Source organism: Pseudophryne corroboree, unplaced genomic scaffold (genome assembly GCF_028390025.1).
Source record: "Pseudophryne corroboree isolate aPseCor3 unplaced genomic scaffold, aPseCor3.hap2 scaffold_481, whole genome shotgun sequence".
NCBI lineage: Eukaryota > Metazoa > Chordata > Amphibia > Anura > Myobatrachidae > Pseudophryne > Pseudophryne corroboree.
The window spans coordinates 1-124,014 of NW_026970093.1; the positions used below are offsets into that span (position 1 = coordinate 1).

At 44.2% G+C, this 124,014-nt stretch overlaps 79 non-coding genes and 10 pseudogenes across 79 annotated transcripts; 44 read left to right on the forward strand and 45 right to left on the reverse strand.

The window, feature by feature from the left end:
- Positions 1-4,694: 4,694 nt before the first annotated feature.
- LOC135029134 (U1 spliceosomal RNA) lies at positions 4,695-4,873 on the forward strand (annotated as a pseudogene).
- A 2,083-nt stretch (positions 4,874-6,956) lies between these two features.
- On the reverse strand, positions 6,957-7,119 carry LOC135028987 (U1 spliceosomal RNA). Its single transcript, XR_010225209.1, has one exon. It is a non-coding gene; the product is annotated as a U1 spliceosomal RNA (small nuclear RNA).
- Positions 7,120-18,850: 11,731 nt separating this feature from the next.
- LOC135029136 (U1 spliceosomal RNA) lies at positions 18,851-19,029 on the reverse strand (annotated as a pseudogene).
- A 3,988-nt stretch (positions 19,030-23,017) lies between these two features.
- Positions 23,018-23,181, forward strand: LOC135028864 (U1 spliceosomal RNA). Its single transcript, XR_010225091.1, has one exon. It is a non-coding gene; the product is annotated as a U1 spliceosomal RNA (small nuclear RNA).
- Positions 23,182-23,333: 152 nt separating this feature from the next.
- On the forward strand, positions 23,334-23,496 carry LOC135029039 (U1 spliceosomal RNA). Its single transcript, XR_010225253.1, has one exon. It is a non-coding gene; the product is annotated as a U1 spliceosomal RNA (small nuclear RNA).
- Positions 23,497-24,167: 671 nt separating this feature from the next.
- Positions 24,168-24,331, forward strand: LOC135028875 (U1 spliceosomal RNA). The gene has a single exon (XR_010225101.1). It is a non-coding gene; the product is annotated as a U1 spliceosomal RNA (small nuclear RNA).
- A 152-nt stretch (positions 24,332-24,483) lies between these two features.
- Positions 24,484-24,647, forward strand: LOC135029051 (U1 spliceosomal RNA). The gene has a single exon (XR_010225261.1). It is a non-coding gene; the product is annotated as a U1 spliceosomal RNA (small nuclear RNA).
- A 664-nt stretch (positions 24,648-25,311) lies between these two features.
- Positions 25,312-25,475, forward strand: LOC135028881 (U1 spliceosomal RNA). Its single transcript, XR_010225107.1, has one exon. It is a non-coding gene; the product is annotated as a U1 spliceosomal RNA (small nuclear RNA).
- Positions 25,476-25,627: 152 nt separating this feature from the next.
- Positions 25,628-25,791, forward strand: LOC135029127 (U1 spliceosomal RNA). Its single transcript, XR_010225310.1, has one exon. It is a non-coding gene; the product is annotated as a U1 spliceosomal RNA (small nuclear RNA).
- Positions 25,792-30,768: 4,977 nt separating this feature from the next.
- LOC135029181 (U5 spliceosomal RNA) lies at positions 30,769-30,884 on the reverse strand. Its single transcript, XR_010225354.1, has one exon. It is a non-coding gene; the product is annotated as a U5 spliceosomal RNA (small nuclear RNA).
- Positions 30,885-31,159: 275 nt separating this feature from the next.
- LOC135029172 (U5 spliceosomal RNA) lies at positions 31,160-31,275 on the reverse strand. The gene has a single exon (XR_010225345.1). It is a non-coding gene; the product is annotated as a U5 spliceosomal RNA (small nuclear RNA).
- Positions 31,276-31,549: 274 nt separating this feature from the next.
- LOC135029159 (U5 spliceosomal RNA) lies at positions 31,550-31,665 on the reverse strand. Its single transcript, XR_010225333.1, has one exon. It is a non-coding gene; the product is annotated as a U5 spliceosomal RNA (small nuclear RNA).
- Positions 31,666-31,951: 286 nt separating this feature from the next.
- LOC135029161 (U5 spliceosomal RNA) lies at positions 31,952-32,067 on the reverse strand. The gene has a single exon (XR_010225335.1). It is a non-coding gene; the product is annotated as a U5 spliceosomal RNA (small nuclear RNA).
- A 270-nt stretch (positions 32,068-32,337) lies between these two features.
- On the reverse strand, positions 32,338-32,453 carry LOC135029152 (U5 spliceosomal RNA). Its single transcript, XR_010225326.1, has one exon. It is a non-coding gene; the product is annotated as a U5 spliceosomal RNA (small nuclear RNA).
- A 144-nt stretch (positions 32,454-32,597) lies between these two features.
- Positions 32,598-32,760, forward strand: LOC135029028 (U1 spliceosomal RNA). Its single transcript, XR_010225243.1, has one exon. It is a non-coding gene; the product is annotated as a U1 spliceosomal RNA (small nuclear RNA).
- Positions 32,761-33,431: 671 nt separating this feature from the next.
- On the forward strand, positions 33,432-33,595 carry LOC135028850 (U1 spliceosomal RNA). The gene has a single exon (XR_010225077.1). It is a non-coding gene; the product is annotated as a U1 spliceosomal RNA (small nuclear RNA).
- A 152-nt stretch (positions 33,596-33,747) lies between these two features.
- On the forward strand, positions 33,748-33,910 carry LOC135029094 (U1 spliceosomal RNA). The gene has a single exon (XR_010225286.1). It is a non-coding gene; the product is annotated as a U1 spliceosomal RNA (small nuclear RNA).
- Positions 33,911-34,581: 671 nt separating this feature from the next.
- Positions 34,582-34,745, forward strand: LOC135028805 (U1 spliceosomal RNA). Its single transcript, XR_010225033.1, has one exon. It is a non-coding gene; the product is annotated as a U1 spliceosomal RNA (small nuclear RNA).
- Positions 34,746-34,897: 152 nt separating this feature from the next.
- On the forward strand, positions 34,898-35,060 carry LOC135029112 (U1 spliceosomal RNA). Its single transcript, XR_010225299.1, has one exon. It is a non-coding gene; the product is annotated as a U1 spliceosomal RNA (small nuclear RNA).
- Positions 35,061-35,731: 671 nt separating this feature from the next.
- On the forward strand, positions 35,732-35,895 carry LOC135028794 (U1 spliceosomal RNA). The gene has a single exon (XR_010225023.1). It is a non-coding gene; the product is annotated as a U1 spliceosomal RNA (small nuclear RNA).
- Positions 35,896-39,135: 3,240 nt separating this feature from the next.
- Positions 39,136-39,299, forward strand: LOC135028972 (U1 spliceosomal RNA). Its single transcript, XR_010225195.1, has one exon. It is a non-coding gene; the product is annotated as a U1 spliceosomal RNA (small nuclear RNA).
- A 152-nt stretch (positions 39,300-39,451) lies between these two features.
- On the forward strand, positions 39,452-39,587 carry LOC135029105 (U1 spliceosomal RNA; annotated as a pseudogene).
- Positions 39,588-40,285: 698 nt separating this feature from the next.
- Positions 40,286-40,449, forward strand: LOC135028851 (U1 spliceosomal RNA). The gene has a single exon (XR_010225078.1). It is a non-coding gene; the product is annotated as a U1 spliceosomal RNA (small nuclear RNA).
- Positions 40,450-40,601: 152 nt separating this feature from the next.
- Positions 40,602-40,764, forward strand: LOC135028996 (U1 spliceosomal RNA). The gene has a single exon (XR_010225218.1). It is a non-coding gene; the product is annotated as a U1 spliceosomal RNA (small nuclear RNA).
- Positions 40,765-41,438: 674 nt separating this feature from the next.
- LOC135028810 (U1 spliceosomal RNA) lies at positions 41,439-41,602 on the forward strand. Its single transcript, XR_010225038.1, has one exon. It is a non-coding gene; the product is annotated as a U1 spliceosomal RNA (small nuclear RNA).
- A 152-nt stretch (positions 41,603-41,754) lies between these two features.
- Positions 41,755-41,917, forward strand: LOC135029055 (U1 spliceosomal RNA). Its single transcript, XR_010225265.1, has one exon. It is a non-coding gene; the product is annotated as a U1 spliceosomal RNA (small nuclear RNA).
- Positions 41,918-42,591: 674 nt separating this feature from the next.
- LOC135028906 (U1 spliceosomal RNA) lies at positions 42,592-42,755 on the forward strand. Its single transcript, XR_010225131.1, has one exon. It is a non-coding gene; the product is annotated as a U1 spliceosomal RNA (small nuclear RNA).
- A 152-nt stretch (positions 42,756-42,907) lies between these two features.
- Positions 42,908-43,044, forward strand: LOC135029103 (U1 spliceosomal RNA; annotated as a pseudogene).
- Positions 43,045-43,742: 698 nt separating this feature from the next.
- LOC135028924 (U1 spliceosomal RNA) lies at positions 43,743-43,906 on the forward strand. The gene has a single exon (XR_010225149.1). It is a non-coding gene; the product is annotated as a U1 spliceosomal RNA (small nuclear RNA).
- Positions 43,907-44,058: 152 nt separating this feature from the next.
- On the forward strand, positions 44,059-44,221 carry LOC135029036 (U1 spliceosomal RNA). Its single transcript, XR_010225250.1, has one exon. It is a non-coding gene; the product is annotated as a U1 spliceosomal RNA (small nuclear RNA).
- Positions 44,222-44,895: 674 nt separating this feature from the next.
- Positions 44,896-45,059, forward strand: LOC135028907 (U1 spliceosomal RNA). The gene has a single exon (XR_010225132.1). It is a non-coding gene; the product is annotated as a U1 spliceosomal RNA (small nuclear RNA).
- A 152-nt stretch (positions 45,060-45,211) lies between these two features.
- Positions 45,212-45,374, forward strand: LOC135029015 (U1 spliceosomal RNA). Its single transcript, XR_010225230.1, has one exon. It is a non-coding gene; the product is annotated as a U1 spliceosomal RNA (small nuclear RNA).
- A 674-nt stretch (positions 45,375-46,048) lies between these two features.
- On the forward strand, positions 46,049-46,212 carry LOC135028878 (U1 spliceosomal RNA). The gene has a single exon (XR_010225104.1). It is a non-coding gene; the product is annotated as a U1 spliceosomal RNA (small nuclear RNA).
- Positions 46,213-46,354: 142 nt separating this feature from the next.
- LOC135028943 (U1 spliceosomal RNA) lies at positions 46,355-46,517 on the forward strand. Its single transcript, XR_010225166.1, has one exon. It is a non-coding gene; the product is annotated as a U1 spliceosomal RNA (small nuclear RNA).
- Positions 46,518-47,187: 670 nt separating this feature from the next.
- On the forward strand, positions 47,188-47,351 carry LOC135028910 (U1 spliceosomal RNA). Its single transcript, XR_010225135.1, has one exon. It is a non-coding gene; the product is annotated as a U1 spliceosomal RNA (small nuclear RNA).
- A 3,240-nt stretch (positions 47,352-50,591) lies between these two features.
- On the forward strand, positions 50,592-50,755 carry LOC135028838 (U1 spliceosomal RNA). The gene has a single exon (XR_010225065.1). It is a non-coding gene; the product is annotated as a U1 spliceosomal RNA (small nuclear RNA).
- Positions 50,756-50,907: 152 nt separating this feature from the next.
- LOC135029069 (U1 spliceosomal RNA) lies at positions 50,908-51,043 on the forward strand (annotated as a pseudogene).
- A 698-nt stretch (positions 51,044-51,741) lies between these two features.
- On the forward strand, positions 51,742-51,905 carry LOC135028852 (U1 spliceosomal RNA). The gene has a single exon (XR_010225079.1). It is a non-coding gene; the product is annotated as a U1 spliceosomal RNA (small nuclear RNA).
- Positions 51,906-52,057: 152 nt separating this feature from the next.
- Positions 52,058-52,220, forward strand: LOC135028997 (U1 spliceosomal RNA). The gene has a single exon (XR_010225219.1). It is a non-coding gene; the product is annotated as a U1 spliceosomal RNA (small nuclear RNA).
- A 674-nt stretch (positions 52,221-52,894) lies between these two features.
- LOC135029185 (U1 spliceosomal RNA) lies at positions 52,895-53,058 on the forward strand. The gene has a single exon (XR_010225358.1). It is a non-coding gene; the product is annotated as a U1 spliceosomal RNA (small nuclear RNA).
- Positions 53,059-53,210: 152 nt separating this feature from the next.
- Positions 53,211-53,373, forward strand: LOC135029056 (U1 spliceosomal RNA). The gene has a single exon (XR_010225266.1). It is a non-coding gene; the product is annotated as a U1 spliceosomal RNA (small nuclear RNA).
- Positions 53,374-54,047: 674 nt separating this feature from the next.
- Positions 54,048-54,211, forward strand: LOC135028908 (U1 spliceosomal RNA). Its single transcript, XR_010225133.1, has one exon. It is a non-coding gene; the product is annotated as a U1 spliceosomal RNA (small nuclear RNA).
- Positions 54,212-54,363: 152 nt separating this feature from the next.
- LOC135029115 (U1 spliceosomal RNA) lies at positions 54,364-54,499 on the forward strand (annotated as a pseudogene).
- A 698-nt stretch (positions 54,500-55,197) lies between these two features.
- Positions 55,198-55,361, forward strand: LOC135028895 (U1 spliceosomal RNA). The gene has a single exon (XR_010225120.1). It is a non-coding gene; the product is annotated as a U1 spliceosomal RNA (small nuclear RNA).
- A 152-nt stretch (positions 55,362-55,513) lies between these two features.
- LOC135029004 (U1 spliceosomal RNA) lies at positions 55,514-55,676 on the forward strand. Its single transcript, XR_010225224.1, has one exon. It is a non-coding gene; the product is annotated as a U1 spliceosomal RNA (small nuclear RNA).
- Positions 55,677-56,350: 674 nt separating this feature from the next.
- On the forward strand, positions 56,351-56,514 carry LOC135028879 (U1 spliceosomal RNA). The gene has a single exon (XR_010225105.1). It is a non-coding gene; the product is annotated as a U1 spliceosomal RNA (small nuclear RNA).
- A 142-nt stretch (positions 56,515-56,656) lies between these two features.
- LOC135028944 (U1 spliceosomal RNA) lies at positions 56,657-56,819 on the forward strand. Its single transcript, XR_010225167.1, has one exon. It is a non-coding gene; the product is annotated as a U1 spliceosomal RNA (small nuclear RNA).
- A 674-nt stretch (positions 56,820-57,493) lies between these two features.
- On the forward strand, positions 57,494-57,657 carry LOC135029190 (U1 spliceosomal RNA). The gene has a single exon (XR_010225363.1). It is a non-coding gene; the product is annotated as a U1 spliceosomal RNA (small nuclear RNA).
- A 152-nt stretch (positions 57,658-57,809) lies between these two features.
- LOC135028988 (U1 spliceosomal RNA) lies at positions 57,810-57,972 on the forward strand. The gene has a single exon (XR_010225210.1). It is a non-coding gene; the product is annotated as a U1 spliceosomal RNA (small nuclear RNA).
- Positions 57,973-58,800: 828 nt separating this feature from the next.
- LOC135029093 (U1 spliceosomal RNA) lies at positions 58,801-58,963 on the reverse strand. Its single transcript, XR_010225285.1, has one exon. It is a non-coding gene; the product is annotated as a U1 spliceosomal RNA (small nuclear RNA).
- Positions 58,964-59,431: 468 nt separating this feature from the next.
- Positions 59,432-59,594, forward strand: LOC135028941 (U1 spliceosomal RNA). The gene has a single exon (XR_010225165.1). It is a non-coding gene; the product is annotated as a U1 spliceosomal RNA (small nuclear RNA).
- An 855-nt stretch (positions 59,595-60,449) lies between these two features.
- On the reverse strand, positions 60,450-60,585 carry LOC135029088 (U1 spliceosomal RNA; annotated as a pseudogene).
- A 152-nt stretch (positions 60,586-60,737) lies between these two features.
- On the reverse strand, positions 60,738-60,901 carry LOC135028840 (U1 spliceosomal RNA). Its single transcript, XR_010225067.1, has one exon. It is a non-coding gene; the product is annotated as a U1 spliceosomal RNA (small nuclear RNA).
- A 674-nt stretch (positions 60,902-61,575) lies between these two features.
- LOC135029096 (U1 spliceosomal RNA) lies at positions 61,576-61,738 on the reverse strand. The gene has a single exon (XR_010225288.1). It is a non-coding gene; the product is annotated as a U1 spliceosomal RNA (small nuclear RNA).
- Positions 61,739-61,890: 152 nt separating this feature from the next.
- On the reverse strand, positions 61,891-62,054 carry LOC135028815 (U1 spliceosomal RNA). The gene has a single exon (XR_010225042.1). It is a non-coding gene; the product is annotated as a U1 spliceosomal RNA (small nuclear RNA).
- Positions 62,055-62,728: 674 nt separating this feature from the next.
- LOC135028930 (U1 spliceosomal RNA) lies at positions 62,729-62,891 on the reverse strand. Its single transcript, XR_010225155.1, has one exon. It is a non-coding gene; the product is annotated as a U1 spliceosomal RNA (small nuclear RNA).
- A 151-nt stretch (positions 62,892-63,042) lies between these two features.
- Positions 63,043-63,206, reverse strand: LOC135028889 (U1 spliceosomal RNA). Its single transcript, XR_010225114.1, has one exon. It is a non-coding gene; the product is annotated as a U1 spliceosomal RNA (small nuclear RNA).
- Positions 63,207-63,880: 674 nt separating this feature from the next.
- On the reverse strand, positions 63,881-64,043 carry LOC135029046 (U1 spliceosomal RNA). Its single transcript, XR_010225259.1, has one exon. It is a non-coding gene; the product is annotated as a U1 spliceosomal RNA (small nuclear RNA).
- A 152-nt stretch (positions 64,044-64,195) lies between these two features.
- Positions 64,196-64,359, reverse strand: LOC135029186 (U1 spliceosomal RNA). The gene has a single exon (XR_010225359.1). It is a non-coding gene; the product is annotated as a U1 spliceosomal RNA (small nuclear RNA).
- A 674-nt stretch (positions 64,360-65,033) lies between these two features.
- LOC135029118 (U1 spliceosomal RNA) lies at positions 65,034-65,196 on the reverse strand. The gene has a single exon (XR_010225302.1). It is a non-coding gene; the product is annotated as a U1 spliceosomal RNA (small nuclear RNA).
- Positions 65,197-65,348: 152 nt separating this feature from the next.
- Positions 65,349-65,512, reverse strand: LOC135028816 (U1 spliceosomal RNA). The gene has a single exon (XR_010225043.1). It is a non-coding gene; the product is annotated as a U1 spliceosomal RNA (small nuclear RNA).
- Positions 65,513-65,980: 468 nt separating this feature from the next.
- On the forward strand, positions 65,981-66,143 carry LOC135028937 (U1 spliceosomal RNA). Its single transcript, XR_010225161.1, has one exon. It is a non-coding gene; the product is annotated as a U1 spliceosomal RNA (small nuclear RNA).
- An 855-nt stretch (positions 66,144-66,998) lies between these two features.
- On the reverse strand, positions 66,999-67,134 carry LOC135029089 (U1 spliceosomal RNA; annotated as a pseudogene).
- A 152-nt stretch (positions 67,135-67,286) lies between these two features.
- On the reverse strand, positions 67,287-67,450 carry LOC135028841 (U1 spliceosomal RNA). Its single transcript, XR_010225068.1, has one exon. It is a non-coding gene; the product is annotated as a U1 spliceosomal RNA (small nuclear RNA).
- A 673-nt stretch (positions 67,451-68,123) lies between these two features.
- LOC135029098 (U1 spliceosomal RNA) lies at positions 68,124-68,286 on the reverse strand. Its single transcript, XR_010225290.1, has one exon. It is a non-coding gene; the product is annotated as a U1 spliceosomal RNA (small nuclear RNA).
- A 152-nt stretch (positions 68,287-68,438) lies between these two features.
- Positions 68,439-68,602, reverse strand: LOC135028817 (U1 spliceosomal RNA). The gene has a single exon (XR_010225044.1). It is a non-coding gene; the product is annotated as a U1 spliceosomal RNA (small nuclear RNA).
- Positions 68,603-69,276: 674 nt separating this feature from the next.
- LOC135028931 (U1 spliceosomal RNA) lies at positions 69,277-69,439 on the reverse strand. The gene has a single exon (XR_010225156.1). It is a non-coding gene; the product is annotated as a U1 spliceosomal RNA (small nuclear RNA).
- Positions 69,440-69,590: 151 nt separating this feature from the next.
- LOC135028890 (U1 spliceosomal RNA) lies at positions 69,591-69,754 on the reverse strand. The gene has a single exon (XR_010225115.1). It is a non-coding gene; the product is annotated as a U1 spliceosomal RNA (small nuclear RNA).
- A 674-nt stretch (positions 69,755-70,428) lies between these two features.
- On the reverse strand, positions 70,429-70,591 carry LOC135029047 (U1 spliceosomal RNA). The gene has a single exon (XR_010225260.1). It is a non-coding gene; the product is annotated as a U1 spliceosomal RNA (small nuclear RNA).
- A 152-nt stretch (positions 70,592-70,743) lies between these two features.
- LOC135029187 (U1 spliceosomal RNA) lies at positions 70,744-70,907 on the reverse strand. Its single transcript, XR_010225360.1, has one exon. It is a non-coding gene; the product is annotated as a U1 spliceosomal RNA (small nuclear RNA).
- Positions 70,908-71,581: 674 nt separating this feature from the next.
- LOC135029110 (U1 spliceosomal RNA) lies at positions 71,582-71,744 on the reverse strand. The gene has a single exon (XR_010225296.1). It is a non-coding gene; the product is annotated as a U1 spliceosomal RNA (small nuclear RNA).
- A 152-nt stretch (positions 71,745-71,896) lies between these two features.
- LOC135028818 (U1 spliceosomal RNA) lies at positions 71,897-72,060 on the reverse strand. The gene has a single exon (XR_010225046.1). It is a non-coding gene; the product is annotated as a U1 spliceosomal RNA (small nuclear RNA).
- Positions 72,061-72,734: 674 nt separating this feature from the next.
- Positions 72,735-72,897, reverse strand: LOC135029060 (U1 spliceosomal RNA). Its single transcript, XR_010225270.1, has one exon. It is a non-coding gene; the product is annotated as a U1 spliceosomal RNA (small nuclear RNA).
- Positions 72,898-73,049: 152 nt separating this feature from the next.
- LOC135028903 (U1 spliceosomal RNA) lies at positions 73,050-73,213 on the reverse strand. Its single transcript, XR_010225128.1, has one exon. It is a non-coding gene; the product is annotated as a U1 spliceosomal RNA (small nuclear RNA).
- Positions 73,214-73,914: 701 nt separating this feature from the next.
- LOC135029070 (U1 spliceosomal RNA) lies at positions 73,915-74,050 on the reverse strand (annotated as a pseudogene).
- A 152-nt stretch (positions 74,051-74,202) lies between these two features.
- On the reverse strand, positions 74,203-74,366 carry LOC135028984 (U1 spliceosomal RNA). Its single transcript, XR_010225206.1, has one exon. It is a non-coding gene; the product is annotated as a U1 spliceosomal RNA (small nuclear RNA).
- A 674-nt stretch (positions 74,367-75,040) lies between these two features.
- On the reverse strand, positions 75,041-75,203 carry LOC135028968 (U1 spliceosomal RNA). The gene has a single exon (XR_010225191.1). It is a non-coding gene; the product is annotated as a U1 spliceosomal RNA (small nuclear RNA).
- Positions 75,204-75,355: 152 nt separating this feature from the next.
- On the reverse strand, positions 75,356-75,519 carry LOC135028847 (U1 spliceosomal RNA). The gene has a single exon (XR_010225074.1). It is a non-coding gene; the product is annotated as a U1 spliceosomal RNA (small nuclear RNA).
- Positions 75,520-76,193: 674 nt separating this feature from the next.
- On the reverse strand, positions 76,194-76,356 carry LOC135028945 (U1 spliceosomal RNA). Its single transcript, XR_010225168.1, has one exon. It is a non-coding gene; the product is annotated as a U1 spliceosomal RNA (small nuclear RNA).
- A 152-nt stretch (positions 76,357-76,508) lies between these two features.
- Positions 76,509-76,672, reverse strand: LOC135028995 (U1 spliceosomal RNA). Its single transcript, XR_010225217.1, has one exon. It is a non-coding gene; the product is annotated as a U1 spliceosomal RNA (small nuclear RNA).
- Positions 76,673-79,096: 2,424 nt separating this feature from the next.
- LOC135029119 (U1 spliceosomal RNA) lies at positions 79,097-79,260 on the reverse strand. Its single transcript, XR_010225303.1, has one exon. It is a non-coding gene; the product is annotated as a U1 spliceosomal RNA (small nuclear RNA).
- Positions 79,261-79,412: 152 nt separating this feature from the next.
- On the reverse strand, positions 79,413-79,576 carry LOC135028802 (U1 spliceosomal RNA). Its single transcript, XR_010225030.1, has one exon. It is a non-coding gene; the product is annotated as a U1 spliceosomal RNA (small nuclear RNA).
- Positions 79,577-80,246: 670 nt separating this feature from the next.
- LOC135029140 (U1 spliceosomal RNA) lies at positions 80,247-80,409 on the reverse strand. The gene has a single exon (XR_010225317.1). It is a non-coding gene; the product is annotated as a U1 spliceosomal RNA (small nuclear RNA).
- An 835-nt stretch (positions 80,410-81,244) lies between these two features.
- LOC135029071 (U1 spliceosomal RNA) lies at positions 81,245-81,380 on the reverse strand (annotated as a pseudogene).
- A 152-nt stretch (positions 81,381-81,532) lies between these two features.
- Positions 81,533-81,696, reverse strand: LOC135029007 (U1 spliceosomal RNA). The gene has a single exon (XR_010225226.1). It is a non-coding gene; the product is annotated as a U1 spliceosomal RNA (small nuclear RNA).
- Positions 81,697-82,370: 674 nt separating this feature from the next.
- Positions 82,371-82,533, reverse strand: LOC135028969 (U1 spliceosomal RNA). The gene has a single exon (XR_010225192.1). It is a non-coding gene; the product is annotated as a U1 spliceosomal RNA (small nuclear RNA).
- A 152-nt stretch (positions 82,534-82,685) lies between these two features.
- LOC135028819 (U1 spliceosomal RNA) lies at positions 82,686-82,849 on the reverse strand. Its single transcript, XR_010225047.1, has one exon. It is a non-coding gene; the product is annotated as a U1 spliceosomal RNA (small nuclear RNA).
- Positions 82,850-83,523: 674 nt separating this feature from the next.
- On the reverse strand, positions 83,524-83,686 carry LOC135028946 (U1 spliceosomal RNA). Its single transcript, XR_010225169.1, has one exon. It is a non-coding gene; the product is annotated as a U1 spliceosomal RNA (small nuclear RNA).
- A 152-nt stretch (positions 83,687-83,838) lies between these two features.
- On the reverse strand, positions 83,839-84,002 carry LOC135028814 (U1 spliceosomal RNA). The gene has a single exon (XR_010225041.1). It is a non-coding gene; the product is annotated as a U1 spliceosomal RNA (small nuclear RNA).
- Between the last annotated feature and the right edge of the window lie 40,012 nt (positions 84,003-124,014).

Consider the following 124,014-nt stretch of genomic DNA (forward strand, 5'->3'; position numbering starts at 1 on the left):
CTGCTTCCCAGTTGTCCACTCCCGGAATGAACACTGCTGACAGTGCGCTTACATGATTCTCCACCCAGCGAAGAATTCTGGTGGCTTCCGCCATCGCCACTCTGCTCCTTGTGCCGCCTTGGCGGTTTACATGAACTACTGCGGTGACGTTGTCTGACTGGATCAGAACTGGTTGGTCGCGAAGTAAGGTCTCCGCTTGACATAGGGCGTTGTATGTGGCCCTTAGCTCCAGGATGTTGATGTGAAGACAAGTCTCCTGACTTGACCAAAGACCTTGGAAATTTCTTCCCTGTGTGGCTGCTCCCCAACCTCGGAGGCTCGCGTTCGTGGTCACCAGGATCCAGTCCTGAATGCCGAACCTGCGGCCCTCTAGAAGGTGAGCACTCTGCAGCCACCACAGGAGAGATACCCTGGCCCTGGGGGACAGGGTGATCAACTGATGAATCTGTAGATGTGACCCGGACCACTTGTCCAGTAGGTCCCATTGCAAGATCCTCGCATGGAACCTGCCGAAGGGAATGGCCTCGTATGATGCCACCATCATTCCCAGGACTCGAGTGCAGTGATGCACTGACACCTGTTTTGGTTTCAATAGGTTCCTGACCAGAGTCATGAGTTCCTGGGCCTTTTCTATCGGAAGATAAACCCTTTTCTGGTCCGTATCCAGAATAATGCCCAAGCAAAGTCAGACGAGTCGTAGGAACCAACTGCGACTTCGGGATATTGAGAATCCAGCCGTTTTGCTGTAACACCTTCAATGAAAGTTATACGCTGTTCAGCAACTGCTCTCTTGATCTCGCTTTTATGAGGAGATCGTTCAAGTACGGGATAATTGTGACACCTTGCTTTCGCAGGAGCACCATAATTTCTGTCATTACCTTGGTGAAAATTCTCGGAGAAAATTCTGGAGAGACCAAACGGCAACGTCTGAAATTGGTAATGACAATACTGTACCGCAAATCTTAGGTACGCCTGATGAGGTGGATAAATGAGTACATGAAGGTATGCATCCTTTATGTCCAGAGATATCATAAAATCCCCCCCTTCTAGGCTGGCGATGACCGCTCTTAGCGATTCCATCTTGAACTTGAACCTTTTCAAGTATAGGTTCAGGGATTTTAAATTTAATATGGGTCTGACCAAACCGTCCGGTTTTGGGACTACAAACAGGGTCGAATAATTTCCCTTTCCTTGTTGAAGCAGGGGAACCTTGACCACCACCTGTTGAAGATACAATTTGTGAATTGCATTTAACACTATCTCCCTTTCCTGGGGAGAAGATGGTAGGGCCGATTTGAAAAACCGGCGAGGAGGCACCTCTTCGAATTTCAGCTTGTAACCCTGAGAAACAATTTCTATTGCCTAGGGATCCACCTGCGAATGAACCCAGATGTGGCTGAAAACTCAAAGACGTGCCCCCAACTGGGCGGACTCCTTTAGCGGAGCCCCAGCGTCATGCGGTGGATTTTGTAGAGGCCGGGGAGGACTTCTGTTCCTAGGAACTAGCTGTGTTGTGCAGCTTCTTCCCTCTGCCCTTACCTCTGGCAAGAAAGGACGCACCTCGTACTTTCTTGTTTCTCTGTGATCGAAAGGACTGCATTTGATAATGTGGTGCTTTCTTAGGCTGTGAGGGAATATAAGGCAAAAAATTTGATTTACCAGCTGTAGCTGTGGAGACAAGGTCCGAGAGACCTTCCCCAAACAATTCCTCACCCCTGTAAGGTAAAACCTCCATATGCCTTTTTGAGTCGGCATCACCTGTCCATTGCCGGGTCCATAGGACTCGTCTAGCAGAAATCGACATAGCGTTTATTCTAGAACCCAGTAGACTAATGTCACTTTGAGCATCTCTCATATATAGGACAGCATCTTTTATATGCCCTATGGTCAATAACATAGCATCCTTATCTAGGGTCTCAATCTCTGCTGATAAGGTATCTGTCCATGCTGCCACCGCGCTACAACCTCGGCCGACGCAATTGCCGGTCTGAGTAAGGTACCAGAATGTGTGTAAATGGACTTTAGGGTAACCTCCTGCTTGCGGTCAGCAGGGTCCCTGATGGTAGCCGTATCCTGGGATGGCAGCGCTACCTTTTTGGATAAGCGTGTCAATGCTTTATCCACCCTAGGGGAGGATTCCCACCGTATCCTGTCCATTGGCGGGAAAGGATACGCCATAAGAATCCTTTTGGGAATCTGCAGCTTTTTGTCTGGAGATTCCCAAGCTTTTTCACATAATTCGTTCAACTCATGTGAGGGGGGAAAGGTTATCTCAGGTTTCTTTCCCTTATACATGTGTACCCTCGTGTCAGGGACAGGGGACTCTGTGATGTGCAAAACATCTTTTATTGCAATAATCATATATCGAATACATTTAGCCAATTTTGGTTGTAACTTTGCATCATCGTAGTCGACACTGGAGTCAGAATCCGTGTCGGTATCTGTGTCAACTATTTGGGATAGTGGGCGCTTTTGAGACCCCGAAGGTCCCTGCGACATAGGGACAGGCATGGGTTGACTCCCTGACTGTTCCCTAGCTTCAGCTTTGTCTAATCTCTTGTGTAATAAGTTTACATTAGCACTTAAAACATTCCACATATCCATCCAGTCAGGTGTCGGCGTTGTCGATGGAGACACCACATTAATTTGCTCCTGCTCCTCTCTAGGAGAGCCTTCTACCTCAGACATGTCGACACACGTGTACCGACACACCATACACTCAGGGAATCCTCTTATCTGAGGACAGTTCCCCAACAAGGCCCTTTGGAGAGACAGAGAGAGAAAGTATGCCAGCACACACCCCAGCGCTATATGACCCAGGAAAAAAACACAATCATTTTATGTTTACCCAGTAGCGCTGTATTTCCATATATATATGCGCCTAATTATGTGCCCTCTCTTCTTTAAGACCCTCTTTCTACCGTGGTATAAGCAGGGGAGAGTCCATGGAGCTTCCCCTCAGCGGTGCTGTGGAGAAAATGGCGCTGGTGAGTGCTGAGGGAGAAGCCCCACCCCCTCAGCGACGGGCTTCTGTCCCGCTCAAATATAGTAAAAAAATGGCGGGGGCTCTTATATATATATATACAGTGCCTAGCTGCATATATATTTATTTTGCCAAAGAGAGGTCTATATTGCTGCCCAGGGCGTCCCCCCTGCGCCCTTCACCCTTACACTGACTGCCGTGTGTGAGGTGTATGGGAGCAATGGAGCACAGCTTTACTGCTGTGCGTTACCTCAGTGAAGATCATGAAGTCTTCCGCCGCCTCTGAAGTCTTCTTTTCTTCTCATACTCACCCGGCTTCTATCTTCCGGCTCTGCGAGGGGGACGGCGGCGCGGCTCTGGGACGGACGGCGAGGGTGAGACCTGCGTACCGATCCCTCTGGAGCTAATGCTGTACAGTAGCCTAAGAAGCAGAGCCTATCAACTCACAGAAGTAGGTGTGCATCTCTCCCCTCCGCCCCTCGATGCAGGGAGTCTGTTGCCAGCAGGCTCCCTGAAAATAAAAAAATCTAACAAATATACTTTCTGTCAGGAAACTCAGGAGAGCTCCCTGAAAAGCACCCAGTCTCCTCTGGGCACAGTAGTAAACTGAGGTCTGGAGGAGGGGCATAGAGGGAGGAGCCAGTGCACACCCAGATCTAAAGTCTTTCTTAAAGTGCCCATGTCTCCTGCGGAGCCCGTCTATCCCCCATGGTCCTTACGGAGTCCCCAGCATCCTCTAGGACGTAAGAGAAAAATTATGCTGGCAGAAAAATCCAATTGAGTGATTAAACAGCTCCAGAGCTGCTCTGTAAGGCAAGTAAAAGGGTGTGGGCCCTGCAGCACTACCTGTAGTTTGCATTGTGCATTGGAAGCCTAGTTTGCTGTCTGTTTCCACTTCTTTTTTCTTGAGCCCCTCCCGTCTATACCCTTGTGCACTATCCTGACTTCTCCTCCCGTCTGCTTACTTTGTGCCTTCCAATGCACAATGCAAACTACAGGTAGTGCTGCAGGGCCCACACCCTTTTACTTGCCTTACAGAGCAGCTCTTGAGCTGTTACAGTGCCCAGCTGCTGCAAGAAATCAGCGTGAATGCATCAGGGGCTGGGGCATGGCCAACATGAGCCCCACACCGAAGGAGGGTGGGGGTGTTTAATGCGAACTAGGGGTTTCGCACAATGCGAACTACAGGTAGTGCTGCAGGGCCCACACCCTTTTACTTGCATTACAGAGCAGCTCTGGAGCTGTTACAGTGCCCAGCTGCTGCAAGAAATCAGCTTGAATCCTTCAGGGGCTGGGGCATAGCCAACATGAGCCCCACACCGACGGAGGGTGGAGGTGTTTAATGCGAACTAGGGGTCATCCAAGTGCCGCAAAAGGCCGCCATGCCCTGCACGCCCCTTTTCTCTTTTCATATGCAGACGAGGGTTGAAGCCAACTTTGACCCACTGCTTGGATGACATCGCCATATGCAAATCCATCTGCTGCAGGCCTTCCCCCAGGAATGCTTGCACTAGTTGTTGCATTTGGTTTGTTGTTTGGGGGTGCTTCAGTATTAGGCAGCCTTCTGCCCTCCCATGTTCATCTGAAAATATGTGTTCTCCCTGCAGTTGTTGTCCCCAGATGAGAGTTCCCTTGTGCTGCCTCAGTTGAATCTCCTTTACTTGACAGAGATGTGCCTGAGCAGCGGCCCTCCCCAGCCCTATCCCAAATCATACTTATTTTGCATAGGAGATACCATGGTCATGAAGACTGTTCTCCCAGGGTGCGGTTCATTCATTGCATTCTGGGTATGCTGACCCCTGTGATTTCCCCAAATGTGGGAAACTCGACTGCATTATTTAATGCGAACTAGGGGTCATCCAAGCACCGCAAAAGGCCGCCATGCCCTGCATACCCCTTTTCTCTTTTCATAAGCAGACGAGGTTTGAAGCCAACCTTGACCCACTGCTTGGATGACATCACTTGCTGCCTTTCCAATGAAGCAAGTTTAATTTAATAATAGGTGAAAAACCATCCCTACAAAGGTGATAATCAGATACTTGGCTTTGTGGACACTTTTCAGAGCACAAATTTGTTAGCATAAAAATAAAGCCAGAAAATGAAGAGCTGTTTAATCACTCAATTGGATTTTTCTGCCAGCATATTTCTTTTTCTCTGCAACCCACTGCTAAATTGTGCTTTGTGGCTGTTTTTTTTATAAAATCACTTAATCAAATCTAACTCTGATTACATCAGAGAAGGCCAGGTACCCTACACCATAAGAGGTGGTTTGAAATTTTTACTTGTCTACTTAAAGATCACCAAAATCTGATAACAAGGTCAATTACGTCCCTAGGTGGGATTGAACCACCAACCTTTTGGTTAACAACTGAACACGCTAACTGTTTGTGCCTCAGAGACACTTTGCGAAAGTACATACTGACAAAGGCTAATAAGCATTCATCTAGAACGTTTCCTAGAAAAACTTTAAAAAGTCAATAATCTGGAGAGTTTTTGTAAGATGTTTCTTCCATCAACCAATGAAGAAACACATTGGTACTTTCCCATGATGAGTGAGTGCTTCAGGATCTCTTGCACTTACATGTGCAGCAGAGTACTGTAATGGAAGCATGCTGGGTCCATAACCCAGAGGTAGGCAGATTGAAACTATCCTCTGCTATATGCATTGTTTTTTGTTAATTAAAGTAATCCAAAACTGGGATTGATATTTTTGCTCTTTTATTTTTACTTAAAGTACAATAACTTTTACCATTTTAATTTGTTTTAATAGTATATTGACAGTATTGTTTTCTTTCAAAAATCCACTTAATTTTCTTTACCCTATTATTAAAATGGTAATTGACAAAAACAAACTACATTGTCACCAGAAGAGCAGTACAAAATATACAAGTGATATATTAAAATCATCTTTCCAGCTTTAATTTCAATGATGCCTTGGTGCAACAATTTTGTGAGAAACATCTTCACCCATAAAGAAAGATTTTCTTAATTCCTTACCTGTGTGCTGATTAGATATCACCTTGTTTTCACATTAAACAGACTTCCCCTTGAGGAAGCAGCAAGGATGCAGTGACGTTTATGTTTCCTGGTGTCAACCTGTATTATTTCAGTAGACATTGAAATGAGGATGCATCTTGCTGCCTTTCCAATGAAGCAAGTTTAATTCAGTAATAGGTGAAAAACCATTCCTACTAAAGGTGTTAATCAGAGACTTGGCTTTGTGGACACTTTTCAGAGAGCAAATTTGTTAGCATAAACATAAAATCAGAAAATGAAGAGCTGTTTAATCACTCAATTGGACTTTTCTGCCAGCATAATTTTTTTTCTCTGCAACCCACTGCTAAATTGTGCTTCCTAGCTGTTTTTTATAAAATCACTTAATCAAATCTAACTCTGATTACATCAGAGAAGGCCGGGTACCCTACACCATAAGAGGGGGTTTGAAATTTTGACTTGTCTACTTAAAGATCACCAAAATCTGATAACATGGTCAATTACGTCCCTGGGTGGGATTGAATCACCAACCTTTAGGTTAATAGCCATACACACTAACTGATTGCGCCATAGCGACACTTTGCGAAAGTACATACTGACAAAGGCTAATAAGCATTCATCTAGAACGTTTCCTAGAAAAACTTTAAAAAGTCAATAATCTGGAGAATTTTTGTAAGAAACACATTGGTACTTTCCCATGATGAGTGAGTGCTTCAGGATCTCTTGCACTTACATGGGCTATTAACCAAAAGGTTCCCACCCAGTGATGTAATTGACCTTGTGATCAGATTTTGGTGATCTTTAAGTAGACAAGTCAAAATTTCAAACCCCCTCTTATGGTGTAGGGTACCTGGCCTTCTCTGACGTAATCAGAGTTAGATTTAATTAAGGTGCGCAAGGGCATAGAAGGGAGCGGTTTAAGAAAAGAGAAGTGGAAACAGACAGCAAACTAGGCTGGAGAGAGACCTGAGACAAAGAGATCTGAATTATACGAGAGCCGACCAGGGGAAACACAAATTATGCAGTCAAGTTTCCCACATTTGGGGAAATCGCAGGAGCAGCACACCCAGAGTGCAATGGGTGAGCCTTGCCCTGGGAGAAGCACCTTCATGATCATAGTATCTCACCTGGCAGGTAAGTAGGAGTTGGGCTAGTGCTGGGGAGGGTCGCTGCTCGGGTACGCCCCTGTCAAGTGAAGGAGATCCAACTGAGGCAGCACAAGGGAACTCTCGAAAGAAGAACAAGGCTAGAGGAAGATCTGAGACAAAGAAATCTGACTTTTACCAGAGCTGACCAGAGGAAAGCACAAACACAGTCCCCCACTACCACCAGGAAACATTAACGCCACTGCATCCTTGCTGCTTTCTCATGTGGTAGTCTATTTAATGTGAAAACAAGGTGATATCTAATTAGCACACAGAAAAGAAAATTAAGTGAATTTTTGAAAGAAAACAATACTGTCAATATACTATTAAAACAAATTAAAATGGTAAAAGTTATTGTACTTTAAGTAAAAATAAAAGAGCAAAAATGTCAATCCCAGTTTTGGATTACTTTAATTAACAAAAAAAATGCATATAGCAGAGGATAGTTTCAATCTGCCTACCTCTGGGTTATGGACCCAGCATGCTTCCATTACAGTACTCTGCTGCACATGTATGTGCAAGAGATCCTGAAGCACTCACTCATCATGGGAAAGTACCAATGTGTTTCTTCATTGGTTGATGGAAGAAACATCTTACAAAAACTCTCCACATTATTGACTTTTTAAAATGTTTCTAGGAAACGTTCTAGATGAATGCTTATTAGCCTTTTTCAGTATATGCTTTTGCAAAGTGTCGCTGTGGCGCAATCAGTTAGTGTGTAAGGCTATTAACCAAAAGGTTGGTGGTTCAATCCCACCCAGGGACGTAATTGACCTTGTTATCAGATTTTGGTGATCTTTATGTAGACAAGTCAAAATTTCAAACCCCCTCTTATGGTGTAGGGTACCTGGCCTTCTCTGATGTAATCAGAGTTAGATTTGATTCAGTGATTTTATAAAAACAGCTAGGAAGCACAATTTAGCAGTGGGTTGCAGAGAAAAAGAAATATGCTGGCAAAAAAATCCAATTGAGTGATTAAACAGCTCTTCATTTTCTGGCTTTATTTTTATGCTAACAAATTTGTTCTCTGAAAAGTGTCCACAAAGCCAAGTCTCTGATTAACACCTTTGTAGGGATGGTTTTTCACCTATTACTAAATTAAACTTGCTTCATTGGAAAGGCAGCAAGATGCATCCTCATTTCAATATCTACAGAAATAATACAGGTTGACACCAGGAAACATTAACGCCACTGCATCCTTGCTGCTTTCTCATGTGGAAGTCTGTTTAATGTGAAAACAAGGTGATATCTAATTAGCACACAGGTAAGGAATTAAGAAAATCTTTATTTAAGGGTGAAGATGTTTCTCACAAAATCGTTGCCCCAATGCATCATTGAAATTCAAGCTGGAACGATGATTTTAATATATCACTTGTACATTTTGTATTGCTCTTCTGGTGACAATGTAGTTTGTTTTTGTCAATTACCATTTTAATAATAGGGTAAAGAAAATTAATTGGATTTTTGAAAGAAAACAATACTGTCAATATACTATTAAAACAAATTAAAATGGTAAAAGTTATTGTACTTTAAGTAAAAATAAAAGAGCAAAAATATCAATCCCAGTTTTGGATTACTTTAATTAACAAAAAAAAATGCATATAGCAAAGGATAGTTTCAATCTGCCTACCTCTGGGTTATGGACCCAGCATGCTTCCATTACAGTACTCTGCTGCACATGTAAGTGCAAGAGGTCCTGAAGCACTCACTTATCATGGGAAAGTACCAATGTGTTTCTTCATTGGTTGATGGAAGAAACATCTTACAAAAACTCTCCACATTATTGACTTTTTAAAATGTTTCTAGGAAACGTTCTAGATATATGCTTATTAGCCTTTGTCAGTATGTACTTTTGCAAAGTGTCGCTGTGGCGCAATCAGTTAGTGTGTATGGTTATTAACCAAAAGGTTGGTGGTTCAATCCCACCCAGGGACGTAATTGACCTTGTTATCAGATTTTGGTGATCTTTAAGTAGACAAGTCAAAATTTCAAACCCCCTGTTATGGTGTAGGGTACCTGGCCTTCTCTGATGTAATCAGAGTTAGATTTGATTCAGTGATTTTATAAAAACAGCTAGGAAGCACAATTTAGCAGTGGGTTGCAGAGAAAAAGAAAAATGCTGGCAGAAAAATCCAATTGAGTGATTAAACAGCTCTTCATTTTCTGGCTTTATTTTTATGCTAACAAATTTGTTCTCTGAAAAGTGTCCACAAAGCCAAGTCTCTGATTAACACCTTTGTAGGGATGGTTTTTCACCTATTACTAAATTAAACTTGCTTCATTGGAAAGGCAGCAAGATGCATCCTCATTTCAATGTCTACTGAAATAATACAGGTTGACACCAGGAAACATTAACGCCACTGCATCCTTGCTGCTTTCGCATGTGGAAGTCTGTTTAATGTGAAAACAAGGTGATATCTAATTAGCACACAGGTAAGGAATTAAGAAAATCTTTATTTAAGGGTGAAGGTGTTTCTCACAAAATCGTTGCCCCAATGCATCATTGAAATTCAAGCTGGAAAGATGATTTTAATATATCACTTGTACATTTTGTATTGCTCTTCTGGTGACAATGTCGTTTGTTTTTGTCAATTACCATTTTAATAATAGGGTAAAGAAAATTAAGTGGATTTTTGAAAGAAAACAATACTGTCAATATACTATTAAAACAAATTAAAATGGTAAAAGTTATTGTACTTTAAGTAAAAATAAAAGAGCAAAAATATCAATCCCAGTTTTGGATTACTTTAATTAACAAAAAAAAATGCATATAGCAGAGGATAGTTTCAATCTGCCTACCTCTGGGTTATGGGCCCAGCATTTTTCCATTGCAGTACTCTGCTGCACATGTAAGTGCAAGAGATCCTGAAGCACTCACTCATCATGGGAAAGTACCAATGTGTTTCTTCGTTGGTTGATGGAAGAAACATCTTACAAAAACTCTCCAGATTATTGACTTTTTAAAGTTTTTCTAGGAAACGTTCTAGATGAATGCTTATTAGCCTTTGTCAGTATGTACGTTTGTAAAGTGTCTCTGTGGCGCAATCTGTTAGTGTGTTTGGTTATTAATCAAAGGGTTGGTGGTTCAATCCCACCCAGGGATGTAATTGACCTTGTTATCAGATTTTGGTGATCTTTAAGTAGACAAGTCAAAATTTCAAACCCCCTTCTTATGGTGTAGGGTACCTGGCCTACTCTGATGTAATCAGAGTTAGATTTCATTAAGTGATTTTATAAAAAAACAGCTAGGAAGCACAATTTAGCAGTGGGTTGCAGAGAAAAAGAAAAATGCTGGCAGAAAAATCCAATTGAGTGATTAAACAGCTCTTCATTTTCTGGCTTTATTTTTATGATAACAAATTTGTTCTCTGAAAAGTGTCCACAAAGCCAAGTATCTGATTAACATCTTTGTAGGGATGGTTTTTCACCTATTACTAAATTAAACTTGCTTCATTGGAAAGGCAGCAAGATGCATCCTCATTTCAATATCTACGGAAATAATACAGGTTGACACCAGGAAACATTAACGCCACTGCATCTTTGCTGTTTTCTCATGTGGAAGTCTGTTTAATGTGAAAACAAGGTGATATCTAATTAGCACACAGGTAAGGAATTAAGAACATCTTTATTTAAGGGTGAAGATGTTTCTCACAAAATCGTTGCCCCAATGCATCATTGAAATTCAAGCTGGAAAGATGATTTTAATATATCACTTGTACATTTTGTATTGCTCTTCTGGTGACAATGTAGTTTGTTTTTGTCAATTACCATTTTAATAATCGGGTAAAGAAAATTAATAGGATTTTTGAAAGAAAACAATACTGTCAATATACTATTAAAACAAATTAAAATGGTAAAAGTTATTGTACTTTAAGTAAAAATAAAAGAGCAAAAATATCAATCCCAGTTTTGGATTACTTTAATTAACAAAAAAAATGCATATAGCAGAGGATAGTTTCAATCTGCCTACCTCTGGGTTATGGACCCAGCATGCTTCCATTACAGTACTCTGCTGCACATGTAAGTGCAAGAGATCCTGAAGCACTCACTCATCATGGGAAAGTACCAATGTGTTTCTTCATTGGTTGATGGAAGAAACATCTTACAAAAACTCTCCACATTATTGACTTTTTAAAATGTTTCTAGGAATCGTTCTAGATGAATGCTTATTAGCCTTTGTCAGTATGTTCTTTTGCAAAGTGTCGCTGTGGCGCAATCAGTTAGTGTGTAAGGCTATTAACCAAAAGGTTGGTGATTCAATCCCACCAAGGGACTTAATTGACCTTGTTATCAGATTTTGGTGATCTTTAAGTAGACAAGTCAAAATTTCAAACCCCCTATTATGGTGTAGGGTACCTGGCCTTCTCTGATGTAATCAGAGTTAGATTTGATTCAGTGATTTTATAAAAACAGCTAGGAAGAACAATTTAGCAGTGGGTTGCAGAGAAAAAGAAATATGCTGGCAGAAAAATCCAATTGAGTGATTAAACAGCTCTTCATTTTCTGGCTTTATTTTTATACTAACAAATTTGTTCTCTGAAAAGTGTCCACAAAGCCAAGTCTCTGATTAACACCTTTGTAGGGATGGTTTTTCACCTATTACTAAATTAAACTTGCTTCATTGGAAAGGCAGCAAGATGCATCTTCATTTCAATGTCTACTGAAATAATACAGGTTGACACCAGGAAACATTAACGCCACTGCATCCTTGCTGCTTTCGCATGTGGAAGTCTGTTTAATATGAAAACAAGGTGATATCTAATTAGCACACAGGTAAGGAATTAAGAAAATCTTTATTTAAGGGTGAAGATGTTTCTCACAAAATCGTTGCCCCAATGCATCATTGAAATTCAAGCTGGAAAGATGATTTTAATATATCACTTGTACATTTTGTATTGCTCTTCTGGTGACAATGTAGTTTGTTTTTGTCAATTACCATTTTAATAATCGGGTAAAGAAAATTAAGTGGATTTTTGAAAGAAAACAATACTGTCAATATACTATTAAAACAAATTAAAATGGTAAAAGTTATTGTACTTTAAGTAAAAATAAAAGAGCAAAAATATCAATCCCAGTTTTGGATTACTTTAATTAACAAAAAAAAATGCATATAGCAGAGGATAGTTTCAATCTGCCTACCTCTGGGTTATGGACCCAGCATGCTTCCATTACAGTACTCTGCTGCACATGTAAGTGCAAGAGGTCCTGAAGCACTCACTTATCATGGGAAAGTACCAATGTGTTTCTTCATTGGTTGATGGAAGAAACATCTTACAAAAACTCTCCACATTATTGACTTTTTAAAATGTTTCTAGGAATCGTTCTAGATGAATGCTTATTAGCCTTTGTCAGTATGTACTTTTGCAAAGTGTAGCTGTGGCGCAATCAGTTAGTGTGTAAGGCTATTAACCAAAAGGTTGGTTATTCAATCCCACCCAGGGACTTAATTGACCTTGTTATCAGATTTTGGTGATCTTTAAGTAGACAAGTCAAAATTTCAAACCCCCTGTTATGGTGTAGGGTACCTGGCCTTCTCTGATGTAATCAGAGTTAGATTTGATTCAGTGATTTTATAAAAACAGCTAGGAAGCACAATTTGGCAGTGGGTTGCAGAGAAAAAGAAATATGCTGGCAGAAAAATCCAATTGAGTGATTAAACAGCTCTTCATTTTCTGGCTTTATTTTTATGCTAACTAATTTGTTCTCTGAAAAGTGTCCACAAAGCCAAGTATCTGATTAACATATTTGTAGGGATGGTTTTTCACCTATTACTAAATTAAACTTGCTTCATTGGAAAGGCAGCAAGATGCATCCTCATTTCAATATCTACTGAAATAATACAGGTTGACACCAGGAAACATTAACGCCACTGCATCCTTGCTGCTTTCTCATGTGGAAGTCTGTTTAATGTGAAAACAAGGTGATATCTAATTAGAACACAGGTAAGGAATTAAGAAAATCTTTATTTAAGGGTGAAGATGTTTCTCACAAAATCGTTGCCCCAATGCATCATTGAAATTCAAGCTGGAAAGATGATTTTAATATATCACTTGTACATTTTGTATTGCTCTTATGGTGACAATGTAGTTTGTTTTTGTCAATTACCATTTTAATAATAGGGTAAAGAAAATTAAGTGGATTTTTGAAAGAAAACAATACTGTCAATATACTATTAAAACAAATTAAAATGGTAAAAGTTATTGTACTTTAAGTAAAAATAAAAGCTAAAATATCAATCCCAGTTTTGGATTACTTTAATGAACAAAAAAAAAATTCATATAGCAAAGGATAGTTTCAATCTGCCTACCTCTGGGTTATGGGCCCAGCATGCTTCCATTGCAGTACTCTGCTGCACATGTAAGTGCAAGAGATCCTGAAGCACTCACTCATCATGCGAAAGTACCAATGTGTTTCTTCATTGGTTGCTGGAAGAAACATCTTACAAAAACTCTCCAGATTATTGACTTTTTAAAGTTTTTCTAGGAAACGTTCTAGATGAATGCTTATTAGTCTTTGTCAGTATGTGCTTTTTGCAAAGTGTCTCTGTGGCGCAATCGGTTAGTGTGTTCAGCTATTTATCAAAAGGTTGGTGGTTCAATCCCACCCAGGGACGTAATTGACCTTGTGATCAGATTTTGGTGATATTTAAGTAGACAAGTCAAAATTGCAAACCCCCTCTTATGGTATAGGGTACCTGGCCTTCTCTGATGTAATCAGAGTTAGATTTGATTAAGTGATTTTATAAAAAAACAGCTAGGAAGCACAATTTAGCAGTGGGTTGCAGAGAAAAAGAAAAATGCTGGCAGAAAAATCCAATTGAGTGATTAAACAGCTCTTCATTTTCTGGCTTTATTTTTATGATTACAAATTTGTTCTCTGAAAAGTGTCCACAAAGCCAAGTATCTGATTAACATCTTTGTAGGGATGGTTTTTCACCTATTACTAAATTAAACTTGCTTCATTGGAAAGGCAGCAAGATGCATCCTCATTTCAATATCTACGGAAATAATACAGGTTGACACCAGGAAACATTAACGCCACTGCATATTTGCTGTTTTCGCATGTGAAAGTCTGTTTAATGTGAAAACAAGGTGATATCTAATTAGCACACAGGTAAGGAATTAAGAAAATCTTTATTTAAGGGTGAAGGTGTTTCTCACAAAATCGTTGCCCCAATGCATCATTGAAATTCAAGCTGGAAAGATGATTTTAATATATCACTTGTACATTTTGTATTGCTCTTCTGGTGACAATGTAGTTTGTTTTTGTCAATTACCATTTTAATAATAGGGTAAAGAAAATTAAGTGGATTTTTGAAAGAAAACAATACTGTCAATATACTATTAAAACAAATTAAAATGGTAAAAGTTATTGTACTTTAAGTAAAAATAAAAGAGCAAAAATATCAATCCCAGTTTTGGATTACTTTAATTAACAAAAAAAAATGCATATAGCAGAGGATAGTTTCAATCTGCCTACCTCTGGGTTATGGGCCCAGCATTTTTCCATTGCAGTACTCTGCTGCACATGTAAGTGCAAGAGCTCCTGAAGCACTCACTCATCATGGGAAAGTACCAATGTGTTTCTTCGTTGGTTGATGGAAGAAACATCTTACAAAAACTCTCCAGATTATTGACTTTTTAAAGTTTTTCTAGGAAACGTTCTAGATGAATGCTTATTAGCCTTTGTCAGTATGTACGTTTGTAAAGTGTCTCTGTGGCGCAATCTGTTAGTGTGTTTGGTTATTAATCAAAGGGTTGGTGGTTCAATCCCACACAGGGATGTAATTGACCTTGTTATCAGATTTTGGTGATCTTTAAGTAGACAAGTCAAAATTTCAAACCCCCTTCTTATGGTGTAGGGTACCTGGCCTACTCTGATGTAATCAGAGTTAGATTTGAATAAGTGATTTTATAAAAAAAACAGCTAGGAAGCACAATTTAGCAGTGGGTTGCAGAGAAAAAGAAATATGCTGGCAGAAAAATCCAATTGAGTGATTAAACAGCTCTTCATTTTCTGGCTTTATTTTTATGCTAACGAATTTGTTCTCTGAAAAGTGTCCACAAAGCCAAGTATCTGATTAACATATTTGTAGGGATGGTTTTTCACCTATTACTAAATTAAACTTGCTTCATTGGAAAGGCAGCAAGATGCATCCTCATTTCAATATCTACTGAAATAATACAGGTTGACACCAGGAAACATTAACGCCACTGCATCCTTGCTGCTTTCTCATGTGGAAGTCTGTTTAATGTGAAAACAAGGTGATATCTAATTAGCACACAGGTAAGGAATTAAGAAAATCTTTATTTAAGGGTGAAGATGTTTCTCACAAAATCGTTGCCCCAATGCATCATTGAAATTCAAGCTGGAAAGATGATTTTAATATATCCCTTGTACATTTTGTATTGCTCTTCTGGTGACAATGTAGTTTGTTTTTGTCAATTACCATTTTAATAATCGGGTAAAGAAAATTAATTGGATTTTTGAAAGAAAACAATACTGTCAATATACTATTAAAACAAATTAAAATGGTAAAAGTTATTGTACTTTAAGTAAAAATAAAAGCTAAAATATCAATCCCAGTTTTGGATTACTTTAATGAACAAAAAAAAAATGCATATAGCAAAGGATAGTTTCAATCTGCCTACCTCTGGGTTATGGGCCCAGCATGCTTCCATTGCAGTACTCTGCTGCACATGTAAGTGCAAGAGATCCTGAAGCACTCACTCATCATGCGAAAGTACCAATGTGTTTCTTCATTGGTTGCTGGAAGAAACATCTTACAAAAACTCTCCAGATTATTGACTTTTTAAAGTTTTTCTAGGAAACGTTCTAGATGAATGCTTATTAGTCTTTGTCAGTATGGACTTTTCGCAAAGTGTCTCTGTGGCGCAATCGGTTAGTGTGTTCAGCTATTAATCAAAAGGTTGGTGGTTCAATCCCATCCAGGGACGTAATTGACCTTGTGATCAGATTTTGGTAATATTTAAGTAGACAAGTCAAAATTGCAAACCCCCTCTTATGGTGTAGGGTACCTGGCCTTCTCTGATGTAATCAGAGTTAGATTTGATTAAGTGATTTTATAAAAAAACAGCTAGGAAGCACAATTTAGCAGTGGGTTGCAGAGAAAAAGAAAAATGCTGGCAGAAAAATCCAATTGAGTGATTAAACAGCTCTTCATTTTCTGGCTTTATTTTTATGATAACAAATTTGTTCTCTGAAAAGTGTCCACAAAGCCAAGTATCTGATTAACATCTTTGTAGGGATGGTTTTTCACCTATTACTAAATTAAACTTGCTTCATTGGAAAGGCAGCAAGATGCATCCTCATTTCAATATCTACGGAAATAATACAGGTTGACACCATGAAACATTAACGCCACTGCATCTTTGCTGTTTTCTCATGTGGAAGTCTGTTTAATGTGAAAACAAGGTGATATCTAATTAGCACACAGGTAAGGAATTAAGAACATCTTTATTTAAGGGTGAAGATGTTTCTCACAAAATCGTTGCCCCAATGCATCATTGAAATTCAAGCTGGAAAGATGATTTTAATATATCACTTGTACATTTTGTATTGCTCTTCTGGTGACAATGTAGTTTGTTTTTGTCAATTACCATTTTAATAATCGGGTAAAGAAAATTAAGTGGATTTTTGAAAGAAAACAATACTGTCAATATACTATTAAAACAAATTAAAATGGTAAAAGTTATTGTACTTTAAGTAAAAATAAAAGAGCAAAAATATCAATCCCAGTTTTGGATTACTTTAATTAACAAAAAAAATGCATATAGCAGAGGATAGTTTCAATCTGCCTACCTCTGGGTTATGGACCCAGCATGCTTCCATTACAGTACTCTGCTGCACATGTAAGTGCAAGAGATCCTGAAGCACTCACTCATCATGGGAAAGTACCAATGTGTTTCTTCATTAATTGATGGAAGAAACATCTTACAAAAACTCTCCACATTATTGACTTTTTAAAATGTTTCTAGGAATCGTTCTAGATGAATGCTTATTAGCCTTTGTCAGTATGTTCTTTTGAAAAGTGTCGCTGTGGCGCAATCAGTTAGTGTGTAAGGCTATTAACCAAAAGGTTGGTGGTTCAATCCCACCAAGGGACTTAATTGACCTTGTTATCAGATTTTGGTGATCTTTAAGTAGACAATCAAAATTTCAAACCCCCTGTTATGGTGTAGGGTACCTGGCCTTCTCTAATGTAATCAGAGTTAGATTTGATTCAGTGATTTTATAAAAACAGCTAGGAAGAACAATTTAGCAGTGGGTTGCAGAGAAAAAGAAATATGCTGGCAGAAAAATCCAATTGAGTGATTAAACAGCTCTTCATTTTCTGGCTTTATTTTTATACTAACAAATTTGTTCTCTGAAAAGTGTCCACAAAGCCAAGTCTCTGATTAACACCTTTGTAGGGATGGTTTTTCACCTATTACTAAATTAAACTTGTTTCATTGGAAAGGCAGCAAGATGCATCCTCATTTCAATATCTACGGAAATAATACAGGTTGACACCAGGAAACATTAACGCCACTGCATATTTGCTGTTTTCTCATGTGGAAGTCTGTTTAATGTGAAAACAAGGTGATATCTAATTAGCACACAGGTAAGGAATTAAGAAAATCTTTATTTAAGGGTGAAGATGTTTCTCACAAAATCGTTGCCCCAATGCATCATTGAAATTCAAGCTGGAAAGATGATTTTAATATATCACTTGTACATTTTGTATTGCTCTTCTGGTGACAATGTAGTTTGTTTTTGTCAATTACCATTTTAATAATCGGGTAAAGAAAATTAATTGGATTTTTGAAAGAAAACAATACTGTCAATATACTATTAAAACAAATTAAAATGGTAAAAGTTATTGTACTTTAAGTAAAAATAAAAGAGCAAAAATATCAATCCCAGTTTTGGATTACTTTAATTAACAAAAAAAAATGCATATAGCAGAGGATAGTTTCAATCTGCCTACCTCTGGGTTATGGACCCAGCATGCTTCCATTACAGTACTCTGCTGCACATGTAAGTGCAAAAGATCCTGAAGCACTCACTCATCATGGGAAAGTACCAATGTGTTTCTTCATTGGTTGATGGAAGAAACATCTTACAAAAACTCTCCACATTATTGACTTTTTAAAATGTTTCTAGGAATCGTTCTAGATGAATGCTTATTAGCCTTTGTCAGTATGTACTTTTGCAAAGTGTCGCTGTGGCGCAATCAGTTAGTGTGTAAGGCTATTAACCAAAAGGTTGGTGGTTCAATCCCACCCAGGGACTTAATTGACCTTGTTATCAGATTTTGGTGATCTTTAAGTAGACAAGTCAAAATTTCAAACCCCCTGTTATGGTGTAGGGTACCTGGCCTTCTCTGATGTAATCAGAGTTAGATTTGATTCAGTGATTTTATAAAAACAGCTAGGAAGCACAATTTAGCAGTGGGTTGCAGAGAAAAAGAAATATGCTGGCAGAAAAATCCAATTGAGTGATTAAACAGCTCTTCATTTTCTGGCTTTATTTTTATGCTAACAAATTTGTGCTCTGAAAAGTGTCCACAAAGCCAAGTATCTGATTAACACCTTTGTAGGGATGGTTTTTCACCTATTATTAAATTAAACTTGCTTCATTGGAAAGGCAGCAAGTGATGTCATCCAAGCAGTGGGTCAAAGTTGGCTTCAAACCTCGTCTGCTTATGAAAAGAGAAAAGGGGTATGCAGGGCATGGCGGCCTTTTGCGGTGCTTGGATGACCCCTAGTTCGCATTAAATAATGCAGTCGAGTTTCCCACATTTGGGGAAATCACAGGGGTGAGCATACCCAGAATGCAATGAATGAACCGCACCCTGGGAGAACAGTCTTCATGACCATGGTATCTCCTATGCAAAATAAGTATGATTTGGGATAGGGCTGGGGAGGGCCGCTGCTCAGGCACATCTCTGTCAAGTAAAGGAGATTCAACTGAGGCAGCACAAGGGAACTCTCATCTGGGGACAACAACTGCAGGGAGAACACATATTTTCAGATGAACATGGGAGGGCAGAAGGCTGCCTAATACTGAAGCACCCCCAAACAACAAACCAAATGCAACAACTAGTGCAAGCATTCCTGGGGGAAGGCCTGCAGCAGATGGATTTGCATATGGCGATGTCATCCAAGCAGTGGGTCAAAGTTGGCTTCAACCCTCGTCTGCATATGAAAAGAGAAAAGGGGCGTGCAGGGCATGGCGGCCTTTTGCGGCACTTGGATGACCCCTAGTTCGCATTAAACACCTCCACCCTCCGTCGGTGTGGGGCTCATGTTGGCTATGCCCCAGCCCCTGAAGGATTCAAGCTGATTTCTTGCAGCAGCTGGGCACTGTAACAGCTCCAGAGCTGCTCTGTAAGGCAAGTAAAAGGGTGTGGGCCCTGCAGCACTACCTGTAGTTCGCATTGTGCGAGACCCCTAGTTCGCATTAAACACCCCCACCCTCCTTCGGTGTGGGGCTCATGTTGGCCATGCCCCAGCCCCTGAAGCATTCACGCTGATTTCTTGCAGCAGCTGGGCACTGTAACAGCTCAAGAGCTGCTCTATAAGGCAAGTAAAAGGGTGTGGGCCCTGCAGCACTACCTGTAGTTTGCATTGTGCATTGGAAGGCACAAAGTAAGCAGACGGGAGGAGAAGTCAGGATAGTGCACAAGGGTATAGACGGGAGGGGCTCAAGAAAAAAGAAGTGGAAACAGACAGCAAACTAGGCTTCCAATGCACAATGCAAACTACAGGTAGTGCTGCAGGGCCCACACCCTTTTACTTGCCTTACAGAGCAGCTCTGGAGCTGTTTAATCACTCAATTGGATTTTTCTGCCAGCATAATTTTTCTCTTACGTCCTAGAGGATGCTGGGGACTCCATAAGGATAGACGGGCTCCGCAGGAGACATGGGCACTTTAAGAAAGACTTTAGATCTGGGTGTGCACTGGCTCCTCCCTCTATGCCCCTCCTCCAGACCTCAGTTTACTACTGTGCCCAGAGGAGACTGGGTGCTTTTCAGGGAGCTCTCCTGAGTTTCCTGACAGAAAGTATATTTGTTAGATTTTTTTATTTTCAGGGAGCCTGCTGGCAACAGACTCCCTGCATCGAGGGGCGGAGGGGAGAGATGCACACCTACTTCTGTGAGTTGATAGGCTCTGCTTCTTAGGCTACTGTACAGCATTAGCTCCAGAGGGATCGGTACGCAGGTCTCACCCTCGCCGTCCGTCCCAGAGCCGCGCCGCCGTCCCCCTCGCAGAGCCGGAAGATAGAAGCCGGGTGAGTATGAGAAGAAAAGAAGACTTCAGAGGCGGCGGAAGACTTCATGATCTTCACTGAGGTAACGCACAGCAGTAAAGCTGTGCTCCATTGCTCCAATACACCTCACACACGGCAGTCAGTGTAAGGGTGAAGGGCGCAGGGGGGACGCCCTGGGCAGCAATATAGACCTCTCTTTGGCAAAATAAATATATATGCAGCTAGGCACTGTATATATATATAAGAGCCCCCGCCATTTTTTTACTATATTTGAGCGGGACAGAAGCCCGTCGCTGAGGGGGTGGGGCTTCTCCCTCAGCACTCACCAGCGCCATTTTCTCCACAGCACCGCTGAGGGGAAGCTCCACGGACTCTCCCCTGCATATACCACGGTAGAAAGAGGGTCTTAAAGAAGAGGGGGGCACATAATTAGGCACATATATATATGGAAATACAGCGCTACTGGGTAAACATAAAATGATTGTGTTTTTTTCCTTTGTCATATAGCGCTGGGGTGTGTGCTGGCATACTCTCTCTCTCTGTCTCTCCAAAGGGCCTTGTTGGGGAACTGTCCTCAGATAAGAGGATTCCCTGAGTGTATGGTGTGTCGGTACACGTGTGTCGACATGTCTGAGGTAGAAGGCTCTCCTAGAGAGGAGCAGGAGCAAATTAATGTGGTGTCTCCATCGACAACGCCGACACCTGACTGGATGGATATGTGGAATGTTTTAAGTGCTAATGTAAACTTATTACACAAGAGATTAGACAAAGCTGAAGCTAGGGAACAGTCAGGGAGTCAACCCATGCCTGTCCCTATGTCGCAGGGACCTTCGGGGTCTCAAAAGCGCCCACTATCCCAAATAGTTGACACAGATACCGACACAGATTCTGACTCCAGTGTCGACTACGATGATGCAAAGTTACAGCCAAAATTGGCTAAATGTATTCGATATATGATTATTGCAATAAAAGATGTTTTGCACATCACAGAGTCCCCTGTCCCTGACACGAGGGTACACATGTATAAGGGAAAGAAACCTGAGATAACCTTTCCCCCCTCACATGAGTTGAACGAATTATGTGATAAAGCTTGGGAATCTCCAGACAAAAAGCTGCAGATTCCCAAAAGGATTCTTATGGCGTATCCTTTCCCGCCAATGGACAGGATACGGTGGGAATCCTCCCCTAGGGTGGATAAAGCATTGACACGCTTATCCAAAAAGGTAGCGCTGCCATCCCAGGATACGGCTACCATCAGGGACCCTGCTGACCGCAAGCAGGAGGTTACCCTAAAGTCCATTTACACACATTCTGGTACCTTACTCAGACCGGCAATTGCGTCGGCCGGGGTTGTAGCGCGGTGGCAGCATGGACAGATACCTTATCAGCAGAGATTGAGACCCTAGATAAGGATGCTATGTTATTGACCATAGGGCATATAAAAGATGCTGTCCTATATATGAGAGATGCTCAAAGTGACATTAGTCTACTGGGTTCTAGAATAAACGCTATGTCGATTTCTGCTAGACGAGTCCTATGGACCCGGCAATGGACAGGTGATGCCGACTCAAAAAGGGTTGTAGCGCGGTGGCAGCATGGACAGATACCTTATCAGCAGAGATTGAGACCCTAGATAAGGATGCTATGTTATTGACCATAGGGCATATAAAAGATGCTGTCCTATATATGAGAGATGCTCAAAGTGACATTAGTCTACTGGGTTCTAGAATAAACGCTATGTCGATTTCTGCTAGACGAGTCCTATGGACCCGGCAATGGACAGGTGATGCCGACTCAAAAAGGCATATGGAGGTTTTACCTTACAGGGGTGAGGAATTGTTTGGGAAAGGTCTCTCGGACCTAGTCTCCACAGCTACAGCTGGTAAATCAAATTTTTTGCCTTATATTCCCTCACAGCCTAAGAAAGCACCACATTATCAAATGCAGTCCTTTCGATCACAGAGAAACAAGAAAGTACGAGGTGCGTCCTTTCTTGCCAGAGGTAAGGGCAGAGGGAAGAAGCTGCACAACACAGCTAGTTCCCAGGAACAGAAGTCCTCCCCGGCCTCTACAAAATCCACCGCATGACGCTGGGGCTCCGCTAAAGGAGTCCGCCCAGTTGAGGGCACGTCTTCGAGTTTTCAGCCACATCTGGGTTCATTCGCAGGTGGATCCCTAGGCAATAGAAATTGTTTCTCAGGGTTACAAGCTGAAATTCGAAGAGGTGCCTCCTCGCCGGTTTTTCAAATCGGCCCTACCATCTTCTCCCCAGGAAAGGGAGATAGTGTTAAATGCAATTCACAAATTGTATCTTCAACATATGCAGATGAGGGTTCCAGCCAACTTTGGCCCACTGCTTGGATGACATCACCGTATGTAAATCCGTCTTCTGCAGACCTTCTCCCAGGAATGCTTGTACTAGTTGTTGCATTTGGTTTGTTGTTTGGGCGTGCTTCAGTATTAGGCAGCCTTCTGCCCTCCCATGTTCATCTGAAAATATGTGTTCTCCCGGCAGTTGTTGTCCCCAGATGAGAGTTCCCTTGTGCTGCCTCAGTTGAATCTCCTTTACTTGACAGAGATGTGCCTGAGCAGCGGCCCTCCCCAGCCCTATCTCAAATCATACTTATTTTGCATAGGAGATACCATGGTCATAAAGATTGTTCTCCCAGGGTGAGGTTCATTCATTGCATTCTGGGTATGCTGACCCCTGTGATTTCCCCAAATGTGGGAAACTCAACTGCATTATTTGTGGTAGTGGGGCACTGTGTTTGTGTTTTCCTCTTGTCAGCTCTGGTAAAAGTCAGATTTCTTTGTCTCAGATCTTCCTCTAGCCTTGTTCTTCTTTCGAGAGTTCCATTGTGCTGCCTCAGTTTGATCTCCTTCACTTGACAGGGGGGTACCCGAGCAGCGACCCTCCCCAGCTCTAGCCCAACTCCTACATACCTGCCAGGTGAGATACTATGATCATGAAGGTGCTTCTCCCAGGGCAAGGCTCACCCATTGCACTCTGGGTGTGCTGCTCCTGCGATTTCCCCAAATGTGGGAAACTTGACTGCATAATTTGTGTTTCCCCTGGTCGGCTCTCGTATAATTCAGATCTCTTTGTCTCAGGTCTCTCTCCAGCCTAGTTTGCTGTCTGTTTCCACTTCTGTTTTCTTGAGCCGCTCCCTTCTATGCCCTTGCGCACTATCCTGACTTCTCCCGTCTGCTTACTTTGTGCCTTCCAACGCACAATGCGAACTACAGGTAGTGCTGCAGGGCCCACACCCTTTTACTTGCCGTACAGAGCAGCTCTGGAGCTGTTACAGTGCCCAGCTGCTGCAAGAAATCAGCTTGAATGCTTCAGGGGCTGGGGCATAGCCAACATGAGCCCCACACCGAAGGAGGGTGGAGGTATTTAATGCGAACTAGGGGTCATCCAAGCACCGCAAAAGGCCGCCATGCCCTGCATAACCCTTTTCTCTTTTCATATGCAGATGAGGGTTCCAGCCAACTTTGGCCCACTGCTTGGATGACATCACCGTATGCAAATCCGTCTTCTGCAGACCTTCTCCCAGGAATGCTTTTACTAGTTGTTACATTTGGTTTGTTGTTTGGGGGTGCTTCAGTATTAGGCAGCCTTCTGCCCTCCCATGTTCATCTGAAAATATGTGTTCTCCCTGCAGTTGTTGTCCCCAGATGAGAGTTCCCTTGTGCTGCCTCAGTTGAATCTCCTTTACTTGACAGAGATGTGCCTGAGCAGCGGCCCTCCCCAGCCCTATCCCAAATCATACTTATTTTGCATAGGAGTTTCCATGGTCATGAAGATTGTTCTCCCAGGGTGAGGTTCATTCATTGCATTCTGGGTATGCTGACCCCTGTGATTTCCCCAAATGTGGGAAACTCGACTGCATTAATTGTGGTAGTGGGGGACTGTGTTTGTGCTTTCCTCTGGTCAGCTCTGGTAAAAGACAGATTTCTTTGTCTCAGATCTTCCTCTAGCCTTGTTCTTTTTTCGAGAGTTTCCTTGTGCTGCCTCAGTTGGATCTCCTTCACTTGACAGGGGGGTGCCCGAGCAGCGACCCTCCCCATCTCTAGCCCAACTCCTACTTACCTGCCAGGTGAGATACTATGATCATGAAGGTGCTTCTCCCAGGGCAAGGCTCACCCATTGCACTCTGGGTGTGCTGCTCCTACGATTTCCCCAAATGTGGGACACTTGACTGCATAATTTGTGTTTCCTCTAGTCGGCTACTCGTATAATTCAGATCTCTTTGTCTCAGGTCTCTCTCCAGCCTAGTTTGCTGTCTGTTTCCACTTCTCTTTTCTTGAGCCGCTGCCTTCTATGCCCTTGTGCACTCTCCTGACTTCTCCTGTCTGCTTACTTTGTGCCTTCCAACGCACAATGCAAACTACAGGTAGTGCTGCAGGGCCCACACCCTTTTACTTGCCTTTCAGAGCAGCTCTGGAGCTGTTACAGTGCCCAGCTGCTGCAAGAAATCAGCTTGAATGCTTCAGGGGCTGGGGCATAGCCAACATGAGCCCCACACCGACAGGGGGGGAAGATGTTTAATGCGAACTAAGGGTCATCCAAGCGCCGCAAAAGGCCGCCATGCCCTGCATACCCCTTTTCTCTTTTCATATGCAGATGAGGGTTCCAGCCAACTTTGGCCCACTGCTTGGATGACATCACCGTATGCAAATCCGTCTTCTGCAGACCTTCCCCCAGGAATGCTTGTACTAGTTGTTGCATTTGGTTTGTTGTTTGGGGTGCATTAGGCAGCCTTCTGCTCTCCCATGTTCATCTGAAAATATGTGTTCTCCCTGCAGTTGTTGTCCCCAGATGAGAGTTCCCTTGTGCTGCCTCAGTTGAATCTCCTTTACTTGACAGAGATGTGCCTGAGCAGTGGCCCTCCCCAGCCCTATCCCAAATCATACTTATTTTGCATAGGAGATACCATGGTCATGAAGATTGTTCTCCCAGGGTGAGGTTCATTCATTGCATTCTGGGTATGCTGACCCCTGTGATTTCCCCAAATGTGGGAAACTCGACTGCATTATTTGTGGTAGTGGGGGACTGTGTTTGTGCTTTCCTCTGGTCAGCTCTGGTAAAAGTCAGATTTCTTTGTCTCAGATTTTCCTCTAGCCTTGTTCTTCTTTCGAGAGTTCCCTTGTGCTGCCTCAGTTGGATCTCCTTCACTTGACAGGGGGGTATCCGAGCAGCGACCCTCCCCAGCTCAAGCCCAACTCCTACTTACCTGCCAAGTGAGATACTATGATCAGGAAGGTGCTTCTACCAGGGCAAGGCTCACCCATTGCACTCTGGGTGTGCTGCTCCTACGATTTCCCCAAATGTGGGACACTTGACTGCATAATTTGTGTTTCCTCTGGTCGGCTACTCGTATAATTCAGAACTCTTTGTCTCAGGTCTCTCTCCAGCCTAGTTTGCTGTCTGTTTCCACTTCTCTTTTCTTGAGCCCCTGCCTTCTATGCCCTTGTGCACTCTCCTGACTTCTCCTGTCTGCTTACTTTGTGCCTTCCAACGCACAATGCAAACTACAGGTAGTGCTGCAGGGCCAACACCCTTTTACTTGCCTTACAGAGCAGCTCTGGAGCTGTTACAGTGCCCAGCTGCTGCAAGAAATCAGCTTGAATGCTTCAGGGGCTGGGGCATAGCCAACATGAGCAGCAAGATGCAGCACTGGACTATTAGTAATGTACTGTTGTATGCTGAGCACCACAATGCAGCACAAGACAATGAGCAGTGATACTGAGCACTGATGAGGATACTACAGAGAACTGACACTGAGCAGGAGAGACACACTACTAGTATTACTGAGCAGCAATAAGTAACCACTGATACTGGGCACTGATATTGAGATTTCCACTGAGAGAACATAGCCACGTCCTCTCCGCTCTCTCTTCAATGCACGAGTAAAAATGGCGGCAACGCGCAGCTCTTTATATGGAATCCGAATCTCGCGAGAATCCGACAGCGGGATGATGACATTTTCCCTTGTTCAGGTTTTCCGAGTCAGGCGGGAACAACCGAGCCTGCCTCGGACCAGTGTAAACCACGTGGAGTTCGTCGGGAATTCGGTTCTCGGAGAACCGAACCCGCTCCTCTATATATACTATATTACTATGTTACTGTAGTATACAGAACACCACAATGCAATGAGCAGTGATAGTGAGCACTGATGAGGATACTAGAACTGACACTGAGCAGCAAGATGCAGCACTGGACTATTAGTAATGTACTGTAGTATGCTGAGCACCACAATGCAGCACAAGACAATGAGCAGTGATACTGAGCACTGATGAGGATACTACTGAGAACTGACACTGAGCAGGAGAGACACACTACTAGTATTACTGAGCAGCAATAAGTAACCACTGATACTGAGCACTGATATTGAGATTTCCACTGAGAGAACATAGCCACGTCCTCTCCGCTCTCTCTTCAATGCACGAGTAAAAATGGCAGCAACGCGCAGCTCTTTATATGTTACAGTGCCCAGCTGCTGCAAGAAATCAGCTTGAATGCTTCAGGGGATGGGGCATGGCCAACATGAGCCCCACACCAAAGGAGGGTGGGGGTGTTTAATGCAAACTAGGGGTCATCCAAGCACTGCAAAAGGCCGCCATGCCCTGCATGCCCCTTTTCTCTATGGAATCCGAATCAGCATGAATGCTTCAGGGGATGGGGCATGGCCAACATGAGCCCCACACCAAAGGAGGGTGGGGGTGTTTAATGCGAACTAGGGGTCATCCAAGCACTGCAAAAGGCCGCCATGCCCTGCATGCCCCTTTTCTCTTTTTATATGCAGATGAGGGTTCCAGCCAACTTTGGCCCACTGCTTGGATGACATCACCGTATGCAAATCCTTCTGCTGCAGACCTTCCCCCAGGAATGCTTGTACTAGTTGTTGGATATGGTTTGATATTTGATGGTGCTTCAGTATTAGGCAGCCTTCCGCCCTCCCATGTTCATCTGAAAAGATGTGGTCTCCCTGCAGTTGTTGTCCCCAGACGAGAGTTCCCTTGTGCTTCCTCAGTTGAATCTCCTTAACTTGACGGGGGAGGGGCTGCCCGAGCTGCCACCCTCCCCAGCCCTATCCCAACTCATACTTATTTTACATATTAGATCTCTTGATCATGAAGATTGTTCTCACAGGGTGAGGTTCATCCATTATATTTTAAAATAGGAAGGTACAAATTACATATTTGAATTGCATCTATGTGCTGGATTCAAATGTCCCCCCCCCCTTCCTTTCTCAATTGTGCCCGTCAGCAGCTATTCTAAGGTTGCTGCCAATGGGTGTGACACATTCATTTCTTCTGTGGGGTACACTGGACTCCACAAGGATTCACATTGGGGTGTAGAGTAGGATCTTGATCTGAGGCACCAACCGGCTCAAAGCTTTTGACTGTTCCCAAGAAGCTCAGTGCATTCTCCTCTATAACCCCGCTTCCATGAACAGGGAGCTCAGTTTGTAGTTGGTGCCTTCAGTAGCAGGCCAATTAACAGGGGCCTGCCTCAGGCAGCCTATTCTTAGCTATTAATTTTGACAAGAAAAGAAGAACTTGTTTTATGAGAATCTACAAGGGCTGCAGCAGGCTAGGTCTAATAGACATCTTTACTGCAGCTTCATCACTCCCAGCGGCGCTGTATACTCCCATGCCCTGGTTGTTGGGTCACTGCAGCGGAGGCTCCGGTTTCATCCTAAGGTCAGTCACACACACACCACCCTTCCGGATCACGAGGCCGCTGATGAAGGGGAGCGAGGCCGTAGGGGGTGGGCCGTGTGCGCACTGCGGTGGACACTGATTACTGGGCAGCCGCTCCACTAGCCACCAGGTACAGTTAAGGAGCACAGGTCTGGGGGTTTTTCTCCTATATTAACCCAATTTTGTACTGCCCGCAGCGCATTGTGATAGGTAATAGGGCCTGATTCAGGTTGGATTGCAATCACAATAAGCGATCCAACTGCAAAAATTGCTAAGAGCATACGCATGTGCCTGCATTTTCTGCGGCACCCCGCAGAGAATGTGATCGCCTCTGCCTGTCAATCGGGGCGGGGAAGGGGGGGAGAGGTGGGTCAGCAACACTCCATTTCCAAGTCAGGGATGGAGCGGTGCGGGGGCAAGGCTTCAAAATGGGGTCTGCAACGGAGGAGACACAGGGGGCGTGGTCACAGCGGCTGTATGACATCACATTCAGCCGCTGTGATCACAAAAATGGTGGCGGCTTCCTGCGCGCACATACAGTCTGCACCAGCAGGAGCCTACACCATTTTTTATGATCACGCTGAACTGCAGTGCGACTGCAATTACAGCATGGTCAAGAAGGGAGGCGTCATGCTGGGTGGCCATGCCCTGTCACTATGCAGGAGCCAGCACCGCTCACACACTAGTCCCCGGGTGCAGCCCCCAACCCCCGGGACACCCGGAGCAACAAAATGTAGATTCAGGCCACCAGGCCACGCCCCTACCTATGAAACCATGCCTCCTTTTTACCATTGCGCTGCTTATCTGCACGCACTGCATTACAATCTCCCTCGCCACCTCTCTGGGTGTCACCAGTGATAGTGACACCTCTGCCATGCTTGTAGCAGCTGGTCCTAAGATCTACGCCTCACACCCTGAGTGTTTGCCCTTGTGACTTGTTGATCATCATAGCGAAGCAGATGCTTACAGAAAACTGCAGGGGCTTAGATTGAAAATAAAAAAAATGATGGGTATAAGGTAGAGAGGAGCGGGTTCGGTTCTCTGAGAACCGAATTCCCCACGAACTCCACGTGGTTTACACTGGTCCGAGGCAGGCTCGGTTGTTCCCGCCTGACTCGGAAAACCTGAACAAGGGAAAATGTCATCATCCCGCTGTCGGATTCTTGCGAGATTCGGATTCCATAGAGAAAAGGGGCATGCAGGGCATGGCGGCCTTTTGCAGTGCTTGGATGACCCCTTGTTCGCATTAAACACCCCCACCCTCCTTTGGTGTGGGGCTCATGTTGGCCATGCCCCATCCCCTGAAGCATTCAAGCTGATTTCTTGCAGCAGCTGGGCACTGTAACAGCTCCAGAGCTGCTCTGTAAGGCAAGTAAAAGGGTGTGGGCCCTGCAGCACCACCTGTAGTTCGCATTGTGCGTTGGAAGGCACAAAGTAAGCAGACGGGAGGAGAAGTCAGGATAGTACACAAGGGCATCCTTTTCTCTTAGTCCGTAGAGGATGCTGGGGTCACATTAAGAACCATGGGGTATAGACGGGATCCGCAAGAGACATGGGCACTTTAAGACTTTCAAAGGGTGTGAACTGGCTCCTCCCTCTATGCCCCTCCTCCAGACTCCAGTTATAGGAACTGTGCCCAGGGAGACGGACATTTCGAGGAAAGGATTTATAGTTAAACTAAGGTGAGCATCTTACCAGCTCACACCTTAAGCATGCCGCAGAACGTGGCATTCAACAGAACACAAGCCAACGGCATGAACAATTGCAGCAAAAAGCTGACCAGAACCGTAACACAACATGTGTATAACCACAAGTAATAACTGCAGACACAGTATGGACTGGGACGGGTGCCCAGCATCCTCTACGTACTAAGAGAAAAGGATTTACCGGTAGGTATTAAAATCCTATTTTCTCATACGACCTAGAGGATGCTGGGGTCACATTAAGAACCATGGGGTTATACCAAAGCTCTTGAACGGGTGGGAGAGTGCGTACGACTCTGCAGCACCGAATGACCCAACTTGAGGTTATCATCAGCCAAGGTATCAAACTTGTAAAACTTAGCAAAAGTGTTTACTAAATAGCTGCTCGGCAAAGTTGCAATGCCGAGACTCCCCGACCAGCTGCCCAGGATGAACCCACCTTTCTAGTAGAATGGGTCTTCACCTAATTCAGTAACGGCAATCCTGCCGTGGAATGAGCATGCTGAATCTTACCACAGATCCAGCGCATAATGGTCTGCATGGAAGCAGGACACCCAATCATGTTGGGAGCATACAGGACAAACAGAGCCTCTGTTTTCCTAATCTGAACCGTTCTGGTGACATAAATTTTCAAAGTTCTGACCACAGCCAGAGACTTTGACTCAACGAAGGTGTCAGTGGCCAAAGGCACCATGTGGAAAGATGAACCACCTTCGGCAGAAATTGTTGACGTGTCCTCAATTCTGCTCTATCTTCATGAAAGATCAAATAAAGGCTCTTGTGATACTGCATGGTTTGTACTGTTTTCCATGTGCTCCCAGATCTTTCAAGCAAGTAGCATGGTCAAGAAAGTTCTGTTTGAAAAGAAACAAACATTTACTGTCATTGTTATGCAAATAAACTTACATTAAAGCTAACAAGAAAGCACACTCGTTCTGTCTTTAAACTGATAAAAGAAACCCCAATAATATGGGGCATGCAAAAATTGAGATAAAACTCAGTTTTGCTCCTCTCCACAGAAATCTTTAATAAAAGGCGAAATATTTGTTAGTTCTGAAGAGAAACCAGAGCATGACCAAGATTCCACCTGTCGCCTGAGTGCCATGCCAGCAGTTCTCATTCAGCTCAAAGTGAGCACCCAATTTGAATGAAAGAAAGCAGATTTCTCACCAGGCTTCCCCTTGCTATAAACATGGTTTGTACTCTTTTCCATGTGCTCCCAGATCTTTCAAACAATTAGTGTGGTCAAGAAAGTTCTGTTTGAAAAGAAACAAACATTTACTGTAATTTCTATGCAAATGAGCTTACATTAAAGCACACTCGTTCTATCTTTAAACCAATAAAATAAAACCCCAATAAGATGGGGCATGCAAAAATTGAGATAAAACTCAGTTTTGCTCCTCTCCACGGAAATCTTTAGTAAAAGGCGAAAAATTTGTTCGTTCTGAAGAGAAACCACAGCATGACCAAGATTCTACCTGTCGCCTGAGTGCCATGCCAGCAGTCCTCATTCAGCTCAAAGTGAGCACCCAATTTGAAAGAAAGAAAGCAGATTTCTCACCAGGCTTCCCCTTGCTATAAACATGGTTTGTACTCTTTTCCATGTGCTCCCAGATCTTTCAAGCAATTAGTATAGTCAAGAAAGTTCTGTTTGAAAAGAAACAAACATTTACTGTCATTTCTACGCAAATGAGCTTACATTAAAGCACACTCGTTCTATCTTTAAACTGATAAAAGAAACCCCAATAAGACGGGGCATGCAAAAATTGAGATAAAACTCAGTTTTGCTCCTCTCCACGGAAATCTTTAGTAAAAGGCGAAAGATTTGTTCGTTCTGAAGAGAAACCAGAGCATGACCAAGATTCCACCTGTCGCCTGAGTGCCATGCCAGCAGTCCTCATTCAGCTCAAAGTGAGCACCCAATTTGAAAGAAAGAAAGCAGATTTCTCACCAGGCTTCCCCTTGCTATAAGCATGGTTTGTACTCTTTTCCATGTGCTCCCAGATCTTTCAAGCAATTAGTATGGTCAAGAAAGTTCTGCTTGAAAAGAAACAGACATTTATTGTCATTGTTATGCAAATATACTTACATTAAAGCTAACAAGAAAGCACACTCGTTCTGTCTTTAATCCGATAAAAGAAACCCCAATAATATGGGACATGCAAAAATTGAGATAAAACTCAGTTTTGCTCCTCTCCACGGAAATCTTTAGTAAAAGGCGAAAGATTTGTTCGTTCTGAAGAGAAACCAGAGCATGACCAAGATTCCACCTGTCGCCTGAGTGCCGTGCCAGCAGTCCTCATTCAGATCAAAGTGAGCGCCCAATTTGAAAGAAAGCAGATTTCTCACCTGTCTTCTCCTTGCTATAAGCATGGTTTGTACTGTATTCCATGTGCTCCCAGATCTTTCAAGCAAGTAGCATGGTCAAGAAAGTTCTGTTTGAAAAGAAACAAACATTTACTGTCATTTCTATGCAAATGAGCTTACATTAAAGCACACTCATTCTATCTTTAAACCGATAAAAGAAACCCCAAAAAGATGGGGCATGCAAAAATTGAGATAAAACTCGGTTTTGCTCCTCTCCACGGAAATCTTTAGTAAAAGGCGAAAGATTTGTTCGTTCTGAAGAGAAACCAGAGCATGACCAAGATTTTTATCTGAAAATATGTGTTCTCCCTGCAGTTGTTGTCCCCAGATGAGAGTTCCCTTGTGCTGCCTCAGTTGAATCTCCTTTACTTGACAGGGGGATGCTCGAGCAGCGACCCTCCCCAGCTCTAGCCCAACTCCTACTTACCTGCCAGGTGAGATACTATGATCATGAAGGTGCTTCTCCCAGGGCAAGGCTCACCCATTGCACTCTGGGTGTGCTGCTTCTGCGATTTCCCCAAATGTGGGAAACTTGACTGCATAATTTGTGTTTCCCCTGGTCGGCTCTCGTATAATTCAGATCTCTTTGTCTCAGGTCTCTCTCCAGCCTAGTTTGCTGTCTGTTTCTACTTCTCTTTTCTTGAGCCGCTCCCTTCTATGCCCTTGCGCACTATCCTGACTTCTCCCGTCTGCTTACTTTGTGCCTTCCAACGCACAATGCAAACTACAGGTAGTGCTGCAGGACCCACACCCTTTTACTTGCCTTACAGAGCGTCTCTGGAGCAGTTACAGTGCCCAGCTGCTGCAAGAAATCAGCTTGAATGCTTCAGGGGCTGGGGAATAGCCAACATGAGCCCCACACCGAAGGAGGGTGGAGGTGTGTAATGCGAACTAGGGGTCATCCAAGCGCCGCAAAAGGCCGCCATGCCCTGCACGCCCCTTGTCTCTTTTCATATGCAGACGAGGGTTGAAGCCAACTTTGACCCACTGTTTGGATGACATCACCATATGCAAATCCATCTGCTGCAGGCCTTCCCCCAGGAATGCTTGCACTAGTTGTTGCATTTGGTTTGTTGTTTGGGGGTGCTTCAGTATTAGGCAGCCTTCTGCCCTCCCATGTTCATCTGAAAATATATGTTCTCCCTGCAGTTGTTGTCCCCAGATGAGAGTTCCCTTGTGCTGCCTCAGTTGAATCTCCTTTACTTGACAGAGATGTGCCTGAGCAGCGGCCCTCCCCAGCCCTATCCCAAATCATACTTATTTTGCATAGGCGATACCATGGTCATGAAGATTGTTCTCCCAGGGTGAGGTTCATTCATTGCATTCTGGGTATGCTGACCCCTGTGATTTCCCCAAATGTGGGAAACTCGACTGCATTATTTGTGGTAGTGGGGGACTGTGTTTGTGCTTTCCTCTGGTCAGCTCTGGTAAAAATCAGATTTCTTTATCTCAGATCTTCCTCTAGCCTTGTTCTTCTTTCGAGAGTTCCCTTGTGCTGCCTCAGTTGGATCTCTTTCACTTGACAGGGGGGTGCCCGAGCAGCGACCCTCCCCAGCTCTAGCCCAACTCCTACTTACCTGCCAGGTGAGATACTATGATCATGAAGGTGCTTCTCCCAGGGCAAGGCTCACCCATTGCACTCTGGTTGTGCTGCCCCTGTGATTTCCCCAAATGTGGGAAACTTGACTGCATAATTTGTGTTTCCCTTGGTCGGCTCTCGTATAATTCAGATCTCTTTGTCTCAGGTCTATCTCCAGCCTAGTTTGCTGTCTGTTTCCACTTCTCTTTTCTTGAGCCGCTCCCTTCTATGCCCTTGCGCACTATCCTGACTTCTCCCGTCTGCTTACTTCGTGCCTTCCAACGCACAATGCAAACTACAGGTAGTGCTGCAGGGCCCACACCCTTTTACTTGCCTTACAGAGCAGCTCTGGAGCAGTTACAGTGCCCAGCTGCTGCAAGAAATCAGCTTGAATGCTTCAGGGGCTGGGGCATAGCCAACATGAGCCCCACACCGAAGGAGGGTGGAGGTGTGTAATGCTAACTAGGGGTCATCCAAGCGCCGCAAAAGGCCGCCATGCCCTGCACGCCCCTTTTCTCTTTTCATATGCAGACGAGGGTTGAAGCCAACTTTGACCCACTGCTTGGATGGCATCACCATATGCAAATCCATCTGCTGCAGGCCTTCCCCCAGGAATGCTTGCACTAGTTGTAGCATTTGGTTTGTTGTTTGGGGGTGCTTCAGTATTAGGCAGCCTTCTGCCCTCCCATGTTCATCTGAAAATATGTGTTCTCCCTGCAGTTGTTGTCCCCAGATGAGAGTTCCCTTGTGCTGCCTCAGTTGAATCTCCTTTACTTGACAGAGATGTGCCTGAGCAGCGGCCCTCCCCAGCCCTATCCCAAATCATACTTATTTTGCATAGGAGAGACCATGGTCTTGAAGATTGTTCTCCCAGGGTGAGGTTCATTCATTGCATTCTGGGTATGCTGACCCCTGTGATTTCCCCAAATGTGGGAAACTCAACTGCATTATTTGTGGTAGTGGGGGACTGTGTTTGTGCTTTCCTCTGGTCAGCTCTGGTAAAAGTCAGATTTCTTTGTTTCAGTTCTTCCTCTAGCCTTGTTCTTCTTTCGAGAGTTCCCTTGTGCTGCCTCAGTTGGATCTCCTTCACTTGACAGGGGGGTGCCCGAGCAGCGACCCTCCCCAGCTCTAGCCCAACTTCTACTTACCTGCCAGGTGAGATACTATAATCATGAAGGTGCTTCTCCCAGGGCAAGGCTCACCCATTGCACTCTGGATTTGCTGCCCCTGCGATTTCCCCAAATGTGGGAAACTTGACTGCATAATTTGTGTTTCCCCTGGTCGGCTCTCGTATAATTCAGATCTCTTTGTCTCAGGTCTCTCTCCAGCCTAGTTTGCTGTCTGTTTCCACTTCTCTTTTCTTAAGCCGCTCCATTCTATGGCCTTGCGCACTATCCTTACTTCTCCCGTCTGCTTACTTTGTGCCTTCCAATGCACAATGCAAACTACAGGTAGTGCTGCAGGGCCCACACCCTTTTACTTGCTTTACAGAGCAGCTCTGGAGCTGTTACAGTGCCCAGCTGCTGCAAGAAATCAGCTTGAATGCTTCAGGGGCTGGGGCATAGCCAACATGAGCCCCACACCGAAGGAGGGTGGAGGTGTTTAATGCGAACTAGGGGTCATCCAAGCGCCGCAAAAGGCAGCCATGCCCTGCACACCCCTTTTTTGTTTTCATATGCAGACGAGGGTTGAATCCAACTTTGACCCACTGCTTGGATGACATCACCATATGCAAATCCGTCTGCTGCAGGCCTTCCCCCAGGAATGCTTGCACTAGTAGTTGCATTTGGTTTGTTGTTTGGGGGTGCTTCAGTATTAGGCAGCCTTCTGCCCTCCCATGTTCATCTGAAAATATGTGTTCTCCCTGCAGTTGTTGTCCCCAGATGAGAGTTCCCTTGTGCTGCCTCAGTTGAATCTCCTTTACTTGACAGAGATGTGCCTGAGCAGCGGCCCTCCCCAGCCCTATCCCAAATCATACTTATTTTGCATAGGAGATACCATGGTCATGAAGATTGTTCTCCCAGGGTGAGGTTCATTCATTGCACTCTGGGTATGCTGACCCCTGTGATTTCCCCAAATGTGGGAAACTCGACTGCATTATTTGTGGTAGTGGGGGACTGTGTTTGTGCTTTCCTCTGGTCAGCTCTGGTAAAAGTCAGATTTCTTTGTCTCAGATCTTCCTCTAGCCTTGTTCTTCTTTCGAGAGTTCCCTTGTGCTGCCTCAGTTGGATCTCCTTCACTTGACAGGGGGTGCCCGAGCAGCAATCCTCCACAGCTCTAGCCCAACTCCTACTTACCTGCCAGGTGAGATACTATGATCTTCACTGTTAGGGCAATCAGGATGTGGAATTCCCTGCCAGGGAAGGTGGTAATGGTGGACTCTGTAATTGGATTTAAAAAAGGAATGGATACATTTCTGAATGAAAAAGCTATCCAAGGTTATAATACTTAAAATATCAACATGGTTAATCCGGGGGTAACATGAGTTATAGTAGCTAACTAGTCATAAAACATTATTCAGCAAGTATGTAGAATCATCACAACTTAAAACAGGTTGAACACGATGGGCAATTTGCCTCTATTCAACCTCAAAAACTATGTTACCATATGTTACTATATTACTATGTTACTGTAGTATACAGAACACCACAATGTAATGAGCAGTGATAGTGAGCACTGATGAGGATACTAGAACTGACACTGAGCAGCAAGATGCAGCACTGGACTATTAGTAATGTACTGTAGTATGCTGAGCACCACAATGCAGCACAAGACAATGAGCAGTGATACTGAGCACTGATGAGGATACTACTGAGAACTGACACTGAGCAGGAGAGACACACTACTAGTATTACTGAGCAGCAATAAGTAACCACTGATACTGAGCACTGATATTGAGATTTCCACTGAGAGAACATAGCCACGTCCTCTCCGCTCTCTCTTCAATGCACGAGTAAAAATGGCGGCAACGCGCAGCTCTTTATATGGAATCCGAATCTCGCGAGAATCCGACAGCGGGATGATGACATTTTCCCTTGTTCAGGTTTTCCGAGTCAGGCGGGAACAACCGAGCCTGCCTCGGACCAGTGTAAACCACGTGGAGTTCGTCGGGAATTCGGTTCTCGGAGAACCGAACCCGCTCCTCTATATATACTATATTACTATGTTACTGTAGTATACAGAACACCACAATGCAATGAGCAGTGATAGTGAGCACTGATGAGGATACTAGAACTGACACTGAGCAGCAAGATGCAGCACTGGACTATTAGTAATGTACTGTAGTATGCTGAGCACCACAATGCAGCACAAGACAATGAGCAGTGATACTGAGCACTGATGAGGATACTACTGAGAACTGACACTGAGCAGGAGAGACACACTACTAGTATTACTGAGCAGCAATAAGTAACCACTGATACTGAGCACTGATATTGAGATTTCCACTGAGAGAACATAGCCACGTCCTCTCCGCTCTCTCTTCAATGCACGAGTAAAAATGGCAGCAACGCGCAGCTCTTTATATGGAATCCGAATCTCACGAGAATCAGACAGCGGGATGATGACATTTTCCCTTGTTCAGGTTTTCCGAGTCAGGCAGGAACAACCGAGCCTGCCTCGGACCAATGTAAACCACGTGGAGTTCGTGGGGAATTCGGTTCTCGGAGAACCGAACCCGCTCCTCTCTACCTTATACCCATCAATTGTTTTTATTTTCAATCTAAGCCCCTGCAGTTTTCTGTAAGCATCTGCTTCGCTATGATGATCAACAAGTCACAAGGGCAAACACTCAGGGCTTGAGGCGTAGATCTTAGGACCAGCTGCTACAAGCATGGCAGAGGTGTCACTATCACTGGTGACACCCAGAGAGGTGGCGAGGGAGATTGTAATGCAGTGCGCGCAGATAAACAGCGCAATGGTAAAAAGGAGGCATGGTTTCATAGGTAGGGGCGTGGCCTGGTGGCCTGAATCTACATTTTGTTGCTCCGGGTGTCCCGGGGGTTGGGGGCTGCACCCGGGGACTAGTGTGTGAGCGGTGCTGGCTCCTGCACAGTGACAGGGCATGGCCACCCAGCATGACGCCTCCCTTCTTGACCATGCTGTAATTGCAGTCGCACTGCAGTTCAGCGTGATCATAAAAAATGGTGTAGGCTCCTGCTGGTGCAGACTGTAGAGAAAAGCTGCTGTGACCACGCCCCCTGTGTCTCCTCCGTTGCAGACCCCATTTTGAAGCCTTGCCCCCGGACTAAGAGAAAAGAATGCCCTTGCGCACTATCCTGACTTCTCCTCCCGTCTGCTTAATTTGTGCCTTCCAACGCACAATGCGAACAAGAGGTGGTGCTGCAGGGCCCACACCCTTTTACTTGCCTTACAGAACAGCTCTGGAGCTGTTACAGTGCCCAGCTGCTGCAAGAAATCAGCTTGAATGCATCAGGGGATGGGGCATGGCCAACATGAGCCCCACACCAAAGGAGGGTGGAGGTGTTTAATGCGAACTAGGGGTCATCCAAGCACTGCAAAAGGCCGCCATGCCCTGCATGCCCCTTTTCTCTTTTCATATGCAGATGAGGGTTCCAGTCAACTTTGGCCCACTGCTTGGATTTACATCACCGTATGCAAATCCGTCTGCTGCAGACCTTCCCCCAGGAGTGCTTGTACTAGTTGTTGCATATGGGCCCTCATTCCGAGTCGTTCGCTCTGTAAATTTCATCGCATCGCAGTGAAATTCTGCTTAGTACGCATGCGCAATATTCGCACTGCGACTGCGCCAAGTAATTTTACAATGAAGAAAGTATTTTTACTCACGGCTTTTTCTTCGCTCCGGCGATCGTAATGTGATTGACAGGAAATGGGTGTTACTGGGCGGAAACAGGCCGTTTTATGGGCGTGTGGGAAAAAACGCTACAGTTTCCGGAAAAAACGCAGGAGTGGCCGGAGAAACGGGGGAGTGTCTGGGCGAACTCTGGGAGTGTTTGTGACGTCAAACCAGGAACGACAAGCACTGAACTGATCGCAGATGCCGAGTAAGTCTGAAGCTACTCTGAAACTGCTAAGTAGTTTGTAATCGCAATATTGCGAATACATCGGTCGCAATTTTAAGAAGCTAAGATTCACTCCCAGTAGGCGGCGGCTTAGCGTGTGTAACTCTGCTAAAATCGCCTTGCGAGCGATCAACTCGGAATGAGGGCCATGGTTTGATATTTGATGGTGCTTCAGTATTAGGCTGCCTTCCGCCCTCCCATGTTCATCTGAAAAGATGTGGTCTCCCTGCAGTTGTTGTCCCAAGATGAGAGTTCCCTTGTGCTGCCTCAGTTGAATCTCCTTTACTTGACAGAGATGTGCCTGAGCAGCGGCCCTCACCAGCCCTATCCCAAATCATACTTATTTTGCATAGGAGATACCATGGTCATGAAGATTGTTCTCCCAGGGTGAGGTTCATTCATTGCATTCTGGGTATGCTGACCCCTGTGATTTTCCCAAATGTGGGAAACTCGACTGCATTATTTGTGGTAGTGGGGGACTGTGTTTGTGCTTTCCTCTGGTCAGCTCTGGTAAAAGTCAGATTTCTTTGTCTCAGATCTTCCTCTAGCCTTGTTCTTCTTTCGAGAGTTCCCTGGTGCTGCTTCAGTTGGATCTCCTTCACTTCACAGGGGGGAACCCGAGCAGCGACCCTCCCCAGCTCTAGCCCAACTCCTACTTACCTGCCAGGTGAGATACTATGATCATGAAGGTGCTTCTCCCAGGGCAAGGCTCAACCATTGCACTCTGGGTGTGCTGCTCTTGCGATTTCCCCAAATGTGGGAAACTTGACTGCATAATTTGTGTTTCCCCTCGTCGGCTCTCGTATAATTCAGATCTCTTTGTCTCAGGTCTCTCTCCAGCCTAGTTTGCTGTCTGTTTCCACTTCTCTTTTCTTGAGCCGCTCCCTTCTATGCCCTTGCGCACTATCCTGACTTCTCCCGTCTGCTTACTTCGTGCCTTCCAACGCACAATGCGAACTACAGGTAGTGCTGCAGGGCCCACACCCTTTTACTTGCCTTACAGAGTAGCTCTGGAGCAGTTACAGTGCCCAGCTGCTGCAAGAAATCAGCTTGAATGCTTCAGGGGCTGGGGCATAGCCAACATGAGCCCCACACCGAAGGAGGGAGGAGGTGTGTAATGCAAACTAGGGGTCATCCAAGCGCTGCAAAAGGCCGCCATGCCCTGCACGCCCCTTTTCTCTTTTCATATGCAGACGAGGGTTGAAGCCAACTTTGACCCACTGCTTGGATGACATCACCATATGCAAATCCATCTGCTGCAGGCCTTCCCCCAGGAATGCTTGCACTAGTTGTTGCATTTGGTTTGTTGTTTGGGGGTGCTTCAGTATTAGGCAGCCTTCTGCCCTCACATGTTCATCTGAAAATATGTGTTCTCCCTGCAGTTGTTGTCCCCAGATGAGAGTTCCCTTGTGCTGCCTCAGTTGAATCTCCTTTACTTGACAGAGATGTGCCTGAGAAGCGGCCCTCCCCAGCCCTATCCCAAATCATACTTATTTTGCATAGGCGATACCATGGTCATGAAGATTGTTCTCCCAGGGTGAGGTTCATTCATTGCATTCTGGGTATGCTGACCCCTGTGATTTCCCCAAATGTGGGAAACTCGACTGCATTATTTGTGGTAGTGGGGGACTGTGTTTGTGCTTTCCTCTGGCCAGCTCTGGAAAAAGTCAGATTTCTTTGTCTCAGATCTTCCTCTAGCCTTGTTCTTCTTTCGAGAGTTCCCTTGTGCTGCCTCAGTTGGATCTCTTTCACTTGACAGGGGGGTGCCCGAACAGCGACCCTCCCCAGCTCTAGCCCAACTCCTACTTACCTGCCAGGTGAGATACTATGATCATGAAGGTGCTTCTCCCAGGGCAAGGCTCACCCATTGCACTCTGGGTGTGCTGCCCCTGCGATTTCCCCAAATGTGGGAAACTTGACTGCATAATTTGTGTTTCCCTTGGTCGGCTCTCGTATAATTCAGATCTCTTTGTCTCAGGTCTCTCTCCAGCCTAGTTTGCTGTCTGTTTCCACTTCTCTTTTCTTCAGCCGCTCCCTTCTATACCCTTGTGCACTATCCTGACTTCTCCTCCCGTCTGCTTACTTTGTGCCTTCCAATGCACAATGCAAACTACAGGTAGTGCTGCAGGGCCCACACCCTTTTACTTGCCTTACAGAGCAGCTCTGGAGCTGTTACAGTGCCCAGCTGCTGCAAGAAATCAGCTTGAATGCTTCAGGGGATGGGGCATGGCCAACATGAGCCCCACACCAAAGGAGGGTGGAGGTGTTTAATGCGAACTAGGGGTCATCCAAGCACCGCAAAAGGCCGCCATGCCCTGCACGCCCCTTTTCTCTTTTCATATGCAGATGAGGGTTGAAGCCAACTTTGACCCACTGCTTGGATGACATCACCGTATGCAAATCCGTCTTCTGCAGAACTTCCCCCAGGAATGCTTGCACTAGTTGTTGCATTTGGTTTGTTGTTTGGGGGTGCTTCAGTATTAGGCAGCCTTCTGCCCTCCCATGTTCATCTGAAAATATGTGTTCTCCCTGCAGTTGTTGTCCCCAGATGAGAGTTCCCTTGTGCTGCCTCAGTTAAATCTCCTTTACTTGACAGAGATGTGCATGAGCAGCGGCCCTCCCCAGCCCTATTCCAAATCATACTTATTTTGCATAGGAGATACCATGGTCATGAAGATTTTTCTCCCAGGGTGAGGTTCATTCATTGCATTTTGGGTATGCTGACCCCTGTGATTTCCCCAAATGTGGGAAACTCAGCTGCATTATTTGTGGTAGTGGGGGACTGTGTTTGTGCTTTCCTCTGGTCAGCTCTGGTAAAAGTCAGATTTCTTTGTCTCAGATTTTCCTCTAGCCTTGTTCTTCTTTCGAGAGTTCCCTTGTGCTGCCTTAGTTGGATCTCCTTCACTTTACAGGGGGGTACCCGAGCAGCGACCCTCCCCAGCTCTAGCCCAACTCCTACTTACCTGCCAGGTGAGATACTATGATCATGAAGGTGCTTCTCCCAGGGCAAGGCTAACCCATTGCACTCTGGGTGTGCTGCTCCTGCGATTTCCCCAAATGTGGGAAACTTGACTGTATAATTTGTGTTTCCCCTGGTCGGCTCTCGTATAATTCAGATCTCTTTGTCTCAGGTCTCTCTCCAGCCTAGTTTGCTGTCTGTTTCCACTTCTCTTTTCTTGAGCCGCTCCCTTCTATGCCCTTGCGCACTATCCTGACTTCTCCTCCTGTCTGCTTACTTTGTGCCTTCCAACGCACAATGCGAACTACAGGTAGTGCTGCAGGGCCCACACCCTTTTACTTGCCTTACAGAGCAGCTCTGGAGCTGTTACAGTGCCCAGCTGCTGCAAGAAATCAGCTTGAATGCTTCAGGGGCTGGGGCATAGCCAACATGAGCCCCACACCAAAGGAGGGTGGAGGTGTTTAATGCAAACTAGGGGTCAGCCAAGCGCCGCAAAAGGCCACCATGCCCTGCACGCCCCTTTTCTCTTTTCATATGCAGACGAGGGTTGAAGCCAACTTTGACCCACTGCTTGGATGACATCACCATATGCAAATCCATCTGCGGCAGGCCTTCCCCCAGGAATGCTTGCACTAGTTGTTGCATTTGGTTTGTTGTTTGGGGGTGCTTCAGTATTAGGCAGTCTTCTGCCCTCCCATGTTCATCTGAAAATATATGTTCTCCCTGCAGTTGTTGTCCCAAGATGAGAGTTCCCTTGTGCTGCCTCAGTTGAATCTCCTTTACTTGACAGAGATGTGCATGAGCAGCGGCCCTCCCCAGCCCTATTCCAAATCATACTTATTTTGCATAGGAGATACCATGGTCATGAAGATTTTTCTCCCAGGGTGAGGTTCATTCATTGCATTTTGGGTATGCTGACCCCTGTGATTTCCCCAAATGTGGGAAACTTGACTGCATTATTTGTGGTAGTGGGAGACTGTGTTTGTGCTTTCCTCTGGTCAGCTCTGGTAAAAGTCAGATTTCTTTGTCTCAGATCTTCCTCTAGCCTTGTTCTTCTTTCAAGAGTTCCCTGGTGCTGCCTCAGTTGGATCTCCTTCACTTCACAGGGGGGAACCCGAGCAGCGACCCTCCCCAGCTCTAGCCCAACTCCTACTTACCTGCCAGGTGAGATACTATGATCATGAAGGTGCTTCTCCCAGGGCAAGGCTCAACCATTGCACTCTGGGTGTGCTGCTCCTGCGATTTCCCCAAAATGTGGGAAACTTGACTGCATAATTTGTGTTTCCCCTCGTCGGCTCTCGTATAATTCAGATCTCTTTGTCTCAGGTCTCTCTCCAGCCTAGTTTGCTGTCTGTTTCCACTTCTCTTTTCTTGAGCCGCTCCCTTCTATGCCCTTGCGCACTATCCTGACTTCTCCCGTCTGCTTACTTCGTGCCTTCCAACGCACAATGCGAACTACAGGTAGTGCTGCAGGGTCCACACCCTTTTACTTGCCTTACAGAGTAGCTCTGGAGCAGTTACAGTGCCCAGCTGCTGCAAGAAATCAGCTTGAATGCTTCAGGGGCTGGGGCATAGCCAACATGAGCCCCACACCGAAGGAGGGTGGAGGTGTGTAATGCGAACTAGGGGTCATCCAAGCGCTGCAAAAGGCCGCCATGCCCTGCACGCCCCTTTTCTCTTTTCATATGCAGACGAGGGTTGAAGCCAACTTTGACCCACTGCTTGGATGACATCACCATATGCAAATCCATCTGCTGCAGGCCTTCCCCCAGGAATGCTTGCACTAGTTGTTGCATTTGGTTTGTTGTTTGGGGGTGCTTCAGTATTAGGCAGCCTTCTGCCCTCACATGTTCATCAGAAAATATGTGTTCTCCCTGCAGTTGTTGTCCCCAGATGAGAGTTCCCTTGTGCTGCCTCAGTTGAATCTCCTTTACTTGACAGAGATGTGCCTGAGCAGCGGCCCTCCCCAGCCCTATCCCAAATCATACTTATTTTGCATAGGCGATACCATGGTCATGAAGATTGTTCTCCCAAGGTGAGGTTCATTCATTGCATTCTGGGTATGCTGACCCCTGTGATTTCCCCAAATGTGGGAAACTCGACAGCATTATTTGTGGTAGTGGGGGACTGTGTTTGTGCTTTCCTCTGGTCAGCTCTGGAAAAAGTCAGATTTCTTTGTCTCAGATCTTCCTCTAGCCTTGTTCTTCTTTCGAGAGTTCCCTTGTGCTACCTCAGTTGGATCTCTTTCACTTGACAGGGGGGTGCCCGAACAGCGACCCTCCCCAGCTCTAGCCCAACTCCTACTTACCTGCCAGGTGAGATACTATGATTATGAAGGTGCTTCTCCCAGGGCAAGGCTCACCCATTGCACTCTGGGTGTGCTGCCCCTGCGATTTCCCCAAATGTGGGAAACTTGACTGCATAATTTGTGTTTCCCCTGGTCGGCTCTCGTATAATTCAGATCTCTTTGTCTCAGGTCTCTCTCCAGCCTAGTTTGCTGTCTGTTTCCACTTCTCTTTTCTTGAGCCGCTCCCTTCTATGCCCTTGCGCACTATCCTGACTTCTCCTCCTGTCTGCTTACTTTGTGCCTTCCAACGCACAATGCGATCTACAGGTAGTGCTGCAGGGCCCAGACCCTTTTACTTGCCTTACAGAGCAGCTCTGGAGCTGTTACAGTGCCCAGCTGCTGCAAGAAATCAGCTTGAATGCTTCAGGGGCTGGGGCATAGCCAACATGAGCCCCACACCAAAGGAGGGTGGAGGTGTTTAATGCAAACTAGGGGTCAGCCAAGCGCCGCAAAAGGCCACCATGCCCTGCACGCCCCTTTTCTCTTTTCATATGCAGACGAGGGTTGAAGCCAACTTTGACCCACTGCTTGGATGACATCACCATATGCAAATCCCTCTGCGGCAGGCCTTCCCCCAGGAATGCTTGCACTAGTTGTTGCATTTGGTTTGTTGTTTGGGGGTGCTTCAGTATTAGGCAGCCTTCTGCCCTCCCATGTTCATCTGAAAATATATGTTCTCCCTGCAGTTGTTGTCCCAAGATGAGAGTTCCCTTGTGCTGCCTCAGTTGAATCTCCTTTACTTGACAGAGATGTGCATGAGCAGCGGCCCTCCCCAGCCCTATTCCAAATCATACTTATTTTGCATAGGAGATACCATGGTCATGAAGATTTTTCTCCCAGGGTGAGGTTCATTCATTGCATTTTGGGTATGCTGACCCCTGTGATTTCCCCAAATGTGGGAAACTTGACTGCATTATTTGTGGTAGTGGGAGACTGTGTTTGTGCTTTCCTCTGGTCAGCTCTGGTAAAAGTCAGATTTCTTTGTCTCAGATTTTCCTTTAGCCTTGTTCTTCTTTCGAGAGTTCCCTTGTGCTGCCTCAGTTGGATCTCCTTCACTTTACAGGGGGGTGCCCGAGCAGCGACCCTCCCCAGCTCTAGCCCAACTCCTACTTACCTGCCAGGTGAGATACTATGATCATGAAGGTGCTTCTCCCAGGGCAAGGCTCACCCATTGTACTCTGGGTGTGCTGCTCCTGCGATTTCCCCAAATGTGGGAAACTTGACTGCATAATTTGTGTTTCCCCTGGTCGGCTCTCGTATAATTCAGATCTCTTTGTCTCAGGTCTCTCTCCAGCCTAGTTTGCTGTCTGTTTCCACTTCTCTTTTCTTCAGCCGCTCCCTTCTATACCCTTGTGCACTATCCTGACTTCTCCTCCCGTCTGCTTACTTTGTGCCTTCCAATGCACAATGCAAACTACAGGTAGTGCTGCAGGGCCCACACCCTTTTACTTGCCTTACAGAGCAGCTCTGGAGCTGTTGCAGTGCCAAGCTGCTGCAAGAAATCAGCTTGAATGCTTCAGGGGCTGGGGCATAGCCAACATGAGCCCCACACCGAAGGAGGGTGGAGGTGTTTAATGCAAACTAGGGGTCAGACAAGCGCAGCAAAAGGCCACCATGCCCTGCACGCCCCTTTTCTGTTTTCATATGCAGACGAGGGTTGAAGCCAACTTTGACCCACTGCTTGGATGACATCACCATATGCAAATCCATCTGCGGCAGGCCTTCCCCCAGGAATGCTTGCACTAGTTGTTGCATTTGGTTTGTTGTTTGGGGGTGCTTCAGTATTAGGCAGCCTTCTGCCCTCCCATGTTCATCTGAAAATATGTGTTCTCCCTGCAGTTGTTGTCCCTAGATGAGAGTTCCCTTGTGCTGCCTCAGTTGAATCTCCTTAACTTGACAGAGATGTGCCTGAGCAGCGGCCCTCCCCAGCTCTATCCCAAATCATACTTATTTTGCATAGGAGATACCATGGTCATGAAGATTATTCTCCCAGGGTGAGGTTCATTCATTGCATTCTGGGTATGCTGACCCCTGTGATTTCCCCAAATGTGGGAAACTCGACTGCTTTATTTGTGGTAGTGGGGGACTGTGTTTGTGTTTTCCTCTGGTCAGCTCTGGTAAAAGTCAGATTTCTTTGTTTCAGAGCCTTGTTCTTCTTTTGAGAGTTCCCTTGTGCTGCCTCAGTTGGATCTCCTTCACTTGACAGGGGGGTGCCCGAGCAGAGACCCTCCCCAGCTCTAGCCCAACTCCTACTTACCTGCCAGGTGAGATACTATGATCATGAAGGTGCTTCTCCCAGGGCAAGGCTCACCCATTGCACTCTGGGTGTGCTGCCCCTGCGATTTCCCCAAATGTGGGAAACTTGACTGCATAATTTGTGTTTCCCCTGGTCGGCTCTCGTATAATTCAGATCTCTTTGTCTCAGGTCTCTCTCCAGCCTAGTTTGCTGTCTGTTTCCACTTCTCTTTTCTTCAGCCGCTCCCTTCTATGCCCTTGTGCACTATCCTGACTTCCCCGTCTGCTTACTTTGTGCCTTCCAACGCACAATGCAAACTACAGGTAGTGCTGCAGGGCCCACACCCTTTTACTTGCTTTACAGAGCAGCACTGGAGCTGTTACAGTGCCCAGCTGCTGCAAGAAATCAGCTTGAATGCTTCAGGGGCTGGGGCATAGCCAACATGAGCCCCACACCGAAGGAGGGTGGAGGTGTTTAATGCGAACTAGGGGTCATCCAAGCGCCGCAAAAGGCAGCCATGCCCTGCACACCCCTTTTTTATTTTCATATGCAGACGAGGGTTGAAGCCAACTTTGACCCACTGCTTGGATGACATCACCATATGCAAATCCGTCTGCTGCAGGCCTTCCCCCAGGAATGCTTGCACTAGTAGTTGCATTTGGTTTGTTGTTTGGGGGTGCTTCAGTATTAGGCAGCCTTCTGCCCTCCCATGTTCATCTGAAAATATGTGTTCTCCCTGCAGTTGTTGTCCCCAGATGAGAGTTCCCTTGTGCTGCCTCAGTTGAATCTCCTTTACTTGACAGAGATGTGCCTGAGCAGCGGCCCTCCCCAGCCCTATCCCAAATCATACTTATTTTGCATAGGAGATACCATGGTCATGAAGATTGTTCTCCCAGGGTGAGGTTCATTCATTGCACTCTGGGTATGCTGACCCCTGTGATTTCCCCAAATGTGGGAAACTCGACTGCATTATTTGTGGTAGTGGGGGACTGTGTTTGTGCTTTCCTCTGGTCAGCTCTGGTAAAAGTCAGATTTCTTTGTCTCAGATCTTCCTCTAGCCTTGTTCTTCTTTCGAGAGTTCCCTTGTGCTGCCTCAGTTGGATCTCCTTCACTTGACAGGGGGTGCCCGAGCAGCAATCCTCCACAGCTCTAGCCCAACTCCTACTTACCTGCCAGGTGAGATACTATGATCTTCACTGTTAGGGCAATCAGGATGTGGAATTCCCTGCCAGGGAAGGTGGTAATGGCGGACTCTGTAATTGGATTTAAAAAAGGAATGGATACATTTCTGAATGAAAAAGCTATCCAAGGTTATAATACTTAAAATATCAACATGGTTAATCCGGGGGTAACATGAGTTATAGTAGCTAACTAGTCATAAAACATTATTCAGCAAGTATGTAGAATCATCACAACTTAAAACAGGTTGAACACGATGGGCAATTTGCCTCTATTCAACCTCAAAAACTATGTTACCATATGTTACTATATTACTATGTTACTGTAGTATACAGAACACCACAATGTAATGAGCAGTGATAGTGAGCACTGATGAGGATACTAGAACTGACACTGAGCAGCAAGATGCAGCACTGGACTATTAGTAATGTACTGTAGTATGCTGAGCACCACAATGCAGCACAAGACAATGAGCAGTGATACTGAGCACTGATGAGGATACTACTGAGAACTGACACTGAGCAGGAGAGACACACTACTAGTATTACTGAGCAGCAATAAGTAACCACTGATACTGAGCACTGATATTGAGATTTCCACTGAGAGAACATAGCCACGTCCTCTCCGCTCTCTCTTCAATGCACGAGTAAAAATGGCGGCAACGCGCAGCTCTTTATATGGAATCCGAATCTCGCGAGAATCCGACAGCGGGATGATGACATTTTCCCTTGTTCAGGTTTTCCGAGTCAGGCAGGAACAACCGAGCCTGCCTCGGACCAGTGTAAACCACGTGGAGTTCGTCGGGAATTCGGTTCTCGGAGAACCGAACCCGCTCCTCTATATATACTATATTACTATGTTACTGTAGTATACAGAACACCACAATGCAATGAGCAGTGATAGTGAGCACTGATGAGGATACTAGAACTGACACTGAGCAGCAAGATGCAGCACTGGACTATTAGTAATGTACTGTAGTATGCTGAGCACCACAATGCAGCACAAGACAATGAGCAGTGATACTGAGCACTGATGAGGATACTACTGAGAACTGACACTGAGCAGGAGAGACACACTACTAGTATTACTGAGCAGCAATAAGTAACCACTGATACTGAGCACTGATATTGAGATTTCCACTGAGAGAACATAGCCACGTCCTCTCCGCTCTCTCTTCAATGCACGAGTAAAAATGGCAGCAACGCGCAGCTCTTTATATGGAATCCGAATCTCACGAGAATCTGACAGCGGGATGATGACATTTTCCCTTGTTCAGGTTTTCCGAGTCAGGCAGGAACAACCGAGCCTGCCTCGGACCAATGTAAACCACGTGGAGTTCGTGGGGAATTCGGTTCTCGGAGAACCGAACCCACTCCTCTCTACCTTATACCCATCAATTGTTTTTATTTTCAATCTAAGCCCCTGCAGTTTTCTGTAAGCATCTGCTTCGCTATGATGATCAACAAGTCACAAGGGCAAACACTCAGGGCTTGAGGCGTAGATCTTAGGACCAGCTGCTACAAGCATGGCAGAGGTGTCACTATCACTGGTGACACCCAGAGAGGTGGCGAGGGAGATTGTAATGCAGTGCGCGCAGATAAACAGCGCAATGGTAAAAAGGAGGCATGGTTTCATAGGTAGGGGCGTGGCCTGGTGGCCTGAATCTACATTTTGTTGCTCCGGGTGTCCCGGGGGTTGGGGGCTGCACCCGGGGACTAGTGTGTGAGCGGTGCTGGCTCCTGCACAGTGACAGGGCATGGCCACCCAGCATGACGCCTCCCTTCTTGACCATGCTGTAATTGCAGTCGCACTGCAGTTCAGCGTGATCATAAAAAATGGTGTAGGCTCCTGCTGGTGCAGACTGTAGAGAAAAGCTGCTGTGACCACGCCCCCTGTGTCTCCTCCGTTGCAGACCCCATTTTGAAGCCTTGCCCCCGGACTAAGAGAAAAGAATGCCCTTGCGCACTATCCTGACTTCTCCTCCCGTCTGCTTAATTTGTGCCTTCCAACGCACAATGCGAACAACAGGTGGTGCTGCAGGGCCCACACACTTTTACTTGCCTTACAGAACAGCTCTGGAGCTGTTACAGTGCCCAGCTGCTGCAAGAAATCAGCTTGAATGCATCAGGGGATGGGGCATGGCCAACATGAGCCCCACACCAAAGGAGGGTGGGGGTGTTTAATGCGAACTAGGGGTCATCCAAGCACTGCAAAAGGCCGCCATGCCCTGCATGCCCCTTTTCTCTTTTCATATGCAGATGAGGGTTCCAGTCAACTTTGGCCCACTGCTTGGATTTACATCACCGTATGCAAATCCGTCTGCTGCAGACCTTCCCCCAGGAGTGCTTGTACTAGTTGTTGCATATGGGCCCTCATTCCGAGTCGTTCGCTCTGTAAATTTCATCGCATCGCAGTGAAATTCTGCTTAGTACGCATGCGCAATATTCGCACTGCGACTGCGCCAAGTAATTTTACAATGAAGAAAGTATTTTTACTCACGGATTTTTCTTCGCTCCGGCGATCGTAATGTGATTGACAGGAAATGGGTGTTACTGGGCGGAAACAGGCCGTTTTATGGGCGTGTGGGAAAAAACGCTACAGTTTCCGGAAAAAACGCAGGAGTGGCCGGAGAAACGGGGGAGTGTCTGGGCGAACTCTGGGAGTGTTTGTGACGTCAAACCAGGAACGACAAGCACTGAACTGATCGCAGATGCAGAGTAAGTCTGAAGCTACTCTGAAACTGCTAAGTAGTTTGTAATCGCAATATTGCGAATACATCGGTCGCAATTTTAAGAAGCTAAGATTCACTCCCAGTAGGCGGCGGCTTAGCGTGTGTAACTCTGCTAAAATCGCCTTGCGAGCGATCAACTCGGAATGAGGGCCATGGTTTGATATTTGATGGTGCTTCAGTATTAGGCAGCCTTCCGCCCTCCCATGTTCATCTGAAAAGATGTGGTCTCCCTGCAGTTGTTGTCCCCAGATGAGAGTTCCCTTGTGCTGCCTCAGTTGAATCTCCTTTACTTGACAGAGATGTGCCTGAGCAGCGGCCCTCACCAGCCCTATCCCAAATCATACTTATTTTGCATAGGAGATACCATGGTCATGAAGATTGTTCTCCCAGGGTTAGGTTCATTCATTGCATTCTGGGTATGCTGACCCCTGTGATTTTCCCAAATGTGGGAAACTCGACTGCATTATTTGTGGTAGTGGGGGACTGTGTTTGTGCTTTCCTCTGGTCAGCTCTGGTAAAAGTCAGATTTCTTTGTCTCAGATCTTCCTCTAGCCTTGTTCTTCTTTCGAGAGTTCCCTGGTGCTGCTTCAGTTGGATCTCCTTCACTTCACAGGGGGGAACCCGAGCAGCGACCCTCCCCAGCTCTAGCCCAACTCCTACTTACCTGCCAGGTGAGATACTATGATCATGAAGGTGCTTCTCCCAGGGCAAGGCTCAACCATTGCACTCTGGGTGTGCTGCTCCTGCGATTTCCCCAAATGTGGGAAACTTGACTGCATAATTTGTGTTTCCCCTCGTCGGCTCTCGTATAATTCAGATCTCTTTGTCTCAGGTCTCTCTCCAGCCTAGTTTGCTGTCTGTTTCCACTTCTCTTTTCTTGAGCCGCTCCCTTCTATGCCCTTGCGCACTATCCTGACTTCTCCCGTCTGCTTACTTCGTGCCTTCCAACGCACAATGCGAACTACAGGTAGTGCTGCAGGGCCCACACCCTTTTACTTGCCTTACAGAGTAGCTCTGGAGCAGTTACAGTGCCCAGCTGCTGCAAGAAATCAGCTTTAATGCTTCAGGGGCTGGGGCATAGCCAACATGAGCCCCACACCGAAGGAGGGAGGAGGTGTGTAATGCAAACTAGGGGTCATCCAAGCGCCGCAAAAGGCCGCCATGCCCTGCACGCCCCTTTTCTCTTTTCATATGCAGACGAGGGTTGAAGCCAACTTTGACCCACTGCTTGGATGACATCACCATATGCAAATCCATCTGCTGCAGGCCTTCCCCCAGGAATGCTTGCACTAGTTGTTGCATTTGGTTTGTTGTTTGGGGGTGCTTCAGTATTAGGCAGCCTTCTGCCCTCACATGTTCATCTGAAAATATGTGTTCTCCCTGCAGTTGTTGTCCCCAGATGAGAGTTCCCTTGTGCTGCCTCAGTTGAATCTCCTTTACTTGACAGAGATGTGCCTGAGCAGCGGCCCTCCCCAGCCCTATCCCAAATCATACTTATTTTGCATAGGCGATACCATGGTCATGAAGATTGTTCTCCCAGGGTGAGGTTCATTCATTGCATTCTGGGTATGCTGACCCCTGTGATTTCCCCAAATGTGGGAAACTCGACTGCATTATTTGTGGTAGTGGGGGACTGTGTTTGTGCTTTCCTCTGGCCAGCTCTGGAAAAAGTCAGATTTCTTTGTCTCAGATCTTCCTCTAGCCTTGTTCTTCTTTCGAGAGTTCCCTTGTGCTGCCTCAGTTGGATCTCTTTCACTTGACAGGGGGGTGCCCGAACAGCGACCCTCCCCAGCTCTAGCCCAACTCCTACTTACCTGCCAGGTGAGATACTATGATCATGAAGGTGCTTCTCCCAGGGCAAGGCTCACCCATTGCACTCTGGGTGTGCTGCCCCTGCGATTTCCCCAAATGTGGGAAACTTGACTGCATAATTTGTGTTTCCCTTGGTCGGCTCTCGTATAATTCAGATCTCTTTGTCTCAGGTCTCTCTCCAGCCTAGTTTGCTGTCTGTTTCCACTTCTCTTTTCTTCAGCCGCTCCCTTCTATACCCTTGTGCACTATCCTGACTTCTCCTCCCGTCTGCTTACTTTGTGCCTTCCAATGCACAATGCAAACTACAGGTAGTGCTGCAGGGCCCACACCCTTTTACTTGCCTTACAGAGCAGCTCTGGAGCTGTTACAGTGCCCAGCTGCTGCAAGAAATCAGCTTGAATGCTCCAGGGGATGGGGCATGGCCAACATGAGCCCCACACCAAAGGAGGGTGGAGGTGTTTAATGCGAACTAGGGGTCATCCAAGCACCGCAAAAGGCCGCCATGCCCTGCACGCCCCTTTTCTCTTTTCATATGCAGATGAGGGTTGAAGCCAACTTTGACCCACTGCTTGGATGACATCACCGTATGCAAATCCGTCTTCTGCAGAACTTCCCCCAGGAATGCTTGCACTAGTTGTTGCATTTGGTTTGTTGTTTGGGGGTGCTTCAGTATTAGGCAGCCTTCTGCCCTCCCATGTTCATCTGAAAATATGTGTTCTCCCTGCAGTTGTTGTCCCCAGATGAGAGTTCCCTTGTGCTGCCTCAGTTAAATCTCCTTTACTTGACAGAGATGTGCATGAGCAGCGGCCCTCCCCAGCCCTATTCCAAATCATACTTATTTTGCATAGGAGATACCATGGTCATGAAGATTTTTCTCCCAGGGTGAGGTTCATTCATTGCATTTTGGGTATGCTGACCCCTGTGATTTCCCCAAATGTGGGAAACTCAACTGCATTATTTGTGGTAGTGGGGGACTGTGTTTGTGCTTTCCTCTGGTCAGCTCTGGTAAAAGTCAGATTTCTTTGTCTCAGATTTTCCTCTAGCCTTGTTCTTCTTTCGAGAGTTCCCTTGTGCTGCCTTAATTGGATCTCCTTCACTTTACAGGGGGGTACCCTAGCAGCGACCCTCCCCAGCTCTAGCCCAACTCCTACTTACCTGCCAGGTGAGATACTATGATCATGAAGGTGCTTCTCCCAGGGCAAGGCTAACCCATTGCACTCTGGGTGTGCTGCTCCTGCGATTTCCCCAAATGTGGGAAACTTGACTGTATAATTTGTGTTTCCCCTGGTCGGCTCTCGTATAATTCAGATCTCTTTGTCTCAGGTCTCTCTCCAGCCTAGTTTGCTGTCTGTTTCCACTTCTCTTTTCTTGAGCCGCTTACTTCTATGCCCTTGCGCACTATCCTGACTTCTCCTCCTGTCTGCTTACTTTGTGCCTTCCAACGCACAATGCGAACTACAGGTAGTGCTGCAGGGCCCACACCCTTTTACTTGCCTTACAGAGCAGCTCTGGAGCTGTTACAGTGCCCAGCTGCTGCAAGAAATCAGCTTGAATGCTTCAGGGGCTGGGGCATAGCCAACATGAGCCCCACACCAAAGGAGGGTGGAGGTGTTTAATGCAAACTAGGGGTCAGCCAAGCGCCGCAAAAGGCCACCATGCCCTGCACGCCCCTTTTCTCTTTTCATATGCAGACGAGGGTTGAAGCCAACTTTGACCCACTGCTTGGATGACATCACCATATGCAAATCCATCTGCGGCAGGCCTTCCCCCAGGAATGCTTGCACTAGTTGTTGCATTTGGTTTGTTGTTTGGGGGTGCTTCAGTATTAGGCAGTCCTCTGCCCTCCCATGTTCATCTGAAAATATATGTTCTCCCTGCAGTTGTTGTCCCAAGATGAGAGTTCCCTTGTGCTGCCTCAGTTGAATCTCCTTTACTTGACAGAGATGTGCATGAGCAGCGGCCCTCCCCAGCCCTATTCCAAATCATACTTATTTTGCATAGGAGATACCATGGTCATGAAGATTTTTCTCCCAGGGTGAGGTTCATTCATTGCATTTTGGGTATGCTGACCCCTGTGATTTCCCCAAATGTGGGAAACTTGACTGCATTATTTGTGGTAGTGGGAGACTGTGTTTGTGCTTTCCTCTGGTCAGCTCTGGTAAAAGTCAGATTTCTTTGTCTCAGATCTTCCTCTAGCCTTGTTCTTCTTTCGAGAGTTCCCTGGTGCTGCCTCAGTTGGATCTCCTTCACTTCACAGGGGGGAACCCGAGCAGCGACCCTCCCCAGCTCTAGCCCAACTCCTACTTACCTGCCAGGTGAGATACTATGATCATGAAGGTGCTTCTCCCAGGGCAAGGCTCAACCATTGCACTCTGGGTGTGCTGCTCCTGCGATTTCCCCAAATGTGGGAAACGTGACTGCATAATTTGTGTTTCCCCTCGTCGGCTCTCGTATAATTCAGATCTCTTTGTCTCAGGTCTCTCTCCAGCCTAGTTTGCTGTCTGTTTCCACTTCTCTTTTCTTGAGCCGCTCCCTTCTATGCCCTTGCGCACTATCCTGACTTCTCCCGTCTGCTTACTTCGTGCCTTCCAACGCACAATGCGAACTACAGGTAGTGCTGCAGGGCCCACACCCTTTTACTTGCCTTACAGAGTAGCTCTGGAGCAGTTACAGTGCCCAGCTGCTGCAAGAAATCAGCTTGAATGCTTCAGGGGCTGGGGCATAGCCAACATGAGCCCCACACCGAAGGAGGGTGGAGGTGTGTAATGCGAACTAGGGGTCATCCAAGCGCTGCAAAAGGCCGCCATGCCCTGCACGCCCCTTTTCTCTTTTCATATGCAGACGAGGGTTGAAGCCAACTTTGACCCACTGCTTGGATGACATCACCATATGCAAATCCATCTGCTGCAGGCCTTCCCCCAGGAATGCTTGCACTAGTTGTTGCATTTGGTTTGTTGTTTGGGGGTGCTTCAGTATTAGGCAGCCTTCTGCCCTCACATGTTCATCTGAAAATATGTGTTCTCCCTGCAGTTGTTGTCCCCAGATGAGAGTTCCCTTGTGCTGCCTCAGTTGAATCTCCTTTACTTGACAGAGATGTGCCTGAGCAGCGGCCCTCCCCAGCCCTATCCCAAATCATACTTATTTTGCATAGGCGATACCATGGTCATGAAGATTGTTCTCCCAAGGTGAGGTTCATTCATTGCATTCTGGGTATGCTGACCCCTGTGATTTCCCCAAATGTGGGAAACTCGACTGCATTATTTGTGGTAGTGGGGGACTGTGTTTGTGCTTTCCTCTGGTCAGCTCTGGAAAAAGTCAGATTTCTTTGTCTCAGATCTTCCTCTAGCCTTGTTCTTCTTTCGAGAGTTCCCTTGTGCTGCCTCAGTTGGATCTCTTTCACTTGACAGGGGGGTGCCCGAACAGCGACCCTCCCCAGCTCTAGCCCAACTCCTACTTACCTGCCAGGTGAGATACTATGATCATGAAGGTGCTTCTCCCAGGGCAAGGCTCACCCATTGCACTCTGGGTGTGCTGCCCCTGCGATTTCCCTAAATGTGGGAAACTTGACTGCATAATTTGTGTTTCCCCTGGTCGGCTCTCGTATAATTCAGATCTCTTTGTCTCAGGTTTCTCTCCAGCCTAGTTTGCTGTCTGTTTCCACTTCTCTTTTCTTCAGCCGCTCCCTTCTATACCCTTGTGCACTATCCTGACTTCTCCTCCCTTCTGCTTACTTTGTGCCTTCCAATGCACAATGCAAACTACAGGTAGTGCTGCAGGGCCCACACCCTTTTACTTGCCTTACAGAGCAGCTCTGGAGCTGTTGCAGTGCCAAGCTGCTGCAAGAAATCAGCTTGAATGCTTCAGGGGCTGGGGCATAGCAAACATGAGCCCCACACCGAAGAAGGGTGGAGGTGTTTAATGCAAACTAGGGGTCAGACAAGCGCAGCAAAAGGCCACCATGCCCTGCACGCCCCTTTTCTGTTTTCATATGCAGACGAGGGTTGAAGCCAACTTTGACCCACTGCTTGGATGACATCACCATATGCAAATCCATCTGCGGCAGGCCTTCCCCCAGGAATGCTTGCACTAGTTGTTGCATTTGGTTTGTTGTTTGGGGGTGCTTCAGTATTAGGCAGCCGTCTGCCCTCCCATGTTCATCTGAAAATATGTGTTCTCCCTGCAGTTGTTGTCCCTAGATGAGAGTTCCCTTGTGCTGCCTCAGTTGAATCTCCTTAACTTGACAGAGATGTGCCTGAGCAGCGGCCCTCCCCAGCTCTATCCCAAATCATACTTATTTTGCATAGGAGATACCATGGTCATGAAGATTATTCTCCCAGGGTGAGGTTCATTCATTGCATTCTGGGTATGCTGACCCCTGTGATTTCCCCAAATGTGGGAAACTCGACTGCTTTATTTGTGGTAGTGGGGGACTGTGTTTGTGTTTTCCTCTGGTCAGCTCTGGTAAAAGTCAGATTTCTTTGTTTCAGAGCCTTGTTCTTCTTTTGAGAGTTCCCTTGTGCTGCCTCAGTTGGATCTCCTTCACTTGACAGGGGGGTGCCCGAGCAGAGACCCTCCCCAGCTCTAGCCCAACTCCTACTTACCTGCCAGGTGAGATACTATGATCATGAAGGTGCTTCTCCCAGGGCAAGGCTCACCCATTGCACTCTGGGTGTGCTGCCCCTGCGATTTCCCCAAATGTGGGAAACTTGACTGCATAATTTGTGTTTCCCCTGGTCGGCTCTCGTATAATTCAGATCTCTTTGTCTCAGGTCTCTCTCCAGCCTAGTTTGCTGTCTGTTTCCACTTCTCTTTTCTTCAGCCGCTCCCTTCTATACCCTTGTGCACTATCCTGACTTCTCCTCCCGTCTGCTTACTTTGTGCCTTCCAATGCACAATGCAAACTACAGGTAGTGCTGCAGGGCCCACACCCTTTTACTTGCCTTACAGAGCAGCTCTGGAGCTGTTACAGTGCCCAGCTGCTGCAAGAAATCTGCTTGAATGCTTCAGGGGATGGGGCATGGCCAACATGAGCCCCACACCAAAGGAGGGTGGAGGTGTTTAATGCGAACTAGGGGTCATCCAAGCACCGCAAAAGGCCGCCATGCCCTGCACGCCCCTTTTCTCTTTTCATATGCAGATGAGGGTTGAAGCCAACTTTGACCCACTGCTTGTATGACATCACCGTATGCAAATCCGTCTTCTGCAGAACTTCCCCCAGGAATGCTTGCACTAGTTGTTGCATTTGGTTTGTTGTTTGGGGGTGCTTCAGTATTAGGCAGCCTTCTGCCCTCCCATGTTCATCTGAAAATATGTGTTCTCCCTGCAGTTGTTGTCCCCAGATGAGAGTTCCCTTGTGCTGCCTCAGTTGAATCTCCTTTACTTGATAGAGATGTGCATGAGCAGCGGCCCTCCCCAGCCCTATTCCAAATCATACTTATTTTGCATAGGAGATACCATGGTCATGAAGATTGTTCTCCCAGGGTGAGGTTCATTCATTGCATTTTGGGTATGCTGACCCCTGTGATTTCCCCAAATGTGGGAAACTCAACTGCATTATTTGTGGTAGTGGGGGACTGTGTTTGTGCTTTCCTCTGGTCAGCTCTGGTAAAAGTCAGATTTCTTTGTCTCAGATTTTCCTCTTGCCTTGTTCTTCTTTCGAGAGTTCCCTTGTGCTGCCTCAGTTGGATCTCCTTCACTTGACAGGGGGGTACCCGAGCAGCGACCCTCCCCAGCTCTAGCCCAACTCCTACTTACCTGCCAGGTGAGATACTATGATCATGAAGGTGCTTCTCCCAGGGCAAGGCTCACCCATTGCACTCTGGGTGTGCTGCTCCTGCGATTTCCCCAAATGTGGGAAACTTGACTGCATAATTTGTGTTTCCCCTGGTCGGCTCTCGTATAATTCAGATCTCTTTGTCTCAGGTCTCTCTCCAGCCTAGTTTGCTGTCTGTTTCCACTTCTCTTTTCTTCAGCCGCTCCCTTCTATACCCTTGTGCACTATCCTGACTTCTCCTCCCGTCTGCTTACTTTGTGCCTTCCAATGCACAATGCAAACTACAGGTAGTGCTGCAGGGCCCACACCCTTTTACTTGCCTTACAGAGCAGCTCTGGAGCTGTTAAAGTGCCCAGCTGCTGCAAGAAATCAGCTTGAATGCTTCAGGGGCTGGGGCATAGCCAACATGAGCCCCACACCGAAGGAGGGTGGAGGTGTTTAATGCAAACTAGGGGTCGGTCAAGCGCCGCAAAAGGCCACCATGCCCTGCACGCCCCTTTTCTGTTTTCATATGCAGACGAGGGTTGAAGCCAACTTTGACCCACTGCTTGGATGACATCACCATATGCAAATCCATCTGCGGCAGGCCTTCCCCCAGGAATGCTTGCACTAGTTGTTGCATTTGGTTTGTTGTTTGGGGGTGCTTCAGTATTAGTCAGCCTTCTGCTCCACCCTCCTTTGGTGTGGGGCTCATGTTGGCCATGTCCCATCCCCTGAAGCATTCAAGCAGATTTCTTGCAGCAGCTGGGCACTGTAACAGCTCCAGAGCTGCTCTGTAAGGCAAGTAAAAGGGTGTGGGCCCTGCAGCACTACCTGTAGTTTGCATTGTGCATTGGAAGGCACAAAGTAAGCAGACGGGAGGAGAAGTCAGGATAGTGCACAAGGGTATAGAAGGGAGCGGCTGAAGAAAAGAGAAGTGGAAACAGACAGCAAACTAGGCTGGAGAGAGATCTGAGACAAAGAGATCTGAATTATACGAGAGCCGACCAGGGGAAACACAAATTATGCAGTCAAGTTTCCCACATTTGGGGAAATCGCAGGGGCTGCACACCCAGAGTGCTATGGGTGAGCCTTGCCCTGGGAGAAGCACCTTCATGATCATAGTATCTCACCTGGCAGGTAAGTAGGAGTTGGGCTAGAGCTGGGGAGGGTCGCTGCTCGGGCACCCCCCTGTTAAGTGAAGGAGATCCAACTGAGGCAGCACAAGGGAACTCTCAAAAGAAGAACAAGGCTAGAGGAAGATCTGAAACAAAGAAATCTGACTTTTACCAGAGCTGACCAGAAGAAAACACAAACACAGTCCCCCACTACCACAAATAAAGCAGTCGAGTTTCCCACATTTGGGGAAATCACAGGGGTCAGCATACCCAAAATGCAATGAATGAACCTCACCTCGACTGCTTTATTTGTGGTAGTGGGGGACTGTGTTTGTGTTTTCTTCTGGTCAGCTCTGGTAAAAGTCAGATTTCTTTGTTTCAGATCTTCCTCTAGCCTTGTTCTTCTTTTGAGAGTTCCCTTGTGCTGCCTCAGTTGGATCTCCTTCACTTAACAGGGGGGTGCCCGAGCAGCGACCCTCCCCAGCTCTAGCCCAACTCATACTTACCTGCCAGGTGAGATACTATGATCATTAAGGTGCTTCTCCCAGGGCAAGGCTCACCCATTGCACTCTGGGTGTGCTGCCCCTGCGATTTCCCCAAATGTGGGAAACTTGACTGCATAATTTGTGTTTCCGCTGGTCGGCTATCGTATAATTCAGATCTCTTTGTCTCAGATCTCTCTCCAGCCTAGTTTGCTGTCTGTTTCCACTTCTCTTTTCTTCAGCCGCTCCCTTCTATACCCTTGTGCACTATCCTGACTTCTCCTCCCGTCTGCTTACTTTGTGCCTTCCAATGCACAATGCAAACTACAGGTAGTGCTGCAGGGCCCACACCCTTTTACTTGCCTTACAGAGCAGCTCTTGAGCTGTTACAGTGCCCAGCTGCTGCAAGAAATCTGCTTGAAAGCTTCAGGGGATGGGGCATGGCCAACATGAGCCCCACACCAAATCAGGGTGCAGCAGAAGGCTGCCTAATACTGAAGCACCCCCAAACAACAAACCAAATGCAACAACTAGTGCAAGCATTCCTGGGGGAAGGCCTGCCGCAGATGGATTTGCATATGGTGATGTCATCCAAGCAGTGGGTCAAAGTTGGCTTCAACCCTCATCTGCATATGAAAACAGAAAAGGGGCGTGCAGGGCATGGTGGCCTTTTGCGGCGCTTGACTGACCCCTAGTTTGCATTAAACACCTCCACCCTCCTTCGGTGTGGGGCTGATGTTGGCTATGCCCCAGCCCCTGAAGCATTCAAGCTGATTTCTTGCAGCAGCTGGGCACTGTAACAGCTCCAGAGCTGCTCTGTAAGGCAAGTAAAAGGGTGTGGGCCCTGCAGCACTACCTGTAGTTTGCATTGTGCATTGGAAGGCACAAAGTAAGCAGACGGGAGGAGAAGTCAGGATAGTGCACAAGGGTATAGAAGGGAGCGGCTGAAGAAAAGAGAAGTGGAAACAGACAGCAAACTAGGCTGGAGAGAGACCTGAGACAAAGAGATCTGAATTATACGAGAGCCGACGAGGGGAAACACAAATTATGCAGTCAAGTTTCCCACATTTGGGGAAATCGCAGGAGCAGCACACCCAGAGTACAATGGGTGAGCCTTGCCCTGGGAGAAGCACCTTAATGATCATAGTATCTCACCTGGCAGGTAAGTAGGAGTTGGGCTAGAGCTGGGGAGGGTCGCTGCTCGGGTACCCCCCTGTAAAGTGAAGGAGATCCAACAAAGGCAGCACAAGGGAACTCTCGAAAGAAGAACAAGGCTAGAGGAAAATGTGAGACAAAGAAATCTGACTTTTACTAGAGCTGACCAGAGGAAAGCACAAACACAGTCCCCCACTACCACAAATAATGCAGTTGAGTTTCCCACATTTGGGGAAATCACAGGGGTCAGCATTCCCAAAATGCAATGAATGAACCTCACCCTGGGAGAAAAATCTTCATGACCATGGTATCTCCTATGCAAAATAAGTATGATTTGGAATAGGGCTGGGGAGGGCCGCTGCTCATGCACATCTCTGTCAAGTAAAGGAGATTCAACTGAGGCAGCACAAGGGAACTCTCATCTGGGGACAACAACTGCAGGGAGAACATATATTTTCAGATGAACATGGGAGGGCAGAAAGCTGCCTAATACTGAAGCACCCCCAAACAACAAACCAAATGCAACAACTAGTGCAAGCATTCCTGGGGGAAGGCCTGCCGCAGATGGATTTGCATATGGTGATGTCATCCAAGCAGTGGGTCAAAGTTGGCTTCAACCCTCGTCTGCATATGAAAAGAGAAAAGGGGCGTGCAGGGCATGGTGGCCTTTTGCGGCACTTGGCTGACCCCTAGTTTGCATTAAACACCTCCACCCTCCTTTGGTGTGGGGCTCATGTTGGCTATGCCCCAGCCCCTGAAGCATTCAAGCTGATTTCTTGCAGCAGCTGGGCACTGTAACAGCTCCAGAGCTGCTCTGTAAGGCAAGTAAAAGGGTGTGGGCCCTGCAGCACTACCTGTAGTTCGCATTGTGCGTTGGAAGGCACAAAGTAAGCAGACAGGAGGAGAAGTCAGGATAGTGCGCAAGGGCATAGAAGGGAGCGGCTCAAGAAAAGAGAAGTGGAAACAGACAGCAAACTAGGCTGGAGAGAGACCTGAGACAAAGAGATCTGAATTATACGAGAGCCGACCAGGGGAAACACAAATTATGCAGTCAAGTTTCCCACATTTGGGGAAATCGCAGGAGCAGCACACCTAGAGTGCAATGGGTGAGCCTTGCCCTGGGAGAAGCACCTTCATGATCATAGTATCTCACCTGGCAGGTAAGTAGGAGTTGGGCTAGAGCTGGGGAGGATCGCTGCTCGGGTACCCCCCTGTAAACTGAAGGAGATCCAACTGAGGCAGCACAAGGGAACTCTCAAAAGAAGAACAAGGCTAGAGGAAAATCTGAGACAAAGAAATCTGACTTTTACCAGAGCTGACCAGAGGAAAGCACAAACACAGTCCCCCACTACCACAAATAATGCAGTCAAGTTTCCCACATTTGGGGAAATCACAGGGGTCAGCATACCCAAAATGCAATGAATGAACCTCACCCTGGGAGAACAATCTTCATGACCATGGTATCTCCTATGCAAAATAAGTATGATTTGGAATAGGGCTGGGGAGGGCCGCTGCTCATGCACATCTCTGTCAAGTAAAGGAGATTCAACTGAGGCAGCACAAGGGAACTCTCATCTGGGGACAACAACTGCAGGGAGAACACATATTTTCAGATGAACATGGGAGGGCAGAAGGCTGCCTAATACTGAAGCACCCCCAAACAACAAACCAAATGCAACAACTAGTGCAAGCATTCCTGGGGGAAGTTCTGCAGAAGACGGATTTGCATACGGTGATGTCATCCAAGCAGTGGGTCAAAGTTGGCTTCAACCCTCATCTGCATATGAAAAGAGAAAAGGAGCGTGCAGGGCATGGCGGCCTTTTGCGGTGCTTGGATGACCCCTAGTTCGCATTAAACACCTCCACCCTCCTTTGGTGTGGGGCTCATGTTGGCCATGCCCCATCCCCTGAAGCATTCAAGCTGATTTCTTGCAGCAGCTGGGCACTGTAACATCTCCAGAGCTGCTCTGTAAGGCAAGTAAAAGGGTGTGGGCCCTGCAGCACTACCTGTAGTTTGCATTGTGCATTGGAAGGCACAAAGTAAGCAGACGGGAGGAGAAGTCAGGATAGTGCACAAGGGTATAGAAGGGAGCGGCTGAAGAAAAGAGAAGTGGAAACAGACAGCAAACTAGGTTGGAGAGAGACCTGAGACAAAGAGATCTGAATTACACGAGAGCCGACCAGGGGAAACACAAATTATGCAGTCAAGTTTCCCACATTTGGGGAAATCGCAGGGGCAGCACACCCAGAGTGCAATGGGTGAGCCTTGCCCTGGGAGAAGCACCTTCATGATCATAGTATCTCACCTGGCAGGTAAGTAGGAGTTGGGCTAGAGCTGGGGAGGGTCTCTGCTTGGGCACCCCCCTGTCAAGTGAAGGAGATCCAACTGAGGCAGCACAAGGGAACTCTCGAAAGAAGAACAAGGCTAGAGGAAGATCTGAACAAAGAAATCTGACTTTTACCAGAGCTGACCAGAGGAAAACACAAACACAGTCCCCCACTACCACAAATAAAGCAGTCGAGTTTCCCACATTTGGGGAAATCACAGGGGTCAGCATACCCATAATGCAATGAATGAACCTCACCCTGGGAGAATAATCTTCATGACCATGGTATCTCCTATGCAAAATAAGTATGATTTGGGATAGAGCTGGGGAGGGCCGCTGCTCAGGCACATCTCTGTCAAGTAAAGGAGATTCAACTGAGGCAGCACAAGGGAACTCTCATCTGGGGACAACAACTGCAGGGAGAACACATATTTTCAGATGAACATGGGAGGGCAGAAGGCTGCCTAATACTGAAGCACCCCCAAACAACAAACCAAATGCAACAACTAGTGCAAGCATTCCTGGGGGAAGTTCTGCAGAAGACGGATTTGCATACGGTGATGTCATCCAAGCAGTGGGTCAAAGTTGGCTTCAACCCTCATCTGCATATGAAAAGAGAAAAGGGGCGTGCAGGGCATGGCGGCCTTTTGCGGTGCTTGGATGACCCCTAGTTCGCATTAAACACCTCCACCCTCCTTTGGTGTGGGGCTCATGTTGGCCATGCCCCATCCCCTGAAGCATTCAAGCTGATTTCTTGCAGCAGCTGGGCACTGTAACAGCTCCAGAGCTGCTCTGTAAGGCAAGTAAAAGGGTGTGGGCCCTGCAGCACTACCTGTAGTTTGCATTGTGCATTGGAAGGCACAAAGTAAGCAGACGGGAGGAGAAGTCAGGATAGTGCACAAGGGTATAGAAGGGAGCGGCTGAAGAAAAGAGAAGTGGAAACAGACAGCAAACTAGGCTGGAGAGAGACCTGAGACAAAGAGATCTGAATTATACGAGAGCCGACCAGGGGAAACACAAATTATGCAGTCAAGTTTCCCACATTTGGGGAAATCGCAGGAGCAGCACACCCAGAGTACAATGGGTGAGCCTTGCCCTGGGAGAAGCACCTTAATGATCATAGTATCTCACCTGGCAGGTAAGTAGGAGTTGGGCTAGAGCTGGGGAGGGTCGCTGCTCGGGTACCCCCCTGTAAAGTGAAGGAGATCCAACAAAGGCAGCACAAGGGAACTCTCGAAAGAAGAACAAGGCTAGAGGAAAATGTGAGACAAAGAAATCTGACTTTTACTAGAGCTGACCAGAGGAAAGCACAAACACAGTCCCCCACTACCACAAATAATGCAGTTGAGTTTCCCACATTTGGGGAAATCACAGGGGTCAGCATACCCAAAATGCAATGAATGAACCTCACCCTGGGAGAAAAATCTTCATGACCATGGTATCTCCTATGCAAAATAAGTATGATTTGGAATAGGGCTGGGGAGGGCCGCTGCTCATGCACATCTCTGTCAAGTAAAGGAGATTCAACTGAGGCAGCACAAGGGAACTCTCATCTGGGGACAACAACTGCAGGGAGAACATATATTTTCAGATGAACATGGGAGGGCAGAAAGCTGCCTAATACTGAAGCACCCCCAAACAACAAACCAAATGCAACAACTAGTGCAAGCATTCCTGGGGGAAGGCCTGCCGCAGATGGATTTGCATATGGTGATGTCATCCAAGCAGTGGGTCAAAGTTGGCTTCAACCCTCGTCTGCATATGAAAAGAGAAAAGGGGCGTGCAGGGCATGGTGGCCTTTTGCGGCACTTGGCTGACCCCTAGTTTGCATTAAACACCTCCACCCTCCTTTGGTGTGGGGCTCATGTTGGCTATGCCCCAGCCCCTGAAGCATTCAAGCTGATTTCTTGCAGCAGCTGGGCACTGTAACAGCTCCAGAGCTGCTCTGTAAGGCAAGTAAAAGGGTGTGGGCCCTGCAGCACTACCTGTAGTTCGCATTGTGCGTTGGAAGGCACAAAGTAAGCAGACAGGAGGAGAAGTCAGGATAGTGCGCAAGGGCATAGAAGGGAGCGGCTCAAGAAAAGAGAAGTGGAAACAGACAGCAAACTAGGCTGGAGAGAGACCTGAGACAAAGAGATCTGAATTATACGAGAGCCGACCAGGGGAAACACAAATTATGCAGTCAAGTTTCCCACATTTTGGGAAATCGCAGGAGCAGCACACCTAGAGTGCAAAGGGTGAGCCTTGCCCTGGGAGAAGCACCTTCATGATCATAGTATCTCACCTGGCAGGTAAGTAGGAGTTGGGCTAGAGCTGGGGAGGATCGCTGCTCGGGTACCCCCCTGTAAACTGAAGGAGATCCAACTGAGGCAGCACAAGGGAACTCTCGAAAGAAGAACAAGGCTAGAGGAAAATCTGAGACAAAGAAATCTGACTTTTACCAGAGCTGACCAGAGGAAAGCACAAACACAGTCCCCCACTACCACAAATAATGCAGTCAAGTTTCCCACATTTGGGGAAATCACAGGGGTCAGCATACCCAAAATGCAATGAATGAACCTCACCCTGGGAGAACAATCTTCATGACCATGGTATCTCCTATGCAAAATAAGTATGATTTGGAATAGGGCTGGGGAGGGCCGCTGCTCATGCACATCTCTGTCAAGTAAAGGAGATTCAACTGAGGCAGCACAAGGGAACTCTCAAAAGAAGAACAAGGCTAGAGGAAGATCTGAAACAAAGAAATCTGACTTTTACCAGAGCTGACCAGAAGAAAACACAAACACAGTCCCCCACTACCACAAATAAAGCAGTCGAGTTTCCCACATTTGGGGAAATCACAGGGGTCAGCATACCCAAAATGCAATGAATGAACCTCACCTCGACTGCTTTATTTGTGGTAGTGGGGGACTGTGTTTGTGTTTTCTTCTGGTCAGCTCTGGTAAAAGTCAGATTTCTTTGTTTCAGATCTTCCTCTAGCCTTGTTCTTCTTTTGAGAGTTCCCTTGTGCTGCCTCAGTTGGATCTCCTTCACTTAACAGGGGGGTGCCCGAGCAGCGACCCTCCCCAGCTCTAGCCCAACTCATACTTACCTGCCAGGTGAGATACTATGATCATTAAGGTGCTTCTCCCAGGGCAAGGCTCACCCATTGCACTCTGGGTGTGCTGCCCCTGCGATTTCCCCAAATGTGGGAAACTTGACTGCATAATTTGTGTTTCCCCTGGTCGGCTATCGTATAATTCAGATCTCTTTGTCTCAGATCTCTCTCCAGCCTAGTTTGCTGTCTGTTTCCACTTCTCTTTTCTTCAGCCGCTCCCTTCTATACCCTTGTGCACTATCCTGACTTCTCCTCCCGTCTGCTTACTTTGTGCCTTCCAATGCACAATGCAAACTACAGGTAGTGCTGCAGGGCCCACACCCTTTTACTTGCCTTACAGAGCAGCTCTTGAGCTGTTACAGTGCCCAGCTGCTGCAAGAAATCTGCTTGAAAGCTTCAGGGGATGGGGCATGGCCAACATGAGCCCCACACCAAAGCAGGGTGCAGCAGAAGGCTGCCTAATACTGAAGCACCCCCAAACAACAAACCAAATGCAACAACTAGTGCAAGCATTCCTGGGGGAAGGCCTGCCGCAGATGGATTTGCATATGGTGATGTCATCCAAGCAGTGGGTCAAAGTTGGCTTCAACCCTCATCTGCATATGAAAACAGAAAAGGGGCGTGCAGGGCATGGTGGCCTTTTGCGGCGCTTGACTGACCCCTAGTTTGCATTAAACACCTCCACCCTCCTTCGGTGTGGGGCTGATGTTGGCTATGCCCCAGCCCCTGAAGCATTCAAGCTGATTTCTTGCAGCAGCTGGGCACTGTAACAGCTCCAGAGCTGCTCTGTAAGGCAAGTAAAAGGGTGTGGGCCCTGCAGCACTACCTGTAGTTTGCATTGTGCATTGGAAGGCACAAAGTAAGCAGACGGGAGGAGAAGTCAGGATAGTGCACAAGGGTATAGAAGGGAGCGGCTGAAGAAAAGAGAAGTGGAAACAGACAGCAAACTAGGCTGGAGAGAGACCTGAGACAAAGAGATCTGAATTATACGAGAGCCGACGAGGGGAAACACAAATTATGCAGTCAAGTTTCCCACATTTGGGGAAATCGCAGGAGCAGCACACCCAGAGTACAATGGGTGAGCCTTGCCCTGGGAGAAGCACCTTAATGATCATAGTATCTCACCTGGCAGGTAAGTAGGAGTTGGGCTAGAGCTGGGGAGGGTCGCTGCTCGGGTACCCCCCTGTAAAGTGAAGGAGATCCAACAAAGGCAGCACAAGGGAACTCTCGAAAGAAGAACAAGGCTAGAGGAAAATGTGAGACAAAGAAATCTGACTTTTACTAGAGCTGACCAGAGGAAAGCACAAACACAGTCCCCCACTACCACAAATAATGCAGTTGAGTTTCCCACATTTGGGGAAATCACAGGGGTCAGCATTCCCAAAATGCAATGAATGAACCTCACCCTGGGAGAAAAATCTTCATGACCATGGTATCTCCTATGCAAAATAAGTATGATTTGGAATAGGGCTGGGGAGGGCCGCTGCTCATGCACATCTCTGTCAAGTAAAGGAGATTCAACTGAGGCAGCACAAGGGAACTCTCATCTGGGGACAACAACTGCAGGGAGAACATATATTTTCAGATGAACATGGGAGGGCAGAAAGCTGCCTAATACTGAAGCACCCCAAACAACAAACCAAATGCAACAACTAGTGCAAGCATTCCTGGGGGAAGGCCTGCCGCAGATGGATTTGCATATGGTGATGTCATCCAAGCAGTGGGTCAAAGTTGGCTTCAACCCTCGTCTGCATATGAAAAGAGAAAAGGGGCGTGCAGGGCATGGTGGCCTTTTGCGGCACTTGGCTGACCCCTAGTTTGCATTAAACACCTCCACCCTCCTTTGGTGTGGGGCTCATGTTGGCTATGCCCCAGCCCCTGAAGCATTCAAGCTGATTTCTTGCAGCAGCTGGGCACTGTAACAGCTCCAGAGCTGCTCTGTAAGGCAAGTAAAAGGGTGTGGGCCCTGCAGCACTACCTGTAGTTCGCATTGTGCGTTGGAAGGCACAAAGTAAGCAGACAGGAGGAGAAGTCAGGATAGTGCGCAAGGGCATAGAAGGGAGCGGCTCAAGAAAAGAGAAGTGGAAACAGACAGCAAACTAGGCTGGAGAGAGACCTGAGACAAAGAGATCTGAATTATACGAGAGCCGACCAGGGGAAACACAAATTATGCAGTCAAGTTTCCCACATTTGGGGAAATCGCAGGAGCAGCACACCTAGAGTGCAATGGGTGAGCCTTGCCCTGGGAGAAGCACCTTCATGATCATAGTATCTCACCTGGCAGGTAAGTAGGAGTTGGGCTAGAGCTGGGGAGGATCGCTGCTCGGGTACCCCCCTGTAAACTGAAGGAGATCCAACTGAGGCAGCACAAGGGAACTCTCGAAAGAAGAACAAGGCTAGAGGAAAATCTGAGACAAAGAAATCTGACTTTTACCAGAGCTGACCAGAGGAAAGCACAAACACAGTCCCCCACTACCACAAATAATGCAGTCAAGTTTCCCACATTTGGGGAAATCACAGGGGTCAGCATACCCAAAATGCAATGAATGAACCTCACCCTGGGAGAACAATCTTCATGACCATGGTATCTCCTATGCAAAATAAGTATGATTTGGAATAGGGCTGGGGAGGGCCGCTGCTCATGCACATCTCTGTCAAGTAAAGGAGATTCAACTGAGGCAGCACAAGGGAACTCTCATCTGGGGACAACAACTGCAGGGAGAACACATATTTTCAGATGAACATGGGAGGGCAGAAGGCTGCCTAATACTGAAGCACCCCCAAACAACAAACCAAATGCAACAACTAGTGCAAGCATTCCTGGGGGAAGTTCTGCAGAAGACGGATTTGCATACGGTGATGTCATCCAAGCAGTGGGTCAAAGTTGGCTTCAACCCTCATCTGCATATGAAAAGAGAAAAGGAGCGTGCAGGGCATGGCGGCCTTTTGCGGTGCTTGGATGACCCCTAGTTCGCATTAAACACCTCCACCCTCCTTTGGTGTGGGGCTCATGTTGGCCATGCCCCATCCCCTGAAGCATTCAAGCTGATTTCTTGCAGCAGCTGGGCACTGTAACATCTCCAGAGCTGCTCTGTAAGGCAAGTAAAAGGGTGTGGGCCCTGCAGCACTACCTGTAGTTTGCATTGTGCATTGGAAGGCACAAAGTAAGCAGACGGGAGGAGAAGTCAGGATAGTGCACAAGGGTATAGAAGGGAGCGGCTGAAGAAAAGAGAAGTGGAAACAGACAGCAAACTAGGTTGGAGAGAGACCTGAGACAAAGAGATCTGAATTACACGAGAGCCGACCAGGGGAAACACAAATTATGCAGTCAAGTTTCCCACATTTGGGGAAATCGCAGGGGCAGCACACCCAGAGTGCAATGGGTGAGCCTTGCCCTGGGAGAAGCACCTTCATGATCATAGTATCTCACCTGGCAGGTAAGTAGGAGTTGGGCTAGAGCTGGGGAGGGTCTCTGCTTGGGCACCCCCCTGTCAAGTGAAGGAGATCCAACTGAGGCAGCACAAGGGAACTCTCGAAAGAAGAACAAGGCTAGAGGAAGATCTGAACAAAGAAATCTGACTTTTACCAGAGCTGACCAGAGGAAAACACAAACACAGTCCCCCACTACCACAAATAAAGCAGTCGAGTTTCCCACATTTGGGGAAATCACAGGGGTCAGCATACCCATAATGCAATGAATGAACCTCACCCTGGGAGAATAATCTTCATGACCATGGTATCTCCTATGCAAAATAAGTATGATTTGGGATAGAGCTGGGGAGGGCCGCTGCTCAGGCACATCTCTGTCAAGTAAAGGAGATTCAACTGAGGCAGCACAAGGGAACTCTCATCTGGGGACAACAACTGCAGGGAGAACACATATTTTCAGATGAACATGGGAGGGCAGAAGGCTGCCTAATACTGAAGCACCCCCAAACAACAAACCAAATGCAACAACTAGTGCAAGCATTCCTGGGGGAAGTTCTGCAGAAGACGGATTTGCATACGGTGATGTCATCCAAGCAGTGGGTCAAAGTTGGCTTCAACCCTCATCTGCATATGAAAAGAGAAAAGGGGCGTGCAGGGCATGGCGGCCTTTTGCGGTGCTTGGATGACCCCTAGTTCGCATTAAACACCTCCACCCTCCTTTGGTGTGGGGCTCATGTTGGCCATGCCCCATCCCCTGAAGCATTCAAGCTGATTTCTTGCAGCAGCTGGGCACTGTAACAGCTCCAGAGCTGCTCTGTAAGGCAAGTAAAAGGGTGTGGGCCCTGCAGCACTACCTGTAGTTTGCATTGTGCATTGGAAGGCACAAAGTAAGCAGACGGGAGGAGAAGTCAGGATAGTGCACAAGGGTATAGAAGGGAGCGGCTGAAGAAAAGAGAAGTGGAAACAGACAGCAAACTAGGCTGGAGAGAGACCTGAGACAAAGAGATCTGAATTATACGAGAGCCGACCAGGGGAAACACAAATTATGCAGTCAAGTTTCCCACATTTGGGGAAATCGCAGGAGCAGCACACCCAGAGTACAATGGGTGAGCCTTGCCCTGGGAGAAGCACCTTAATGATCATAGTATCTCACCTGGCAGGTAAGTAGGAGTTGGGCTAGAGCTGGGGAGGGTCGCTGCTCGGGTACCCCCCTGTAAAGTGAAGGAGATCCAACAAAGGCAGCACAAGGGAACTCTCGAAAGAAGAACAAGGCTAGAGGAAAATGTGAGACAAAGAAATCTGACTTTTACTAGAGCTGACCAGAGGAAAGCACAAACACAGTCCCCCACTACCACAAATAATGCAGTTGAGTTTCCCACATTTGGGGAAATCACAGGGGTCAGCATACCCAAAATGCAATGAATGAACCTCACCCTGGGAGAAAAATCTTCATGACCATGGTATCTCCTATGCAAAATAAGTATGATTTGGAATAGGGCTGGGGAGGGCCGCTGCTCATGCACATCTCTGTCAAGTAAAGGAGATTCAACTGAGGCAGCACAAGGGAACTCTCATCTGGGGACAACAACTGCAGGGAGAACATATATTTTCAGATGAACATGGGAGGGCAGAAAGCTGCCTAATACTGAAGCACCCCCAAACAACAAACCAAATGCAACAACTAGTGCAAGCATTCCTGGGGGAAGGCCTGCCGCAGATGGATTTGCATATGGTGATGTCATCCAAGCAGTGGGTCAAAGTTGGCTTCAACCCTCGTCTGCATATGAAAAGAGAAAAGGGGCGTGCAGGGCATGGTGGCCTTTTGCGGCACTTGGCTGACCCCTAGTTTGCATTAAACACCTCCACCCTCCTTTGGTGTGGGGCTCATGTTGGCTATGCCCCAGCCCCTGAAGCATTCAAGCTGATTTCTTGCAGCAGCTGGGCACTGTAACAGCTCCAGAGCTGCTCTGTAAGGCAAGTAAAAGGGTGTGGGCCCTGCAGCACTACCTGTAGTTCGCATTGTGCGTTGGAAGGCACAAAGTAAGCAGACAGGAGGAGAAGTCAGGATAGTGCGCAAGGGCATAGAAGGGTGCGGCTCAAGAAAAGAGAAGTGGAAACAGACAGCAAACTAGGCTGGAGAGAGACCTGAGACAAAGAGATCTGAATTATACGAGAGCCGACCAGGGGAAACACAAATTATGCAGTCAAGTTTCCCACATTTGGGGAAATCGCAGGAGCAGCACACCTAGAGTGCAAAGGGTGAGCCTTGCCCTGGGAGAAGCACCTTCATGATCATAGTATCTCACCTGGCAGGTAAGTAGGAGTTGGGCTAGAGCTGGGGAGGATCGCTGCTCGGGTACCCCCCTGTAAACTGAAGGAGATCCAACTGAGGCAGCACAAGGGAACTCTCGAAAGAAGAACAAGGCTAGAGGAAAATCTGAGACAAAGAAATCTGACTTTTACCAGAGCTGACCAGAGGAAAGCACAAACACAGTCCCCCACTACCACAAATAATGCAGTCAAGTTTCCCACATTTGGGGAAATCACAGGGGTCAGCATACCCAAAATGCAATGAATGAACCTCACCCTGGGAGAACAATCTTCATGACCATGGTATCTCCTATGCAAAATAAGTATGATTTGGAATAGGGCTGGGGAGGGCCGCTGCTCATGCACATCTCTGTCAAGTAAAGGAGATTCAACTGAGGCAGCACAAGGGAACTCTCATCTGGGGACAACAACTGCAGGGAGAACACATATTTTCAGATGAACATGGGAGGGCAGAAGGCTGCCTAATACTGAAGCACCCCCAAACAACAAACCAAATGCAACAACTAGTGCAAGCATTCCTGGGGGAAGTTCTGCAGAAGACGGATTTGCATACGGTGATGTCATCCAAGCAGTGGGTCAAAGTTGGCTTCAACCCTCATCTGCATATGAAAAGAGAAAAGGGGCGTGCAGGGCATGGCGGCCTTTTGCGGTGCTTGGATGACCCCTAGTTCGCATTAAACACCTCCACCCTCCTTTGGTGTGGGGCTCATGTTGGCCATGCCCCATCCCCTGAAGCATTCAAGCTGATTTCTTGCAGCAGCTGGGCACTGTAACAGCTCCAGAGCTGCTCTGTAAGGCAAGTAAAAGGGTGTGGGCCCTGCAGCACTACCTGTAGTTTGCATTGTGCATTGGAAGGCACAAAGTAAGCAGACGGGAGGAGAAGTCAGGATAGTGCACAAGGGTATAGAAGGGAGCGGCTGAAGAAAAGAGAAGTGGAAACAGACAGCAAACTAGGCTGGAGAGAGACCTGAGACAAAGAGATCTGAATTATACGAGAGCCGACCAGGGGAAACACAAATTATGCAGTCAAGTTTCCCACATTTGGGGAAATCACAGGAGCAGCACACCCAGAGTACAATGGGTGAGCCTTGCCCTGGGAGAAGCACCTTCATGATCATAGTATCTCACCTGGCAGGTAAGTAGGAGTTGGGCTAGAGCTGGGGAGGGTCGCTGCTCGGGTACCCCCCTGTAAAGTGAAGGAGATCCAACTGAGGCAGCACAAGGGAACTCTCGAAAAAAGAACAAGGCTAAAGGAAAATCTGAGACAAAGAAATCTGACTTTTACCAGAGCTGACCAGAGGAAAGCACAAACACAGTCTCCCACTACCACAAATAATGCAGTCAAGTTTCCCACATTTGGGGAAATTACAGGGGTCAGCATACCCAAAATGCAATGAATGAACCTCACCCTGGGAGAAAAATCTTCATGACCATGGTATCTCCTATGCAAAATAAGTATGATTTGGAATAGGGCTGGGGAGGGCCGCTGCTCATGCACATCTCTGTCAAGTAAAGGAGATTCAACTGAGGCAGCACAAGGGAACTCTCATCTTGGGACAACAACTGCAGGGAGAACATATATTTTCAGATGAACATGGGAGGGCAGAAGGCTGCCTAATACTGAAGCACCCCCAAACAACAAACCAAATGCAACAACTAGTGCAAGCATTCCTGGGGGAAGGCCTGCCGCAGATGGATTTGCATATGGTGATGTCATCCAAGCAGTGGGTCAAAGTTGGCTTCAACCCTCGTCTGCATATGAAAAGAGAAAAGGGGCGTGCAGGGCATGGTGGCCTTTTGCGGCGCTTGGCTGACCCCTAGTTTGCATTAAACACCTCCACCCTCCTTTGGTGTGGGGCTCATGTTGGCTATGCCCCAGCCCCTGAAGCATTCAAGCTGATTTCTTGCAGCAGCTGGGCACTGTAACAGCTCCAGAGCTGCTCTGTAAGGCAAGTAAAAGGGTGTGGGCCCTGCAGCACTACCTGTAGTTTGCATTGTGCATTGGAAGGCACAAAGTAAGCAGACGGGAGGAGAAGTCAGGATAGTGCACAAGGGTATAGAAGGGAGCGGCTGAAGAAAAGAGAAGTGGAAACAGACAGCAAACTAGGCTGGAGAGAGACCTGAGACAAAGAGATCTGAATTATACGAGAGCCGACGAGGGGAAACACAAATTATGCAGTCAAGTTTCCCACATTTGGGGAAATCGCAGGAGCAGCACACCCAGAGTGCAATGGTTGAGCCTTGCCCTGGGAGAAGCACCTTCATGATCATAGTATCTCACCTGGCAGGTAAGTAGGAGTTGGGCTAGAGCTGGGGAGGGTCGCTGCTCGGGTTCCCCCCTGTGAAGTGAAGGAGATCCAACTGAGGCAGCACCAGGGAACTCTCGAAAGAAGAACAAGGCTAGAGGAAGATCTGAGACAAAGAAATCTGACTTTTACCAGAGCTGACCAGAGGAAAGCACAAACACAGTCCCCCACTACCACAAATAATGCAGTCGAGTTTCCCACATTTGGGAAAATCACAGGGGTCAGCATACCCAGAATGCAATGAATGAACCTCACCCTGGGAGAACAATCTTCATGACCATGGTATCTCCTATGCAAAATAAGTATGATTTGGGATAGGGCTGGTGAGGGCAGCTGCTCAGGCACATCTCTGTCAAGTAAAGGAGATTCAACTGAGGCAGCACAAGTGAACTCTCATCTGGGGACAACAACTGCAGGGAGACCACATCTTTTCAGATGAACATGGGAGGGCGGAAGGCTGCCTAATACTGAAGCACCATCAAATATCAAACCATATGCAACAACTAGTACAAGCACTCCTGGGGGAAGGTCTGCAGCAGACGGATTTGCATACGGTGATGTTATCCAAGCAGTGGGCCAAAGTTGACTGGAACCCTCATCTGCATATGAAAAGAGAAAAGGGGCATGCAGGGCATGGCGGCCTTTTGCAGTGCTTGGATGACCCCTAGTTCGCATTAAACACCTCCCCCCTCCTTTGGTGTGGGGCTCATGTTGGCCATGCCCCATCCCCTGAAGCATTCAAGCTGATTTCTTGCAGCAGCTGGGCACTGTAACAGCTCCAGAGCTGCTCTGTAAGGCAAGTAAAAGGGTGTGGGCCCTGCAGCACTACCTGTAGTTTGCATTGTGCATTGGAAGGCACAAAGTAAGCAGACGGGAGGAGAAGTCAGGATAGTGCACAAGGGTATAGAAGGGAGCGGCTGAAGAAAAGAGAAGTGGAAACAGACAGCAAACTAGGCTGGAGAGAGACCTGAGACAAATAGATCTGAATTATACGAGAGCCGACCAGGGGAAACACAAATTATGCAGTCAAGTTTCCCACATTTGGGGAAATCGCAGGGGCAGCACACCCAGAGTGCAATGGGTGAGCCTTGCCCTGGGAGAAGCACCTTCATGATCATAGTATCTCACCTGGCAGGTAAGTAGGAGTTGGGCTAGAGCTGGGGAGGGTCGCTGCTCGGGTACCCCCCTGTCAAGTGAAGGAGATCCAACTGAGGCAGCACAATGGAACTCTCGAAAGAAGAACAAGGCTAGAGGAAAATCTGAGACAAAGAAATCTGACTTTTACCAGAGCTGACCAGAGGAAAGCACAAACACAGTCCCCCACTACCACAAATAATGCAGTCGAGTTTCCCACATTTGGGGAAATCACAGGGGTCAGCATACCCAAAATGCAATGAATGAACCTCACCCTGGGAGAACAATCTTCATGACCATGGTATCTCCTATGCAAAATAAGTATGATTTGGAATAGGGCTGGGGAGGGCCGCTGCTCATGCACATCTCTGTCAAGTAAAGGAGATTCAACTGAGGCAGCACAAGGGAACTCTCATCTGGGGACAACAACTGCAGGGAGAACACATATTTTCAGATGAACATGGGAGGGCAGAAGGCTGCCTAATACTGAAGCACCCCCAAACAACAAACCAAATGCAACAACTAGTGCAAGCATTCCTGGGGGAAGTTCTGCAGAAGACGGATTTGCATACGGTGATGTCATCCAAGCAGTGGGTCAAAGTTGGCTTCAACCCTCATCTGCATATGAAAAGAGAAAAGGGGCGTGCAGGGCATGGCGGCCTTTTGCGGTGCTTGGATGACCCCTAGTTCGCATTAAACACCTCCACCCTCCTTTGGTGTGGGGCTCATGTTGGCCATGCCCCATCCCCTGAAGCATTCAAGCTGATTTCTTGCAGCAGCTGGGCACTGTAACAGCTCCAGAGCTGCTCTGTAAGGCAAGTAAAAGGGTGTGGGCCCTGCAGCACTACCTGTAGTTTGCATTGTGCATTGGAAGGCACAAAGTAAGCAGACGGGAGGAGAAGTCAGGATAGTGCACAAGGGTATAGAAGGGAGCGGTTGAAGAAAAGAGAAGTGGAAACAGACAGCAAACTAGGCTGGAGAGAAACCTGAGACAAAGAGATCTGAATTATACGAGAGCCGACCAGGGGAAACACAAATTATGCAGTCAAGTTTCCCACATTTGGGGAAATCGCAGGGGCAGCACACCCAGAGTGCAATGGGTGAGCCTTGCCCTGGGAGAAGCACCTTCATGATCATAGTATCTCACCTGGCAGGTAAGTAGGAGTTGGGCTAGAGCTGGGGAGGGTCGCTGATCGGGCACCCCCCTGTCAAGTGAAAGAGATCCAACTGAGGCAGCACAAGGGAACTCTCGAAAGAAGAACAAGGCTAGAGGAAGATCTGAGACAAAGAAATCTGACTTTTACCAGAGCTGACCAGAGGAAAGCACAAACACAGTCCCCCACTACCACAAATAATGCAGTCGAGTTTCCCACATTTGGGAAAATCACAGGGGTCAGCATACCCAGAATGCAATGAATGAACCTCACCCTGGGAGAACAATCTTCATGACCATGGTATCTCCTATGCAAAATAAGTATGATTTGGGATAGGGCTGGTGAGGGCCGCTGCTCAGGCACATCTCTGTCAAGTAAAGGAGATTCAACTGAGGCAGCACAAGGGAACTCTCATCTGGGGACAACAACTGCAGGGAGACCACATCTTTTCAGATGAACATGGGAGGGCGGAAGGCTGCCTAATACTGAAGCACCATCAAATATCAAACCATATGCAACAACTAGTACAAGCACTCCTTGGGGAAGGTCTGCAGCAGACGGATTTGCATACGGTGATGTTATCCAAGCAGTGGGCCAAAGTTGACTGGAACCCTCATCTGCATATGAAAAGAGAAAAGGGGCATGCAGGGCATGGCGGCCTTTTGCAGTGCTTGGATGACCCCTAGTTCGCATTAAACACCCCCACCCTCCTTTGGTGTGGGGCTCATGTTGGCCATGCCCCATCCCCTGAAGCATTCAAGCTGATTTCTTGCAGCAGCTGGGCACTGTAACAGCTCCAGAGCTGTTCTGTAAGGCAAGTAAAAGGGTGTGGGCCCTGCAGCACCACCTGTTGTTCGCATTGTGCGTTGGAAGGCACAAATTAAGCAGACGGGAGGAGAAGTCAGGATAGTGCGCAAGGGCATACTTTTCTCTTAGTCCGGGGGCAAGGCTTCAAAATGGGGTCTGCAACGGAGGAGACACAGGGGGCGTGGTCACAGCAGCTTTTCTCTACAGCCTGCACCAGCAGGAGCCTACACCATTTTTTATGATCACGCTGAACTGCAGTGCGACTGCAATTACAGCATGGTCAAGAAGGGAGGCGTCATGCTGGGTGGCCATGCCCTGTCACTGTGCAGGAGCCAGCACAGCTCACACACTAGTCCCCGGGTGCAGCCCCCAACCCCCGGGACACCCGGAGCAACAAAATGTAGATTCAGGCCACCAGGCCACGCCCCTACCTATGAAACCATGCCTCCTTTTTACCATTGCGCTGTTTATCTGCGCGCACTGCATTACAATCTCCCTCGCCACCTTTCTGGGTGTCACCAGTGATAGTGACACCTCTGCCATGCTTGTAGCAGCTGGTCCTAAGATCTACGCCTCAAGCCCTGAGTGTTTGCCCTTGTGACTTGTTGATCATCATAGCGAAGCAGATGCTTACAGAAAACTGCAGGGGCTTAGATTGAAAATAAAAAAATTGATGGGTATAAGGTAGAGAGGAGCGGGTTCGGTTCTCCGAGAACCGAATTCCCCACGAACTCCACGTGGTTTACACTGGTCCGAGGCAGGCTCGGTTGTTCCCGCCTGACTCGGAAAACCTGAACAAGGGAAAATGTCATCATCCCGCTGTCGGATTCTTGCGAGATTCGGATTCCATATAAAGAGCTGCGCGTTGCTGCCATTTTTACTCGTGCATTGAAGAGAGAGCGGAGAGGACGTGGCTATGTTCTCTCAGTGGAAATCTCAATATCAGTGCTCAGTATCAGTGGTTACTTATTGCTGCTCAGTAATACTAGTAGTGTGTCTCTCCTGCTCAGTGTCAGTTCTCAGTAGTATCCTCATCAGTGCTCAGTATCACTGCTCATTGTCTTGTGCTGCATTGTGGTGCTCAGCATACTACAGTACATTACTAATAGTCCAGTGCTGCATCTTGCTGCTCAGTGTCAGTTCTAGTATCCTCATCAGTGCTCACTATCACTGCTCATTGCATTGTGGTGTTCTGTATACTACAGTAACATAGTAATATAGTATATATAGAGGAGCGGGTTCGGTTCTCCGAGAACCGAATTCCCGACGAACTCCACGTGGTTTACACTGGTCCGTGGCAGGCTCGGTTGTTCCCGCCTGACTCGGAAAACCTGAACAAGGGAAAATGTCATCATCCCGCTGTCGGATTCTCGCGAGATTCGGATTCCATATAAAGAGCTGCGCGTTGCCGCCATTTTTACTCGTGCATTGAAGAGAGAGCGGAGAGGACGTGGCTATGTTCTCTCAGTGGAAATCTCAATATCAGTGCCCAGTATCAGTGGTTACTTATTGCTGCTCAGTAATACTAGTAGTGTGTCTCTCCTGCTCAGTGTCAGTTCTCAGTAGTATCCTCATCAGTGCTCAGTATCACTGCTCATTGTCTTGTGCTGCATTGTGGTGCTCAGCATACAACAGTACATTACTAATAGTCCAGTGCTGCATCTTGCTGCTCATGTTGGCTATGCCCCAGCCCCTGAAGCATTCAAGCTGATTTCTTGCAGCAGCTGGGCACTGTAACAGCTCCAGAGCTGCTCTGTAAGGCAAGTAAAAGGGTGTTGGCCCTGCAGCACTACCTGTAGTTTGCATTGTGCGTTGGAAGGCACAAAGTAAGCAGACAGGAGAAGTCAGGAGAGTGCACAAGGGCATAGAAGGCAGGGGCTCAAGAAAAGAGAAGTGGAAACAGACAGCAAACTAGGCTGGAGAGAGACCTGAGACAAAGAGATCTGAATTATACGAGTAGCCGACCAGAGGAAACACAAATTATGCAGTCAAGTGTCCCACATTTGGGGAAATCGTAGGAGCAGCACACCCAGAGTGCAATGGGTGAGCCTTGCCCTGGTAGAAGCACCTTCCTGATCATAGTATCTCACTTGGCAGGTAAGTAGGAGTTGGGCTTGAGCTGGGGAGGGTCGCTGCTCGGGCACCCCCCTGTCAAGTGAAGGAGATCCAACTGAGGCAGCACAAGGAAACTCTCAAAAAAAGAACAAGGCTAGAGGAAGATCTGAGACAAAGAAATCTGACTTTTACCAGAGCTGACCAGAGGAAAGCACAAACACAGTCCCCCACTACCACAAATAATGCAGTCGAGTTTCCCACATTTGGGGAAATCACAGGGGTCAGCATACCCAGAATGCAATGAACGAACCTCACCCTGGGAGAACAATCTTCATGACCATGGTATCTCCTATGCAAAATAAGTATGATTTGGGATAGGGCTGGGGAGGGCCGCTGCTCAGGCACATCTCTTTCAAGTAAAGGAGATTCAACTGAGGCAGCACAAGGGAACTCTCATCTGGGGACAACAACTGCAGGGAGAACACATATTTTCAGATGAACATGGGAGAGCTGAAGGCTGCCTAATACTGAAGCACCCCAAACAACAAACCAAATGCAACAACTAGTACAAGCATTCCTGGGGGAAGGTCTGCAGAAGACGGATTTGCATACGGTGATGTCATCCAAGCAGTGGGCCAAAGTTGGCTGGAACCCTCATCTGCATATGAAAAGAGAAAAGGGGTATGCAGGGCATGGCGGCCTTTTGCGGCGCTTGGATGACCCTTAGTTTGCATTAAACACCTCCACCCTCCGTCGGTGTGGGGCTCATGTTGGCTATGCCCCAGCCCCTGAAGCATTCAAGCTGATTTCTTGCAGCAGCTGGGCACTGTAACAGCTCCAGAGCTGCTCTGAAAGGCAAGTAAAAGGGTGTGGGCCCTGCAGCACTACCTGTAGTTTGCATTGTGCGTTGGAAGGCACAAAGTAAGCAGACAGGAGAAGTCAGGAGAGTGCACAAGGGCATAGAAGGCAGCGGCTCAAGAAAAGAGAAGTGGAAACAGACAGCAAACTAGGCTGGAGAGAGACCAGAGACAAAGAGATCTGAATTATACGAGTAGCCGACTAGAGGAAACACAAATTATGCAGTCAAGTGTCCCACATTTGGGGAAATCGTAGGAGCAGCACACCCAGAGTGCAATAGTGAGCCTTGCCCTGGGAGAAGCACCTTCCTGATCATAGTATCTCACCTGGCAGGTAAGTAGGAGTTGGGCTAGAGATGGGGAGGGTCGCTGCTCGGGCACCCCCCTGTCAAGTGAAGTTCTGCAGAAGACGGATTTGCATACGGTGATGTCATCCAAGCAGTGGGTCAAAGTTGGCTTCAACCCTCATCTGCATATGAAAAGAGAAAAGGGGCGTGCAGGGCATGGCGGCCTTTTGCGGTGCTTGGATGACCCCTAGTTCGCATTAAACACCTCCACCCTCCTTTGGTGTGGGGCTCATGTTGGCCATGCCCCATCCCCTGAAGATGAACATGGGAGGGCAGAAGGCTGCCTAATACTGAAGCACCCCCAAACAACAAACCAAATGCAACAACTAGTGCAAGCATTCCTGGGGGAAGGCCTGCCGCAGATGGATTTGCATATGGTGATGTCATCCAAGCAGTGGGTCAAAGTTGGCTTCAACCCTCGTCTGCATATGAAAAGAGAAAAGGGGCGTGCAGGGCATGGTGGCCTTTTGCGGCGCTTGGCTGACCCCTAGTTTGCATTAAACACCTCCACCCTCCTTTGGTGTGGGGCTCATGTTGGCTATGCCCCAGCCCCTGAAGCATTCAAGCTGATTTCTTGCAGCAGCTGGGCACTGTAACAGCTCCAGAGCTGCTCTGTAAGGCAAGTAAAAGGGTGTGGGCCCTGCAGCACTACCTGTAGTTTGCATTGTGCATTGGAAGGCACAAAGTAAGCAGACGGGAGGAGAAGTCAGGATAGTGCACAAGGGTATAGAAGGGAGCGGCTGAAGAAAAGAGAAGTGGAAACAGACAGCAAACTAGGCTGGAGAGAGACCTGAGACAAAGAGATCTGAATTATACGAGAGCCGACGAGGGGAAACACAAATTATGCAGTCAAGTTTCCCACATTTGGGGAAATCGCAGGAGCAGCACACCCAGAGTGCAATGGTTGAGCCTTGCCCTGGGAGAAGCACCTTCATGATCATAGTATCTCACCTGGCAGGTAAGTAGGAGTTGGGCTAGAGCTGGGGAGGGTCGCTGCTCGGGTTCCCCCCTGTGAAGTGAAGGAGATCCAACTGAGGCAGCACCAGGGAACTCTCGAAAGAAGAACAAGGCTAGAGGAAGATCTGAGACAAAGAAATCTGACTTTTACCAGAGCTGACCAGAGGAAAGCACAAACACAGTCCCCCACTACCACAAATAATGCAGTCGAGTTTCCCACATTTGGGAAAATCACAGGGGTCAGCATACCCAGAATGCAATGAATGAACCTCACCCTGGGAGAACAATCTTCATGACCATGGTATCTCCTATGCAAAATAAGTATGATTTGGGATAGGGCTGGTGAGGGCAGCTGCTCAGGCACATCTCTGTCAAGTAAAGGAGATTCAACTGAGGCAGCACAAGTGAACTCTCATCTGGGGACAACAACTGCAGGGAGACCACATCTTTTCAGATGAACATGGGAGGGCGGAAGGCTGCCTAATACTGAAGCACCATCAAATATCAAACCATATGCAACAACTAGTACAAGCACTCCTGGGGGAAGGTCTGCAGCAGACGGATTTGCATACGGTGATGTTATCCAAGCAGTGGGCCAAAGTTGACTGGAACCCTCATCTGCATATGAAAAGAGAAAAGGGGCATGCAGGGCATGGCGGCCTTTTGCAGTGCTTGGATGACCCCTAGTTCGCATTAAACACCTCCCCCCTCCTTTGGTGTGGGGCTCATGTTGGCCATGCCCCATCCCCTGAAGCATTCAAGCTGATTTCTTGCAGCAGCTGGGCACTGTAACAGCTCCAGAGCTGCTCTGTAAGGCAAGTAAAAGGGTGTGGGCCCTGCAGCACTACCTGTAGTTTGCATTGTCCATTGGAAGGCACAAAGTAAGCAGACGGGAGGAGAAGTCAGGATAGTGCACAAGGGTATAGAAGGGAGCGGCTGAAGAAAAGAGAAGTGGAAACAGACAGCAAACTAGGCTGGAGAGAGACCTGAGACAAATAGATCTGAATTATACGAGAGCCGACCAGGGGAAACACAAATTATGCAGTCAAGTTTCCCACATTTGGGGAAATCGCAGGGGCAGCACACCCAGAGTGCAATGGGTGAGCCTTGCCCTGGGAGAAGCACCTTCATGATCATAGTATCTCACCTGGCAGGTAAGTAGGAGTTGGGCTAGAGCTGGGGAGGGTCGCTGCTCGGGTACCCCCCTGTCAAGTGAAGGAGATCCAACTGAGGCAGCACAATGGAACTCTCGAAAGAAGAACAAGGCTAGAGGAAAATCTGAGACAAAGAAATCTGACTTTTACCAGAGATGACCAGAGGAAAGCACAAACACAGTCCCCCACTACCACAAATAATGCAGTCAAGTTTCCCACATTTGGGGAAATCACAGGGGTCAGCATACCCAAAATGCAATGAATGAACCTCACCCTGGGAGAACAATCTTCATGACCATGGTATCTCCTATGCAAAATAAGTATGATTTGGAATAGGGCTGGGGAGGGCCGCTGCTCATGCACATCTCTGTCAAGTAAAGGAGATTCAACTGAGGCAGCACAAGGGAACTCTCATCTGGGGACAACAACTGCAGGGAGAACACATATTTTCAGATGAACATGGGAGGGCAGAAGGCTGCCTAATACTGAAGCACCCCCAAACAACAAACCAAATGCAACAACTAGTGCAAGCATTCCTGGGGGAAGTTCTGCAGAAGACGGATTTGCATACGGTGATGTCATCCAAGCAGTGGGTCAAAGTTGGCTTCAACCCTCATCTGCATATGAAAAGAGAAAAGGGGCGTGCAGGGCATGGCGGCCTTTTGCGGTGCTTGGATGACCCCTAGTTCGCATTAAACACCTCCACCCTCCTTTGGTGTGGGGCTCATGTTGGCCATGCCCCATCCCCTGAAGCATTCAAGCTGATTTCTTGCAGCAGCTGGGCACTGTAACAGCTCCAGAGCTGCTCTGTAAGGCAAGTAAAAGGGTGTGGGCCCTGCAGCACTACCTGTAGTTTGCATTGTGCATTGGAAGGCACAAAGTAAGCAGACGGGAGGAGAAGTCAGGATAGTGCACAAGGGTATAGAAGGGAGCGGTTGAAGAAAAGAGAAGTGGAAACAGACAGCAAACTAGGCTGGAGAGAGACCTGAGACAAAGAGATCTGAATTATACGAGAGCCGACCAGGGGAAACACAAATTATGCAGTCAAGTTTCCCACATTTGGGGAAATCGCAGGGGCAGCACACCCAGAGTGCAATGGGTGAGCCTTGCCCTGGGAGAAGCACCTTCATGATCATAGTATCTCACCTGGCAGGTAAGTAGGAGTTGGGCTAGAGCTGGGGAGGGTCGCTGTTCGGGCACCCCCCTGTCAAGTGAAAGAGATCCAACTGAGGCAGCACAAGGGAACTCTCGAAAGAAGAACAAGGCTAGAGGAAGATCTGAGACAAAGAAATCTGACTTTTACCAGAGCTGACCAGAGGAAAGCACAAACACAGTCCCCCACTACCACAAATAATGCAGTCGAGTTTCCCACATTTGGGAAAATCACAGGGGTCAGCATACCCAGAATGCAATGAATGAACCTCACCCTTGGAGAACAATCTTCATGACCATGGTATCTCCTATGCAAAATAAGTATGATTTGGGATAGGGCTGGTGAGGGCAGCTGCTCAGGCACATCTCTGTCAAGTAAAGGAGATTCAACTGAGGCAGCACAAGTGAACTCTCATCTGGGGACAACAACTGCAGGGAGACCACATCTTTTCAGATGAACATGGGAGGGCGGAAGGCTGCCTAATACTGAAGCACCATCAAATATCAAACCATATGCAACAACTAGTACAAGCACTCCTGGGGGAAGGTCTGCAGCAGACGGATTTGCATACGGTGATGTTATCCAAGCAGTGGGCCAAAGTTGACTGGAACCCTCATCTGCATATGAAAAGAGAAAAGGGGCATGCAGGGCATGGCGGCCTTTTGCAGTGCTTGGATGACCCCTAGTTCGTATTAAACACCTCCCCCCTCCTTTGGTGTGGGGCTCATGTTGGCCATGCCCCATCCCCTGAAGCATTCAAGCTGATTTCTTGCAGCAGCTGGGCACTGTAACAGCTCCAGAGCTGCTCTGTAAGGCAAGTAAAAGGGTGTGGGCCCTGCAGCACTACCTGTAGTTTGCATTCTAGTGTCTTTCGTTTGGGAGAAAAATGCAAAGGTACAATACAGCTTTTCCTTGCCGATATCTCTCTTTTGCAAAGAGCTAGGCATTGGAAAATTCAGGGCTATACCGTGTAGATGAAGCACTAACAGGAGGCTTTTAAATTTTCATTCTAGTGTCTTTCGTTTGGGAGAAAAATGCAAAGGTACAATACAGCTTTTCCTTGCCAATATCTCTCTTTTGCAAAGAGCTAGGCATTGGAAAATTCAGGGCTATAACGTGTAGATGAAGCACTAACAGGAGGCTTTAAAATTTTCATTCTAGTGTCTTTCGTTTGGGAGAAAAATGCAAAAGTACAATGCAGCTTTTCCTTGCCGATATCTCTCTTTTGCAAAGAGATAGGCATTGGAAAATTCAGGGCTATAACGTGTAGATGAAGCACTAACAGTAGGCTTTAAAATTTTCATTCTAGTGTCTTTCGTTTGGGAGAAAAATGCAAAGGTACAATACAGCTTTTCCTTGCCGATATCTCTCTTTTGCAAAGAGCTAGGCATTGGAAAATTCAGGGCTATAACGTGCAGATGAAGCACTAACAGTAGGATTTAAAATTGTCATTCTAGTATCTTTCGTTTGGGAGAAAAATGCAAAGGTACAATACAGCTTTTCCTTGCCGATATCTCTCTTTTGCAAAGAGATAGGCATTGGAAAATTCAGGGCTATAACGTGTAGATGAAGCACTAACAGGAGGCTTTAAAATTTTCATTTTAGTGTCTTTCGTTTGGGAGAAAAATGCAAAGGTACAATACAGTTTTTCCTTGCCGATATCTCTCTTTTGCAAAGAGATAGGCATTGGAAAAATCAGGGCTATAACGTGTAGATGAAGCACTAACAGGAGGCTTTAAAATTTTCATTCTAGTGTCTTTCGTTTGGGAGAAAAATGCAAAGGTACAATACAGTTTTTCCTTGCCGATATCTCTCTTTTGCAAAGAGATAGGCATTGGAAAAATCAGGGCTATAACGTGTAGATGAAGCACTAACAGGAGGCTTTAAAATTTTCATTCTAGTGTCTTTCGTTTGGGAGAAAAATGCAAAGGTACAATACAGCTTTTACTTGCCGATATCTCTCTTTTGCAAAGAGCTAGGCATTGGAAAATTCAGGGCTATAACGTGTAGATGAAGCACTAACAGTAGGCTTTAACATTTTCATTCTAGTGTCTTTCGTTTGGGAGAAAAATGCAAAGGTACAATACAGCATTTCCTTGCCGATATCTCTCTTTTGCAAAGAGCTAGGCATTGGAAAATTCAGGGCTATAACGTGTAGATGAAGCACTAACAGTAGGCTTTAAAATTTTCATTCTAGTGTCTTTCGTTTGGGAGAAAAATGCAAAGGTACAATACAGCTTTTCCTTGCCGATATCTCTCTTTTGCAAAGAGATAGGCATTGGAAAATTCAGGGCTATAACGTGTAGATGAAGCACTAACAGGAGGCTTTAAAATTTTCATTCTAGTGTCTTTCGTTTGGGAGAAAAATGCAAAGGTACAATACAGCTTTTCCTTGCCAATATCTCTCTTTTGCAAAGAGCTAGGCATTGGAAAATTCAGGGCTATAACGTGTAGATCTAGCACTAACAGGAGGCTTTAAAATTTTCATTCTAGTGTCTTTCGTTTGGGAGAAAAATGCAAAGCTACAATACAGCTTTTCCTTGCCGATATCTCTCTTTTGCAAAGAGATAGGCATTGGAAAATTCAGGGCTATAACGTGTATATGAAGCACTAACAGGAGGCTTTAAAATTTTCATTCTAGTGTCTTTCGTTTGGGAGAAAAATGCAAAGGTACAATACAGCTTTTCCTTGCCGATATCTCTCTTTTGCAAAGAGATAGGCATTGGAAAATTCAGGGCTATAACGTGTAGATGAAGCACTAACAGTAGACTTTAAAATTTTCATTCTAGTGTCTTTCGTTTGGGAGAAAAATGCAAAGGTACAATACAGCTTTTCCTTGCCAATATCTCTCTTTTGCAAAGAGCTAGGCATTGGAAAATTCAGGGCTATAACGTGTAGATGAAGCACTAACAGGAGGCTTTAAAATTTTCATTCTAGTGTCTTTCGTTCGGGAGAAAAATGCAAAGGTACAATACAGTTTTTCCTTGCCGATATCTCTCTTTTGCAAAGAGATAGGCATTGGAAAATTCAGGGCTATAACGTGTAGATGAAGCACTAACAGGAGGCTTTAAAATTTTCATTCTAGTGTCCTTCGTTTGGGAGAAAAATGCAAAGGTACAATACAGCTTTTCCTTGCCAATATCTCTCTTTTGCAAAGAGCTAGGCATTGGAAAATTCAGGGCTATAACGTGTAGATGAAGCACTAAAAGGAGGCTTTAAAATTGTCATTCTAGTGTCTTTCGTTTGGGAGAAAAATGTAAAAGTACAATGCAGCTTTTCCTTGCCGATATCTCTCTTTTGCAAAGAGATAGGCATTGGAAAATTCAGGGCTATAACGTGTAGATGAAGCACTAACAGGAGGCTTTAAAATTTTCATTCTAGTGTCTTTCGTTTGGGAGAAAAATGTAAAAGTACAATGCAGCTTTTCCTTGCCGATATCTCTCTTTTGCAAAGAGATAGGCATTGGAAAATTCAGGGCTATAACGTGTATATGAAGCACTAACAGGAGGCTTTAAAATTTTCATTCTAGTGTCTTTCGTTTGGGAGAAAAATGCAAAGGTACAATACAGCTTTTCCTTGCCGATATCTCTCTTTTGCTAAGAGATAGGCATTGGAAAATTCAGGGCTATAACGTGTAGATGAAGCACTAAAAGGAGGCTTTAAAATTTTCATTCTAGTGTCCTTCGTTTGGGAGAAAAATGCAAAGGTACAATACAGCTTTTCCTTGCCGATATCTCTCTTTTGCAAAGAGATAGGCATTGGAAAATTCAGGGCTATAACGTGTAGATGAAGCACTAATAGGAGGCTTTAAAATTTTCATTCTAGTGTCCTTCGTTTGGGAGAAAAATGCAAAGGTACAATACAGCTTTTCCTTGCCGATATCTCTCTTTTGCAAAGAGATAGGCATTGGAAAATTCAGGGCTATAACGTGTAGATGAAGCACTAACAGAAGGCTTTAAAATTTTCATTCTAGTGTCTTTCGTTTGGGAGAAAAATGCAAAGGTACAATACAGCTTTTCCTTGCCGATATCTCTCTTTTGCAAAGAGCTAGGCATTGGAAAATTCAGGGCTATAACGTGTAGATGAAGCACTAACAGTAGACTTTAAAATTTTCATTCTAGTGTCTTTCGTTTGGGAGAAAAATGCAAAGGTACAATACAGCTTTTCCTTGCCAATATCTCTCTTTTGCAAAGAGCTAGGCATTGGAAAATTCAGGGCTATAACGTGTAGATGAAGCACTAACAGGAGGCTTTAAAATTTTCATTCTAGTGTCTTTCGTTTGGGAGAAAAATGCAAAGGTACAATACAGTTTTTCCTTGCCGATATCTCTCTTTTGCAAAGAGATAGGCATTGGAAAATTCAGGGCTATAACGTGTAGATGAAGCACTAACAGGAGGCTTTAAAATTTTCATTCTAGTGTCTTTCGTTTGGGAGAAAAATGCAAAGGTACAATACAGCTTTTCCTTGCCGATATCTCTCTTTTGCAAAGAGATAGGCATTTGAAAATTCAGGGCTATAACGTGTAGATGAAGCACTAACAGGAGGCTTTAAAATTTTCATTCTAGTGTCCTTCGTTTGGGAGAAAAATGCAAAGGTACAATACAGCTTTTCCTTGCCGATATCTCTCTTTTGCAAAGAGATAGGCATTGGAAAATTCAGGGCTATAACGTGTAGATGAAGCACTAGTAGGAGGCTTTAAAATTTTCATTCTAGTGTCCTTCGTTTGGGAGAAACATGCAAAGGTACAATACAGCTTTTCCTTGCCGATATCTCTCTTTTGCAAAGAGATAGGCATTGGAAAATTCAGGGCTATAACGTGTAGATGAAGCACTAACAGGAGGCTTTAAAATTTTCATTCTAGTGTCTTTCGTTTGGGAGAAAAATGCAAAGGTACAATACAGCTTTTCCTTGCCGATATCTCTCTTTTGCAAAGAGCTAGGCATTGGAAAATTCAGGGCTATAACGTGTAGATGAAGCACTAATAGGAGGCTTTAAAATTTTCATTCTAGTGTCTTTCGTTTGGGAGAAAAATGCAAAAGTACAATGCTGCTTTTCCTTGCCGATATCTCTCTTTTGCAAAGAGATAGGCATTGGAAAATTCAGGGCTATAACGTGTAGATGAAGCACTAACAGGAGGCTTTAAAATTTTCATTCTAGTGTCCTTCGTTTGGGAGAAAAATGCAAAGGTACATTACAGCTTTTCCTTGCCAATATCTCTCTTTTGCAAAGAGCTAGGCATTGGAAAATTCAGGGCTATAACGTGTAGATGAAGCACTAACAGGAGGCTTTAAAATTTTCATTCTAGTGTCCTTCGTTTGGGAGAAAAATGCAAAGGTACAATACAGCTTTTCCTTGCCGATATCTCTCTTTTGCAAAGAGATAGGCATTGGAAAATTCAGGGCTATAACGTGTAGATGAAGCACTAACAGGAGGCTTTAAAATTTTCATTCTAGTGTCTTTCGTTTGGGAGAAAAATGCAAAGGTACAATACAGCTTTTCCTTGCCGATATCTCTCTTTTGCAAAGAGCTAGGCATTGGAAAATTCAGGGCTATAACGTGTAGATGAAGCACTAACAGTAGACTTTAAAATTTTCATTCTAGTGTCTTTCGTTTGGGAGAAAAATGCAAAGGTACAATACAGCTTTTCCTTGCCAATATCTCTCTTTTGCAAAGAGCTAGGCATTGGAAAATTCAGGGCTATAACGTGTAGATGAAGCACTAACAGGAGGCTTTAAAATTTTCATTCTAGTGTCTTTCGTTTGGGAGAAAAATGCAAAGGTACAATACAGTTTTTCCTTGCCGATATCTCTCTTTTGCAAAGAGATAGGCATTGGAAAATTCAGGGCTATAACGTGTAGATGAAGCACTAACAGGAGGCTTTAAAATTTTCATTCTAGTGTCTTTCGTTTGGGAGAAAAATGCAAAGGTACAATACAGCTTTTCCTTGCCGATATCTCTCTTTTGCAAAGAGATAGGCATTTGAAAATTCAGGGCTATAACGTGTAGATGAAGCACTAACAGGAGGCTTTAAAATTTTCATTCTAGTGTCCTTCGTTTGGGAGAAAAATGCAAAGGTACAATACAGCTTTTCCTTGCCGATATCTCTCTTTTGCAAAGAGATAGGCATTGGAAAATTCAGGGCTATAACGTGTAGATGAAGCACTAATAGGAGGCTTTAAAATTTTCATTCTAGTGTCCTTCGTTTGGGAGAAACATGCAAAGGTACAATACAGCTTTTCCTTGCCGATATCTCTCTTTTGCAAAGAGATAGGCATTGGAAAATTCAGGGCTATAACGTGTAGATGAAGCACTAACAGGAGGCTTTAAAATTTTCATTCTAGTGTCTTTCGTTTGGGAGAAAAATGCAAAGGTACAATACAGCTTTTCCTTGCCGATATCTCTCTTTTGCAAAGAGCTAGGCATTGGAAAATTCAGGGCTATAACGTGTAGATGAAGCACTAATAGGAGGCTTTAAAATTTTCATTCTAGTGTCTTTCGTTTGGGAGAAAAATGCAAAAGTACAATGCTGCTTTTCCTTGCCGATATCTCTCTTTTGCAAAGAGATAGGCATTGGAAAATTCAGGGCTATAACGTGTAGATGAAGCACTAACAGGAGGCTTTAAAATTTTCATTCTAGTGTCCTTCGTTTGGGAGAAAAATGCAAAGGTACATTACAGCTTTTCCTTGCCAATATCTCTCTTTTGCAAAGAGCTAGGCATTGGAAAATTCAGGGCTATAACGTGTAGATGAAGCACTAACAGGAGGCTTTAAAATTTTCATTCTAGTGTCTTTCGTTTGGGAGAAAAATGCAAAGGTACAATACAGCATTTCCTTGCCGATATCTCTCTTTTGCAAAGAGATAGGCATTGGAAAATTCAGGGCTATTACGTGTAGATGAAGCACTAAAAGGAGGCTTTAAAATTTTCATTCTAGTGTCTTTCGTTTGGGAGAAAAATGTAAAAGTACAATGCCGCTTTTCCTTGCCGATATCTCTCTTTTGCAAAGAGATAGGCATTGGAAAATTCAGGGCTATAACGTGTAGATGAAGCACTAACAGGAGGCTTTAAAATTTTCATTCTAGTGTCTTTCGTTTGGGAGAAAAATGTAAAAGTACAATGCAGCTTTTCCTTGCCGATATCTCTCTTTTGCAAAGAGATAGGCATGAGAAAATTCAGGGCTATAAAGTGTATATGAAGCACTAACAGGAGGCTTTAAAATTTTCATTCTAGTGTCTTTCGTTTGGGAGAAAAATGCAAAGGTACAATACAGCTTTTCCTTGCTGATATCTCTCTTTTGCTAAGAGATAGGCATTGGAAAATTCAGGGCTATAACGTGTAGATGAAGCACTAACAGGAGGCTTTAAAATTTTCATTCTAGTGTCCTTCGTTTGGGAGAAAAATGCAAAGGTACAATACAGCTTTTCCTTGCCGATATCTCTCTTTTGCAAAGAGATAGGCATTGGAAAATTCAGGGCTATAACGTGTAGATGAAGCACTAATAGGAGGCTTTAAAATTTTCATTCTAGTGTCCTTCGTTTGGGAGAAAAATGCAAAGGTACAATACAGCTTTTCCTTGCCGATATCTCTCTTTTGCAAAGAGATAGGCATTGGAAAATTCAGGGCTATAACGTGTAGATGAAGCACTAACAGGAGGCTTTAAAATTTTCATTCTAGTGTCTTTCGTTTGGGAGAAAAATGCAAAGGTACAATACAGCTTTTCCTTGCCGATATCTCTCTTTTGCAAAGAGCTAGGCATTGGAAAATTCAGGGCTATAACGTGTAGATGAAGCACTAACAGGAGGCTTTAAAATTTTCATTCTAGTGTCTTTCGTTTGGGAGAAAAATGCAAAGGTACAATACAGTTTTTCCTTGCCGATATCTCTCTTTTGCAAAGAGATAGGCATTGGAAAATTCAGGGCTATAACGTGTAGATGAAGCACTAACAGGAGGCTTTAAAATTTTCATTCTAGTGTCCTTCGTTTGGGAGAAAAATGCAAAGGTACAATACAGCTTTTCCTTGCCAATATCTCTCTTTTGCAAAGAGCTAGGCATTGGAAAATTCAGGGCTATAACGTGTAGATGAAGCACTAACAGGAGGCTTTAAAATTTTCATTCTAGTGTCTTTCGTTTGGGAGAAAAATGCAAAGGTACAATACAGCTTTTCCTTGCCGATATCTCTCTTTTGCAAAGAGCTAGGCATTGGAAAATTCAGGGCTATAACGTGTAGATGAAGCACTAATAGGAGGCTTTAAAATTTTCATTCTAGTGTCTTTCGTTTGGGAGAAAAATGCAAAAGTACAATGCTGCTTTTCCTTGCCGATATCTCTCTTTTGCAAAGAGATAGGCATTGGAAAATTCAGGGCTATAACGTGTAGATGAAGCACTAACAGGAGGCTTTAAAATTTTCATTCTAGTGTCCTTCGTTTGGGAGAAAAATGCAAAGGTACATTACAGCTTTTCCTTGCCAATATCTCTCTTTTGCAAAGAGCTAGGCATTGGAAAATTCAGGGCTATAACGTGTAGATGAAGCACTAACAGGAGGCTTTAAAATTTTCATTCTAGTGTCTTTCGTTTGGGAGAAAAATGCAAAGGTACAATACAGCATTTCCTTGCCGATATCTCTCTTTTGCAAAGAGATAGGCATTGGAAAATTCAGGGCTATTACGTGTAGATGAAGCACTAAAAGGAGGCTTTAAAATTTTCATTCTAGTGTCTTTCGTTTGGGAGAAAAATGTAAAAGTACAATGTCGCTTTTCCTTGCCGATATCTCTCTTTTGCAAAGAGATAGGCATTGGAAAATTCAGGGCTATAACGTGTAGATGAAGCACTAACAGGAGGCTTTAAAATTTTCATTCTAGTGTCTTTCGTTTGGGAGAAAAATGTAAAAGTACAATGCAGCTTTTCCTTGCCGATATCTCTCTTTTGCAAAGAGATAGGCATGAGAAAATTCAGGGCTATAAAGTGTATATGAAGCACTAACAGGAGGCTTTAAAATTTTCATTCTAGTGTCTTTCGTTTGGGAGAAAAATGCAAAGGTACAATACAGCTTTTCCTTGCTGATATCTCTCTTTTGCTAAGAGATAGGCATTGGAAAATTCAGGGCTATAACGTGTAGATGAAGCACTAACAGGAGGCTTTAAAATTTTCATTCTAGTGTCCTTCGTTTGGGAGAAAAATGCAAAGGTACAATACAGCTTTTCCTTGCCGATATCTCTCTTTTGCAAAGAGATAGGCATTGGAAAATTCAGGGCTATAACGTGTAGATGAAGCACTAATAGGAGGCTTTAAAATTTTCATTCTAGTGTCCTTCGTTTGGGAGAAAAATGCAAAGGTACAATACAGCTTTTCCTTGCCGATATCTCTCTTTTGCAAAGAGATAGGCATTGGAAAATTCAGGGCTATAACGTGTAGATGAAGCACTAACAGGAGGCTTTAAAATTTTCATTCTAGTGTCTTTCGTTTGGGAGAAAAATGCAAAGGTACAATACAGCTTTTCCTTGCCGATATCTCTCTTTTGCAAAGAGCTAGGCATTGGAAAATTCAGGGCTATAACGTGTAGATGAAGCACTAACAGGAGGCTTTAAAATTTTCATTCTAGTGTCTTTCGTTTGGGAGAAAAATGCAAAGGTACAATACAGTTTTTCCTTGCCGATATCTCTCTTTTGCAAAGAGATAGGCATTGGAAAATTCAGGGCTATAACGTGTAGATGAAGCACTAACAGGAGGCTTTAAAATTTTCATTCTAGTGTCCTTCGTTTGGGAGAAAAATGCAAAGGTACAATACAGCTTTTCCTTGCCAATATCTCTCTTTTGCAAAGAGCTAGGCATTGGAAAATTCAGGGCTATAACGTGTAGATGAAGCACTAACAGGAGGCTTTAAAATTTTCATTCTAGTGTCTTTCGTTTGGGAGAAAAATGCAAAGGTACAATACAGCATTTCCTTGCCGATATCTCTCTTTTGCAAAGAGATAGGCATTGGAAAATTCAGGGCTATTACGTGTAGATGAAGCACTAAAAGGAGGCTTTAAAATTTTCATTCTAGTGTCTTTCGTTTGGGAGAAAAATGTAAAAGTACAATGCAGCTTTTCCTTGCCGATATCTCTCTTTTGCAAAGAGATAGGCATTGGAAAATTCAGGGCTATAACGTGTAGATGAAGCACTAACAGGAGGCTTTAAAATTTTCATTCTAGTGTCTTTCGTTTGGGAGAAAAATGTAAAAGTACAATGCAGCTTTTCCTTGCCGATATCTCTCTTTTGCAAAGAGATAGGCATTGGAAAATTCAGGGCTATAACGTGTATATGAAGCACTAACAGGAGGCTTTAAAATTTTCATTCTAGTGTCTTTCGTTTGGGAGAAAAATGCAAAGGTACAATACAGCTTTTCCTTGCCGATATCTCTCTTTTGTTAAGAGATAGGCATTGGAAAATTCAGGGCTATAACGTGTAGATGAAGCACTAAAAGGAGGCTTTAAAATTTTCATTCTAGTGTCCTTCGTTTGGGAGAAAAATGCAAAGGTACAATACAGCTTTTCCTTGCCGATATCTCTCTTTTGCAAAGAGATAGGCATTGGAAAATTCAGGGCTATAACGTGTAGATGAAGCACTAACAGGAGGCTTTAAAATTTTCATTCTAGTGTCTTTCGTTTGGGAGAAAAATGCAAAGGTACAATACAGCATTTCCTTGCCGATATCTCTCTTTTGCAAAGAGATAGGCATTGGAAAATTCAGGGGTATTACGTGTAGATGAAGCACTAAAAGGAGGCTTTAAAATTTTCATTCTAGTGTCTTTCGTTTGGGAGAAAAATGTAAAAGTACAATGCAGCTTTTCCTTGCCGATATCTCTCTTTTGCAAAGAGATAGGCATTGGAAAATTCAGGGCTATAACGTGTAGATGAAGCACTAACAGGAGGCTTTAAAATTTTCATTCTAGTGTCTTTCGTTTGGGAGAAAAATGCAAAGGTACAATACAGCTTTTCCTTGCCGATATCTCTCTTTTGCAAAGAGATAGGCATTGGAAAATTCAGGGCTATAACGTGTAGATGAAGCACTAACAGGAGGCTTTAAAATTTTCATTCTAGTGTCTTTCGTTTGGGAGAAAAATGCAAAGGTACAATACAGCTTTTCCTTGCCGATATCTCTCTTTTGCAAAGAGCTAGGCATTTGAAAATTCAGGGCTATAACGTGTAGATGAAGCACTAACAGTAGACTTTAAAATTTTCATTCTAGTGTCTTTCGTTTGGGAGAAAAATGCAAAGGTACAATACAGCTTTTCCTTGCCGATATCTCTCTTTTGCTAAGAGATAGGCATTGGAAAATTCAGGGCTATAACCTGTAGATGAAGCACTAAAAGGAGGCTTTAAAATTTTCATTCTAGTGTCCTTCGTTTGGGAGAAAAATGCAAAGGTACAATACAGCTTTTCCTTGCCGATATCTCTCTTTTGCAAAGAGATATGCATTGGAAAATTCAGGGCTATTACGTGTAGATGAAGCACTAAAAGGAGGCTTTAAAATTTTCATTCTAGTGTCTTTCGTTTGGGAGAAAAATGTAAAAGTACAATGCAGCTTTTCCTTGCCGATATCTCTCTTTTGCAAAGAGATAGGCATTGGAAAATTCAGGGCTATAACGTGTAGATGAAGCACTAACAGGAGGCTTTAAAATTTTCATTCTAGTGTCTTTCGTTTGGGAGAAAAATGTAAAAGTACAATGCAGCTTTTCCTTGCCGATATCTCTCTTTTGCAAAGAGATAGGCATTGGAAAATTCAGGGCTATAACGTGTAGATGAAGCACTAACAGGAGGCTTTAAAATTTTCATTCTAGTGTCTTTCGTTTGGGAGAAAAATGCAAAGGTACAATACAGCTTTTCCTTGCCGATATCTCTCTTTTGCTAAGAGATAGGCATTGGAAAATTCAGGGCTATAACGTGTAGATGAAGCACTAAAAGGAGGCTTTAAAATTTTCATTCTAGTGTCCTTCGTTTGGGAGAAAAATGCAAAGGTACAATACAGCTTTTCCTTGCCGATATCTCTCTTTTGCAAAGAGATAGGCATTGGAAAATTCAGGGCTATAACGTGTAGATGAAGCACTAATAGGAGGCTTTAAAATTTTCATTCTAGTGTCCTTCGTTTGGGAGAAAAATGCAAAGGTACAATACAGCTTTTCCTTGCCGATATCTCTCTTTTGCAAAGAGATAGGCATTGGAAAATTCAGGGCTATAACGTGTAGATGAAGCACTAACAGGAGGCTTTAAAATTTTCATTCTAGTGTCTTTCGTTTGGGAGAAAAATGCAAAGGTACAATACAGCTTTTCCTTGCCGATATCTCTCTTTTGCAAAGAGCTAGGCATTGGAAAATTCAGGGCTATAACGTGTAGATGAAGCACTAACAGTAGACTTTAAAATTTTCATTCTAGTGTCTTTCGTTTGGGAGAAAAATGCAAAGGTACAATACAGCTTTTCCTTGCCAATATCTCTCTTTTGCAAAGAGCTAGGCATTGGAAAATTCAGGGCTATAACGTGTAGATGAAGCACTAACAGGAGGCTTTAAAATTTTCATTCTAGTGTCTTTCGTTTGGGAGAAAAATGCAAAGGTACAATACAGTTTTTCCTTGCCGATATCTCTCTTTTGCAAAGAGATAGGCATTGGAAAATTCAGGGATATAACGTGTAGATGAAGCACTAACAGGAGGCTTTAAAATTTTCATTCTAGTGTCTTTCGTTTGGGAGAAAAATGCAAAGGTACAATACAGCTTTTCCTTGCCGATATCTCTCTTTTGCAAAGAGATAGGCATTTGAAAATTCAGGGCTATAACGTGTAGATGAAGCACTAACAGAAGGCTTTAAAATTTTCATTCTAGTGTCCTTCGTTTGGGAGAAAAATGCAAAGGTACAATACAGCTTTTCCTTGCCGATATCTCTCTTTTGCAAAGAGATAGGCATTGGAAAATTCAGGGCTATAACGTGTAGATGAAGCACTAATAGGAGGCTTTAAAATTTTCATTCTAGTGTCCTTCGTTTGGGAGAAACATGCAAAGGTACAATACAGCTTTTCCTTGCCGATATCTCTCTTTTGCAAAGAGATAGGCATTGGAAAATTCAGGGCTATAACGTGTAGATGAAGCACTAACAGGAGGCTTTAACATTTTCATTCTAGTGTCTTTCGTTTGGGAGAAAAATGCAAAGGTACAATACAGCTTTTCCTTGCCGATATCTCTCTTTTGCAAAGAGCTAGGCATTGGAAAATTCAGGGCTATAACGTGTAGATGAAGCACTAATAGGAGGCTTTAAAATTTTCATTCTAGTGTCTTTCGTTTGGGAGAAAAATGCAAAAGTACAATGCTGCTTTTCCTTGCCGATATCTCTCTTTTGCAAAGAGATAGGCATTGGAAAATTCAGGGCTATTACGTGTAGATGAAGCACTAACAGGAGGCTTTAAAATTTTCATTCTAGTGTCCTTCGTTTGGGAGAAAAATGCAAAGGTACAATACAGCTTTTCCTTGCCAATATCTCTCTTTTGCAAAGAGCTAGGCATTGGAAAATTCAGGGCTATTACGTGTAGATGAAGCACTAACAGGAGGCTTTAAAATTTTCATTCTAGTGTCTTTCGTTTGGGAGAAAAATGCAAAGGTACAATACAGCATTTCCTTGCCGATATCTCTCTTTTGCAAAGAGATAGGCATTGGAAAATTCAGGGCTATTACGTGTAGATGAAGCACTAAAAGGAGGCTTTAAAATTTTCATTCTAGTGTCTTTCGTTTGGGAGAAAAATGTAAAAGTACAATGCAGCTTTTCCTTGCCGATATCTCTCTTTTGCAAAGAGATAGGCATTGGAAAATTCAGGGCTATAACGTGTAGATGAAGCACTAACAGGAGGCTTTAAAATTTTCATTCTAGTGTCTTTCGTTTGGGAGAAAAATGTAAAAGTACAATGCAGCTTTTCCTTGCCGATATCTCTCTTTTGCAAAGAGATAGGCATGAGAAAATTCAGGGCTATAACGTGTATATGAAGCACTAACAGGAGGCTTTAAAATTTTCATTCTAGTGTCTTTCGTTTGGGAGAAAAATGCAAAGGTACAATACAGCTTTTCCTTGCCGATATCTCTCTTTTGCTAAGAGATAGGCATTGGAAAATTCAGGGCTATAACGTGTAGATGAAGCACTAACAGGAGGCTTTAAAATTTTCATTCTAGTGTCCTTCGTTTGGGAGAAAAATGCAAAGGTACAATACAGCTTTTCCTTGCCGATATCTCTCTTTTGCAAAGAGATATGCATTGGAAAATTCAGGGCTATTACGTGTAGATGAAGCACTAAAAGGAGGCTTTAAAATTTTCATTCTAGTGTCTTTCGTTTGGGAGAAAAATGTAAAAGTACAATGCAGCTTTTCCTTGCCGATATCTCTCTTTTGCAAAGAGATAGGCATTGGAAAATTCAGGGCTATAACGTGTAGATGAAGCACTAACAGGAGGCTTTAAAATTTTCATTCTAGTGTCTTTCGTTTGGGAGAAAAATGTAAAAGTACAATGCAGCTTTTCCTTGCCGATATCTCTCTTTTGCAAAGAGATAGGCATTGGAAAATTCAGGGCTATAACGTGTAGATGTAGCACTAACAGGAGGCTTTAAAATTTTCATTCTAGTGTCTTTCGTTTGGGAGAAAAATGCAAAGGTACAATACAGCTTTTCCTTGCCGATATCTCTCTTTTGCTAAGAGATAGGCATTGGAAAATTCAGGGCTATAACGTGTAGATGAAGCACTAAAAGGAGGCTTTAAAATTTTCATTCTAGTGTCCTTCGTTTGGGAGAAAAATGCAAAGGTACAATACAGCTTTTCCTTGCCGATATCTCTCTTTTGCAAAGAGATAGGCATTGGAAAATTCAGGGCTATAACGTGTAGATGAAGCACTAATAGGAGGCTTTAAAATTTTCATTCTAGTGTCCTTCGTTTGGGAGAAAAATGCAAAGGTACAATACAGCTTTTCCTTGCCGATATCTCTCTTTTGCAAAGAGATAGGCATTGGAAAATTCAGGGCTATAACGTGTAGATGAAGCACTAACAGGAGGCTTTAAAATTTTCATTCTAGTGTCTTTCGTTTGGGAGAAAAATGCAAAGGTACAATACAGCTTTTCCTTGCCGATATCTCTCTTTTGCAAAGAGCTAGGCATTGGAAAATTCAGGGCTATAACGTGTAGATGAAGCACTAACAGTAGACTTTAAAATTTTCATTCTAGTGTCTTTCGTTTGGGAGAAAAATGCAAAGGTACAATACAGCTTTTCCTTGCCAATATCTCTCTTTTGCAAAGAGCTAGGCATTGGAAAATTCAGGGCTATAACGTGTAGATGAAGCACTAACAGGAGGCTTTAAAATTTTCATTCTAGTGTCTTTCGTTTGGGAGAAAAATGCAAAGGTACAATACAGTTTTTCCTTGCCGATATCTCTCTTTTGCAAAGAGATAGGCATTGGAAAATTCAGGGCTATAACGTGTAGATGAAGCACTAACAGGAGGCTTTAAAATTTTCATTCTAGTGTCTTTCGTTTGGGAGAAAAATGCAAAGGTACAATACAGCTTTTCCTTGCCGATATCTCTCTTTTGCAAAGAGATAGGCATTTGAAAATTCAGGGCTATAACGTGTAGATGAAGCACTAACAGAAGGCTTTAAAATTTTCATTCTAGTGTCCTTCGTTTGGGAGAAAAATGCAAAGGTACAATACAGCTTTTCCTTGCCGATATCTCTCTTTTGCAAAGAGATAGGCATTGGAAAATTCAGGGCTATAACGTGTAGATGAAGCACTAATAGGAGGCTTTAAAATTTTCATTCTAGTGTCCTTCGTTTGGGAGAAACATGCAAAGGTACAATACAGCTTTTCCTTGCCGATATCTCTCTTTTGCAAAGAGATAGGCATTGGAAAATTCAGGGCTATAACGTGTAGATGAAGCACTAACAGGAGGCTTTAACATTTTCATTCTAGTGTCTTTCGTTTGGGAGAAAAATGCAAAGGTACAATACAGCTTTTCCTTGCCGATATCTCTCTTTTGCAAAGAGCTAGGCATTGGAAAATTCAGGGCTATAACGTGTAGATGAAGCACTAATAGGAGGCTTTAAAATTTTCATTCTAGTGTCTTTCGTTTGGGAGAAAAATGCAAAAGTACAATGCTGCTTTTCCTTGCCGATATCTCTCTTTTGCAAAGAGATAGGCATTGGAAAATTCAGGGCTATTACGTGTAGATGAAGCACTAACAGGAGGCTTTAAAATTTTCATTCTAGTGTCCTTCGTTTGGGAGAAAAATGCAAAGGTACAATACAGCTTTTCCTTGCCAATATCTCTCTTTTGCAAAGAGCTAGGCATTGGAAAATTCAGGGCTATTACGTGTAGATGAAGCACTAACAGGAGGCTTTAAAATTTTCATTCTAGTGTCTTTCGTTTGGGAGAAAAATGCAAAGGTACAATACAGCATTTCCTTGCCGATATCTCTCTTTTGCAAAGAGATAGGCATTGGAAAATTCAGTGCTATTACGTGTAGATGAAGCACTAAAAGGAGGCTTTAAAATTTTCATTCTAGTTCTTTCGTTTGGGAGAAAAATGTAAAAGTACAATGCAGCTTTTCCTTGCCGATATCTCTCTTTTGCAAAGAGATAGGCATTGGAAAATTCAGGGCTATAACGTGTAGATGAAGCACTAACAGGAGGCTTTAAAATTTTCATTCTAGTGTCTTTCGTTTGGGAGAAAAATGTAAAAGTACAATGCAGCTTTTCCTTGCCGATATCTCTCTTTTGCAAAGAGATAGGCATGAGAAAATTCAGGGCTATAACGTGTATATGAAGCACTAACAGGAGGCTTTAAAATTTTCATTCTAGTGTCTTTCGTTTGGGAGAAAAATGCAAAGGTACAATACAGCTTTTCCTTGCCGATATCTCTCTTTTGCTAAGAGATAGGCATTGGAAAATTCAGGGCTATAACGTGTAGATGAAGCACTAACAGGAGGCTTTAAAATTTTCATTCTAGTGTCCTTCGTTTGGGAGAAAAATGCAAAGGTACAATACAGCTTTTCCTTGCCGATATCTCTCTTTTGCAAAGAGATAGGCATTGGAAAATTCAGGGCTATAACGTGTAGATGAAGCACTAATAGGAGGCTTTAAAATTTTCATTCTAGTGTCCTTCGTTTGGGAGAAAAATGCAAAGGTACAATACAGCTTTTCCTTGCCGATATCTCTCTTTTGCAAAGAGATAGGCATTGGAAAATTCAGGGCTATAACGTGTAGATGAAGCACTAACAGGAGGCTTTAAAATTTTCATTCTAGTGTCTTTCGTTTGGGAGAAAAATGCAAAGGTACAATACAGCTTTTCCTTGCCGATATCTCTCTTTTGCAAAGAGCTAGGCATTAGAAAATTCAGGGCTATAACGTGTAGATGAAGCACTAACAGTAGACTTTAAAATGTTCATTCTAGTGTCTTTCGTTTGGGAGAAAAATGCAAAGGTACAATACAGCTTTTCCTTGCCAATATCTCTCTTTTGCAAAGAGCTAGGCATTGGAAAATTCAGGGCTATAACGTGTAGATGAAGCACTAACAGGAGGCTTTAAAATTTTCATTCTAGTGTCTTTCGTTTGGGAGAAAAATGCAAAGGTACAATACAGTTTTTCCTTGCCGATATCTCTCTTTTGCAAAGAGATAGGCATTGGAAAATTCAGGGCTATAACGTTTAGATGAAGCACTAACAGGATGCTTTAAAATTTTCATTCTAGTGTCTTTCGTTTGGGAGAAAAATGCAAAGGTACAATACAGCTTTTCCTTGCCGATATCTCTCTTTTGCAAAGAGATAGGCATTTGAAAATTCAGGGCTATAACGTGTAGATGAAGCACTAACAGGAGGCTTTAAAATTTTCATTCTAGTGTCCTTCGTTTGGGAGAAAAATGCAAAGGTACATTACAGCTTTTCCTTGCCGATATCTCTCTTTTGCAAAGAGATAGGCATTGGAAAATTCAGGGCTATAACGTGTAGATGAAGCACTAACAGGAGGCTTTAAAATTTTCATTCTAGTGTCTTTCGTTTGGGAGAAAAATGCAAAGGTACAATACAGCTTTTCCTTGCCAATATCTCTCTTTTGCAAAGAGCTAGGCATTGGAAAATTCAGGGCTATAACGTGTAGATGAAGCACTAACAGGAGGCTTTAAAATTTTCATTCTAGTGTCTTTCGTTTGGGAGAAAAATGCAAAGGTACAATACAGCATTTCCTTGCCGATATCTCTCTTTTGCAAAGAGATAGGCATTGGAAAATTCAGGGCTATTACGTGTAGATGAAGCACTAAAAGGAGGCTTTAAAATTTTCATTCTATTGTCTTTCGTTTGGGAGAAAAATGTAAAAGTACAATGCAGCTTTTCCTTGCCGATATCTCTCTTTTGCAAAGAGATAGGCATTGGAAAATTCAGGGCTATAACGTGTAGATGAAGCAATAACAGGAGGCTTTAAAATTTTCATTCTAGTGTCTTTCGTTTGGGAGAAAAATGCAAAGGTACAATACAGTTTTTCCTTGCCGATATCTCTCTTTTGCAAAGAGATAGGCATTGGAAAATTCAGGGCTATAACGTGTAGATGAAGCACTAACAGGAGGCTTTAAAATTTTCATTCTAGTGTCTTTCGTTTGGGAGAAAAATGTAAAAGTACAATGCAGCTTTTCCTTGCCGATATCTCTCTTTTGCAAAGAGATAGGCATGAGAAAATTCAGGGCTATAACGTGTATATGAAGCACTAACAGGAGGCTTTAAAATTTTCATTCTAGTGTCTTTCGTTTGGGAGAAAAATGCAAAGGTACAATACAGCTTTTCCTTGCCGATATCTCTCTTTTGCTAAGAGATAGGCATTGGAAAATTCAGGGCTATAACGTGTAGATGAAGCACTAACAGGAGGCTTTAAAATTTTCATTCTAGTGTCCTTCGTTTGGGAGAAAAATGCAAAGGTACAATACAGCTTTTCCTTGCCGATATCTCTCTTTTGCAAAGAGATAGGCATTGGAAAATTCAGGGCTATAACGTGTAGATGAAGCACTAATAGGAGGCTTTAAAATTTTCATTCTAGTGTCCTTCGTTTGGGAGAAAAATGCAAAGGTACAATACAGCTTTTCCTTGCCGATATCTCTCTTTTGCAAAGAGATAGGCATTGGAAAATTCAGGGCTATAACGTGTAGATGAAGCACTAACAGGAGGCTTTAAAATTTTCATTCTAGTGTCTTTCGTTTGGGAGAAAAATGCAAAGGTACAATACAGCTTTTCCTTGCCGATATCTCTCTTTTGCAAAGAGCTAGGCATTGGAAAATTCAGGGCTATAACGTGTAGATGAAGCACTAACAGTAGACTTTAAAATTTTCATTCTAGTGTCTTTCGTTTGGGAGAAAAATGCAAAGGTACAATACAGCTTTTCCTTGCCAATATCTCTCTTTTGCAAAGAGCTAGGCATTGGAAAATTCAGGGCTATAACGTGTAGATGAAGCACTAACAGGAGGCTTTAAAATTTTCATTCTAGTGTCTTTCGTTTGGGAGAAAAATGCAAAGGTACAATACAGTTTTTCCTTGCCGATATCTCTCTTTTGCAAAGAGATAGGCATTGGAAAATTCAGGGCTATAACGTTTAGATGAAGCACTAACAGGAGGCTTTAAAATTTTCATTCTAGTGTCTTTCGTTTGGGAGAAAAATGCAAAGGTACAATACAGCTTTTCCTTGCCGATATCTCTCTTTTGCAAAGAGATAGGCATTTGAAAATTCAGGGCTATAACGTGTAGATGAAGCACTAACAGGAGGCTTTAAAATTTTCATTCTAGTGTCCTTCGTTTGGGAGAAAAATGCAAAGGTACAATACAGCTTTTCCTTGCCAATATCTCTCTTTTGCAAAGAGCTAGGCATTGGAAAATTCAGGGCTATAACGTGTAGATGAAGCACTAACAGGAGGCTTTAAAATTTTCATTCTAGTGTCTTTCGTTTGGGAGAAAAATGCAAAGGTACAATACAGCTTTTCCTTGCCAATATCTCTCTTTTGCAAAGAGCTAGGCATTGGAAAATTCAGGGCTATAACGTGTAGATGAAGCACTAACAGGAGGCTTTAAAATTTTCATTCTAGTGTCTTTCGTTTGGGAGAAAAATGCAAAGGTACAATACAGCTTTTCCTTGCCGATATCTCTCTTTTGCAAAGAGATAGGCATTGGAAAATTCAGGGCTATAACGTGTAGATGAAGCACTAATAGGAGGCTTTAAAATTTTCATTCTAGTGTCCTTCGTTTGGGAGAAAAATGCAAAGGTACAATACAGCTTTTCCTTGCCGATATCTCTCTTTTGCAAAAAGATAGGCATTGGAAAATTCAGGGCTATAACGTGTAGATGAAGCACTAACAGGAGGCTTTAAAATTTTCATTCTAGTGTCTTTCGTTTGGGAGAAAAATGCAAAGGTACAATACAGCTTTTCCTTGCCGATATCTCTCTTTTGCAAAGAGATAGGCATTGGAAAATTCAGGGCTATAACGTGTAGATGAAGCACTAACAGGAGGCTTTAAAATTTTCATTCTAGTGTCTTTCGTTTGGGAGAAAAATGCAAAGGTACAATACAGCTTTTCCTTGCCGATATCTCTCTTTTGCAAAGAGATAGGCATTGGAAAATTCAGGGCTATTACGTGTAGATGAAGCACTAAAAGGAGGCTTTAAAATTTTCATTCTAGTGTCTTTCGTTTGGGAGAAAAATGTAAAAGTACAATGCAGCTTTTCCTTGCCGATATCTCTCTTTTGCAAAAAGATAGGCATTGGAAAATTCAGGGCTATAACGTGTAGATGAAGCACTAACAGGAGGCTTTAAAATTTTCATTCTAGTGTCCTTCGTTTGGGAGAAAAATGCAAAGGTACAATACAGCTTTTCCTTGCCGATATCTCTCTTTTGCAAAGAGATAGGCATTGGAAAATTCAGGGCTATAACGTGTAGATGAAGCACTAACAGGAGGCTTTAAAATTTTCATTCTAGTGTCTTTCGTTTGGGAGAAAAATGCAAAGGTACAATGCAGCTTTTCCTTGCCGATATCTCTCTTTTGCAAAGAGATAGGCATTGGAAAATGCAGGGCTATAACGTGTAGATGAAGCACTAACAGGAGGCTTTAAAAATTTCATTCTAGTGTCTTTCGTTTGGGAGAAAAATGCAAAGGTACAATACAGCTTTTCCTTGCCGATATCTCTCTTTTGCAAAGAGATAGGCATTGGAAAATTCAGGGCTATAACGAGTAGATGAAGCACTAACAGGAGGCTTTAAAATTTTCATTCTAGTGTCTTTCGTTTGGGAGAAAAATGCAAAGGTACAATACAGTTTTTCCTTGCCGATATCTCTCTTTTGCAAAGAGATAGGCATTGGAAAATTCAGGGCTATTACGTGTAGATGAAGCACTAATAGGAGGCTTTAAAATTTTCATTCTAGTGTCCTTCGTTTGGGAGAAAAATGCAAAGGTACAATACAGCTTTTCCTTGCCGATATCTCTCTTTTGCAAAGAGATTGGCATTGGAAAATTCAGGGCTATAACGTGTAGATGAAGCACTAACAGGAGGCTTTAAAATTTTCATTCTAGTGTCTTTCGTTTGGGAGAAAAATGCAAAGGTACAATACAGCTTTTCCTTGCCGATATCTCTCTTTTGCAAAGAGATAGGCATTGGAAAATTCAGGGCTATAACGTGTAGATGAAGCACTAACAGGAGGCTTTAAAATTTTCATTCTAGTGTCTTTCGTTTGGGAGAAAAATGCAAAGGTACAATACAGCTTTTCCTTGCCGATATCTCTCTTTTGCAAAGAGATAGGCATTGGAAAATTCAGGGCTATAACGTGTAGATGAAGCACTAACAGGAGGCTTTAAAATTTTCATTCTAGTGTCTTTCGTTTGGGAGAAAAATGCAAAGGTACAATACAGCATTTCCTTGCCGATATCTCTCTTTTGCAAAGAGATAGGCATTGGAAAATTCAGGGCTATTACGTGTAGATGAAGCACTAAAAGGAGGCTTTAAAATTTTCATTCTAGTGTCTTTCGTTTGGGAGAAAAATGTAAAAGTACAATGCAGCTTTTCCTTGCCGATATCTCTCTTTTGCAAAGAGATAGGCATTGGAAAATTCAGGGCTATAACGTGTAGATGAAGCACTAACAGGAGGCTTTAAAATTTTCATTCTAGTGTCTTTCGTTTGGGAGAAAAATGTAAAAGTACAATGCAGCTTTTCCTTGCCGATATCTCTCTTTTGCAAAGAGATAGGCATTGGAAAATTCAGGGCTATAACGTGTATATGAAGCACTAACAGGAAGCTTTAAAATTTTCATTCTAGTGTCTTTCGTTTGGGAGAAAAATGCAAAGGTACAATACAGCTTTTCCTTGCCGATATCTCTCTTTTGCTAAGAGATAGGCATTGGAAAATTCAGGGCTATAACGTGTAGATGAAGCACTAAAAGGAGGCTTTAAAATTTTCATTCTAGTGTCCTTCGTTTGGGAGAAAAATGCAAAGGTACAATACAGCTTTTCCTTGCCGATATCTCTCTTTTGCAAAGAGATAGGCATTGGAAAATTCAGGGCTATAACGTGTAGATGAAGCACTAACAGGAGGCTTTAAAATTTTCATTCTAGTGTCTTTCGTTTGGGAGAAAAATGCAAAGGTACAATACAGCATTTCCTTGCCGATATCTCTCTTTTGCAAAGAGATAGGCATTGGAAAATTCAGGGCTATTACGTGTAGATGAAGCACTAAAAGGTGGCTTTAAAATTTTCATTCTAGTGTCTTTCGTTTGGGAGAAAAATGTAAAAGTACAATGCAGCTTTTCCTTGCCGATATCTCTCTTTTGCAAAGAGATAGGCATTGGAAAATTCAGGGCTATAACGTGTAGATGAAGCACTAACAGGAGGCTTTAAAATTTTCATTCTAGTGTCTTTCGTTTGGGAGAAAAATGTAAAAGTACAATGCAGCTTTTCCTTGCCGATATCTCTCTTTTGCAAAGAGATAGGCATTGGAAAATTCAGGGCTATAACGTGTATATGAAGCACTAACAGGAAGCTTTAAAATTTTCATTCTAGTGTCTTTCGTTTGGGAGAAAAATGCAAAGGTACAATACAGCTTTTCCTTGCCGATATCTCTCTTTTGCTAAGAGATAGGCATTGGAAAATTCAGGGCTATAACGTGTAGATGAAGCACTAAAAGGAGGCTTTAAAATTTTCATTCTAGTGTCCTTCGTTTGGGAGAAAAATGCAAAGGTACAATACAGCTTTTCCTTGCCGATATCTCTCTTTTGCAAAGAGATAGGCATTGGAAAATTCAGGGCTATAACGTGTAGATGAAGCACTAACAGGAGGCTTTAAAATTTTCATTCTAGTGTCCTTCGTTTGGGAGAAAAATGCAAAGGTACAATACAGCTTTTCCTTGCCAATATCTCTCTGTTGCAAAGAGCTAGGCATTGGAAAATTCAGGGCTATAACGTGTAGATGAAGCACTAACAGGAGGCTTTAAAATTTTCATTCTAGTGTCTTTCGTTTGGGAGAAAAATGCAAAGGTACAATACAGCATTTCCTTGCCGATATCTCTCTTTTGCAAAGAGATAGGCATTGGAAAATTCAGGGCTATTACGTGTAGATGAAGCACTAAAAGGGGGCTTTAAAATTTTCATTCTAGTGTCTTTCGTTTGGGAGAAAAATGTAAAAGTACAATGCAGCTTTTCCTTGCCGATATCTCTCTTTTGCAAAGAGATAGGCATTGGAAAATTCAGGGCTATAACGTGTAGATGAAGCACTAACAGGAGGCTTTAAAATTTTCATTCTAGTGTCTTTCGTTTGGGAGAAAAATGTAAAAGTACAATGCAGCTTTTCCTTGCCGATATCTCTCTTTTGCAAAGAGATAGGCATTGGAAAATTCAGGGCTATAACGTGTATATGAAGCACTAACAGGAGGCTTTAAAATTTTCATTCTAGTGTCTTTCGTTTGGGAGAAAAATGCAAAGGTACAATACAGCTTTTCCTTGCCGATATCTCTCTTTTGCTAAGAGATAGGCATTGGAAAATTCAGGGCTATAACGTGTAGATGAAGCACTAAAAGGAGGCTTTAAAATTTTCATTCTAGTGTCCTTCGTTTGGGAGAAAAATGCAAAGGTACAATACAGCTTTTCCTTGCCGATATCTCTCTTTTGCAAAGAGATAGGCATTGGAAAATTCAGGGCTATAACGTGTAGATGAAGCACTAATAGGAGGCTTTAAAATTTTCATTCTAGTGTCCTTCGTTTGGGAGAAAAATGCAAAGGTACAATACAGCTTTTCCTTGCCGATATCTCTCTTTTGCAAAGAGATTGGCATTGGAAAATTCAGGGCTATAACGTGTAGATGAAGCACTAACAGGAGGCTTTAAAATTTTCATTCTAGTGTCTTTCGTTTGGGAGAAAAATGCAAAGGTACAATACAGCTTTTCCTTGCCGATATCTCTCTTTTGCAAAGAGATAGGCATTGGAAAATTCAGGGCTATAACGTGTAGATGAAGCACTAACAGGAGGCTTTAAAATTTTCATTCTAGTGTCTTTCGTTTGGGAGAAAAATGCAAAGGTACAATACAGCTTTTCCTTGCCGATATCTCTCTTTTGCAAAGAGATAGGCATTGGAAAATTCAGGGCTATAACGTGTAGATGAAGCACTAACAGGAGGCTTTAAAATTTTCATTCTAGTGTCTTTCGTTTGGGAGAAAAATGCAAAGGTACAATACAGCATTTCCTTGCCGATATCTCTCTTTTGCAAAGAGATAGGCATTGGAAAATTCAGGGCTATTACGTGTAGATGAAGCACTAAAAGGAGGCTTTAAAATTTTCATTCTAGTGTCTTTCGTTTGGGAGAAAAATGTAAAAGTACAATGCAGCTTTTCCTTGCCGATATCTCTCTTTTGCAAAGAGATAGGCATTGGAAAATTCAGGGCTATAACGTGTAGATGAAGCACTAACAGGAGGCTTTAAAATTTTCATTCTAGTGTCTTTCGTTTGGGAGAAAAATGTAAAAGTACAATGCAGCTTTTCCTTGCCGATATCTCTCTTTTGCAAAGAGATAGGCATTGGAAAATTCAGGGCTATAACGTGTATATGAAGCACTAACAGGAAGCTTTAAAATTTTCATTCTAGTGTCTTTCGTTTGGGAGAAAAATGCAAAGGTACAATACAGCTTTTCCTTGCCGATATCTCTCTTTTGCTAAGAGATAGGCATTGGAAAATTCAGGGCTATAACGTGTAGATGAAGCACTAAAAGGAGGCTTTAAAATTTTCATTCTAGTGTCCTTCGTTTGGGAGAAAAATGCAAAGGTACAATACAGCTTTTCCTTGCCGATATCTCTCTTTTGCAAAGAGATAGGCATTGGAAAATTCAGGGCTATAACGTGTAGATGAAGCACTAACAGGAGGCTTTAAAATTTTCATTCTAGTGTCTTTCGTTTGGGAGAAAAATGCAAAGGTACAATACAGCATTTCCTTGCCGATATCTCTCTTTTGCAAAGAGATAGGCATTGGAAAATTCAGGGCTATTACGTGTAGATGAAGCACTAAAAGGTGGCTTTAAAATTTTCATTCTAGTGTCTTTCGTTTGGGAGAAAAATGTAAAAGTACAATGCAGCTTTTCCTTGCCGATATCTCTCTTTTGCAAAGAGATAGGCATTGGAAAATTCAGGGCTATAACGTGTAGATGAAGCACTAACAGGAGGCTTTAAAATTTTCATTCTAGTGTCTTTCGTTTGGGAGAAAAATGTAAAAGTACAATGCAGCTTTTCCTTGCCGATATCTCTCTTTTGCAAAGAGATAGGCATTGGAAAATTCAGGGCTATAACGTGTATATGAAGCACTAACAGGAAGCTTTAAAATTTTCATTCTAGTGTCTTTCGTTTGGGAGAAAAATGCAAAGGTACAATACAGCTTTTCCTTGCCGATATCTCTCTTTTGCTAAGAGATAGGCATTGGAAAATTCAGGGCTATAACGTGTAGATGAAGCACTAAAAGGAGGCTTTAAAATTTTCATTCTAGTGTCCTTCGTTTGGGAGAAAAATGCAAAGGTACAATACAGCTTTTCCTTGCCGATATCTCTCTTTTGCAAAGAGATAGGCATTGGAAAATTCAGGGCTATAACGTGTAGATGAAGCACTAACAGGAGGCTTTAAAATTTTCATTCTAGTGTCCTTCGTTTGGGAGAAAAATGCAAAGGTACAATACAGCTTTTCCTTGCCAATATCTCTCTGTTGCAAAGAGCTAGGCATTGGAAAATTCAGGGCTATAACGTGTAGATGAAGCACTAACAGGAGGCTTTAAAATTTTCATTCTAGTGTCTTTCGTTTGGGAGAAAAATGCAAAGGTACAATACAGCATTTCCTTGCCGATATCTCTCTTTTGCAAAGAGATAGGCATTGGAAAATTCAGGGCTATTACGTGTAGATGAAGCACTAAAAGGGGGCTTTAAAATTTTCATTCTAGTGTCTTTCGTTTGGGAGAAAAATGTAAAAGTACAATGCAGCTTTTCCTTGCCGATATCTCTCTTTTGCAAAGAGATAGGCATTGGAAAATTCAGGGCTATAACGTGTAGATGAAGCACTAACAGGAGGCTTTAAAATTTTCATTCTAGTGTCTTTCGTTTGGGAGAAAAATGTAAAAGTACAATGCAGCTTTTCCTTGCCGATATCTCTCTTTTGCAAAGAGATAGGCATTGGAAAATTCAGGGCTATAACGTGTATATGAAGCACTAACAGGAGGCTTTAAAATTTTCATTCTAGTGTCTTTCGTTTGGGAGAAAAATGCAAAGGTACAATACAGCTTTTCCTTGCCGATATCTCTCTTTTGCTAAGAGATAGGCATTGGAAAATTCAGGGCTATAACGTGTAGATGAAGCACTAAAAGGAGGCTTTAAAATTTTCATTCTAGTGTCCTTCGTTTGGGAGAAAAATGCAAAGGTACAATACAGCTTTTCCTTGCCGATATCTCTCTTTTGCAAAGAGATAGGCATTGGAAAATTCAGGGCTATAACGTGTAGATGAAGCACTAATAGGAGGCTTTAAAATTTTCATTCTAGTGTCCTTCGTTTGGGAGAAAAATGCAAAGGTACAATACAGCTTTTCCTTGCCGATATCTCTCTTTTGCAAAGAGATAGGCATTGGAAAATTCAGGGCTATAACGTGTAGATGAAGCACTAACAGGAGGCTTTAAAATTTTCATTCTAGTGTCTTTCGTTTGGGAGAAAAATGCAAAGGTACAATACAGCTTTTCCTTGCCGATATCTCTCTTTTGCAAAGAGCTAGGCATTGGAAAATTCAGGGCTATAACGTGTAGATGAAGCACTAACAGTAGACTTTAAAATTTTCATTCTAGTGTCTTTCGTTTGGGAGAAAAATGCAAAGGTACAATACAGCTTTTCCTTGCCAATATCTCTCTTTTGCAAAGAGCTAGGCATTGGAAAATTCAGGGCTATAACGTGTAGATGAAGCACTAACAGGAGGCTTTAACATTTTCATTCTAGTGTCTTTCGTTTGGGAGAAAAATGCAAAGGTACAATACAGTTTTTCCTTGCCGATATCTCTCTTTTGCAAAGAGATAGGCATTGGAAAATTCAGGGCTATAACGTGTAGATGAAGCACTAACAGGAGGCTTTAAAATTTTCATTCTAGTGTCTTTCGTTTGGGAGAAAAATGCAAAAGTACAATGCTGCTTTTCCTTGCCGATATCTCTCTTTTGCAAAGAGATAGGCATTGGAAAATGCAGGGCTATAACGTGTATATGAAGCACTAACAGGAGGCTTTAAAATTTTCATTCTAGTGTCTTTCGTTTGGGAGAAAAATGCAAAGGTACAATACAGCTTTTCCTTGCCGATATCTCTCTTTTGCTAAGAGATAGGCATTGGAAAATTCAGGGCTATAACGTGTAGATGAAGCACTAAAAGGAGGCTTTAAAATTTTCATTCTAGTGTCCTTCGTTTGGGAGAAAAATGCAAAGGTACAATACAGCTTTTCCTTGCCGATATCTCTCTTTTGCAAAGAGATAGGCATTGGAAAATTCAGGGCTATAACGTGTAGATGAAGCACTAACAGGAGGCTTTAAAATTTTCATTCTAGTGTCTTTCGTTTGGGAGAAAAATGCAAAGGTACAATACAGCATTTCCTTGCCGATATCTCTCTTTTGCAAAGAGATAGGCATTGGAAAATTCAGGGGTATTACGTGTAGATGAAGCACTAAAAGGAGGCTTTAAAATTTTCATTCTAGTGTCTTTCGTTTGGGAGAAAAATGTAAAAGTACAATGCAGCTTTTCCTTGCCGATATCTCTCTTTTGCAAAGAGATAGGCATTGGAAAATTCAGGGCTATAACGTGTAGATGAAGCACTAACAGGAGGCTTTAAAATTTTCATTCTAGTGTCTTTCGTTTGGGAGAAAAATGTAAAAGTACAATGCAGCTTTTCCTTGCCGATATCTCTCTTTTGCAAAGAGATAGGCATTGGAAAATTCAGGGCTATAACGTGTATATGAAGCACTAACAGGAGGCTTTAAAATTTTCATTCTAGTGTCTTTCGTTTGGGAGAAAAATGCAAAGGTACAATACAGCTTTTCCTTGCCGATATCTCTCTTTTGCTAAGAGATAGGCATTGGAAAATTCAGGGCTATAACGTGTAGATGAAGCACTAAAAGGAGGCTTTAAAATTTTCATTCTAGTGTCCTTCGTTTGGGAGAAAAATGCAAAGGTACAATACAGCTTTTCCTTGCCGATATCTCTCTTTTGCAAAGAGATAGGCATTGGAAAATTCAGGGCTATAACGTGTAGATGAAGCACTAACAGGAGGCTTTAAAATTTTCATTCTAGTGTCTTTCGTTTGGGAGAAAAATGCAAAGGTACAATACAGCATTTCCTTGCCGATATCTCTCTTTTGCAAAGAGATAGGCATTGGAAAATTCAGGGGTATTACGTGTAGATGAAGCACTAAAAGGAGGCTTTAAAATTTTCATTCTAGTGTCTTTCGTTTGGGAGAAAAATGTAAAAGTACAATGCAGCTTTTCCTTGCCGATATCTCTCTTTTGCAAAGAGATAGGCATTGGAAAATTCAGGGCTATAACGTGTAGATGAAGCACTAACAGGAGGCTTTAAAATTTTCATTCTAGTGTCTTTCGTTTGGGAGAAAAATGTAAAAGTACAATGCAGCTTTTCCTTGCCGATATCTCTCTTTTGCAAAGAGATAGGCATTGGAAAATTCAGGGCTATAACGTGTATATGAAGCACTAACAGGAGGCTTTAAAATTTTTCATTCTAGTGTCTTTCGTTTGGGAGAAAAATGCAAAGGTACAATACAGCTTTTCCTTGCCGATATCTCTCTTTTGCAAAGAGATAGGCATTGGAAAATTCAGGGCTATAACGTGTAGATGAAGCACTAACAGGAGGCTTTAAAATTTTCATTCTAGTGTCTTTCGTTTGGGAGAAAAATGCAAAGGTACAATACAGCTTTTCCTTGCCGATATCTCTCTTTTGCAAAGAGCTAGGCATTTGAAAATTCAGGGCTATAACGTGTAGATGAAGCACTAACAGTAGACTTTAAAATTTTCATTCTAGTGTCTTTCGTTTGGGAGAAAAATGCAAAGGTACAATACAGCTTTTCCTTGCCGATATCTCTCTTTTGCTAAGAGATAGGCATTGGAAAATTCAGGGCTATAACGTGTAGATGAAGCACTAAAAGGAGGCTTTAAAATTTTCATTCTAGTGTCCTTCGTTTGGGAGAAAAATGCAAAGGTACAATACAGCTTTTCCTTGCCGATATCTCTCTTTTGCAAAGAGATAGGCATTGGAAAATTCAGGGCTATAACGTGTAGATGAAGCACTAACAGGAGGCTTTAAAACTTTCATTCTAGTGTCCTTCGTTTGGGAGAAAAATGCAAAGGTACAATACAGCTTTTCCTTGCCAATATCTCTCTGTTGCAAAGAGCTAGGCATTGGAAAATTCAGGGCTATAACGTGTAGATGAAGCACTAACAGGAGGCTTTAAAATTTTCATTCTAGTGTCTTTCGTTTGGGAGAAAAATGCAAAGGTACAATACAGCATTTCCTTGCCGATATCTCTCTTTTGCAAAGAGATAGGCATTGGAAAATTCAGGGCTATTACGTGTAGATGAAGCACTAAAAGGAGGCTTTAAAATTTTCATTCTAGTGTCTTTCGTTTGGGAGAAAAATGTAAAAGTACAATGCAGCTTTCCTTGCCGATATCTCTCTTTTGCAAAGAGATAGGCATTGGAAAATTCAGGGCTATAACGTGTAGATGAAGCACTAACAGGAGGCTTTAAAATTTTCATTCTAGTGTCTTTCGTTTGGGAGAAAAATGTAAAAGTACAATGCAGCTTTTCCTTGCCGATATCTCTCTTTTGCAAAGAGATAGGCATTGGAAAATTCAGGGCTATAACGTGTATATGAAGCACTAACAGGAGGCTTTAAAATTTTCATTCTAGTGTCTTTCGTTTGGGAGAAAAATGCAAAGGTACAATACAGCTTTTCCTTGCCGATATCTCTCTTTTGCTAAGAGATAGGCATTGGAAAATTCAGGGCTATAACGTGTAGATGAAGCACTAAAAGGAGGCTTTAAAATTTTCATTCTAGTGTCCTTCGTTTGGGAGAAAAATGCAAAGGTACAATACAGCTTTTCCTTGCCGATATCTCTCTTTTGCAAAGAGATAGGCATTGGAAAATTCAGGGCTATAACGTGTAGATGAAGCACTAATAGGAGGCTTTAAAATTTTCATTCTAGTGTCCTTCGTTTGGGAGAAAAATGCAAAGGTACAATACAGCTTTTCCTTGCCGATATCTCTCTTTTGCAAAGAGATAGGCATTGGAAAATTCAGGGCTATAACGTGTAGATGAAGCACTAACAGGAGGCTTTAAAATTTTCATTCTAGTGTCTTTCGTTTGGGAGAAAAATGCAAAGGTACAATACAGTTTTTCCTTGCCGATATCTCTCTTTTGCAAAGAGCTAGGCATTGGAAAATTCAGGGCTATAACGTGTAGATGAAGCACTAACAGGAGGCTTTAAAATTTTCATTCTAGTGTCTTTCGTTTGGGAGAAAAATGCAAAGGTACAATACAGCTTTTCCTTGCCGATATCTCTCTTTTGCAAAGAGATAGGCATTTGAAAATTCAGGGCTATAACGTGTAGATGAAGCACTAACAGAAGGCTTTAAAATTTTCATTCTAGTGTCCTTCGTTTGGGAGAAAAATGCAAAGGTACAATACAGCTTTTCCTTGCCGATATCTCTCTTTTGCACAGAGATAGGCATTTGAAAATTCAGGGCTATAACGTGTAGATGAAGCACTAACAGAAGGCTTTAAAATTTTCATTCTAGTGTCCTTCGTTTGGGAGAAAAATGCAAAGGTACAATACAGCTTTTCCTTGCCGATATCTCTCTTTTGCAAAGAGATAGGCATTGGAAAATTCAGGGCTATAACGTGTAGATGAAGCACTAATAGGAGGCTTTAAAATTTTCATTCTAGTGTCCTTCGTTTGGGAGAAACATGCAAAGGTACAATACAGCTTTTCCTTGCCGATATCTCTCTTTTGCAAAGAGCTAGGCATTGGAAAATTCAGGGCTATAACGTGTAGATGAAGCACTAACAGGAGGCTTTAAAATTTTCATTCTAGTGTCTTTCGTTTGGGAGAAAAATGTAAAAGTACAATGCAGCTTTTCCTTGCCGATATCTCTCTTTTGCAAAGAGATAGGCATTGGAAAATTCAGGGCTATAACGTGTATATGAAGCACTAACAGGAGGCTTTAAAATTTTCATTCTAGTGTCTTTCGTTTGGGAGAAAAATGCAAAGGTACAATACAGCTTTTCCTTGCCGATATCTCTCTTTTGCAAAGAGATAGGCATTTGAAAATTCAGGGCTATAACGTGTAGATGAAGCACTAACAGAAGGCTTTAAAATTTTCATTCTAGTGTCCTTCGTTTGGGAGAAAAATGCAAAGGTACAATACAGCTTTTCCTTGCCGATATCTCTCTTTTGCAAAGAGATAGGCATTTGAAAATTCAGGGCTATAACGTGTAGATGAAGCACTAACAGAAGGCTTTAAAATTTTCATTCTAGTGTCCTTCGTTTGGGAGAAAAATGCAAAGGTACAATACAGCTTTTCCTTGCCGATATCTCTCTTTTGCAAAGAGATAGGCATTGGAAAATTCAGGGCTATAACGTGTAGATGAAGCACTAATAGGAAGCTTTAAAATTTTCATTCTAGTGTCCTTCGTTTGGGAGAAACATGCAAAGGTACAATACAGCTTTTCCTTGCCGATATCTCTCTTTTGCAAAGAGCTAGGCATTGGAAAATTCAGGGCTATAACGTGTAGATGAAGCACTAATAGGAGGCTTTAAAATTTTCATTCTAGTGTCTTTCGTTTGGGAGAAAAATGCAAAAGTACAATGCTGCTTTTCCTTGCCGATATCTCTCTTTTGCAAAGAGATAGGCATTGGAAAATTCAGGGCTATAACGTGTAGATGAAGCACTAACAGGAGGCTTTAAAATTTTCATTCTAGTGTCCTTCGTTTGGGAGAAAAATGCAAAGGTACAATACAGCTTTTCCTTGCCAATATCTCTCTTTTGCAAAGAGCTAGGCATTGGAAAATTCAGGGCTATAACGTGTAGATGAAGCACTAACAGGAGGCTTTAAAATTTTCATTCTAGTGTCTTTCGTTTGGGAGAAAAATGCAAAAGTACAATGCTGCTTTTCCTTGCCGATATCTCTCTTTTGCAAAGAGATAGGCATTGGAAAATTCAGGGCTATAACGTGTAGATGAAGCACTAACAGGAGGCTTTAAAATTTTCATTCTAGTGTCTTTCGTTTGGGAGAAAAATGCAAAAGTACAATGCTGCTTTTCCTTGCCGATATCTCTCTTTTGCAAAGAGATAGGCATTGGAAAATGCAGGGCTATAACATGTAGATGAAGCACTAACAGGAGGCTTTAAAATTTTCATTCTAGTGTCTTTCGTTTGGGAGAAAAATGCAAAGGTACAATACAGCTTTTCCTTGCCGATATCTCTCTTTTGCAAAGAGATAGGCATTTGAAAATTCAGGGCTATAACGTGTAGATGAAGCATTAACAGAAGGCTTTAAAATTTTCATTCTAGTGTCCTTCGTTTGGGAGAAAAATGCAAAGGTACAATACAGCTTTTCCTTGCCGATATCTCTCTTTTGCAAAGAGATAGGCATTGGAAAATTCAGGGCTATAACGTGTAGATGAAGCACTAATAGGAGGCTTTAAAATTTTCATTCTAGTGTCCTTCGTTTGGGAGAAACATGCAAAGGTACAATACAGCTTTTCCTTGCCGATATCTCTCTTTTGCAAAGAGATAGGCATTGGAAAATTCAGGGCTATAACGTGTAGATGAAGCACTAACAGGAGGCTTTAAAATTTTCATTCTAGTGTCTTTCGTTTGGGAGAAAAATGCAAAGGTACAATACAGCTTTTCCTTGCCAATATCTCTCTTTTGCAAAGAGCTAGGCATTGGAAAATTCAGGGCTATAACGTGTAGATGAAGCACTAACAGGAGGCTTTAAAATTTTCATTCTAGTGTCTTTCGTTTGGGAGAAAAATGCAAAGGTACAATACAGCATTTCCTTGCCGATATCTCTCTTTTGCAAAGAGATAGGCTTTGGAAAATTCAGGGCTATTACGTGTAGATGAAGCACTAAAAGGAGGCTTTAAAATTTTCATTCTAGTGTCTTTCGTTTGGGAGAAAAATGTAAAAGTACAATGCAGCTTTTCCTTGCCGATATCTCTCTTTTGCAAAGAGATAGGCATTGGAAAATTCAGGGCTATAACGTGTAGATGAAGCACTAACAGGAGGCTTTAAAATTTTCATTCTAGTGTCTTTCGTTTGGGAGAAAAATGTAAAAGTACAATGCAGCATTTCCTTGCCGATATCTCTCTTTTGCAAAGAGATAGGCATGAGAAAATTCAGGGCTATAACGTGTATATGAAGCACTAACAGGAGGCTTTAAAATTTTCATTCTAGTATCTTTCGTTTGGGAGAAAAATGCAAAGGTACAATACAGCTTTTCCTTGCCGATATCTCTCTTTTGCTAAGAGATAGGCATTGGAAAATTCAGGGCTATAACGTGTAGATGAAGCACTAACAGGAGGCTTTAAAATTTTCATTCTAGTGTCCTTCGTTTGGGAGAAAAATGCAAAGGTACAATACAGCTTTTCCTTGCCGATATCTCTCTTTTGCAAAGAGATAGGCATTGGAAAATTCAGGGCTATAACGTGTAGATGAAGCACTAATAGGAGGCTTTAAAATTTTCATTCTAGTGTCCTTCGTTTGGGAGAAAAATGCAAAGGTACAATACAGCTTTTCCTTGCCGATATCTCTCTTTTGCAAAGAGATAGGCATTGGAAAATTCAGGGCTATAACGTGTAGATGAAGCACTAACAGGAGGCTTTAAAATTTTCATTCTAGTGTCTTTCGTTTGGGAGAAAAATGCAAAGGTACAATACAGCTTTTCCTTGCCGATATCTCTCTTTTGCAAAGAGCTAGGCATTGGAAAATTCAGGGCTATAACGTGTAGATGAAGCACTAACAGCAGACTTTAAAATTTTCATTCTAGTGTCTTTCGTTTGGGAGAAAACTGCAAAGGTACAATACAGCTTTTCCTTGCCAATATCTCTCTTTTGCAAAGAGCTAGGCATTGGAAAATTCAGGGCTATAACGTGTAGATGAAGCACTAACAGGAGGCTTTAAAATTTTCATTCTAGTGTCTTTCGTTTGGGAGAAAAATGCAAAGGTACAATACAGTTTTTCCTTGCCGATATCTCTCTTTTGCAAAGAGATAGGCATTGGAAAATTCAGGGCTATAACGTTTAGATGAAGCACTAACAGGAGGCTTTAAAATTTTCATTCTAGTGTCTTTCGTTTGGGAGAAAAATGCAAAGGTACAATACAGCTTTTCCTTGCCGATATCTCTCTTTTGCAAAGAGATAGGCATTTGAAAATTCAGGGCTATAACGTGTAGATGAAGCACTAACAGGAGGCTTTAAAATTTTCATTCTAGTGTCCTTCGTTTGGGAGAAAAATGCAAAGGTACATTACAGCTTTTCCTTGCCGATATCTCTCTTTTGCAAAGAGATAGGCATTGGAAAATTCAGGGCTATAACGTGTAGATGAAGCACTAACAGGAGGCTTTAAAATTTTCATTCTAGTGTCTTTCGTTTGGGAGAAAAATGCAAAGGTACAATACAGCTTTTCCTTGCCAATATCTCTCTTTTGCAAAGAGCTAGGCATTGGAAAATTCAGGGCTATAACGTGTAGATGAAGCACTAACAGGAGGCTTTAAAATTTTCATTCTAGTGTCTTTCGTTTGGGAGAAAAATGCAAAAGTACAATGCTGCTTTTCCTTGCCGATATCTCTCTTTTGCAAAGAGATAGGCATTGGAAAATTCAGGGCTATAACGTGTAGATGAAGCACTAACAGGAGGCTTTAAAATTTTCATTCTAGTGTCTTTCGTTTGGGAGAAAAATGCAAAAGTACAATGCTGCTTTTCCTTGCCGATATCTCTCTTTTGCAAAGAGATAGGCATTGGAAAATGCAGGGCTATAACATGTAGATGAAGCACTAACAGGAGGCTTTAAAATTTTCATTCTAGTGTCTTTCGTTTGGGAGAAAAATGCAAAGGTACAATACAGCTTTTCCTTGCCGATATCTCTCTTTTGCAAAGAGATAGGCATTTGAAAATTCAGGGCTATAACGTGTAGATGAAGCATTAACAGAAGGCTTTAAAATTTTCATTCTAGTGTCCTTCGTTTGGGAGAAAAATGCAAAGGTACAATACAGCTTTTCCTTGCCGATATCTCTCTTTTGCAAAGAGATAGGCATTGGAAAATTCAGGGCTATAACGTGTAGATGAAGCACTAATAGGAGGCTTTAAAATTTTCATTCTAGTGTCCTTCGTTTGGGAGAAACATGCAAAGGTACAATACAGCTTTTCCTTGCCGATATCTCTCTTTTGCAAAGAGATAGGCATTGGAAAATTCAGGGCTATAACGTGTAGATGAAGCACTAACAGGAGGCTTTAAAATTTTCATTCTAGTGTCTTTCGTTTGGGAGAAAAATGCAAAGGTACAATACAGCTTTTCCTTGCCAATATCTCTCTTTTGCAAAGAGCTAGGCATTGGAAAATTCAGGGCTATAACGTGTAGATGAAGCACTAACAGGAGGCTTTAAAATTTTCATTCTAGTGTCTTTCGTTTGGGAGAAAAATGCAAAGGTACAATACAGCATTTCCTTGCCGATATCTCTCTTTTGCAAAGAGATAGGCTTTGGAAAATTCAGGGCTATTACGTGTAGATGAAGCACTAAAAGGAGGCTTTAAAATTTTCATTCTAGTGTCTTTCGTTTGGGAGAAAAATGTAAAAGTACAATGCAGCTTTTCCTTGCCGATATCTCTCTTTTGCAAAGAGATAGGCATTGGAAAATTCAGGGCTATAACGTGTAGATGAAGCACTAACAGGAGGCTTTAAAATTTTCATTCTAGTGTCTTTCGTTTGGGAGAAAAATGTAAAAGTACAATGCAGCATTTCCTTGCCGATATCTCTCTTTTGCAAAGAGATAGGCATGAGAAAATTCAGGGCTATAACGTGTATATGAAGCACTAACAGGAGGCTTTAAAATTTTCATTCTAGTGTCTTTCGTTTGGGAGAAAAATGCAAAGGTACAATACAGCTTTTCCTTGCCGATATCTCTCTTTTGCTAAGAGATAGGCATTGGAAAATTCAGGGCTATAACGTGTAGATGAAGCACTAACAGGAGGCTTTAAAATTTTCATTCTAGTGTCCTTCGTTTGGGAGAAAAATGCAAAGGTACAATACAGCTTTTCCTTGCCGATATCTCTCTTTTGCAAAGAGATAGGCATTGGAAAATTCAGGGCTATAACGTGTAGATGAAGCACTAATAGGAGGCTTTAAAATTTTCATTCTAGTGTCCTTCGTTTGGGAGAAAAATGCAAAGGTACAATACAGCTTTTCCTTGCCGATATCTCTCTTTTGCAAAGAGATAGGCATTGGAAAATTCAGGGCTATAACGTGTAGATGAAGCACTAACAGGAGGCTTTAAAATTTTCATTCTAGTGTCTTTCGTTTGGGAGAAAAATGCAAAGGTACAATACAGCTTTTCCTTGCCGATATCTCTCTTTTGCAAAGAGCTAGGCATTGGAAAATTCAGGGCTATAACGTGTAGATGAAGCACTAACAGCAGACTTTAAAATTTTCATTCTAGTGTCTTTCGTTTGGGAGAAAACTGCAAAGGTACAATACAGCTTTTCCTTGCCAATATCTCTCTTTTGCAAAGAGCTAGGCATTGGAAAATTCAGGGCTATAACGTGTAGATGAAGCACTAACAGGAGGCTTTAAAATTTTCATTCTAGTGTCTTTCGTTTGGGAGAAAAATGCAAAGGTACAATACAGTTTTTCCTTGCCGATATCTCTCTTTTGCAAAGAGATAGGCATTGGAAAATTCAGGGCTATAACGTTTAGATGAAGCACTAACAGGAGGCTTTAAAATTTTCATTCTAGTGTCTTTCGTTTGGGAGAAAAATGCAAAGGTACAATACAGCTTTTCCTTGCCGATATCTCTCTTTTGCAAAGAGATAGGCATTTGAAAATTCAGGGCTATAACGTGTAGATGAAGCACTAACAGGAGGCTTTAAAATTTTCATTCTAGTGTCCTTCGTTTGGGAGAAAAATGCAAAGGTACATTACAGCTTTTCCTTGCCGATATCTCTCTTTTGCAAAGAGATAGGCATTGGAAAATTCAGGGCTATAACGTGTAGATGAAGCACTAACAGGAGGCTTTAAAATTTTCATTCTAGTGTCTTTCGTTTGGGAGAAAAATGCAAAGGTACAATACAGCTTTTCCTTGCCAATATCTCTCTTTTGCAAAGAGCTAGGCATTGGAAAATTCAGGGCTATAACGTGTAGATGAAGCACTAACAGGAGGCTTTAAAATTTTCATTCTAGTGTCTTTCGTTTGGGAGAAAAATGCAAAAGTACAATGCTGCTTTTCCTTGCCGATATCTCTCTTTTGCAAAGAGATAGGCATTGGAAAATTCAGGGCTATAACGTGTAGATGAAGCACTAACAGGAGGCTTTAAAATTTTCATTCTAGTGTCTTTCGTTTGGGAGAAAAATGCAAAAGTACAATGCTGCTTTTCCTTGCCGATATCTCTCTTTTGCAAAGAGATAGGCATTGGAAAATGCAGGGCTATAACATGTAGATGAAGCACTAACAGGAGGCTTTAAAATTTTCATTCTAGTGTCTTTCGTTTGGGAGAAAAATGCAAAAGTACAATGCTGCTTTTCCTTGCCGATATCTCTCTTTTGCAAAGAGATAGGCATTGGAAAATGCAGGGCTATAACGTGCAGATGAAGCACTAACAGGAGGCTTTAACATTTTCATTCTAGTGTCTTTCGTTTGGGAGAAAAATGCAAAGGTACAATACAGCTTTTCCTTGCCAATATCTCTCTTTTGCAAAGAGCTAGGCATTGGAAAATGCAGGGCTATAACGTGTAGATGAAGCACTAACAGGAGGCTTTACAATTTTCATTCTAGTGTCTTTCGTTTGGGAGAAAAATGCAAAGGTACAATGCTGCTTTTCCTTGCCGTTATCTCTCTTTTGCAAAGAGATAGGCATTGGAAAATGCAGGGCTATAACGTGTAGATGAAGCACTAACAGGAGGCTTTTAAATTTTCATTCTAGTGTCCTTCGTTTGGGAGAAAAATGCAAAGGTACAATACAGTTTTTCCTTGCCGATATCTCTCTTTTGAAAAGAGATAGGCATTGGAAAATTCAGGGCTATAACGTGTAGATGAAGCACTAACAGGAGGCTTTAAAATTTTCATTCTAGTGTCTTTCGTTTGGGAGAAAAATGCAAAGGTACAATACAGCTTTTCCTTACCAATATCTCTCTTTTGCAAAGAGCTAGGCATTGGAAAATTCAGGGCTATAACGTGTAGATGAAGCACTAACAGGAGGCTTTAAAATTTTCATTCTAGTGTCTTTCGTTTGGGAGAAAAATGCAAAAGTACAATGCAGCTTTTCCTTGCCGATATCTCTCTTTTGCAAAGAGATAGGCATTGGAAAATGCAGGGCTATAACGTGTAGATGAAGCACTAACAGTAGGCTTTAAAAATTTCATTCTAGTGTCTTTCGTTTGGGAGAAAAATGCAAAGGTACAATACAGCTTTTCCTTGCCGATATCTCTCTTTTGCAAAGAGATAGGCATTGGAAAATGCAGGGCTATAACGTGTAGATGAAGCACTAACAGTAGGCTTTAAAAATTTCATTCTAGTGTCTTTCGTTTGGGAGAAAAATGCAAAGGTACAATACAGCTTTTCCTTGCCGATATCTCTCTTTTGCAAAGAGATAGGCATTGGAAAATTCAGGGCTATAACGTGTAGATGAAGCACTAACAGGAGGCTTTAAATTTTTCATTCTAGTGTCTTTCGTTTGGGAGAAAAATGCAAAGGTACAATACAGTTTTTCCTTGCCGATATCTCTCTTTTGCAAAGAGATAGGCATTGGAAAATTCAGGGCTATAACGTGTAGATGAAGCACTAACAGGAGGCTTTAAAATTTTCATTCTAGTGTCTTTCGTTTGGGAGAAAAATGCAAAGGTACAATACAGCATTTCCTTGCCGATATCTCTCTTTTGCAAAGAGATAGGCATTGGAAAATTCAGGGCTATTACGTGTAGATGAAGCACTAAAAGGAGGCTTTAAAATTTTCATTCTAGTGTCTTTCGTTTGGGAGAAAAATGTAAAAGTACAATGCAGCTTTTCCTTGCCGATATCTCTCTTTTGCAAAGAGATAGGCATTGGAAAATTCAGGGCTATAACGTGTAGATGAAGCACAAACAGGAGGCTTTAAAATTTTCATTCTAGTGTCTTTCGTTTGGGAGAAAAATGCAAAAGTACAATGCAGCTTTTCCTTGCCGATATCTCTCTTTTGCAAAGAGATAGGCATTGGAAAATTCAGGGCTATAACGTGTATATGAAGCACTAACAGGAGGCTTTAAAATTTTCATTCTAGTGTCTTTCGTTTGGGAGAAAAATGCAAAGGTACAATACAGCTTTTCCTTGCCGATATCTCTCTTTTGCTAAGAGATAGGCATTGGAAAATTCAGGGCTATAACGTGTAGATGAAGCACTAAAAGGAGGCTTTAAAATTTTCATTCTAGTGTCCTTCGTTTGGGAGAAAAATGCAAAGGTACAATACAGCTTTTCCTTGCCGATATCTCTCTTTTGCAAAGAGATAGGCATTGGAAAATTCAGGGCTATAACG